The 109,837-nt window shown below is 41.0% G+C and overlaps 1 protein-coding gene across 1 annotated transcript; it reads left to right on the top strand.

The window, feature by feature from the left end:
• Positions 1-20,812: 20,812 nt before the first annotated feature.
• ARFGEF3 (ARFGEF family member 3) lies at positions 20,813-109,405 on the top strand (the record flags this gene model as incomplete). Its single annotated transcript, XM_082481902.1, has 36 exons — positions 20,813-20,897; positions 22,035-22,086; positions 39,059-39,140; positions 40,110-40,241; positions 53,238-53,306; positions 56,556-56,687; positions 58,991-59,113; positions 60,633-60,675; positions 61,707-61,785; positions 65,094-65,198; positions 67,924-68,248; positions 69,536-69,648; positions 70,407-71,317; positions 75,010-75,093; positions 76,300-76,466; positions 77,728-77,893; positions 79,345-79,452; positions 79,707-79,922; positions 80,183-80,293; positions 81,731-81,881; positions 82,486-82,800; positions 84,350-84,483; positions 86,049-86,194; positions 87,729-87,908; positions 88,283-88,427; positions 90,860-90,982; positions 93,217-93,320; positions 94,862-95,006; positions 98,824-98,952; positions 99,498-99,674; positions 100,242-100,356; positions 100,992-101,094; positions 101,738-101,869; positions 103,439-103,569; positions 107,231-108,461; positions 109,214-109,405. 36 exons carry the CDS (start codon positions 20,813-20,815, stop codon positions 109,403-109,405), a joined length of 6,756 nt encoding a protein of 2,251 aa, XP_082338028.1.
• Between the last annotated feature and the right edge of the window lie 432 nt (positions 109,406-109,837).

Genomic DNA, 109,837 nt, shown 5'->3' with positions numbered 1-109,837 from the left:
GCACAAAAAGTGAGAGATTTTGGAAGAGAACGGAGGTTAAATTTCATCCATTTTGCCAGAAACAGAATAGGAATGGGCCACTCAGGAAAGTGTTCGCTTCATTACAAGGTCAAAAATTAGAGATTTCCCGCAGTTCAGACAGGAGTGTAAAGCTGGCTGCCGTTTTCAGTAGTTGCATCAATTGGTTTCCCAAAGCTGCGCCTGCACCTGGAGTGCCTCAGCGCCCGGACGCTGTGGGGCCAGGGGGGTACGACGAGAAGCACCGAGGGCTGCCTCCAAGCCCACCCCTGGCACTAGCTCTCGTGGCCTGCCCTGCTGCTCCCAGTGACCCCGTGAAGAGAGAAATGCCACCTTCTCCTTTCTTTTTGAACATCTGGCTTTCGAACAACTGGGAAACCTGGCTGAAATTAAAAAATGATGTACCAAAGATTTAATTCTGTGTGGTCGAGGGCGTACAACACAGTCCATTAAGTTACCTGCCTTCAGTCCCAATTTTGCTTGGATTTAGTAGCAAGGAAATCCAGCAAACTAATAAACCAGTGCTTCCCGCAGCAAAATAGGCAGCTCCAGCAGCATATGTAGTTTTTCTCACCTCCAGGCTGTGTAGCAACTTCACAGACACCAAAGGGTAGGAATCAGCTCTGGGGGGGCTGCAACAATACACACATGAAAAACACGTAGTGCTATGATCATGAGGAAAAGATGCCCTCATATGGAACAAAATAAACTGGAGGTTTGCTCCACTAAACGATCAAAAATGCCTGAATCTGTCTGCGCATTCTGGACCAAGCTGCTCCATCAAAAGTACATTATCTTCGACTATGAACACAACTACGAGTTCTGTAGTAATTATGAAAATCTAGATCCTTTTCTGAAATGTTTCTTTTACCATGGAAAAAAGGAACCATAAGCTTCTTTCACCACCACTGTCCTTACCTTTAATTATTTATTATGCGAATAATCAGATAATTTCATAATCTTTGGGGCTCTATAGCAATATTTTTTCTCTGCAGCGTAACGAGGGATATGCCCCTCAAGTAAACGCTGCTTTACGTGGAGTAAATCATTCACCACTGCTGGCAATCATTCACCCAGCTATCAGAGAAAACCAAGCGGCGCTGAGTGAAGGTCAGAGATCGGCTCCAGCCGTGCCTGTCTGGGCTCTCACGGCGATGGATTTGAAATGGGTCAGTGGGAATCTGCAGGCTGGTTCCCAAGAGTGCATTTGTGGGGGGGACATGATGGGTAGCACAGTGCCAAGGTCACCCATCTTCCCTGCAGCGGGGCAGCTGTGGGGCAGGGCGGGGGGTCCCCTCAGGCCTGGGGTTCCTTTCCTTTTTCCGTTTCACCTGAATATGTTTTTCTAGCCTGTTTACCTCTCAGCTAAAACCATTAGGAAAAAAGCAATGTCCGCAGACTGAATACCTGTTGTAAATCCAATTATTTTATAATTCATGGGTGTTGTCCTTCAGCGGCGTCTTATGCTCACTTTCCTCCATGTCCAAGTGCCCTAATTCTACTTAATCTCTCTTCAGGCTTCACAGTCATAATACCCAATGAGCATCACCAAAACAAGGTAGTCATTCAACCCATAAAACAGGATAGGGATGGGAGGTACCCGCAACAACTGCTCCAGCAGTGCTTCCAGATCAAACTTCAATTTCCTCACGTGTGCCGAAAAGCTGCCATTATCTGAATTTAAAAGAAAGCAATTTTTCTCATCAGCTCTGGCCAGTAGCCCTTGGTTGAACTCAGCTTGCATTAGAGACTCATCTGGGGCTGGCACAGCTGCAATAAGCTGGCTCTGTGCAATTGATGCGCGGCTGAGCCTGCTTCAAAAGCTTTGTGAAAATACTAGGACATCAGTGTGGCCCGCAGAGGTGTGACTAACCCTTTCTAATTCCAGCAAGCGACACCTTATGTGACTCCATGAACCTGAGATGACCTAAAATCTTAGAAATAAAACGATGGTAAAAGAGCCCTCCTCCCTCTGTGCACATTGTACCTACGATTGCCATACAGATAGCTGTAAAGGTGCATGTGAGCCCACTGACTCCAGTTTTCTACACTTGGGTTGTGTGGAGGCCTCTGTGTTGCCCTGGAGTCGCGCTGGATGAAATCCTGTCTGTATTAAAGGAAATGGCAGGTTCCCTGGTAGCTGTGATTTTACCCCAGAGCCCTCTAGAGGCCTCAAGCTCACTTAGATCATGCCCACACAATATCCACAGTCTTCAGACAATTAAGGTCTACTGACTTATTGCTGCAACTTTTCCTCCTTTACCCCATCCTCTTATTTGCATTTTCAAAATGTAAACAAGGAAAGCATCAAATAAAGAACTGTGTCATCCTCGACCTCCATATTAATTTTGGTTTTCTTCATAAGTACTTCTCCAAGGCTGCAAACTAACCATCTTCGTGCATGGTGTTCAAGCGTGGTAACAAAGTGCTAGCAATTGCCTACCTAACACTGAAACTATCCCTGCAGGAATGGGAGCTTGGTGCGGCATGTGAACATTATCTCCTAGAGTTGCTAATATTTCTTTTTGAATCACCCCTCGAAGAAAACGCAAGGTATAGTGTATACTTACACACGAGGGTCTGGAGGTTTTCACTGGGTTTTGGCTTTGTTTTCCTTTAACATAAACTTCTATTTACTCAGAAGTACATGGAAGACTTACTAATTCTTGCAGAGCAGCATGCTCATATTTATTCTGAGTGTTGTATTCACTTCAAATAAGTTGAGAGAAGATGCGTTTTGGAAAAAATATCATGTTCGTGCAATATCAGATACAAAGCTGGAAACGCAATTATTGCTGTTAGTTTTTTTCAGGCCACCCTGAGTACGGGGGTCAGATTTGAAACTCAGCTTGGGCGAGAACTGAGAGATTTCTCCCACGATTACACTGCTTTCAAAAGAGCATGTGATGCGCGAATACTCACTTCCATGTCCGCCGCTTTACACGGTGGCAGATAGCCCGGGGGCTTGGTGGTCCACGGGCAGGTCCGGGGCGGCGGCGGGTCCCTACCGCCAGGGGGCAGGACACACCGCCAAAAAGCAGGGGCGTGGCCAGGGGGGGCAGCAGGGATCTCCCGCCAAAATCCCGCCCCCCCCATCCCACCCCATCACTTTCGCAAAGGGGCCGATGGCGTCCCGGGCACCCTCCACCCGGCACCGCGGAGCATCCTGGCCAGGCTCGGCGGGGCCCTGGCGTGGGCACAAAGTCATCCCTCCTTATTCCTGCTCCTGTAGCAACGAGATGTTGAGGGGCTCATCTCCCCCTGAAGCTGCAGGGAGGGCACCCAACCTGGAATTCCTCTCGCTCGGCTATTTGAGACTGGGGCTGAAGTGAAGAGAAATGTCGGGTTGTCTCCCCGCTGCTGATGGAGGGTCATCCAGTCTACGGGGTGAGCTCCCCTCCGCACACCCGCACCACAGACGTGTGTAAGGTAGAGCCTAATGCTGTTATTACTTCCAGTGGGACTTTGGCACCGCCTTCCATTTGTGGGTTTGAGTTCGCTTAGGGAGCCACAAGCTTCTGTCCTGCTGTGCGTTCTTAGCACTGCGATTTTTTTTATATATGTATTTTACTCAATATTTTTGAGGATATGTATTTTACTCAATATTTTTGAGGCGAGCCAAATCTAGAAAGAGTTTTTCATTCAGATATCTTGAGGAAAAGATATTTAGCTTGACAGATTTACAGCAGCTTTCTTTGCCACTGATATTTGCATTTGTTTGCATTAATTCCTGATTGCTGTCTCAGTTCCTCCTTTCCCTCTGTAAAGCCATGCATATCTCAAACCTGCCCACACAGCCCTGTAGAAGACCGTCACCTTCTTTATTCTTTCTAGCCTCAGCACAGGCAGTTCTTGTAAAATGATGTCTTGCTTCCCAGCAGTGGAATCAGGAGCTTTTTGGATAAATTTAATGCCCACCTGCACATCCAGAAGCAGAATGTTCCATTGCACAGCTCCGCATTAAAGACCCTGTTTAGCTTTTATAAATGACTCACCCAATAAATAGCTCAGTCCACCGAGGCCTGATTTCTAAGAGACAGTCTGGTCTTTAAGCACATGCTCGAATGAGGGATCACAACACCAAATTAGCAGCACATGCGGATGCGACGCTGGATTCATGCCGCATGCATGAACGTCAGTACTTTGAGTCATTATTTTCAGGGGCAAATCGGGGGTACTGCTTCTCACGCAACCTCTCCCCAGTCTTGTTACAGCAGGAGCTGCCTCTGTGTTCCTCCCTGGCAATGACCCACTTTGCTCTATTATTATGAAAAGCAATAGTTATAAATAGTTATAAGTAGTTATACTGCTGAGTCTTCTCTCCCACAGTGCTGGACAGATAGGAGAAATTTCCATCTATTTGTCCTGCTGCAAAAGACTCGCCTTCTTCAAATGAGCTTGATTACACTTACTGGGTTAGCTTCCCCTTGCAGAAACAGTACTGTACCTCTAATCTTAAAAGCTTGTCTTTCCTGAGTGCCTTGCTGTGATAGGCAGAGCTGAGTGCAGGAAGATGAAAGAGGAATTTGCAGAAGATAGTGTCTGTAAATGCCTAAAAAAAAAAAGGGAGGAAAATGTCATTTTAAAACTACATACACAGGCAGAGTTAACACAAACATGCATGACCAAGAGTAAGTGTTGAGAGCAGTAGGAAATAGCTGGGAGATGGCAGGGGGAGATTGCATCCAGCTCTGGAGTCCCCAACATAAGAAGGACATGGACCTGTTGGAGTGGGTCCAGAGGAGGGCCACAAAGACGATCAGAGGGCTGGAGCACCTCTCCTATGAGGAAAGGCTGAGAGAGTTGGGGTTTTTCAGCCTGGAGAAGAGAAGGCTCCGGGGAGACCTTACTGCAGACTTCCTGTATCTATGGGGAACCTACAAGAAGGCTGGAGAGGGACTTTTTACAGGGGCATGTAGTAATAGGACAAGGGGTGATGGCTTCAAACTGGAAGAGGGGAGATTTAGATTAGATATTAGGAGGAAACTTTTCACTTTGAGGGTGGTGAAACACTGGAACAGGTTGCCCAGGGAAGTTGTACATGCCCCATCCCTAGAAGTGTTCAAGGCCAGGCTGGATGGGGTTTTGAGCAGCCTGGTCAAATGGAAGGTGTCCCTGCCCATGGCAGGGGGATTGGAACTAGATGATCTTTAAGTCCCCTTCCAACCTAAACCATTCTATGATTCCATGAACAGGGAAACACTGTGCTTGGGGGAAGAATTTTCTATTTTGGCAAGGGTGCTGCAGGGAAGTGATGCTTCAGCTCATGAAGTGTCAAAGTATCTACCCATTTCCCTCAAGTGTTGGCGACCTTTTTCTGTATATACTTTTGTGCTTTAAAGTAGTAAACACTGAGGTGGAAGCATCGGGTTTGTGTAGAAAAGAGTGGAGATGAGGAATTTAGTTTAAACTCTGTCACCGATAACAACTAAGTGCTGAAAATATGTGCTTACACAGAAAGAGAGGAATGGTAGGCAGGGGAAAAATACCCTTATCTTTTTGCTCCTTTCTTTCTAGTTTACACATCATACAGTAGGTAGCAATTAAATTGAAATATAACCTGTGGTATAGTGTGATCAGTTGGAAAAGTGAGACCACGAGAGACTTCAATTGATCACACAATAACAGATGGGGCAATAAAACCTGGGACAATAAGGAATATTTGCGGAACAAATGAAAGATCAACTTCCCTTCTGTTGCAGAAGCAAGAAAATAGGCAAGTGTTAAAGAACAATCTAAAAGGCAAATTGATGAGGGAAAGAACATATGGCAAAGATGGAAACTGTTAAATACACACAGAGGAAAATGTATGTTTTTAAACTGTCTTTACAGCACGCCTGTTTCTAGCCTTTGCATGCTTTTTTTTTTGCTACCATTTGTGAAGGAATAATTCCTTGGATCTCTGTAGTACAAAGCATGAAGGAAATAGGTACAAAATCTAGGTTCAGCAAAATTTTAAAGAAAATCACAATAGAGGGAGGAAAGGGAAAAGGAAGCTTTATCACAGGTGATCTGAACAAAAATGCTACCGAGATTTTTTTCCCCACACATGTTATTGTAAAGGAGATTATGCCGTGTTTAGAAAGTGAATGCAATTAGAAATGGGGTAGGAATCAGCTCTGTCTAGGCACTGGCACTGTACTTTTCAGTGCAGCATCTAAACAGCAACATCCAGCGTATTCCATACTCTAGTCCTCTGGGAAAAGAAGAAATACAATAAACATGGGAAGCGTCTATAAACCAGTCAAATACTGGAATCTCTCGCAACTGCTCAGTCTGTTGGCACAGTCTGTTGCAGGGCAGGAGGAGCCTGGCAGGCGAGATTTGGTGCCTGTGCAATGATCCAGCCTACAGGGGCAGCTCCAGGCACAGCCAGAGCTTGCTTGCCCTCTGTGGGACATGCAGGACCTCATATGTCCAGCACCTCCGCAGCCCCAAACAGTCTTCGGCTTCTGTGTGAGGCAGATGTGAGGAGGAGAGGTACCCAGATCAGTGCTCGCTGCCATCCCCAGCATTCAGAGCAGCGTGGATGCAGCCAGTGGTCCTCATCCAGCAGTGCCCGCTCCAGGGCCCATCTGTGAGAAGTTCATTGCAGACCCAGCACCCAGCAGCCTGGCTCCTAACGTGGGCAGGGAGGCTGCCTTTAAACACGTATTTGAACCGCAGATTTCAGTGAGAACATCAAACCCTGTTCCCTCAGTCTGTGCCCAGCTCCTAGCTAGGAAGGTCCCACAGAGTTCACTGGGAGTGTCCGGTATTTAAAAGAAAGACCTGCCAGCTATCTGCCAGTTGCAGGGGTGACAGGGGGTGACAGGGCTGAGGCTCACGCGTAGGCACTGCCCACTTGTGTAGTGGGATAAGCAGCAGAGATCTATAAACCCTCCCTGGGCCCCATAGCTGGGTCCAGCCTTCTGCAAGACCTTTGCAAGAGCAAAAGTACAGTTGAACAGAATTGAGGTCAAAACCCTGGATTTAGAAGTAACACCTTTATTCTATATTTCTATGTTTGTTCTAAACAAGTAGTTGGGGTGTTTTTTATGCTGCATTTCCTGTTTCTTATGGTAGTATGAAAAAGACAAATATAAGAAAATGAGATGGAGAGGTCTCTACCTATCCCTACCTACAGCCCTATTCGAATTCATCATAGTGAATCTTGGCATTCCTGGTAATATGAGACTGACAACATGGAGACAACAGCAACACTGATGCTTATCACCTGGGCTACGCTGCAGAGCAGTGTGAGCTGTGTTCTCAGCAGAGCTTTTTCTGGGTTATGACTCATGCAGAGCCCTGTTTGTCAGCTCCTCTCCCACCTACTCTGGCAAACAAGAGAGTTACAGGTAAATAAATAAATAACCAGCTATTATTATCAATCAGCATTCAATAAAGAAATTTAATATACTGCTGCTTCTCCTGCATGCAAGTACATCTGGATCCTGAATCTAACATCACACTTGTGCAATGACCTGTGCCTTGCCCCCTCCCACTCTGACTCCTCTGTTGAAGCTCTCCTGTTTTGGATCTTCTTCTCATTTGCCATCATTTACCTATAGCAAAGAAGGGAGTTTTCTAAGGACTCTACAGCCAGGGAAGAGTGGGTGGAGAGGGTGGGAGGCAGAGATGAAAAGGCCAGAGGATGCGAGCAGTAGGGTAATGCAGAAGCAAGTCTGGGCAGTGGGTGAGAGCTTGCTGACAACAGCTCTGTCACCCTGTTTAACACCTTTCCAACGATGTAGGTAGGCTTCGGGGTTTGGGGTTGTAAGGGTTTCACTCTTCTCTTTTTTGAGGATGGGTATGCACATGTGTCTCAGCCCAGTTTAGGGTAACCAGATGGAAGTTACAAGTGAGCCAGTGTCTCCCTGAGGTATATGGAGAGTCCTCTTCACCCTACCCACAGTAGCAAAGCGAGCCTGCAGAGATTTCAGAAGCTGAGCTTGTGAGCCCAGCAAGCTTGAACCATCCGGTTAACTTTGACAAAGTGAATTAACATAGGAGGCATCCGCACATCTGGATGGGAGAGGATATGTGCTCTGTGAGCCTGCTTTGCCTACGGTGCGTTTCATCTTTTTGCCGGCTTAACGAAGGGGCAAAATCTTGACGTAATTGCAAACTCTTGACTACCTGAAAGTAGGGACTGCCTTCATAAAGCTCACCAAAAAAAGTACCTCAGTGTCTGTTTCAAATAGCTAGGCTCAACCAGAATTTAAACAGGAATAATAACACGAGTGTTCATGTATGACACATTAGGATACAATCAGGATGCACAGCCTGATTAAATCTTCAGACGGACTTAATCTCCTATGAAGATACTTTTATTGGGAGCCCATTAAAAAGCTGCTATGAATTCATTCTTTTGGCTGAACTGGCATAAGCACCTCAAAACATAGCAAGAGCTTTCCAGTTTCTTGAGTGTTAGGCTTTTGGACTCATCTCTCTGAAACACATAGTGGTTTCCTCTCCTCCAGTCATTTTATGGTTTTGGTTCTTTTTGAGGGGGGTGGGTGAGATATTTTTTGGTGCGCTAATACTGCAACAGTGAAGCTCTTCCCTCAGGCTAGTTTTATTTTGCGGACGTCTGAAACATTTGGGATCAGATTACATACTGGCAAGTAGGACAATGGCATTGCCATAATGAGCTGGAGGCTAATTTATAGGCTTTGCGGATGTGAATGCATTAGCATGCAAATCATGAGCAGCCCCTGCCTATAAATAAAAGAACTTACCTTGCCAAGAGATGGCTGTCCCAAAAATGTAATGAGTATTATAAATTATAGGCAGGTGTCAGATTTCAGCTTCCTTTGTATTCTTGTTTGTGCTTCTCTAAGGAAGCATTTAAAGATAAAATGTATAATACAATGCATGGCACAGGCCGTTATAATCTTCGCTGCCCAGTGCTGTTATTACCTTTTGCCAACTGCCACTCCTTCATTTGTTAAAAAAAAAGAGCTATTCAGATTTGTCAGCAACCTTGAATAATATGTTACTACATGGTAGTACTCCAAAAAGGAAGGATGAACTGTGCTTAATGCACTGAACTGTGGCTCAGGAGAAATTTTCTGTTCACAGCTCTTCCTCAGACTTTGTGTGTGGCCTCGGGCAAATGGTTTAAGCAGTCCATGCCATCATTTCTTTAGCTAAGAAATCAGCAAAATTAAAGTTTGTTTGACCTGTGCTTTCTGTTTAGAAAGTGTTTTGTGGTGAAGTCTGTCTTTATTGTCTCTCTGTAGAGGATAGTACATGTTGGCATATAGTGGGCACTCTTGGCAGCGGAAATAACAGCAAAAATAGCTTCTGAAGTTACAACTTCAGAAGATATTTAGGAATTAGCTCAAATCCTACGGGAGCAAAAATCTAAGGGGTGAGTATTTGTCTTTTGGAACTTGATGAAAAGAACTTAATGAGACTGCACTTACCGATGTGATCGGCTCTATCAAGCCATGAACACGTACAGTGCTGATGTCTATGACTTTGCCAGCTTCCTGCCACTGCCTACTTCCCCAAAACACCTTTTAATGACAGAAGACCAGAAGGAGCAACACATTCGTCAAAACACATTGCCTTGTGCAGGAGAGAATCCCAGAGTATCGCCTTCCCCCCCCAAAGGAGGAGCTCTACAGTGAGCTCACAGAGAACCACAAAATGGTTAACTTTTGCTGCTCATAGAGCTGCTCTTTTCTTCCTAAAGTCATATTTTTTTGAGGTCCCTTCCCGTGGAAGAAAAATCCTCCTGAAAGTGAAACAGGCCTGCTGGAGAGAAGGCCTACTGACAGCTTTGCTTATTTTATTGACATGTTACAGCAAGCTAAGCCTTTGCCATCTGCTCTGCCCCCGATTGTAAATGGAAAAAAAAAAAAAAAACAGCCAAACAAAAAGAACAAATCACAAGAGCATCAAGGAGATAAAAGTGATTTACCTGCCTGTATATGCTCTGCCAACAATGCAGCTTGCACTGAAGATGTTCTTTCTCATGATTCAGACACAAATCACAAGGAAAACAGTTCACACAGAACACAGTAAATTTCCTGCTGACCTGGAGTTTTCTTGAAGCAAACCTGACTCCACAAGAGGGTTCAATTGTACTTATATGAAATGATGTGAACTTTATGTAAAGACTGTCCTTAAATATTTTTTATATTGCTTGCAGCTCAGGCAATAAGGCACAATGGGGTGTGAATTATTTAAGGGATAATGGCCATGGTGGAGGAATGCGTGAGGCAATAAATGGCTTTTGTAGGTAACTGAACACCATAGCAAGGCTGTGAGATATCTGAGAAGCACAGAAGGCATTCATTGGAAATATGTTCCAGTGCCATGTTCAACAAGGAAAAAGTTAAACAAATACAAATTGTGTTTTTCGGGCCATGTGAGAATTTGGGTAACCTATGCAGCTGATTTGCTAGAGAACAACCATTAGAAAGCATTGATGTGAATAGATTAATAGGGCAAATAATTAGGAGGGGAAAAAAAGTTATGAGATTCAGCACACGCAGGTGTCAATAAAGATCATCCGTGGGAAGCTTACATTTTGCACTCTGTAATAAATCCTCATATTGACATGCAGCTTTGTTATATGGTATTCTTGCTGCACTGTTAAGCATAGATACAAAAGACATGAACCATCCATACAACATAACATAAATCACTGTAATGCCCATTTAAGGGTTTTCCCTTAAGAAATGAAATTATAATCTAATGTGTTGTATTCATCTGTGGAATGCCAATTCCTGTAGAACAGGATTCATTGTGAGCGTAATGGGGAAAGATCATTAATGAAAAGATTAACAAGCAGTATATCTATTCCTTGAATTTCTCTTTAAGTTAATTAAGTTAATAAAATGTAATTAGCATCCAGACATTTTATTTTCTCTTTGGATTATGAAACTAGAGACTCTAAATTGTGGTATATATATGCTTCAGCATAAAACAAAAAAAATAACCCTGCTTCTTCTGCTGGTGTAACTGTACTGGACCATCTTCTGTGACTTTGAAAGACCTGTGTCAGCTCACAGTTTTGCCAATACCTACGGTGGGTAACCTCTATTTACAGCAACAGCCTTTGAGAATGAAAGCAAAGAATACAGGAATTGCTGCTGCCCTCCTCAGAGGGTAGAGTGCACACACATACACTGAAGCATCTGGCAACTGCATGAAATATGTGAGGTGTGTTAACTTCTGTTATTGGGAAGAATTGTGGTAGCTACAGGACTTGCTTCCACTTCTGAAGGGAAATCCTATCACAGTGATTGACCCTTGCTGCAGGAAGGTGTGTCTTCATTCAGTGGCCAATAACAGTAAATTAATTTACAACATTTTGCACAAGGCTGAACGGAAACAAATGGAACTTCAGAGCTTAATTAAAATAATAAAAAAGAGACAATGATTTTTATTTGATATACTTTGTATTTATATATCCTCAGGCAACATGACTAAATCCTCTTATTCTGATATCTACATTGCCATTCATTAATGAATCGATACTCTGTCCTTCTGCACTATGAAGATCAGCTTACCCTCGACACGTGCAACTATTGGGCTAATTTGTTCCCAAATGAAGAAACTATTCCTGTTAGACTCTAGGTATTTAAGAAGATTGCCTAGAGCACATTACTCCGGACTGCATCCAGGCGGGTGAAATAAGTATTGTATCTGTAATATATATGTAATTTATAAAGTTGGCTGGCATTATAGGTGGGACTACCTTAAGGTTACCTGGCAACTGCCACAGTACAATCTCATTTTTGCTCACTTTGCCAAATACTAACTGGCGCTGAAATCTTCCATCTGGATGGGAGCAGGGGTGACTGCTTTGTATTTTGATCAGATTAGTTTCACTATTTCTAGACAAAAGAGAAAACATAATGTTTTGCCAATGTTAATACAATCTGATAACCTTTCTTTGAGAAGATGTACTGTCCCTGTTTGTTGTCATGAAGGATTAAAATCAAATGTATGAGTGGCTTATATATCAGGGTTATTCTTTTTGCTGCATTGTTGAAAGCTTGTCCAAATCTGTCCATATTTCAGAAAATCAGCCTACACGTGTTCAGTAAGGTCACTAGTTTTTATCAGCTAAAATCTCTGAAGAGTGTTTTTATCGTTATATGCTAATACTCTATCGTAATGTGCTAATACTCTAGTCTGTAAAGGACTAAACACAAGCTTTCCTGTATTTGTAAACCTGCACACCTGTAGGCAGTCATTAGCATGTGACGCAGGAGCTGAGAGCAAGCAGACTTGCTTATCTTGTACTGTAATGGTGTCTGTGTGACTTAGCAGTGCCCAACCTAGACATAAATTGGTTACTCACGTCCGAAATGGAGACTACTGCAGTAACACAGAGCTCAATCCAAGTTACTCTAACTTAATTCAGACTAGAATTGTCCCACATACAAGAACATGTCATCCAAGTCTAAAGATCTACAAAGGAATGGATTTCTTTTTTTATTTTTTTTTTAAGAGAAAAAAGCCATAGACGGAAGTGCTGACTGAGGTTAGACATTGGCAAGGGGCAAGGCTGGCTGACGCTCATACAAGCCAAACTGGCCTGGCAAGAAGTATGGGGCAGGAAGGCAGTGAGAATAGCTGAAAGCACCTGCAGATAGAGAGGTGACGTGATGAAGCACAGAGAAGCTAGGGCAGAACTGGGCAGAGTGAACAAGGAGCCTGGGACTGTGAGGAGGTATGAAGCTGGCTGAGCATCTAGATTTGATTGCAATGCACAGGCTGCACCTCCACATTCCTTTAATAGCTGTAATTTTGTGGTACATTCTAATGAAATACAAGAATATATGAGACAATAGCAAAGACAGATGAAAAAGAAAAGAGGACAGAGTCATCACGTCTTGTAAATTAGCTGTCAGGAAATCATAGCAATATTAATTTGGAGCATCTTTAATTCAAGCTAAACATCAAATGTTATTGTACATGCCTGAACATTCACTGGTGTTTAAATTTTACACAGAAGAACTTTTGTTTTAAGATCTAATGCATTTTTGTAAAATACTCCACATATACACAAAATCATTCTGAGAAATTAAGTACCTGAAAAGGCAAAAAGATACCCTGTCCTCCAATAAAAGAACAATCCTCTTCAGTCCAGTGGTCTGGCTTCTTATTATTCCTATCTCCCTATTCCTTCCAGGCCCAGGGAAAAAAAAAAAAAAAAAAAAAAGAAAAAGTAATGGGCAAACCAGTGCAGCTACTGTGAAGCAACCTAAGCTCTTACAGATCAAAGGAGAGAAAGCACATTGCAAAAGTAAAGGGCTATGGTAGAAAACACCCCCTCTTTCTGTGGCAGTGAGACCTGAAATCAGACAGTTTTGATGGTTGCAACTGTGGCAATAAAACATGAGGGAAAGGAGTTGCACAGGTCCAACCACGTACTGCTGAAATCAGTGAGGCTTACAGTAGTACTGAAAGCAAGGCTGCTGCTAGGTATGTTTAAGATCAAGCCAACGAAATACATTCACGCTGTATCCCTATAAATAGTCATTGTTCTTTAAAGGACCATCATTCTAATAATCTCCCAAACATTTTCATCTTTTTTTTTTCTTTCTGCTTACCCTATGGTATACTATACTAGTAGATAGCAAGGAATCCGGTATGACTACAAGAAACCAGATGAATCTGTAGCCTTAGTTATTAGATCCCTTTTTCATCGAGATTTTTCATTTATAGACTGAGTATATTTGATCTGGGAGTTACTAAAATCTGAACAGAGAACTCTGCAATGACATTCTTTGAAATCCCTTTTCAAAATACATGTTGGGAAACACTGTGTGTTTCTGCTAGATTTTCCATTTAATGTAAGAACAATTTCCAAAAGCCTTAAAAAAGATACATTTGGATAACAGTGCTCTCCCTCAAGCCTACAAAGCTGTGTGCTTGTATGACTATTGCTGTAATAAGAGCTTTTGTGTGGTTCAATATCCACTTAGCACTGGATTTTCAGATCCTGACTTTGAGGCAATTACTGTCTACTCTGAGCAAGTTGGAAGCTGAATTCTATACTATTCTGATTAGATTTCCAGAAAGTATATGCCAATAACAATCCGAGCATTGATTTCACATTGATTAATACTAATAGTGAAATATGAAAGGACATCACTGAATGTGCAAGTTCATTGGTCAGTTTATAGCAAACTGCTCTCTTGAAGAACATTCCAAGAAAGCCTCCAAGTATGTGACTATACCACAGGTCTTCTTACAGGTCGACTTTACTGTTAATTTGCAATTTAAGTGTCAAATTCAGGAACTCAGTCCTGTGCCCAGTCAAATGGCAGAGAGAGATGTATAAGTAATTGATAGTCTCCTAATTCACGTTGGAAGGATTTAACATGCTCTGCCTTTGAGATGATGAGAAGTAGTGTCTGCGGGGCCAAGAGCATATGGGGGCCTTACATCCTTTGGAGGAGCTTTTGGAGTCCAGGGCTTACCTTCCTTGAAATAAGTTCCTACATATTATTGTGAAGGAAAAAAGCACACTAAATAGGAACCAAAGTATGTTCTGGAGCTAACTTGCTTTCTTAATTCAGAACATTTTCTCTTTTAAATCTTCTAAGTTAGTCTTTAAAGTTGGCAAAATAGGCACCATTGACTAACAGAGTCAAACGACATCTCAGAGAATTCAGGGGCAGCATGGAGAAGAAAAGGGAGAATTTTTTTTTATGTTTAGTCTTTATATGTAAATATTATATAAAAGCATAAAAGGAAGGCTCTGGCTTGAATTTTGCCACTATCACATTGTAAAACTGACAACATTCCCCTGAAACCAGGGAGTTAATTTCAGATTGATCTATCTGTGGCAGAACAGAATTTGCAAATCAACACTATTAAATAAACGACTATCTAACCTGTCCCTTTGTGCTTCTCTTTACTTTGCACTGCACTTAACAAATTTAGGCATCTGTCACAGAGGAGCCATACATTAAAATATGAAATAGTGGCATGAAATTCTATCTATTTTAAAAATAGCACATTAGGTTGAAAACTTACACAATTTTATATTTTCTAGGAAAACTTTAGTAATTCAACTCATTTATTTACATGCTTAACACCAGGCAGGGTATGCAAATCACAGTCCATTTCCTGGCTGGCAGAGATATTGTTAGGTCTTGCTGACCTTTCTCAACTTCGCACCACAAGCACCAGACAGCTGTAGATACCACGATGTCCTTGTTTCCTCATAGCGAGAGAAAGTCAAAGGTCACAACAGATTTCAAAGCAGTTTATGGCCCCAAATACATATAATGCATTTGTAACTTTGAGTGACCTACATTTCATACATCTACACAACAAGTTATCAGTTCAGTCTCTTTCTAGACACAGATTCAGAGAGTTTGGTTTTGTCCATTTTGAATATTCCAAATATATGATGGCCAGATGGTACGATCCTGACTTTTGCATTCAGCCCTCCAATGTACTGCTGTTACACTTTTAAGATCTCTTTCCATAGACTAAGAGTATGGGAATTCCCTGGATTACAGGGAGAAAAATTGGACAGAAAGAGTCCTCTGAGATTTAGCTATCTGGCCAACTTGGAACTCTTGGGATATTAAGCTTAACTCCACAATTATTTGTAATTTCCTTTCCCCTTGAAGCCTTCTCAGTAGAGTCTGATGGAAGAAAGAGAGTTTTTATAGTTCAAATCTTCATGCCGCCTTTTTCCGTGTACTGACTCTTCTTTCCAAACTCTTGTATTTCAGGGTAAAGCAGAACTGGAAATGGTGCAGAGAAGCGCAATCAGTATGACCAAAGATCATATATGAAGATTAAATAGAATAGTCCACTGTAGACTGGAATAAAACCAGCTGAGGGTGGACATGCTTAATGCATACGGAATCACAAATGGCGAAGAGAAGGTGCATAGGAAATGCTTATGCAGTGTCTCTCATAGTACAAAAGCTAAGTAGCATCAAAAAACCAAGCAAAAAGAGGCTAAAATTGTATGAAAAGGTACTTTCTGTTGTTTGTGTGCAACTCAGCTGTGAAACTTGCTGCCACAGGATGGCTTTCAAAGTCAAAAGGTTCAAAAGGAATTCATAGAATTATAGAATCATAGACTGGTTAGAGTTGGAAGGGACCTTAAAGAGCATCTAGGGACAGGAATTAGAGAAGAAAAATCTGTCAGGTATTACTGAATACATAAAGATAAAACCGCTGTCTCAGGAAGTGCCTAGTCTGCAAATTAATAGAAACTGGGAGAGTTTACCAGAGGAAGGGGCACTATACTCTTTCTACCCTTTCTTTAAGAATCCCCAACTAACTTCTGTCAGAAATAAACTACTGTGTAAAAAGGACCTTGATCTGACCCAGAATAGCTCTTCCGCATTCCTGATACCCCCTTTGACTGCCTTTGCAATTCCGCAGGGAGATGAGAAGATGATGGTAGATTGATGGCAGTTAAGGGGATTTTTGCTTTTCCTCTGTCTTTGCAGAAAGCGTATCTCAGCAGGACCACAGACTATTGCCTCTTATTTCTATCGTGATATGGCTCTCAATACTTTACTTTTGCTTCAACTGTTCTTTACAGAATAAACAACATAAGGTTATGTTGAAAAGACATTCCTGAATATATGCTAGCTTTATTCACAGCTCCCACTCCAGAGGGTTTCTCTCCCTAACTGTAATCCTTCCTCTCAGCAGCACCCGCTGTAGCTGTGCTTTGCAGTGCTTTGTCTTTGTTCGGCAAGGTCATGCTGTGGAGGGTGCAGAAAGCAGCACCTGCTCAGGAACGGCTTCACCGACCACTCAGCTAGCTTCTGGTAACTCCCTGTGTAATCAGGCAAACAATGACAGATGCCACCCTGTCATCAATGGCGTGGTTACAGTCTAGACAACCAAAATTAAAACCAAACCCTGACAAGGGTCTTACTTGTCTGAGTCTTGCTGCCCTCTGGGAGAGAGAAGGGAGGGCAACCGCCTCTGGTATCAAGTGTCACGAAGGTGCTGGTGAGCCCACGTTCCAGCTACAGGTCTCTTCACTTAAAGTTTTTTGAGCGATTTGTCCTACAAAAGGGGAGTCACATGTACAGAACTTCCTGAGGAAAACCAAGCCCAAGCTGCTTTTGCAAGTCTGGCCAGTCCAGTCATGAGGATGCTTCTGGGAAAAGAGTAGTTTTGAAAAATCTGGCTAAGCGCCATTTTTGAACCATGGAACCTGTCATTACAACGTATTTCTTAGTATTTTGTAATTAAACTGGAAATTCTCAGGGACACAGCCCATCTTTTTGGTCCTCACTGTCGAGTGCCTACGGTGTACAATGAGACCTTGACCAAGCACATTGATAAAATGGCCGATACACGAGTGATAATGACTAACAGCAAATATATGGGATCATCTAACAGTCTCACATGCCTTTGTCTCATACTTTCCCACTGTACATTTGGTTCTTTTTTAGGATCTCAAAGACTAGAGTGGCAGGGCAGGTGTGTGCGTGGGCAATATTGCTATTTGCTATGGGAAGAGATTTAAACCAGTACCACATTGTCTTCCTTGGCTCTGGAAGGAACAGAGCGATAGCAGAATGGAGATCTCTGAAGGGAAGCATATGCTGCTCCTTAACTCTGCTTACTAGCCTAGACGGGGAGTTGTACTAATACAACTCTATCATTCTGGGTATCTTGAGTAGCTTGTCTTTGCTTATGCACTTCTTGGCTGTGTTCAGAGCTGTGGATGTATTCTGGGATATAATCTCCATTCACATAATGCAAAAGACCAGTAGCACTGCCTGGTGAGAGGCACAAAAGCACGCTGTATATCTGCCCCTGCATCTTAGTTATATATAACTACTGCATCCTGCAGATACTAGATCTTCATAGGATCCTTCTGACTTCCAGTGGGACAAGGCTTGAGCTGTGCAGGGTATCAGCATAGCTGAGTCCTAGGCAGCTTTCAACAGCCAGGACATGGCAAGGACTTATGAGCTGTAAGAGTGATCACAGAAAGCTCAGTTGTCTCTTCGTGGCAGAAGACAGGAGGTTTCTTTGCCATTATCCCTACTCTGTGCCTGGATTTCCAGCTCTTGTGTCATTCTAGACCACTTGCCTTGAAGAGGAGCCCAAAGCACATGATTAAATGTGACCTCCTCCCTGTGTGAAGCGCATTCAGTGACTGACTTCCAGCAGGACATATTTTATTTATGTATTTATGTGCTTACTATAGACAACAGAGACAAGGATTGATGGACTCCTGTTCATTTGAAGATGGAAGGCCTCACATGAAAAGTGTCAACAAGCTGACTCATGGTACTCTGACATAAATGCGCTCGGGAAGATTCATCATGGCTTACTTGTTTTTCCATCTGCATAACCTTATAGGCAGACCTAAGGATGCTCTAGGGACCTTGAATATGACCTTTGTTTCTCAATCGGCTGACATAACTACTGGGAAGAAGTGTTCAGCAGTACAGAATACATTTTTCTTGAAGACATTGGACAGTGAGTGAAACACAAATAAATGCAAATCCTGATTCAGTGACATCAGCATCTATGAAAACACTGTAGCTCTGGTGAAAGTTTCAGCTGCAAACGGCTTCCTGTAGAGATCACAGAGAAATTAACTAGTGAGCTGATGATGCATATAGCTAGAAAATAATCTAAAATTCAAAATTAATTCAGTTTCATCGGTGGCTTCCTGAAAATAAGCAATTAGTTATTTACTATGAATAGACACATATTTACCTTCTAGTTTTCTACGGGTCCAAATGATCTCTGATATCGTTTCTATATTAAAAATACCTCAAATGCCATCACAGTCGTCTTTGGTTTTCCCCCCAGGAAAAAAAAAATCAGACTTGAAAAGATAGAAACCAACCCCCCTGCTCATTTCCACTAAGCACATCACAGAATAGAGAGGAAGCACATAGGTGGGAAACAATTCATCATGACTTCAATTTGAGCCTTGACTTATAGCATCATGCTTCACTTACAACCGTGGCCACTAGCTATTACCAGTTGTTCATACCAAGGAAAGTGGCAGAGCATGGTCAGAGATAAAAAACTTTGGGGAAACTACTTCCAGTTTCTTAGAGGCTGGTTTAAGTCCTGGAATTCAAAGCTTAATGGTCTTTCTTTTAGATTTTTTTTTCTTTTAATCCTTAGTATTGTAGCTCTAGGCATTCCCTATCCATCTCCAAACCTTTCTGGCATCATTCTAAATCCTTTTCTTCAGACACGAGTTTTACACTCTGGCCTTAAAATGCAACTATGGATTATGCATTCATTATACTTCCGAACACAAGCAGGATCAGCCCTTGTAAGTATTTGGATAAAGGACAGCCTTTGAAAGCCCAATATCCTATGGGAAATGCTATGGCTGATTCACCAGGTGCCAATATTCTGTCTGGTAATTCACAATTGGTACTCTTCCAATTAGCAGTAGGAGACATAACCGCTAATACCGCCAGCTGCTACCTGGACTGCTTGTCTTATCTGCTGTCTTTTTCTTTTCGTATCCTGTTTGTCCTTTTGTATCTTTTGAGAGTTATTCTACAACAGGACAACAGGATTAAAACACTCAATTAACATTAACTGATGCAGTCACGAAAAGGGCAAGCAGCCTAACCAAGAGATAAGGCAGGGAAACAACAAACTGAAGAAGGCAGCAGTTTTGCTGGGTAGAAAGCATTTGGGGCCTGAGGAGGAAGGTCTGAGCGAGCAGAGCGGCTGCTCTGTCTCCCAGGGGCTGCCTCGTTGGGGGAACACAGGGGTGCTAGTGATTCTCAAGGCACAGGCGAGTAGGTCGAGTCATGACCTTCTGCACCTGCCAGCTGGGGAGAAAGGCATAGATCCTGCAGGGCTCATAGCCATTTGTTTGATCCCGCTGTTTTCAGAGGACGGTATGCAGCCCTGACTCCCTGCATCCCTCCCCGTGTGGCTCCTAAGGACGCTGCGGGAAAGAAGGGCTGCCCTGCGGCAGGGCTGCAGGCAGAGAAGCGCCGGGCTGCCGGGGCTGGGGAACGAGAATGCAGCCCTGCAGGCCCAGGCCGCCATCAGCAGCGGGGCGGCCGGGCGGGCCCAGGAGCAGGCCCCTGCCTCAGGCCTGCAAAGCCCAGAAAGGGGCTCCCAGCCCCGGACGCGGGCACGCCGCCCGACCCCGCGAGTCCGCCGGCTGCAACCGCGGAGCCTAAACCGCGGGCAGACACCAAGCCCACCCTCCTGCCTCCTGGGGGCAGCCGGGCAGGGGCTGCCGGCGCCCCCCGCCCGCCGGTCGGGCCGCCCGTCGCCATGGCAACCGGCCAGGCCGCAGCCCGCCTGCCCGCGCCGTGTTCCTCCCTCCGGGGCGGCTGCCGAGTCCGGCGGCGACGTCCCCTGCTCCGCTCCGCGGGTTCTTTACGGCCGGGCGGCAACCGCTGCCGCCGCTGCCTCTTTCCCCCGGCGCCGGGAAGGGACTCCCCGCGCTCCAGGGGTGGGGAGAGACCGCAGCCGCCGGGCTGTACCCGCGGCGGGCGGGGCCAGGCCCGGCCCCTGCCCGGCTGCGCCACCGGGGCCTGCCCAGGGTGGGAGAGGAGGAGGAGGAGGAGGGACTCTGCAGCGGCAACAACTGACGTGTCCCCGCCATGGAGCTCGGCGTGATTCATCAGCGGCGGCGGGGCGGGAGCGGGGTGCCGCGCACCTTCCCCGCGTAGGCACGGTTGCAGCGGGGGCAGCCCCGGCACGGTTCTGCCGCCTGCGCCGCCCTCCTCCTCCTCCTCCTCCTTCTCCTCCTTCTCCTCCTCCTCCTCCTCCTCTTCTTCCTCGCCGCCTGCTTCTCTGTCCCTGCGGCTACGCGGGGATCCCGGGGGGGGGGGGCAAGATGGAAGAAATCTTGCGAAAGCTGCAGAAGGAGGCGTCGGGGAGCAAGCACAGGGCCATCAAGGAGAGCTGCACCTGGGCCATCGGTAAGGGGCGGGGGGCGCGGGCAGCGGCGCCGGGCGGACCTCGGGGGAGCGGAGCGGGACATGGCCCGGCCGTTCCCGTAGCGGTGCGGGGCAGAACCTCCGACGGGGAGGTTTGGTGGCGGGCGGGGGCAGCGACACCTCAACAAACTTGTTCCGCGCTGAGCCGCCGGCGGGCGGGGAGGGACCGGAGCGCCTCGGGCCGTTCAAAATGCCCGGGAGCTCCGGGCTGCTGGAAGGGGCCGTGGCACAGACTGGCGGTCCCGGAGAGCATCCCTGTCCCCCGCCAACCCCGCCTCCTGTCTCTGCTTCGTGGGTCTTGCGAGGCAGAGCGGGGTATCGGTAGGTATCAGTTTCTGTGTATGTTGGGGGGGATGTCTTTTCTTTAAGAGACCTCCCCCTCTTGCTAAATCATCGTAAAAAAAACCTCCAGTACAGTTTTCACTGCTGGCTTACGTTTGGGCATTTATTTTAAAAGATGGATTTTTTTTTTTTTTGACTGGATTCCATGAGCTCTTTTATCCTTGCTGTGTAATGGAAATAATGATCAATAAAATGAGTTCTTCTTCTAAGGGAATATGAGCTTAGCTACATTTCAGCATCCACCCATTTTCAGAGGTTGGCTGTGACTTGAAGTGCTTTTGGCACTGACTACCTGGAGCACTAGTCACCAAGACCCTTAACTTAGGTCATCATAGCTGTGATACTTTAAATTGCTTTAAATTTTTATTTTTCATCCACACATTGTTACAGCAATCTGTGGTAGTTCATACCTGTTGCTGTCTTATTGCTGGCCTTTCAGCTTGATGTTCCATTAATTCTGTGTTACCCTCGCACAGCAGCCATGCTAATATCCTCTATACTGTTGCAGTTTTAGTATATGTGCTGCCAAAGTGCTAATATGTGAAAGGGAGTTCACTGAGGAAAAGATAGTACTAGGTGCCTTCTCATTGGGTACCCAGTATCCTGATAGATGCATACAAATCTTTGGAGACTTGGAGCAGCAGTGGTGGTTGTTCTGTCAGCTGGAGTAGGTATAAACTTTAGAATCATTGGTTCAGAGATTGTAGTCAGATGTATTTCTATGGTTGAACTCAAAAGTTTCTTTTAAAACCCCTATTGTTTCCTTTGGTTATACAGAAACGTTGGATTCTCCTGATGCTGCTATTAAGATACCTCCATATCAGCTAAGGTAAGAACTTTTAATGTTCCACCCTATGGAGCTGTATGTGTTAAATTGCAGTAAAAATCTGAATTAAAAGTGAGGTAGAGAGGAAAGGGCTGAATCTATGTGATTTCGTTAGTTTGCAATTATACATATCTAGGCTGGTGGCAATGGATAATTTGCTGATGAGCCCTGGACCTCCAGCCATGAATGAAATGTAAGGAAAACTGTTAAAATGGGCATGACTATGTATAATGGTGGCAGTTGGCTAGAAAGGAGGGCTGTCTTATGGTTTAAAGAGTTTTCCTTCTAAATTACAGCCTTCAGTATAAGTGATGATGCTTCTCAGTCTTCTCCGTGTGTTTGTTTTCTTTTAAATCTAGATCTTTTTTTTTTGTTTGCTGAAAAGAAATATTCTAGAAACTAAAAGGTTATATCATTGTGTAGCTAGGACACTGGGTAGGAACTAAAATAATACAGTTTCTATGCCTACTTCTTCCTTTAGCCTGCTAGATTATTTTGAGAAAGCCTTCTCCCTTCTTCCTTTCTCCATTTGTACACCTATAAGATGGGAGAGGTGGTACGGCCCTCATTTGTAGAGCTGTTTAATATCTCATTTTGGAAATTCTGATTGCTATGGAGAAAGTAAATAGGCAAAATTATTCACTGTCCCTTCTGACAGAACCATTAGAAAGCATCAAAAGAAACTAACAAATGCGCTGTTCAAAACAGGAGGACGCTGTTTCACACAGCTTATTGTTAAGGTGTGAAATGCCTTATTCGGGAATGTAGTGGAGGCTGAAAGTTTGTGTGGGTTCAAAAAGCACCTCAACAAATCAATGGAAGAAATTCATTTAAGTCTATCAGATGTAAAGGTACCCCTTATTCAGAAGTACTTTAGTCAGAGGTGATTGAGTTTGTAAGAGAGTATGAAGGAGTGTTGCTATAAATTTGGCCTGTCCTGTAGTCCTCCTAGATATCCACTATTAGCTGCTGGCAGAGGTGACACGTTTTTACCACAATATTACTCTCCTGGGAGTATTTTTATTACCTCATTACTCCCCATCGCTTCTTTCAGATATGCTTGGTGCAGTTTTGTGCAAGGAAAATCAGGGATTGAAGAGCTAGTTATTCCAGAGCAGTCACCAAATAGGCAAGTAATAAGAGCAGTTCTGCTGCTGCTCTAAGATCCTCTCAGCTGCAGTCCACAAGGGGCTTCAAGTCAATGGGGAATGGATGTAGCACAGGTCTGACATGACCAGTGCCAGACATATGCATTTCTGACACAGGTTGAACAGCTGGATGAGTAATTCCCAGTAGCTCCATTAGAATTATATTATGTTTGCTTGGCACTGTGGTTGGAGAAGACTTTGCTCTTTATCTTCCCATTTATCACCTTTCATCTTTAATGCAGCGTATCGTCTCTGTTTTTAAGTTCTATTTTCATTCCCTATGAATTTGTTACTTAGCTGTTACCACATTTCTTGCTTTTTCACTTGCCTACTGCCTCCTTACAGATATGCCTGCCCTTTTCTCTTCTTCCTCCAGTGTTCTTAATGTTGTATTTTAGTTGTGTGGTTGGTTTTTTTTCCACTGTAAGTCCTAATCTTTTCAAATAAAGCTAATACCTTCACAGGTGTAGCTATGATGAAGTAAGGTCTTACTGTTAGATGTGTCAGCAGCGATGCACTCAGTATTACTGGTTGTTTTACAAAATGGAGGGTGCACTAGAGAATTTGAATAAAAGCTTTGGTTGTGAGATCCTTGGTATGCTTCTGCCACACAACCTCAGACGGTGTGGGAGATGTTGCTGTCACAAGTGCTCTGACCTTACTCTTCATTCTCTGCTAACAAGCTACTGCCAGACCTCAGATGTGCACACTGAGCCACATCTTGGGCTGGAGTTTGCCTGCATGATGTGCAAATTAGATAAAAGTTCATTGTTGCTTGGTATTTTTTAAAGAACAGCACTGTGACAGCTTGGTTCCTAACACTGTAAAAGAATAGCCTTGAAAACAGATCAATGGCAATGACCAGAAATACAGCCAAGATGGGTGCAGGATGGAGAATCCTGACCGTGTCCCTTTCCTGCTTTCATCTTGATCAGGTGCAGATTGCATCATCTGCTGTAACACAGATCAGCCCCTGGCTGCTCATTCACTTTGAATCTGCCATTCACCCATTCTGCTGTAATATTGTTGGGTGTAGTAGTGGAACCTGGGGATATGGTCCAGCATATTCTGTGATACTAGAGTTAGAGTGCAGGTATGTATCATCTTTCTACCAAGTGACCCTAGTCCACAACTCAGATCTGAGATCCATAGTGGTAACATACTGAAAATATTAAAGGCAGTGTGCCAAATAGTTCTGGAGAAAAATAAGTATTTGTGAGGTCTCTTCCAAGAGCAGCAGCTGAATGAGTGTTTAGAGTACTGCATGGCATGGAAAATGTTCTAGCTTGTTTAGTAGGAAAGTTTGGTGTGCCCTTAGAATACGCTGAATACAAGGAGAGTATATCAGCACTTACCTACAGTATGTTTGGGGAAGTTAATGATCTAGGGCACATCTATACTGCATAAGAATGGGGGACAGATTCATGATCTGCCATGTCCAGTTGAGATAGATGCTGGCTTGGTTTCAGAAATGGTGAATCTAGTAAGTACCCCAATCGGTATTGTTTCTATTTCTCCACAAAGCAGCTTCCACTAGCAAGTTGTGCTGGTGTTACTGCTGTTTAACAGGGTGGCCATCCCCTTACTTTAGTCCCTTTCCTTCTGGAACCGAAGAATGAGGTCTGCTTACAAGAAAGAGAAGGTGTAAACTGCATACTCACTTTTTTTCCCTTTAAAAAGTTAAAAGCCACTTGCTGGTTTTGAAACTACAGTTAAAGGTGGGTAGATGTTCTTCATAATGGTTTCTTTTAACACGTTGATCCTAGAGTGAGAATGGGGAGGACAAGTTATCTCTTTGCATTTCCTCAGACTATGACTAGTTGAATTCAGAGGTTTTTACATGTGTTGTATCAGCTACGTGCTTATCTCCACCATACCGTTGGAGTAAATTACTTCTATGTTCTGACTTGCTGCTGACCTATCCATGTCTTCCTCTCTTGTGTTGGGCTTCTGTTACTGAACACCAGGCAGGCCACGTGATAGTTTCCTGAAGTCTGTGCAATTAATTAGGGGGTTCAGCTGTAGCATTTGTACGGAGGCTGTTTCCAGCACTTGTCCAGTCGCCATTTAGATAGCATGTGCTTGCTATGTTTGGGATCACCTGGGGTACTTTTGCCCAAGGGAGTACAGTGACTGGACATTCAACCTGGAATGTCATTCTTTAATTAGTTTAATAGAGATCTGTTGAGTATATCTTCAGGGAGCTAAATGAGACTATTTTGCTGTTCAGCTTGCTTTGATGTTAATTGGACTTATGAATCCAAATCCCAGTTAATGACCTTGCATATTAATTCTAGTGAAGGGCATTATTTAAATGTCTCACTTCCTAAAGAAATACAAATCTCCAACAAATTCATACTTCCCCACAGAGTCCGGTTGGCTCTGCCTTGAGATAGGAATATATGTGTGCTTTTTCAGTACTTTACATTGCAATCAGACTATTGAGCAAGAGTATGGAGTTGTAAAGAAGATTAAAGTAGACCAGGATGGAAATGACCTTAAGTCAGTTCAAGGCTTTGCCATAGATGTCCTGTGAATTCTTGAGAAGGGAGAGTCACGAAACCCATTGGTAACCAGTCCATTGTTGCCTGCCTAGTATGATGTTTGTCTCTGAAGAACAGCCGTTGTGAAAATTAGACACACACATATATATATACTAAATATATACTAATATAATACTCATATATACTAAATGCTTGAGGAGGCTGGATGGATGACTTATAAATAATGAATTAGATAAAAGGAATTGATGTGGTGTTTTAATTGGTGAATTGATCACATGAAAAATAGCTTAATGTTGTCTGCCAGCAAACAATTGTTTGCTGCTAAGTTGGGCCACATTCACTTCAGTATTTTCAAGGTGACAAATTCTGCCCTAAGGCCAATCACCTACACTGACCCAGTCTTTCTTCTTGGCTAAGTCCTGGCCAATTTCTCCATTGTGATTTTAGAGGCAATCTATAAAAGGTAACTGAACAGACACAAGAAATAAGCCTTGAAAGAAAATGTTGGAACACAGCAGTTTAATACTCATGAGGATTTTATACATACCAGAGAATAAGAGACTACACAGCACTTGCAAATCACATAGTGCATTGAAAAAACTTGATTATACTAGAATTTCTTGGAATGCTTTATGCAATTAAGTCATGCCTTATAGGCTATATAAAACTTACATGGACTTGGTGTTGTAGAGAGGAGGTTGGTTGGGCCTTCTGAGGGAGGCTGTGGCTTGGCGAGTAGTTTAGCTGTTGTGTTTTGGTGTTTCTGTCCTTGCTGGAACCTGGAATATAATACACAGAATATCTTACTATGTCCCTGCCATTCTTCATTAGGATTTTTTTTTTTGCTATCCTAAAGTTCTCATACTTCTAAGACATTTCCTGTAATTTCCAGGTCTTTCTACTATCCTGTCACTGCTTTTCTTTTCTTCTGACCAGAAGAAGGCAAAATATATTTTTGCCCTTTTGTCAGTGTAGTGGAAGCATCACTGCAGACTTGAGTTTGAGCTGTTCTGTGGCACTTGTCTCTTTACTCTCGGAGAAATGTGACTGAGTGCAGAAGATGCATAGGCAAGATTTGCGATAGCATAAATTGCTGTTCATGCCAGCTTAAAGTTTCCCCTGTGGGCTTTAAAGTAATTGCCATGAGACTTGTTGATAAGTGAAAAATTCTGGCACAGTAACTGATGTAATTTACATTCCTTCTTCAAAGATGAACCAGAAGGGCTTTCCAAATGCTTACTTATCTCTTCAGCATATCTGTACATGGCACATCTCTGTACCAAAAAGTTGCAGAAAGTAATTGAAATCAAATGGAGGTACAGGCTTAAGCCTTCAAGGCACAAATTCTGGGTGCCTAATCAGAGAGATATGGGTCTTGGCTTTCAGAGTTGCTAAGCGTTTCCAAGTCGTCTTTGTGTTGGTAGCAGTTCTTATGTTCATTACTGGAAAGGCTTGCGTCCCTCTGGTATTTACTGCCTGCTCGTGGCTTGGATGGGTGTCCTCTTCACTGGGTAAAAAAAACTGGCTGGAAAGCTGGGCCCAAAGAGTGGTGGTGAATGGAGTGAAATCCAGTTGGCAGCTGGTCACGAGTGGTGTTCCACAGGGCTCAGTATTGGAGCTGGTTCTCTTCGATATCTTTATCAATGACCTGGATGAGGGAATTGAATGCACCCTCAGTAAGTTTGCAGATGACACCAAGCTAGGCAGAAGTGTTGATCTGCTTGAGAGTAGGAAGGCTCTACAGAGGGATCTGGACAGGCTGGATCAATGGGCCGAGGCTATTGGTATGAGGTTCAACAAGGCCAAGTGCTGGGTCCTGCACTTGGGTCACAACAACTCCATGCAGTGCTACAGGCTTGGGGAGGAGTGTCTGGAAAGCTGCCTGGTGGAAAAGGACCTGGGAGTGTTGGTAGACAGCCAGCTGAATATGAGCCAGCAGTGTGCACAGGTGGCCAAGAAGGCCAACAGCATCCTGGCCTGTATCAAGAATAGTGTGGCCAGCAGGATTGGGGAAGTGATCGTTCCCCTGTGCTTGGCACTGGTAAGGCCCCAAAGTACTGTGTTCAGTTTTGGGCCCCTTGCTACAAGAAAGCCATTGAGGTGCTGCAGTGTGTCCAGAGAAGGGCAACGAAACTGGTGAGGGGTCTAGAGAACAAGTCTTATGAGGAACGGCTGAGAGAACTGAGGTTGTTTAGCCTGGAGAAAAGGAGGCTGAGGAGAGACCTTACTGCTCTCTACAACTACCTGAAAGGAGGCTGTAGAGAGGTTGAGGTCGGTCTCTTCTCCCTAGTAACAAGCAATAGGACAAGAGGAAACAGCCTCGAGTTGTGCTATGGGAGGTTTAGGATGGATATCAGGAAACATTTCTTCACCAAAAGTGTTATCAAACGTTGGAACAGGCTGCCTAGGGAAGTGGTGGAATCACCATCCCTGGAGGTATTTAAAAGATGCGTAGAGGTGGTGCTGAGGGACATGGTTTAGTGGTGGTTTTGGCAGTGTTAGGTTGATGGTTGGACTTGATGATCTTAAAGGTCTAGATGATTCTATGATTTCATATTGGCCTTTCAAAAATAGCCAGTGTTTCTGGAGATTTGACCTGGAAAGTCAGAAGCCAGTGTTGAGCAGGGTCCTCTGTAAGAACTAGCTTAGGTCCAGTTCTGTCTCTCCTGTTTGTGCCATGCTGCTGTTCATCTTGCAGCTAGTTTTTGAGAGCAATTTGTGAACTTCAGGAAGACATGCAATGAAGAACAGTCAGGAACAGAAGTAAGCCTTAAACTGAGCTGACCTCTGAAATATCTATCCTCCTCGCATTTGTTTTTTCCTGTAGTCATGGGAATTTGGGGATGAAATTGGTAGTTCTACCCTGCCATTTATTTTTATGTCTCTAGCTTTGCGTTTGGCATACTTCTTGAGAAGTAGCTTCAGCTTATAAACTCTTAAAAAAACCAACATGCTCACTCATTTTAGCTTACATGTGCTCAACAAATGATAAAAGCAGGAAGTGTGGTGTGATCATCACCAAACATCCAATGCCATAGAGACTTTCAATCCACTTAGCTTTGCAGATAATTCATCCACTTAAAGAATCTTGAGGCTCGGGATGCATTTTGGCTTCTCCATTGTGAAGAAATATTTGTGATTTCATCATTTCATTCTTCTCCCATCTATTTTGTTCATCATTTCTGTTAGTTTCTTTCTACTGGGAGAGAGTAGATAGGGAAGCTGATACATATGTATATAGCAAATCCCCAACCAGAAAAAAGGAGTGGGGAGGGAGAAATTACTATCTCTGATGTTTTGTTGCTTGTTTTTTTTTTTTTTATTTTTGGGGGGGGTTGGGGTGGGGTGTGTGTTTTTAGTATACTTACCTCTATTTTACTCTTTCTCATTTTTAAAACACTTTGCTTCCTGCTTTTGCTGCCACAACCACCTGGCATTAAGTGCTCCTGTCCTTTCCTTCTGAATCTGACTGCTGGATATGTGACTCATGCTGCTCAACCATTACACAGTTGCTATCTGGCATTCAGCAAGTGGATGATGAGGTCCCTGGCAGGCATCTGGCCAAGAAGAGATTCTAGTTGCAGTGTGGACTGCTGAGCTGCATCTCCTGTGTTGGCAGTTTACAGGCTGGATCCAGACTTTTGGTGGCATTTACATAGCTCATTTGGTGTTTTGAATGGCATGTATGCTCTGGTCTTGATTTAAAATGTTACGTTCCTTGTTCTAATATTGGGGGGTGGGTAGGAGGAGGGGATTCATGTTTAGAAAGGCAGTTTGTCACTGTCTGAGATAGTATTTGGATCAATCCGCATGTTTAATCTGGGAGTTGCAACTGGCCCTATTTCTCGTCCTATGGGCAGGTATTTTTATCTCAGCAGAACTTTGCATCTGTTCTGGAACCCCAAAAGACAGCAGTGCTGGACAGGAAAGGGGTGTGTAGGGTCAGTTTCCATCATGCGTCTCTGAGCTCTTGCTGTCAAGACAAGATTCCAAAAGTGTTGGAAGGCTTCTAGATCTAGGAGTCTCTAAAAACCTGTCAGCCTGGGGTTATGGCTCTTGAAGGTACCAAAGAAGGTTTGGTATTGTCATGTGAAAAGGCGAGTCATTTCTGAAAGATTATTTCTGTTACTCTTATTTGTGGATTTGGGGGTGTGTGTGTGTGTGTGTTGGTTTTTTTGTTGTGTTTGGTTTTGTTTTGGTTTGGTTTTTTTAAAGAGCGGTGCTTGCCATTTCTGAAACTAACTTTCTGCCCTTCCTGACATTCTTTGTAGTAGTGAACCTCAATATTCACTACTGCTTTGGGTCTTTGTTCCTTTTATGGGTTCTTCTGAAAGTCCATTTTAGATTTGTGACAAAAGCCCACACTGTGCTTACTGGTTTGGCTGGGCTAGAGTTGATTTTGTTTGTAGGAGCTGGTAGGATGGGAGTGTGGAGCAGCAAGGTGGGGTTAACCCCCAACATACAATTACTGTGGGATGTATGCAATTCATTCAGTACAGGAATAGCACCAATAAAAGATGAGAGCAGCCATAGTTTTGAATGTTTGTCTAATTTATAACAACAAATGCAAGTGAAATATTGACCTAAGGGTCTAAGGATGATAATGGGATAACAGTGTGTATGTTTGTTTTAAACATCTGATCACTTCTAGTGCTTGCAAAAGAGAAGAAAGGGAGAAAGTTGGAAGGCTGTTGATAATTGCCTTAGAGAATGAAATATGGTTGGGTGGGGAAACTAAGGGTTGGGAGAAGTGGCACTGGAACGAGAGGACTGTTTTCCTCCTAAATGAGGCTTGACTCTGCTGTGCTCTTTGTGTGATGCTGTGCGAGTCATGACTTTTCTTTGTTTTGAAAATGAAGGAGTGAGTGGGAATAATGAAAGTATTTTCGCACAGTTTTTTTTGTTTACATTCCATGAAAAGTAACAAAGCTGCAGGAAATACACTACCTTTGGTTTCCTTGAGTGTTTGTTTGCTTAAGAAATTGAATATGCTAAGGTGCAGTGAGTATAAAATTATATAATGCATTACAAATGTAGCAATATTTTTAACAACAATCCTTTAGGTCTGTCAAGATTTAGCATGGCACTGCTGTGAAAGTTGAATGGAATTGCAGATTGCAGCATTAACCTTCAAAATGTAACTAGTAATGACCAGAAACATACCTCATCCTCCCATCATCCTCTTCATCAAACTGCTTTGTAATTAACTCTAGGCCATCCAGCTGTAATGGCGAAAATAAGGTCATTTGGAAGATATCTGTGCTATAGTACCTCTGTGTCTTTTCTGTCCCCTCAATCATACCCCATCCCAGCATTGTAAAAGTTCTCCTGATGGAAGTTTAATTCTCATAAGATGCTTTATTTGATGTTTTCAGTGTACTAAAATTTTGAAACTAAAACATTTTCAGTGGGAAAATCCTCAGCTTCCTTTCCAGGCTTACCAAATATAGGGAAGAAAGGTTTCATGGAACAGCTTGATAAGCTTTCAATATTGTAAGCTGAGCAAATCCAGCACCTCAGGCCAGGAGGTGTACACTAAGGATGGATACTCTGCTCGTCACCTCATCTTCATGCTGTGATTCAAATGATAATCAATAAAATCACCTAAAGGATACAGATTGCTTTATAATGAAGACCTTATGAGGTTTACATGTGTCATCAGATTCTCTAAGAGCAGAGTTAGTAAGTGGCTGTCATACCTTGTGCACAAAGGGCAAAAATCTACTGGGGTAGATGTTCCAGGGAGAATGATGATAACATATCACAGAGAGATTATACTACAGCTTTGGAGACTGGAAGCATCCTGATTATTATTTTGGCCTTGTCTACTTTAATATTTTGTAGAATCTTTTGTTGTCTCTCTTCCTTTCCTCTCAAGCAAAGGTACGTTGTGTGCTTATGTTTTTTGTTTTGTTCTGTTCAGTTTCATCTTGACAACAGTATCAGGCTCCTATCTAGGAACTTTGTGTGTGTGTTGAAATCAAGATGTTAGTAGTGAGTATAGCAAAGAAGCAAATGACCTTAGAGGTGCTCTCCAGCTGAGTGACTGTGCTGAGCTATTTAATTATGACTGTATGAATTCCGTAGTCTCGGCTGCATTAGGCTGGATGGAGGATTAAATTGTTCACATTTGGCTTTCCTGTGAGTAGAGCTATACTTCTGCTGTTACAGCAAATCAATTTCTCTTGGAAAGTATGTAAATAACAAAAATTATAAATGCTACTGTGTCACTCTTTTACTATCAAGCAGTATTAAATTGCAATCTCATTCAACATTCCAGGTTGAAAAATTATTGAAGTTCTACCTAACAAACTGTATGAAGTTACATTTAGGTATTATTCCTCACTTCCTTTTCCCTATGTCATTAAGTATTGTCTGATAAGCAACTTATAAGCAACTTATGAGTCAAGGGAAGATGGGAATACATTAAGCAAAGAGGCTGGAAAAAGGAAATGCTGAGTTGGAAAGGAGACCCAGAGGGAACTCCAAGAGAGAGCTGATGTCAGCAGCTGAGTTGAGAGAGAATCAGATACGGAAAGAAAAGGCGAGTTAAACCTCAAGTCATATGAAAAGAAGCCTTTCCATTGTAACTGAATAAAAGTGAAGAGTTTTGTACTGTGTAGGGGGAAAAAGAGTAAGATCTTTTTAAAAAGAAGCTGCAAGTGGTGGGGAAGAAAAATCAAAATCATAGGATAGTTTGGTTTAGAAGGGACCTTTAAAGGTCATCTGGTCTAGCACCCCTGCAATAATCAGGGGCATCTTCAACTAGATCAGGTTGCTCAGAGCCCCATCCAACCTGACCTGGCTTTCAGCCAGAAATTACAAATTTATTAGTAAAGATGGAACCTCATCTGGTTGTGCGAGAGGCAAATCTGTTGACATGGGAAGCATGCACACAGGCGTTTCTATGCTTGTGAGTAACTGGAGTAAAATCCTGGCACTGCTGAAGCATGTCAGAATTTATATCAACAAAGTGCAACAGCAGTCTTTCAATTGGTTGTTGAGGTTTTTTTCAGGACCTGTAAACTGCAACACCAACTGCTTGTTCGTTCTTACGTAGCGCTGTAACACCAAAGTTTTCTAACAGTGCATGATCATCTTGTAGTGGCACAGCATCATAAAGATAATTTCTTGTTGTCTTTTTTTCTTGAAAAGGAGGGTTCTGGCTGGAAGGCTTCAGATTTTGTCTTTTTTCTTGCTCTAAGAGGTCTCTTAAGTACTATCAACAAACTTGTATTTGCATAGAGATACACATTTTAGTGCTGGAGGGATCTGTTGTAGTCATCTGGTCCGATTTCCTGCATTGTGGAGGCATGAGAACTTGTCCTGTATTTATATGCTGCAAGCTCCAAACTTCTCTCTGAGCTCAACTGTAATACTCTTTATAAGTGGGACGGTCATATTTCTGCTGTAGATAAAATTAATAATTTCTCTAGAATGCGAACAAGGACTTTAAATCTCCTTTCTTCTTGAAGAGCTGTTGCTTGAAAAAGGGTGTATTTATTTCTTGTTCCTCCTCCAGTTTTTAAGTACTTCCATTACGAACCATAAAGTTGTTTGAGTCTTTTTATCAACGTTCTCTAAGCTAGCAGGAAAAGAAGAGTTATAGACATTTCTACTTTTATATGTACATGTGTTCATATATACACTGCTGGAATTTGTTTTACACAAATTAAGTCATCCCCTTTTGTGTAGGGACAGTATTTTCTTCTTTTTGGTTTATGTAAAGGTAACAGCTGGGAGTACCTCCAGAATTTTGTGAATTCATCTTTACCATTTATTTCTCATGGTGGGCCAATTTTTCTGCTTTGAATAAGTGAGGCAAATGGAGTTAAGTGCTGTGATACTTTGTTCATTTTAAGCAGCTAAGACTGAGGATCTTTTATTGTCAGTGTTACTCTGACTGAAAAATGTCAGACCTGCTATGACTATTATCCTGCCTAACAAACAACATATCAGAAGATGGCAACAGTTGTGAATCAAATTCTTATCTGTTCTTTGACTGGGCTCTGAATTATGCTATGGAATGCAAATTACATGCGGATAAGGCCCTGAGGTTCTGAATTTGCTTCCCCTGTGTAATTTTCAGGGGGAAGGTAATGCAGAGAACTATCTTATTTTTAATGTCTCTTTATTTTTAATCCTATTTCTGAAAATTAATATGTTTATCACCATTTGCATGAAGGGAAGTAACTCTTACAGTGGTGACAAATACTTCATTTATTGTGTCCCCTTCCCTAAGTCAGTATGATGGAGGTGAGGGTGGGCTATGAGATTGTGTTGCAGACACTAACAAGAAGGAGTTAAGATTGAGCAATTTCCTATGTTCATTACCATTTTCACCATTAGAGTGACTTAATGAGCCATTATTCTCCTCTCATTAAAGGCTTTTTCTGCTACAATGAGGACAGCAATATTTTTATGATCTCTTACTTACCATAGTAATTGGTCTTGCTCTGACCTTTTTGGCAGTCTGTTTTGACTGGCCTGTCATAGCATCCTTTGTGACAGACCTGCAGGGAAAGAGGTAGGTAGATGAGCCACAGAAAACTGAGACGACTAGAAAGGTCATTGTAACCCAGCATGCTGAATATAAAGGCTATTTACAGTCTCATGACTCATTCTGCAGTTTATGAAGCTGACAATCGTGGAGTTGGGTAGCTCAGGAAGGACAACCAGTGGAGATACTGATCCTGGATTACATGCTTGGTTCTGTCTCTAGCCTTTTTGATTGACTCTGGGCAGGTCACCTGAGATTCAGTCCAGCTGCCATGGAGGTCTAGTGACAAAACTCCAGGTAGCCTCAGTAGGAACGGGACTGAGTCTTTGTCCTTGGTGCTCTCTGCTTTTTGTGTTTTGCACATAACAAGGTCCACGCTTACCAAATGCTATTTTCTCTAATGGAGTACCCATTAGCGCAAATGGCTACTGGTTTCTAGTGACCTTAGAATATATATAAAATATATATATATATTTTTTTTTTTAAGTTAATCCTTTGGGTCAGGACCGGCAGGTGGTTGGCGCTCTTCACTTTGAAGAGATGGGTCTGCCATCATGTTATATTCATTTGTTCAGTATTTATGTGTTGTACCAGGTTTGCATAGAAACATCATGATTAGAAAAGCTATTTCATGTCTCTGCAATTACTTTCTGTGCTTTAAAATCATTCTTGCAGACCCTTGTTCTGCAGTGAGTCTCGCTTTGCACAGGTGACCTTAGACAACACCAGTAGGTAAAGAGTGATCCATGTCTTCTGCTATCAGGGAAAGAACACTACAGTCAGGAATGTGTTACTGCTGTCTCTTTTTTTTTTTTTTTTTTTTTCTTTTCTTTCCTTTTCCTTTCCCCCCGTCTTTTTTGGAGGGGCGATGGTGGTGTTTGTTTTGTTTTTTGAACTAAGCTGTCTTTTGAGAGCACTGGTCTGTGGACATATGCAAACAATGCAATTAGTGTGGATTTCAGCATAGTACACCACTTATATTTGAGCACATGCTTTTTCTTCACTATCATTCCTTCTTTATACCATCTCAACTTCTTTCTTCCCTCTAGCTTCTGTTTTCATTGCTTTGTTTCATCTGTTAATGCCGAGAATACCTTATCCTGAAGCTTTTGGTAGCTTCCCCTCCTCTGAGTCAAAGGTGCTTCTGTCTTTTCATGTCCCCTCTGAGTTGTACTTGACTTGTCTCATTCAGGGTTAAGTTGGTATTTGTGCCTATAAGCGTATATATGTCCACACCTGCATCCATCAGTATGGAAACTTAGGAGTTCCAGTTTGAAACTCGTTTCTGTACAGTAACGTAAATGGAAGACATTCTTAAATGTGTTTTGAAGTATGTGCACTAGCTTATTCTGAGAACTCCATATATGTAAAATATCTTACATGTGTAGACTTATTGAACCCAGTTCTTAAGTGCTTAAGTCTCTACCTTAGTAGGGACCTACTGTGTTAATTTACATCATCCTTTCCCATTCATCCTGAGGATTATCTGCTGTCCTCTGTTTTCGTACTATCAGATGATGCATTTAAACGGCAGGTTGAACTGAAGTGTGGAAGATGCTCAAGCTAAGCAAACATTTTGAGGGATCTCTGCAGGTGTTTTATAACTGTAGCATGGAAATGCTAAAGATTTAATTGACTGAGTGTGTAACAAGAACAGGAAATGACACAATGGCAATTCATTTTCTCTGAGAATACAGTGGGAACACAGGCTGCAGCAACCTTAATTAGGTTTTCAGTTAAACATTTTTAGCAAGGATGGGAAGTTCAGCTAATTGAATCTGTTCTAATTTCCATCCTCCTGTTTGTCACTTTTGCTCTTCATTTTGGGACATATCTCAAGAAACAGCTCTCATTGTTCTCTGCTCGTTGCAGTATGTGATGACAGATGGTAGACAACATGCTGATGTGCAGGGTAGCTACACATAAGCCGTAGGAGCTCCCACCTGTCTTCATTATAATGAAACTGAACTGGATCCACTCCAGTGACTTATGACTGCTTTCCTTTTCCCCTCTTCTCCCAGTCTCCATCCACTTTAATGTGAGAATAAGTTTGTTGTGTATTAATAATGCCCCAAATGTTTGCACTGTTGCAGCGAGCTGTAGAAAGTCTAAAAGAAATGTGGTGTTCTGCCCTGAAGAGGTGTAGGTCTAAATAATCATCAGTTTTTAGCATCCCTGCCATTAGTACTATACGCTATTGTGACTTTTTTTATTGTGTGTGTGCTGATTGAGTACCAGTTAGTGCACAGGTACCTTGTTTTGGCACCTGTTGATCTACTAATTTCAAAAGTGAGTTCTCCCCCAGAGGGCGATAGTGACAATTTCTTTTTACTCAAGAAAGAGTATGTCAAAGTCACAATGTAAAAGTTAGCACTTAGAGGTTCCTTGTGGGTTAGAGATGCATTGCTGCAGCACCTCTCTAAACTAGAAAGCCCTTTCACAATTTACCTGCATGCTACATGGCAGTAGATACATAGGCAGTAGCCAGCTCTGTACTGGCTAGAGGATTACTGCCTGAACCCTGGAGTAGATGTGGCAGCTTCTGTAGATCTGGATGGTATGACACTCTATGAGGAAATGTTTCCCAGATATTCTGTAGTTCAAGCTGTTTTGGTTGCTAAACTCTCAGATTTTAAGAGTCCTTCTAGTTAAATTGATTCCAGAAACATTCAGGAAAGGAGCTTCTGAGAAAATTGGGCTTTGTGCCTGCCTGTTTCTCAGAATATCCTAAATGAAGCAAATGGTTAGCTTTTAGTTAGAAACCTATTTTAAGGTACACATGTAGTCTGCTTCAGGTTCTTTAGAAATCTGTGTAATTCATGTTTCTTTTAAAAAGCTTCTTGTGGTGTTATGCCAAATGGCCTTTTACAAATTCCCATAACGTGGGAAGAAGGTACAAATATGAAAAGACCTGCAGGTTCTCAAGAGGTCTTTGCCAAGTACAGAAGCTTGCTAGATTGCTTAACTGAGCCGTGCTTGTGACTCTCAAGTGTTTAATTTATCATTAAAAGAAGGGGTTGCATTTCAAAGAGCAAATAGCAGATTTGTGCCCTTTGGGGTAGCTTGTGATTTGTGCTTTTTTGGGAAAGGTGGGGAGGAAGGAATAACAACTGAACACACCCAAAATGGAGTTGACTTTTCAGAGTGGGTGTTCAGTCCCCCTTGCAAGTAGGATCCACTGAAGGAGTTACAAGCTAAGTTCCCCAAAGCTGAGACGACCAGTATTTGGTATTCTTCATTAAGTTTTTTAAAAAGCAAGTTCAGGTAGTAGACTGCCAGTTTTGGAGGGACATTGGTAGGTTATGGGCAGACTGTGGCAAAGCATGACTTTAGGTAGCTTCGACAATATGTCTAAAACTCCAGTAATCACTACTGGTCTAACCTAGGGCTTGTCCTTAGCTAGTTAGGAAGGGAGGATTTGTGAGAGGAGCAGAATATCCATACTAGTCTACTCCACGTGTTTCATTCGTGGCAGAACTTGAACCTTTAGATTTGTAGGACGGTCAATAGTTTTATTTTTATGTACTTTGGGGCAAATGATCTAGTTATCATTGGGTCAACTGGAACTAAGTGAATTCAGGTCAAAAGCAGTTCACAGGAGCAAAAGAGGAAAACCATTTTGGTATTTTTAGAAATTAAACATCTTTGACTCTGCTTTGAAAAGACAGGGTAGTTGGGTGCTTGTTTGAATGCTTTGAGACTTTACAAAGAAGAATACTTGAAATGGAACAAGTCAGGGTTTTTTGGTTTCCAATTGAGTAAGAAAAGATTCAACTACTTGTTTTCTGTTCCTTCTTACCTTGCACACACTTGTGTCCATGGGGCGGAAATTAATGCAATTCCAAAAGGGCTCCTTGCGGTGCAATGCAGACAATTGGAGAACTAAGACCCTTAAGGGCTGGCACAGAATGGTTTTCCACAAGCAAGTATGTCTATACAAATGTAAGAATAGACTCTGTGTACAGATAAGTGCCTCTTATGATATGTGACCTAATGAAGTGTTGCAAACCTTCAGGGAGACTGCAGTTTCCTGCCAACTAGCTGTACTTGCTTAAAGGTCTTGTGATTACTAGATGTTCCTCACATTCTGCAGCCCTTCTCTGATAAGGAGCAAAGAGTAAAGAGAGAAGTCACATCTCCAGGCACTGTTTGGTTTGGTCACCAAATAAAAAAAAATAAAATCTAGTATCTGAGCACTGAGTCAAAAGCATCTAAATACTAATTAGTTATTTATTTTAATGTTTTAAAAAGTGGTGGTGTTCTGTAGTCAAAGTACAGCTTAATCATAGTTCTAGCACACGCTAATTCAGCTGTAAACCAGACTCGTACATTTGCTTTTGTCTACGCCATTTATAGTTAGAGGAAACTAACATGACAGGGCACAACATACTGTAGAGGAGGCCATAGACCAAAACTTGACTAATAGAAAGTGGATTATGAAAACACTTTTCTAGCAACCTGAATATTAAACAGAAGGTAAGTGCTGAAGTGTAACGTTTGTCACGCTGAATTGAAGGACTGCTAGTGATTTGTGAATCGCTTCTTTATGCTTTGCTCATTCATTCATGCACACAGAGAGCTAACAGTTGGGAAGTATTTTGTGAATTTTCAATTAAAAGGCCATTCTTAACAGAATGTGAAGAAATATGCCAGCTTTCTTTAGAGGGTAAAAGTGCTTCACAGAGTTGTGAAATTCTCCTTGATCACTGTATGCAAGTGTTATCTTACTGAAAGTGATACAGCCCTTCTGGAACGTTACTTCTTTGAATACCAATTTTAGTTCCATTGTTCCCTCTCACTCTTATTTTTTCAATTTTCCTCAGGGAGAAGTGTCTCCTTCCTCTCCAACTGGCTCTGGAATCGAAGAGCATGAAGCTGGCCCAGCAGGCTCTAGCAGGGATGCAGGTATGGCTTTAGAGTGAGGGTGTGGTAGTAGGCAGTGGGTGTTAAGGAAATCTAGGCTTTTCTTTTGAAAAAAAAAAAAAAAAACCACAGAAAAAGTGTCTATCCTCAGGTGGACCTAACAATAATGTTCATGTTTCTGTAACAGCGTTCAGAAGTTAGGATGCAACTAAAGGCTGGTGATTCTGTAGAAGCTGAAAATGTTCGGCCGATAGGTGGGCGTTCCTGGCTTTCAGTGTTGAAATAGAGATGTACTCTTCCTTTACTTCATTAAAGTAGTTTATTTTCTTCTAAACTCAAAAGTCTCTTTTTCCCTCCTCTGCCTCTCCCTTTGAAGAGGGGTAGAGAGGATCATCTGTTGGTCCCATCTGGGGTGCCCCATGTCCCCAGTAGCCGATTCGACCTAAACCATGACAATGACATAAAACACACCTTGTCAGTGATCAGAAGGGTCACCTCCACAGTCCTTTTCCTCTGTGCCCTGTTGGAGTGAGTGGGATGATAGCTGACTCTTTGTCTCCCGATAGCACTAGTCTGAGGCCAGAATAATAGCTTGAGTGGGGTTTTTTTTTTCTGTTGTTTTTTGGGTTTGGGGGGAGTGTGAGGGTTCCACCCTCTCCCTACTTCTAAAATGTTGAGCAGTTTTGCTGAGGGCATTACTTGGAGTGGTTTGTGATCTCTCATGTCAATTACTGATGTCTGCTTTCTTCTGGATATTGGAGAAGTGGGATTGGGAAAGATGATACTGGAACGGCAGGTGATTCAGATGCTAACTGTCCCCTCATCATGGTACAGATGTCCCAGTTTTGCTGTACTTTTGTATTTTATATTATTGGATCAATTTGAAATTTATACATAGAAAACTAGCCTCTGTAGTACCAAACACTAATAGGTTTAGGTGTAGTAGTTTACAGCAGAATTTGGCAGAAGCAGTTCTGTCTCAACCTGTACGTTGCCATTTTCTCTCTGCAGAAGCTGCTGTCTGATGAGAGGTTTGTATCCGTGGAAACAGACTCAGATGAGAAACACTTGCTTAATCAGATGCTGAATGCCGTCAAAGTGACTCCTTCGCTCAACGAAGACCTGCAGGTTGAAGTGATGAAGGTTAGTGTTTTACACACGTCAGTGCTTGCAACAGAAGCTGCATGACTGAATGCTGGGGTTAGCAAACAAATTATCTGTTGCCTTGGAAATCTTCACCCTAGGACAGTATTTGATTCCTTCCTTCCTGCAAGCAGATACCAGTTGTTTTCATTTCTGCTTGGTTTGTGTTTCCCTGGGCTAAATAGGAGATAGTTATATCAAGAGTGAGTGCACCAGTGGTCCCAGTTTTAGCAAACTGAAAGAGGACAATTGGTTCACTCCATGGGAGTTCACAGATAAATGACTTGTAGATTTGGAAGTTGTGCATAGATTAGGTATTTTATTTCTTTCTTACATGTCACATCCTTGTTCTAATATGTTATCCACTCTGAAACTGTTCTGTACTAGCTGTACTCTTTGCCATTGAAGTTGTCTACCTGGGTGCAATATGTACGCAGTGTCAGAACATGCAGAAGGGTGAGCAAAAAAAATAGAGCAGTATTTGCGTGGACTGTTACCTGTTTCTGCGTGGACTGTTACCTGTTTCATAGGAGCAAGCTTCTGCCCATGTGCAGGCCTAACTGGTGACACCCAGGTTGGCAGCCCTAGCCCAGCATGCCTCTTTCCTGCCTCTCTTGTCTCTACAGCGGGAAAGGGGAAGAATTAAGAAGTAGCACTAATGAACCAGCAGGTCTCTCTTGGAATGCAGTCATTTTTTGCAAGTGGCTTTTTAACCTTCTTGAGTGTTTCAAATTCAGAACCTGTATGCGCACTGTTTCTTTGAAAGCCATGACACGCATCTGTGATACGTTGTCCCCACACTGAGAAGAATGTGAGCACTGTATTTTACTAGTTATGAGTATCTTCTCAAGTTGTACACTTTTTTTTTTTAAAAAAAAAAAAAAACAAAACCACCACCAACAACAAGCACAACGAAATGCATGTAGGGTAAAAATCAGGCTTCATCTTTAAGTCCTGAAAACAAAGCAAAATTTCTATTTTGATTTAATATTTGAAGAGGCCAGAGGGCCCAAACATATTGTAATCAGGGAAGTTAAAACTTAGAGGCATTAGATTTTAGCCTTTCTTAAAAGTAAAATCAAGTAGAGGTCTTTATTTTGTAACCTGGAGGTTACAGATGCCATTGCAACACTTGAAAATGTAACTAATCCAGGTCTGACTGAATGGCTGAAGCCTTCATGTTTTTTTCAAGCAGCTGGTCTCAGCAATGTGTTTATATCCCTGGATCTGCTAAAACATGTCCTCAAGGCAGCATATAATTGCACGTTAGACTTTGTTATTCCATCCGGAGGAGATTAAATACATCTTTATCCAGTGCCAGATATTAGACATTCCTGAGTGTGAGCAGATTTGCATGAAACTGGGTCAGCAGTGATATTGGCCTGGTTCTTTGTGACGTGCTGCACAGTTGCACCAGTCTTGCAGGGATTAAGAATGCGAACATAAAAGATGCTGCAAAAGCTTTTAGTCATGCAAAATTGATGTGAAAATAGTGGTGCAGGAGTACAGACTTCACTGTAAGCTGCTGGCATGTAAGCAAAATCAGTTAAATATTTGTGGTTTGTTTTTTCTTTTAAATCTTATCTGGAATATCTCCTGTTGCTTCCAATAAGTGTACACCAGAAATTCACACTTTATATGTAATCCAACACAAATGTTTTGAATGTTTATTTTAATTGTTTATTGTCATCCACCTGTGATGCAGATGTGAGCATGAAGGGATTTGATTAGCTGAAGAAAGCATTCTGTAAAACTTCTTACATTTAAGTGACTGCAAGTTGAAATTGGCAGTGAAAGGAAGAACACAGGAGAGAGGCATAAGTGCAGTTAGTTGCCTTGACTGATAGGCTTTTGGATCCTGTCAAAAATTATTGTAAAGTGGCAGCATTAGACAGGAAAGGAATAGAGTAACTGTAATGGGTGCTGTAAATAAATGGAGAGGAGTGTTAGCTGGACCTTTTCTGGCACTGAAAAAAACAAGTAGTGGGGGCCACTGTTGTAAAAGTGGAACAGTACTCACTAATTTGTGGCTAGGTACCAAATCCTCCTTATTTTTAAGGGTGGGTGTCATGGCATGCTCTACAGATTCCCATATTGAAGGATCACAAAAACAGCATGCTGACAGTGTTCAGGCTTAAGGGACATGGCTGGGGACTGTGCTGGAGTGCACCCTGGGCAGCCAGGGAAGATTTATACTGCCCAAATGCAGCTGTCAAGATGAACTCAAAGCCTTCATCTCTCACAATACCTCTGTGCTATGTGAGGTATATCTTATCCTATTTATAAACTTTGATTTAAAGTGGACTTTTACTTTTTGTAATAAGCGAATATTAAACTAAACTCCCAGTTAGGGACTGCTGCCAATACCTCTAGTTCTTCTTAGAATAACAGCTGTGGATTGCACCTTTCTCTTAGAAGTTTCATGTAGAGTGATTATGTAGGGAAATTCCCTCCTTCAATTTCCAGAGTAGAAGTTATGCTCTGACATCCTTGTTTATCGTTTTGCAGGACATCCTTATTATTACTAAGCACTGGGTAATTCTTAAGTCAAGAGCAGTTTTGTGCCCAAAAGAAGGCAGTGGTCTTTTCAGTGAGGAAAGGGAAAAGGCTATGATTTCTCTGTAACGTGAATGGGCAGATGAACTAACTGCATTTGATTTCCCACATAGTAAAGCAAGTTTTCTGGGGTGTATAAATTTTGCATTAAGGCTTGCATGTTATTTAACTGCTGAGCCTAGTATTTCTTTAGAATATCTCAGTGTGTCGTCTGTGCGTTCTCTCTACCTCTGATACAGTTTATGACAGAGATTTATTAGCATTTTCACACTGGGGACTAAACTGAGGGTATTTAGGTGCTTTAAATCATACTAAAAGATACTGAGAAACCAGGCAATCCGGAAAGTGTGGCCAGAGGGAGCAGTGTATCTGACACAAGGCCACTTTAGCATTCACCTTTGCTGTTGCCGTGATACTTTGCTGTCATACTGAAAAGCGCCCTAATATATGCAATATCAGTTTGTCTTTTTACTGTGCTCAGCTGACTCTGTCAAGGGAATGGAAAATCACACAATCGTACAGTGCCTTTTTGTCAATCTTCTTGTAAGACATCAATAGTCTAATTGCAGTTTCAAATGGAATAATCTAAATATTTTCACTTGTATATTTTCTTTACAGTATTTAGGTGAGTTGGGAAGGAAGAGATATATTGGTCACTAATCAAATTTGGTATTTTATCAGTGAGGCACCAAAGTGAAAGTGTATTTATAGAGTTGTATAGAAAAAATGGAGGAGGAGGGAGGGGAGCAGTAATTCAACACTTACGAACACTTATGAACATGTTCATGCAGCACAGCTGGCCCAGAAGTGGGAAGAATTTTGTTGCGTGACATGGGGCCGTTAAGTGAAATGCAAGGGTGTATCTCATGTTGTGGAGTAGGGGTATTTTGTTGACCTTAAGCACTAGACTAACAAGCAAATAGATAGTCTGCAGCAGAAAGCTGGCACGTTCTGGATTGAAGACTAATATCACGGATTAGGGTTTGGTTGTGGAGTGGGAGGATCCTGATTTCTTTCCTGGTTTGACACTATTGAATTCTGGTTTCAGATCTTTTTAAAATAGCTGAAGTACTTCTGCTTTGTGCAATTATACCTTTGCAGGAACACATATAGTATTGACAAAAGCACTATCGGATATTGTCAGATCAGCAGTGGAAAAGGAAACTAACCTATAGCTGAGCTTCTGGATTGAGGTCCCTTCCAACCTCAATGACTCCGTGTACTTTCTCTTTGATTTTTTGGGTAATTTTTCATCTGTAACGCTGACCCTAAAATCTTGTTCCTCCAGGAAAGGCTCCTTGAACAACTGGAATTGTGGCGTCAAAGCATGTGAAAACAAATATGAAAGAAGTAGGTAGGGTAGAGAGAATCCAAAACAGCAAGGACTTTTTTTTTTTTTTCTTTCCCTTCTCACTAATGTTATGGTGACTTTCATTTGTAAGTTGACAACCTTCTTAATAATACAGTACCTCTCTCTCTCTATCTAACTGTGATAACATTATTCTCAAATAACAACACAAAAAATCGTTTAAGGAATAATTGGAAATTAGTAGATGAGTTCTCACCCAGAAATAAGCTCTCCAGATAAACCGGGCACACTGTAATGTAATGGGTACTGACATTAAACTAGTAGTTTTTAAAAAGAAAGGATGATTGATCATCTAAAATTTTCCTTTCTCCTGCTTCCTTTTGTTTTCTTTTGTCACAAACAAAGCTGTGTCATGTAATCCAGTGCATTTCAGTTCGGTCTGTACCCAGATTTCCCAAGAAATTTACAACTAGCAAGACAGAAATTTTCAAGCGAGGATGATGCTAATTACATTAGCAAAAACCTCAGTTTTCTCATTTGGTGTCTTTTAAAATATTTGGTATTTATTTCAGTATTCTAATTCATGCTAGATGTGTTATGAATATATATTACATTTCTGTCCGTGGAGCTTCCACCTTTGTTTCTTGCTACCTCTGAGAAGGCTTCACACAGTATTTGTGGCTATTCTACTTGTGGTGTTTTATGAAATAGACTTGAAGATTTTCTGGAACCAAACAATATTTTTCCAAAGGGCCTTGAGAGAGAGAAGACTTCTAATTCCCATTATTTATCTCTTGTCCATGGGGAACAGCTATTTCATTTGGGAAAGATTAGTTTTATAACCAGTGACTCCAACTTGCATTTGTTAGTGGGTTAGGTGTACTGCTTGCTAACGAGCAAAATTTTTATGGTTTTCTTCTGTAGGCTTCAGTGAGGAGTCAGTCTTTTTAATATGTGAATAAGGTTTAATGAACTCTTGCTAAATCTGCTGTGGCAGATGTGTCTGCCTCTGAAATGCTGTCTTTAGGTTGGGTATTTGTAATTGTTCTTTCCAAGATCGCTACCGTAATGCTTTAAAGTTGCAAAGTGATTCTGCAAGTACTAAGAGCTATCTCCTAGTCTTTGTTTTTTTTTTTTTTTTTGTCATAAATAATTTAATTGATAGGGCCCCAGTTATGGTGTCAAATTAGTCAGCACTTGAGAAGGTCACTACTGAAGATCCACAAGGAGTAGCAGAAAGTTTTGGGACAATTTTTTGTTTGTTCTTAGTTTTTTAACAATCATGGTTGACCTGGTTTAGGTTCTGCACAACCAAGTGCCTTTTTCCAAGATGTGGAGGGTTTGGTGGGGGGCTAATTCACTTTTTTCTTTGGCCCTCCATGACAGAGAACAAATTATATTATGTGTTTGAAAAGTAGTTCTGAACTGTTTGATTAAAAAATGTGGACAGAACAAAACTGTAAAATCCCAGCCTCTGTGAATGATGATATTCTGCACCTTTTTCTTGGATACTGGTAAATGAGCTGATTACTGTAATAAACTCTCACAAATAAATGTATCTTTTCATTGTTTTTTTTCATGTTTGTGAAATGTATCTTTCTACATACCACTTGGTAATACTTAATAGAATATCATTTGCAACTGTTCTGCTTTGTCTTGAACTGTAAAATTAAATGGAGGAAGAAGCTGGACTGAAACAACTTGGATTTAAACGTTTCTGTAAACTATATTATTCCTTGTGCTGCCTCTTTGAGGCAAGGCACGTATAATAGTTTTATAAGGGAGTAAAAAGAGTGATTTCACTACCCATTAAAAATAAGAATTCATTGGTGCAACAGTAAAAACGTAACTGACAAACTGAGATGGAGAAGAGAGACTGTCATTATTGGGATGAGAATCAGGAACCCCACTGCTGTTAACCTATGTATTCTGATCAATATATAATCTTGGAATAACAGATCACTTTTTCCCCTCAATATATTTCATGCACTGCATTATTGCAAACATTTTTCAACATGACTTGCAATATAAATTGCAGTCCAGTCTCCTTCTGAGCAGAGAAGGACTATGTTTCAAATAAAGTGAAAAATAAAAACCATTATGCAACTTTATTTGCATGCTTTAATCCAGAATTGGTTTAAAATTCATATTAATAATAAAATATAAAATGCTGAAAACTTGTAGGAGAAAGTTTCACCTGAATGTGTTCATTAGTTCTCGTAACAGTAGTGCCTGATACGAGCTGTGGTAAGCAATAACTGATTTTTGTCCAGTCCATAATCCAGGGATGTGTTGGCAGTCTGCACAGTCAAAGAGGGGAGTCTGTAAAAATTTGCATGGTGTCATGTAAATAAGATTCTTTTCTAGGATCAGTCCTGCCCAGGAATGCTAGCTAGAGTTCTTAGTGCTTCTTCCGCTTAGCCTTTTCATAAGCTAAATTGTAATGTAGGCCAACTAAAAATCCAGACTGTCTTGGGTTTACTTTTCTCATTGTTTTTTTTTTTCCTTTTGCTTCTTATTTTTTATGGGTGTGCTTAGTTATAAGTAACCAGGTTAATTCTGATGGATTGAATGACCTACCTTGCGTGTTTCAAGATAAGCTCATCCTTTCCCAAATTAATTAGAACTATGGTAAATGCCTAGTACTTATAATTAAGATTGTGATTAAAGAACTCCCCTGCTTCTTAAATGCCTTGTTGTCATGGCAGAAACTGCAGTCTTGAATTAAATACCTTAATGGGTACAAAAGAATGAGAATGTTAATGGCCTGGATATGGCCAAATGGATACTGGATGGGACCTGTCTAAACCAGAAAGTGACGAATTGCAGTATCTCAAAAATCTCACCTCTTTCCAGGGTCTGTGATTCTTCCTCAGTACCTTTCTTGTGCTCCAGTTCATAGCTCTGAACAACCTCTGTGGGGCTGGGCAGCCATGTGGTTTTAAAAATTGAAGCGGAGGGTTGGTCCCGTCTCTTAAAACGTTTGCAGGATAGAAAAGTAGTCTTAGCTTCTTGCCTGGAGAAATTCTAATGCAAAACTTTTAGCTTTCTCAGTGCTCCTTCAGCTGTTTATGAAGGTTTTTTTCGGACAGAGAATGTGCTTATTCCGTCGGAGCTGTCCCACTCAGTGTGGTGTAATCAAAGTGGTTGAGGTCGAGCACAAAAAGCAGCAATTGAGGAATGCTCTACCCTGAGGCTGAGACAATCGGGGGAAGGGTAAGAGGGCAGGATTCCTGTCTGCTCTGGTCATTCCTCCTGCAATCATGGATGGATCTGGGTTTCCTGATGCGTGACTGGTTTATCAGGAGAAGAAAAAAAAAAAAGCCTGTGGTACGCTGTGATCAAATACTGTATTACAGTATATGTGCTCAAAAGTAGAGTTAATAGTGCACAGATTTTGCTGTTCATGTAGGGATTTTTGTTATTTTGGAGTGCTTGTGACTGGCATTCTTTTTTGCAACAGTGCAGATTTTGCAGAAACAAAGAAACTTAAGCAGTGTTGGAGTTTTATCACTGAACTGATCTGTGCTGTGCAGCGTATGCAAGCAGTGAGTCATTGGGTCATACGTGCAGGTTTTCCAGTACCAAAGTGGAAAGTAGCAAGTCCCTGCTCTGGAAAGCATAATTTAACACCTGTTAGGCATGGAAATACAAGTTCTTACAGACATTCTTCAGTCTTAGACACATACCAAGAACCTGGAGATTGCTTAACCATTGAAAAAGTGACTTGGAAAGACCTTGTATGATCACAAAACCAAATATAGAAGCCCTTTAACTTTCATATATTGTCATTTAGTCTTTTCCCTGCTGCCAGACATTATTGCTTACTGGAGGTGACAGTGCCAAGTTCTGCTAGCCAAGTTGGCCATGGCGTGGAAGGGTCACTTGCCATAGCTTTTACATGCAATTACATAACACAGATGTGCCACAGGCCACATGCACCCAGCTTAGATCTTCTCTACTTATGAGCTTCCCATGGTGAGGGCTGCAGCCACCATAGCTGTTAACAGCATTTGGTCCTGGGGGCAGCTGAGGAGAGAATTTGTCCCTGTAATCTGTCTGACACTGCCAGACAGCTCCTGGAGGTCCTCTTCCGTAGACCTCCTCATGAGTGTCTCTTGTGAGAGAGAAAAATATGGTGACTTAAGGTGGCATGGTGGTTGATGTTGCAATCACAAAAATGGCTTATCTGGTTTTTTAGTATCTCTTTGCTGGATTTAGGTCAGGAGACAGGATGCAGTCCTCTGGTAGGCCAGACAGCTTGTGGGTTGCTGCTACTTAGGTTGGCTTTGGGCTATCTTCTTGCCAATTAATCTAGTGATTTTAAATAGTGATCTTAAATCAGCTGTTGTAAAGGAATTGCCACACAAAAAGTTTCCCCGGTGTAGTTTTGGTGGAACCTTGCTTGTATCTGAGGATAAGGGAATTGTCTTTCCTCTCCCCTGTCAAAAAAATTCCCTTGGTGTCAAGAATAAATATCAACATTTTCTCTCCAGGGGATAACTGGTTCTTGTTTCCTTGGCAGCTCTGGGTTTACTTACACCATGTGTTGACGTCCTTTATGATCATTTTGGTAGTGGATGCATGTAACTTCATTTTTATCTGAGAATTGGGTTCAAAGGGAAGGTGGTGCAGCTGAGAGGCAGGGGCTTTAATCTATTTCTTTTCTTTGCTCAGGTAACACTCGGGACAATTAGTGTAATTTGCCGAGTGACTGAACAAACTATTCTGGTGCAGAAAGACAAGGTTCAGCACGTGTCAAGAGAAGTAGTAGAATACCCATCACGCGAGCATGCAGTTTGCATTAGTAACTATGAATGAGTGAGCATTAATTTCCTTCCTTTCCTGGCCTTTCCCCTCTTTTATAACTTCTTCTCTATTATACTGTCTTTCTTTTCTCCTTTTTAAACCAACATCGTCTGTAGCATGGGAAAAAAAATTACTTATGTTCATCAGTATGTAAAACGATTGCCTTAAAAACACTTATTATTGTTTTTGCATAGTCATTAAGTAGATCAATGGGGGTTTTTTTAGTTTGTGTTTATTTTAAAAATGCTTCAGTCAAAATTTCCTTTGTATAATTTTCTTTCTTTTGGGGTTTTACTACTCTTCTATTTAAATTTTTTATGGTGATGGTCTTTCTCTTCTCTGCATTTTTGTTTCTTTGCCTTATATATAATTCTACCCACTCTTATTTAAGGGGAGGCTCCAAGCACTCTGAGCAGACCAAATAGCAATTTATTTCATGACTGTTCTATTTGAATCTCTCATTTAAAAATGTCCTTTTTCTTTAATGAGAAAAGGAGTATTAGAGGTTTAATCATTGGGTTTTTTACACTCTTTAAACTTTTTGTTGGTATTTTTCGGTTTTGTGTTTCTCTGTTTTCAGTTTTGTTTACTCGGATACGTATCTTCTAACTTGTAAAGCAATGCAGTATACCTAAACAGCCTGTAACCTGTGAAGTGGGGAATACCATCCTAGCAGTGGTAGTCAGCCCTTTTATTAATCTTCCCTGCCTTTAAGTGTTATAATTCTAAAGATAAAAGCCCTTGTCACAGCTGTTAAGAGAACCTGTTAAATATCTATTGAGCAATTGCTTTAAATCATTTCTTTCCCTTCTACAACTGCACTACATAAGCAGAAGTTTCACTTGGTTTCATGCCACCGTAAATAGTGTTCAGCAGTAGTTCTGTTTTAGTCTAGTGAACTAATGGGCATGGTCTTCTGGGAGCATTCAGCATGTCACCGCTGATAATGTGTGAGGCTCTTCTACACCAGATACAGTCCTTTTGTTTGAAGCCCTGGTGTATTTGTAATGCTGAGCCCAAATTGCTGGTGATAGCAAGGCATTTTTATGGGTTTACTGATTCATGGAAGACACTGTTTCCTTTCCCTCCATAATTAAAATCTGCTGGTTTGTACAGTGATACATGGTGACACAATGTACATGAATTCATTAATGCTCTTCCTTTCTGTTGCCCTTGTTTTCCTTCAAGGCCAAGGAGTGCTACATGAGCAGGTTACTAGTTACTCTGCTAAATAGGAGGACACGTCCTGTCCAAACTATTTTGCAGAGATAGTGGATGACTGCCTTAAATGTCAAACTAGTGAATGAGATAAAGGGTCATTCTGCCTTGTCTTCTGGCTGGGATTTTTCTCCTGCAGGGGGAGGATTTAAGAATCATCCAAGCATACATTACATCCAAGTTTACGATCTGCAAGTGAAGTCAATCAGGAAAGGCTTCCTTTATGAATACCACAAAGGGATTGGAGGTGGCTGCAACACTCAGCACTCTAAGGACTAAAGTTGCTATGTGCATCCCAACTAGGAGGAACAAGAACGGTCAGAGGGTTTTGCCAATGGGACTTTGAGTGCTGGAATAGAAAAAGGATAGCAGTAGCATATGGATGTTGGACTTGGCACTTAAATGCAGTGAATTGCTGAAGCATCCTCAGGTGATGATAGACTACAGTTGCTTTTAAGTTTTGTACCTTTTCCCTCTTTCTCTGTCTTGGGGGATATTGCTTCCTTTTTTACACACCTTGTTGACTTGATGTGACTCCACCATGAGCTCTTCAATGTGAGAATCGCTTTTTACTACAAATGTGTGCTAAATGCTTGGGGAACTTGGCTAGCAACACTTAGCAGTCTTACAATCTAAAAATGTTCCCTTTTTTCTTTTTTTAAGAAACCTCTCTTAAAGTTTGGGATAGACATTGTAATGTCAGTTTAATTACATTGCAGTTCAAATCCTGTGCATTTTATGTCAATTGACCCTCATATAATCAGAAGCACTTTTCCTGTTTTGATTTGGGTTTTCTTTGTTTCTACTTATTGTGAAAACTGTCCATGCAAACATTCTTATACTACAGTTGGTACGTGGGTGTCCTGGGAGTAGGAATTGTATTTCTTGTTCCATGACACTCAGAGCTTCAGCAGTAATTAAAATGAATACTTTCATTATGGATAAGCCATTTATGGAAATGTGATTCCATCCGGATATTTGCAAGATAATGGAAGCCAATTAAAACATCCTGGAGGTTGTGTGACTTTGGAACTATCTCTACAGTCATGGAAGTTCCTTCTTTTTTTTAAAAAAAAATACATTTGTTAAATGTGTTTTACAGTCCATATCAATTAAGATTGGTAACACACAGTAAAAGCTGATTTTCAATTTTGTTTTGTACTGAAGGTGTTATTAGGAATTGCTTTGTATTTTTGTTTCTACTTCCACTATCAGTGGTTGCGAAAACAAAATGTCATTGCACAAGAAAACCTATCTTTCTTTTCCTCTTTATTTTCTTCTAAATACAGGCTCCTTGAGTTAGTGTCATGGGTAGTTAAGCAGCCTGTGGGATATACTGTCTGGAGACTCAGTGTTTTTAGTGGATCTGAATCATTACGGTTTTGTTTGGTTTTAATCCCATTTTTCATCCAGTAATCTCAAAGAGAAGCCTGCTGTTTTCCTGTTTGTTCCATGTAAATGGGAAGACATGCAATTTGAGTGTCTGGAGCATTGCCAAGACTGTAAATGAGCCCTGCAGTGGCGCTGATGGAAATCATAGCTGAGAACAATCTTGTGCGTTGGTCAGAGACCATCTTTCAGATTTCATAAATGATTTGTGAGGAAAGACTGTAGTGAGAGCAGTAAGCCAAGAATATGCTGGCTGATAACTTCTTGTGCTTCTGTGATTTGATCACATCTGCTCATATACCCTTTCTCTAGCTAGTAGATTGCTAGATCTCATTTTATACAAAGAGTAGCAGTCAAAACTTAACAGTCTTTTTGCTGAAATTCCCTACTGCTTCATAGCAGGGTTTTGATCATCCCTTCCTTACTGCACTTGATGTCTGACTTTTCTATCATTCACCTGTTACAAGCAAGTTATTGGCACTTGTGACACAAAAAATTAGGCATGTAATTGCTAACTTTTCATGGTTCAGTTCTGTAAAGGTAGGAAATTAAAAAAAAAAAAGCGCAAGGACTTATAATAATGCTTAAACTGGTGTGTACTTCCATGTATCGTGGTATATGGCTTCCAGTTTTTGATCTGTGGAAAGCGTTAAGTATTAACAACCAGTACAAGGCAAGATGGTATAAGAGAGCAGAAAGTCACATGAAGCAAACAAGGTTTTACAAGTAGGGGAAATCAGGACACGCAAACCACTGAATAAGATTAGTCTTAGCATGATAAGAAGAGATTTGTCCTTGGGAGGTGACAGTTGTCTGTCTCTGGGTTTCTGAACTGTGTGCTACACCTGTGTTTTACACAGCAGTGTATGGAGGTTACAAATCACAGTTTTTTTCCTTAAATATGGAATATATTGTTTTAGCGAGCTGCTGAGCTCTCACAACTATTAGAAATGTCAATAAAATTCCAGGGTAGTTAACAGCTGAGAAGGTGAGGCCCAACAGCTGGCTGCGAGACTGGCTAGTAGTTTAGACACTACCCACAGTAGATCACATCACATTCCCACTCCCCTTCTCTTCAAAGTAAGATATTGGACAGGGCTTTTACTTCTTACTCCTCCTGCTGAGTTCAAGACTGGACAAGCCTTCCCTCATGAATTGGGGTGTATGAATTCTTATTTAGCTGCTGGTTATCAAATGACTATAGTAAGTACACTTACTGGAAATATCGTAGGCTGGGAAATCCTCATGTCAAGCAGTAATTAGCGGCTTGTTTCACATAATACATAAGTATCTGTGTCACCTAAGTAATAACTTGTATGCATTTTTTCCTTCCTCCTTTGTTATGCTAATAGAAGTGAATGGAAGGACTGATTGTAAATCATGCAAAGCTTGTGGTTAAATTATGAATGGATTCTTTCTATCGTGTCCAAGACCAGAGTTGATCACTGGATTGTCTTTCGCTCCACGGCCAGACGTAGGAGACAATGATAAATAATCCATTGGGCTGTACCTCTGGGGCCAACAGTTGCAGCTTCTCAGGAGGAAGAACTTGATTGTGCCATCTCCTTTATCCCATTAACACGTTGTGCTAAGAAGCTTCTGGTGTCTGCTCTAAAAATGGAAGGATCCATGGCTAAAAGCACATGGGTGGGGAAGGGAGGCAATAATGGATGAAATTTAATTTTTTTTCCTTCTTCCCTCTCTTTTGATTCAAGGTCTTGCTCTGTATAACTTATACCTCCACATTTGAGCTGAATGGGAGTTCAGTGTTGAAGATTGCTGAGGTAAGTGCCTCTGTCGTACCATTGCTTGTGTCACTTAACCTTCCCCTGCTACCTAGAGTGTGTCTTCCCTGTGTACCCTGAAACTGAATTAATCCAAATCACAATTACTGTCTTAAGGACTGGTATTCCCTTATGTCTACTGTGAAGAAACAGTTGCAAGCTGGGCAGGGTTGGTGGGCTTGCATGGGAAAGCACTTTTGGAAAATGACTGACAATTATACATTACAACATTGCACATTTACTGCTCTTCATATCTACTTTACTTTGCCTTTTGCAATAGAAAAATTTCCTTGAGTTCCTTATAAAACAGCACTGTGCTGATTCCTTACCTGGTGCAAGTCTAAAACTAACAAAGTTTCCTCAAAAGAGGTGTGTAGGCCATAATGTGCCATGTTAGCACAAGCGCCACAGTGTCCCTTGTTAGCCTTGCAAAGATTTATTACAGCCCTAGGTGTACGGTGTTGTCCTGGTGCTATTTGTTACTCTTCTCCCTTTATTCCATTAGATTTTCATCTGAATTAAATTGTAAAGGAGCTTTGGCTGTAGAAAAACATACCCACAGGTCTATTAAATGAGCCTTTGTAGGTGGGTGCTATTTTTAGTACAGTGTGTAGCAAGCCACGGGGCTGTTTGTTCAGGTTAGAGAAGATGCTCCTGCGCATCACATGCTGTTGTATGCAGAACATATTATAAAATTATATTGTTAATGTGATATGGGGAGAGCTAATGTCCATGGAGCAATGTGAAGGTTGTATACATGTCCTACACTCCAAGTGTATGTAGACATTTAGAAACGTATTCCTTCTCAGGTTTTGGTATTTTGGGTGGTTTGTTTAAAAAAAAACAAAAACAAAAAAAAAACAAACAAACAAAAAAAAAACCCAACAGAAAACCAAAACAGAAAGATCCCATGTGAAAATAGCTCTCTTTACCTGGAAGTTACAGTATTTTCTAAATTTAGTAATAAAATTGATCTTACATTGTCGTGTTGCAACCTGAGAAGGGGATTGTAGGGATTAGAGGGAACCAAAGAAAACAGCTACCAGTTTGTAACAAATAAGCTTTAAAAGGCAGCGATACAACATAAACAGTTTGTGTATATAACATATAGAGGATAAAAAAAGTAGTAATCATTCCAGATGTCCTGCACAGCTTAGACTTTGATTTGTCGTGTTCTGTGTGAGATGATAAGGTATGGCTATTTTTGGAGGTCTTTGTAAGCCCAACCTGTAGATGCTGCAGCAAAGATGAACTGAATTGGTATTTAGACCAAGCCACAACTTTTTAAGTTTTACTAAACCCTGTTTAGGTCAGTATCCCAAAATGAAGAAAAGACAAATAGTTTCCCCTGCTGCAGTTTTTCTCATCAGACTTTTTAACATGCAAGGCAAGAGCTGATGAATTCAACTTAGTACATCTCTTTCCTGTAGGTAAAGAGCTCTAGCTTAGACAAAATACTTGCTGGGAAAAGTATTTAATGGCTCTAAACACTTCAGACTTCAATCTTTAAAAGCACTGCCTAAGACTGGGGGAAAATGGTCAATCAATCATGGTCTGTGTGTTATAAGCTGTATCAGAAATCATGTTTTCTGTTCTCTCTGTAAATTTGGATAACAACAGTGCTGTTACTAATTTAAAGCATCCTGAAAATGGCAGTTTTATTTCATAGATTGGAGTTAAACTCCTCTGTTCTTGTAGTTGCACTTCACTTTCATTCCAAAAAGGCTAGACTGGCTCTTAAAAAAACTTTGCTAGTATAGTGGTACAAATTCATAGAACCATAAGATCACAGAATGGTTTAGATTGGAAGGGACCTTAAAGATCATCTAGTTCCAACCTCTCTGCCATGGGCAGGGACACACTTCCAACATGACCAGGTTACTCAAAGCCCCATTCAGTCTGGTCTTGAACACTTCCAGGGATGGGGCATCTGCAACTTCTTTGGGCAGCATGTTCCAATGCCTCGCCACCCTTATAGTGAAAAATTTCTTCCCGATATCTAATCTAAATCTACCCTTTTCTAGTTTAAAACCATTACCCTTTGTCCTATCGCTACATGCCCTTGTAAAAAATCCCTCTCCGGCTTTCTTGTAGGCCCCCTTTAGATACTGAAAGTCTGCAGTAAGGTCTCCCCGGAGCCTTCTCTTCTCCAGGCTGAAAAACCCCAACTCTCTCAGCCTTTCCTCATAGGAGAGGTGCTCCAGCCCTCTGATCATCTTTGTGGCCCTCCTCTGGACCTGCTCCAACAGGTCTATGTCCTTCTTGTGCTGAGGACTCCAGAGCTGGAGCAATTAGCACAATGGTAGTTTGTCCTTTTTCTGTTAAAGTGAACGGGAGCTCTGATGCAGGCTGATGAAATGCACCGGCAAAGCAAACAAAGACTTTCATGTCCTTCAGGGAATTGGAACAAGCTGTATTACAGAGCATGTGTGTTTCTATGTGGAATGTTTGGAGGTACAGCTATTTTCCCCGCATTCCTTGAGAAAATATGGCCTCAGTGAATGTCCCAGTCTTTCTAATCAGCAAGTCCCACCAGGCACATATATGCTTCCTCAGGTTCCTCCAGGCCAGGTTTTAGGTTATGCAAAGACTTTAACAGCTGGACCAGTATGCCTTTGTATCTGAATTCTTCAGTTAGGAAGTTAGGAATTCTGCAGTAGGAAACAGAAAATTATTTCTGAGTTCAGCATTTACTTAGCCTCAGCATTTATTGTTCTGACTTGCTCAAAGGGAAAGGTGGCTGAGAGCAGCTTTCTGCTACAGTGCCCCTGCTATTTGCCATTTCTCTCCAAGTCAGTCCCTTAGTTTTCCTAGCCTGCCCTCTGTAGCAAAGCGGAGCCACTGCAGAATTGGAAAGGTGCTGCCTGCATGACTGGTAGAACTCTCTGAGGACTCTCTCTGGACAAACAAGGCTACAGTCTGGTCATTTTGCACTGCCTATTCGTTCTGAATTCATGTGTACAGAATAATGGCACCCCAAATCTTTGTGAATATTGTCAGCTCAAATTCAGGAAGCATCCAATGTGAAGAGTGCTGTATTTTGTGGCTTCAGTATTAATAGCGTTGAAAACAGACTAAATCTTGCTGTGTGCACCTTCCCATGCTTGCCTAGACCCCTGCAAGAAAGTTTAGTTCATGATGTTGCCTGTTTTTATGTGTGTATTTGTTACTTCCATCTACCTTTTGGAGGTTTGTTTTGTTTGACTCTGTTGTGTTTCACTGGCTAACCCTTCTGTGTTTTGCTCTTAGTTGTGTTTTGCATGCCATAGAGCTGGAAGTCCCCGAATGCATGAAATGATCAAAATGTCCATTGCACACCTCCTCGGGGCCCTGAGCTCTCACATTTTTATTGGTGGTTCGTCATCAGTGGCTTTTCAAAAGGTACCTTGCCCAGCCGTTTTAAAACACAGGCCTTCCGTAAGATTGGAGCTCAAATGGACAGTACTGTTGCTCATTAGCTGGCATGGGGAGGGGAGAGAAAAAGGAGGTATCAACTACACTCTTTCCAGAAAGTCAGCCTACCTCTAAGAACGGTATTTTGTCAATTAATTCAGATACTGCAGAAAAAGACTTACAACTCAAGAGAATGATCTCAGCAGCACTGGAATGGTTTGGCCTCTGCAAAAGGCTGTACGTGATTAACAGGCGCTAGGATTTTTCATCCACTGGAGTTCAGGTGATAGCTGAATGATGGGCAGAGTTGGTCCAGGCTTTCTTTTGACTTAGAAGACCATTTTCATCATTGACCTCAAGCTGAATAAAATTCCTTGGGTTTGGGGGGTATCATTTGGAGAGATCTTGGAATCTTGAAAAAGAGCATCAAGAATGAGGTATGTTGTTAATTTGAATTTGGTCCCTTACGTCCTGCCATTGCATATAACTGTAACCTGTTCTAGTGTATTGTCAAAGGAGATAGGCTCAGTTTGTCATTTGCATAGTGTTTCTAGCATGAGATAACAAGAGATATACATACATACCTGAAAAGCTCTGGAATGCTATCTTTCAGTGTAGTTGGGAAATAAGGGAAAATAAGGCAAGAGCCATAATTAAGTAGCTTCTATGTATGACGTCTTAGATCACTCACTTAAGATACAGTTTGTATCCAGGAAACTCAGTCATGTTTTCTTGTGTTTGTGGCTTTATTGAAATGCTGAGATGTGAGGTTGCCCAAAGTGAGGAGGTCAAAAGAATCTTAGGAACATATCTATATTGTTTTCCACTCCACTGTAACAAATGCAGAAGTGTGCCAGCAACATGTTCATCTTAAACTCGGCCTCAAGCCCACGGCCTTTCTTTGTTAGTCAATGGAATAGCTTGGTTTCATTTCAGTAGGAGTTGCAATCAGTCAAGAGTCTTGTCCATGTGCCCGTCGCAATACCGATTAGCTTGTCTAATCAGAGCACTTTATTTTTTCCCTCTTAAAAACTCATGCTCGTTAGGAACTATAAACATGGCTTTACATCATGTATTATCCTTCTCATTCAAAAAAGTACACCAGATGCATTTGTGTATACGCCTTCTGCATATCATTTATACTATGTATTTATATTTATTTTTTTCACAGATATTTGGGTCTATATTAAAGGTTCTTCTCACTAGCTATATATCTGAACCATGGCAGAATAAAACCACAAAGACTGAAAATATGTGAATAGTAATTTAATATTTTTTTTACAGTTATTGTTAATGATGAAGCTCAGTGTAGGCCAAAGGACCAAAACTTCGGATCACAGTCTGAGAAGATTGTATTGTATGGTTCTGTTGGAAACCCACTCGGCTCCATCAAGACTGTTACCCACTTAGTAGTAACTGTGCAGTAGTTGCAGTGGTTACTACAGTTACAGCAGCTCTTATAGAGACCAACACCTCCCACCAAAAATCTGATCAAGGATAGAAACTGCATTCTGCAGTGTGCCGTCCCCAGGATCCGAGCTGCATTATGCTTTGGCAACTCTTTGTGTAACGTCATCTGGGGGCAAAAGTCAAGCACAATTCTGGTCACACCACAGTGTGAAAAAAAACACAAGCAGCTGGGCATGGGGCTGGGAACTGGATGATCCATCAGTGTTCATTCATTGTTACCTTGGCTCCCATAGGACCTCTGAGCTGAGGAGCCCTCGGGTTGATTGGCAGTTATTCACAGGCAGTCATTTGTGTTACTTATGGTAAAACTCTAGTGTATTTTTTTGTGTTAGGAAAGGCCTTCAAAGGCTTTCGGATGTGCTGCAGTATATGATAATTAATTGTAGAAAAAATGGCAAATACCTATACAATAGAAGCAACAACCTTAAAGAATAGCAGGGTATTTACATTGCAATTACAGACTTGCAGAGTGACAGTTACGAAGAGGTATCTAAAAATGAAACAACCAAAGCAGCATTTAGGGAGTTACCTACAGAGCAAGGCAAGTGCCAAAATCACTTGGGTTTGACAGAAGGGAAAGACTTTACCAATTTTGCCTTACCATTCCTGCAGCTGTGAGACTAACTGATGAATTGCATGCTTTTTAGATGCTATTTACGCAGTTTCTGTGTTGCTGAAAACTTTTCATGTGCTAATAAAGCAATATAGAGTCGTAAGGAAGGCTGACTATCTGTATGTGAGAGACCTTGGTATCCTCCTAAAATGTGTTACTGGTAAGTTACAGTTCATATCTATGTGCTGCTATCTTGTTTCCTCATCAGGTTTGCATTGAGACATATGTATCTAGCTGTCACCAGCGGAGCATTAACACCGCTGTGCGGGCAACCCTCAGCCAAATGTTGAGTGACTTGACTTTACAGTTACGACAAAAGCAAGAAAATATGGTGAGCCTTCTGGCATCAACAAATAGTTCCATGTCCATGGCTGCATACCTTTTTGTTTCTCTGAATGCAGTGTATTGTACTGGCTTGTTGTGCCTTATGGCTTTTACTTGACACTTCCACAATTAATCCTGTTTAAAAGCTTTTTGGGGCTCTCACTCTGTGCCTGCCTCAGAGCAGTCTATCGGAAACACAGCTCTCACGTTGTCAGCTCTACTTGGCTGAATATTTTTCTCCTTCCAGTAAACAAAGGAGGCTCTGTTCTGATGTCAGGCTGCCTTGGCCTTTTCCTTTTCTATTCTTTATTTTGTTTGCTTGTTTTCCTAAGGTTCATTGAAATCCTTTTGCCAAAAGTTTTTTTCATGACAAATATTTACATAAACAAAACAAATTCTCAACTAAGGAATGTATAATTGAGGGGTTTTCTTCTACTTTTTTGTAGAAGGTAGTTTAAGCTCACAAAATTCTTTGCTTAGTTGTTAGCAAAAAAAAATAATTGTATTTATTGTATTATTACAATCCATGAGAGCTGTTTGGATGAAATCCCAGCACATTGTCAGCAAAGCTGTAAATGTTCTGGGTGCGTGTGAAATTACATTGGCTTCTTATATTCATTCGTGCTGCTTTGTATATTATATTATCAAAATTACTATTTGTAAAAGTCAGTTTCTGTTTATTAGGAAATTTTAAGGACTGTAGTTGTACAGATTATTTTCCTTGCATCTGTTTTGGGTTAAGATGATCACTTCTATTTGGGATTATTAGACTGGATTATTTTTATCCTAATGAGCAGCTGTGGAACAGAATTAATTGGTTTACTTAAGCTTATCTTCTGTCTGTGCTAATAGGTTCATTTTATTAGCCAAAATATTTACCAAAAAAACTCACCCAAACCAAACCCAGTAGTTTTGAAATTTCAGTTTGGGTCTGAAAGTTTAATTTTGTTAGTTTTGCTCTTAGCTGAGGAGTAGGTGAAAAGTATATGAGAGCTGGATTTAGTTGCTGGCATTTTGTTGTTGATGCTTGAGAGGAGAATTTGGCTTGACCCCTTTGTGAACTGATTGGAAGAATCCTATATGGCAGCTGAACCAAATGATGTGAGAGGTGGTTTCCATTTCCTGACTGCCATTAATTGTATCGGCACTGTAACATTAATAATGACAATGTGATAAACTCTCTAATGCTCAATTGATTTTGGTTGCTAAGTACTTTGTGAAATCTAAACTGTGCTTTCCTCTCAGTTACTTTCAATGCAACTTACATGCCTAGTTATTACTGAGGTTTTTTAGGACTTACACATCCGAGTTCAGCTCAATGAGATCTGAGTCCCTTAGATCTAAATGATCTTAAGGAATTTTTTAAAGTGTTTTGCAAAAGCTTCACTTAAAAACCTAAGAAACACAAAACCCAAAACAGATAGAGGACATGGATTTGTTAAGAACGTTCTGCTGTTAAAGAATTACTTCTACAGTGTTTTTCTACCCCTTGCACCAATTACACCACCTTTGTCTTTCCTCAACAGACAATTGAAAACCATGACACCTTGCAGAAATTCAAGAGTCAAGGTATTCGTAACACTTTTTTTAGTGACTCCTTCTAATACATCTTTTTTTATTCTTCACTCTTCTTTCATTAGCACAGTGCTGTTTGATGTCACAGCAATTGCATTTTCAGGATTTCTTACCGTCTCCATAGCTTGATGCTCTCTGTGTTACCTGTGGTAGGAACTGAGACATCCGTGTTAGTTCCTGATATTTTCAGTCGTGTCTTCATTTGGACCATGGTAACAGCATTGCATTCAACATAGGAATGAATGATTGTTTCAAGGTGCTAACTTCTGTTATTAAGAAGTTTCAGTGCTCCGGAGAAAGTTTTAGTAAATGGCTTTACTTCCTAAATTGAAGCAGATTCATGGAGCAGGACATGGAATCTGGAAATTACTGTGTTATTGTACTTCAGGCCAGAGACGCGGTTTATGTAGTGGCAGCTTTTGAAAGCGCATCACTAGTGAAGGTCTGTTCGTGCTTGCCAAATGATTGTTTTGCAAGAGAATCTTTTTCTACTCCCATTCTGGCTTAAATTCCAACGTCTTCCCTGATAGGTAAAAATAGTCCCTGCTTTTGACCTTCTTACTGGATTTCTGCAGGAGAACTTGTGTGAATGGAGGCTAAAATCTTTGAAGTATACATGCATCCTCTTTTAAGATCAGAACCTGATCAGACATCAGAAGCTGTGTAGCAGAGACAAACTGCAGGAAGAGATATGGAAATTTTAGCTGCCATGTAGAAGTACTGGAGACGGTCCTTTTTTGTTATTTATTTGTATACTTACTTTATTATCTTAATTGGATTTCAGATAACCTTCTGTAAATGCATGTAAGCAATCAATGCTGTTTCTGGATTTAATACTACTGCTTTTTCATTGTGTGGAGATCACTTTCCAATCTAGGACTTTTCCTACTGCTTCTTCTCTATGAATTTTGGCAGCGCTGCTGATTGTTTAGAAGCTCTGACCAGCTCTGAAAGTCTATGCAGTGAATTGAGGTTGTAATCCAGCTGTGCATATGTAATGCCTCTGATCTTTGTCCTTTTTGGAGGTACTTCAGCTGAGTCTCTTTGTGATGATGTTGTATCTGTCCTCACTGTGCTCTGTGAGAAGCTCCAGGCTGTCATAAAGTGAGTTATTTCAGTTTATAATTTGAATTTATTACCGGGAGATTGAGAGTGTTGCTGATAGGTGTGATTGTACTGTTGTAGTTCTGGGACTATGGAGCAAAACTGTGCTTAAATTAAGAGTTTATTGGAGGAAGTATTGTTCGTGATGCATTAATTTAATCATCAATTGAGATGAGAAGCTAATTTGCCTTCCTGCACACTGTTCAGCTTTAAAGAGCTTCCAGTAAATCTCATCTATAAGTAACTCCCATACAGCAGCAAAATACTTGTTAAAGGAGAATTTTTCTTTTCTGGCTTGAAAGCAACCATTGTAGAGAGAACAACAGTTACAGGAGATGTGGAAAAACCTAACAAACATTTAAGATGCAGAATGAATTAATATGTCCATCTTGGAATGGCAGCATTTATCCAATTAAAATAATTTGCATTACAAAAGCATTCCTTAAATTTAGGAATATCATACACTCTACCTACTTGGAAATGCTTGAGCTTGACTTTTAAAATGCAGTTATTATGGCCAGTAATAGGGTGTTACACTGCATTAAAATACTAGAGTCTCTTGTTGCCCAGTACTGTAACAGTAAATACTTACTCATGAGTTAAAAACTGCTTACTGTGGTGTTCTAGCATGGCTTGACTAATGGTCTTTTAAGAAATGAGCCAAAGAAGCTTTAAGTGTTAGAGAGGTGACAAACCAACTAAAAGCAATGCAAACGTTATACAGTAGTTATTTAAAAAATAGCAATATAGCAAGCTGGAAATACTTTGAAAGTTGTAAAGGAAAAGTAAGTTCTTATTTGAGGATGTTGTTTCTGTATCAGTAAAGTAAGATTTAACTTGCTACTACTGCCAGTTGCAAATCACCTGAGCCGTAGTGAACAAGCCAATCTGAAACTATTTTAAATGTAGCGTAACATTGTCTCTTTGGTTGGATTGTATGTCTCTGAAAGTAGCCTGTGATGAACTCGTGGCAATGGGAGAAATACAAAACAAGCATGCATGAGTACCTCCTTTTATATACTCTACCATTTTCAGGAAGATTATAGCTTAGGAACTACCAGAGCCGAAGACAGCACAGATGTCTTTGTGCACAGTTCTTCTGTAGACTTTCCTCCCATAAGTGTCCCTAATTACAGCAAGATTTGAATGGGAAGAGTGCCTGACTTAGCATTGTTTAATCAGTGTCAGCATTTGGGAAGACAAAAGCGTGTTTCTGAATCTTCTAAAGGAATATTTATTATGGTTTTTTAGTTGTGTGCATAGTTACAGGACAACATGAAGAGATCTTCAAAAGTGTGTATCAAAAAAGAGCAAGTAGCAAAACTAGCTGAACGATCAATTCTTTGTGTCAGATTTTGCCCACATGTGAAGCTATCACCTGATAAATATTGTCCACCAAATGATAATCACTTTGAATTACTGGTTACGAAATATCAAAACTAAACTACCTGATAGGATCTCTCAAAATCACTGGAAGTCTTTAAAAAAATTATCTGCAATCCCAGCTCCCCATTAAACTGTATTGAATTATAACAGATTGGTGCATCCTGTAGTACAATAAGGAATTCAGAGAACTTAAAAATATTCACTGAGCCATGATTTACTTCATGCTTATAATTATGTACCTAGACTATTATTATCTCTAATTATGAGCAAAGCACAGTAAAGAATTCAGATTGAATCTGAGGAAAATTAACAAGCCATCCTAATGAAATTTAAGACCTAACTCCATGAATGAAAAGCCTTTATTTCTTTCAAGGCTAATTGTGGTATCTCCTTCAAAACACTTTGTTGGTAGCAACTTAACTTTCTAACGTCAAGGTCAGTGAAGTGAGGTTTTAGTATTCTATACTGCCTGTTCTAATTTCTTAGTCTGAAGATTAATCCCTCTTTCTGAATTTCAAGCTTATTAGAATTTGGTTTTGAGGGAAGCACAGCTATGAGTGATGAGGAAGAGTTCAGGGAGGTGAATTTTTTTCTCGGGACCACTGGGACTTTGGTGACTCTGGAATTCGTGGCAGCAGTGATATGAACACAACAGCTACGCTGAGGTGTGCAGGAGTGCAATATTCTTTTCTTACCTGCATGAAAATAATTTGGTAGTGAGCGGGATCAGAGTAATCAAGCCTGCAGGGACGTCCTGTGCATTGTAAGAAAAGCTGTCGGGAAAGAAGGCAGTTGTATCTGGAATGTGTGCATCTTTCCAGACACAGGTGTGGACTGTTGTGAGGATAAGGCTGTCACCTCTAAAATATATAACCAGATAGCAGTTTTAAACCATCTATAGCACAGAGTTAGAAATCTAGCTTCGAGCCTTGGGATTTGCTATTTTCTGCATGGGATGTGAAACAGGTACTGCTCTACTTGGAAGAAAATTCATCTACACGAACAAAAGGGATTCAGGCAGTGATGGAAGAGCAGAAATTTCTTGTTCCTTAATTTCAGTTAAGATAAATCCATTCTTTACAGCTTCCTTTACCTACAATCATACATCAGAAAATACATTCCTCCAGCTCTCATCTTGGACCAAAAAAGAACGATTGAATCCTAGTCTTTTTAGGAATGAAAAGCAGAATGTGAGTGCAGTTGGCATGGGGAGCTCCTTTTGTAAGGCAGACTTCAGCCTGCTTGTCTCCTGAATCCACAGCTAATTCTGAGAGTAGGTACAAGCACATTGTACATAACAAGTGCATCAGTTTCAGGTGTCCACAGGATCTTTCATGTTCCTTCTCCTGAAGCTCATGTTGTGTTTATGGTTTGGACAGAGTAACTGGCAAGACCCTGAGAGTTAGCTATGTCATCACACAACTTTCTGCCTGTAGACATTGACTTTTGACCATTGTGGCTGTCACCAAGAAAATAGAAAAAATAATGAGAAGAGAGCAGTCTAAATTCCCTTCAGATTGCTTGAAGAAACTATCCAATAGTCAAGTCTTCTGTTTGTCTCCTTTTCCTCTGTCTAAGGGTTCCTTCCTCCTCAAGTTTTTAGATTGAATTTGAATAATTACTTCTGTTCTCTTCCTCTTTTTTACCACACAGGTTTTTTTTTTTAATTCCTCACTGTGAAATTTGATTAATTAAATCTATTTTCTTTCTATTACAAAAGGTAGTAGATCACTGCATGTGTTCGATACAAAATAAGTGGGATGACAAAGGTGATCACACGATTCTAAATCCATACAAAGAAGCAAAATAAATCACTACTGTAAATTGAGATATAATATTCAAGTGAAAGAACGTAGTTCTTTTAGCAAATTAAATAATCTTTGTTTTAATGTGATGTGAATGGCATCTTTTCTCTTTGCCAGTGACAATCGGCAACTTCAGCTTCTTTACTTGGAGTGCATCCTCTCCATGTTAAACAGCTCCTCCCCCAGCATGCACCAGCACAAAGGATTCACTGATCTCATATGGTGAGTACATCTGAAGACTAATGCAAATATTCAGTTTGTAAGTATAAAAGGACCTTCTCCCCTCACCCATGCAAAGAAATCTGTAATAAATCTCCAGATGTGAGCAAAGCTTGCTGTTAACCTACTATCAGTTCATTCTGTGCCTCGTACAAGATTTGTTAGGACCTCGTGCTCAGCTAGCACATTAAATCCCTGTAGTGAATTGTCACTGTAATGAAGTCTAATACGTTTAGCCAGAACTGAAAATCTCTTGTGCTTTCTGCTATAGTTCAGAATTGTGTGTGGCGTTAAACACACAAACATTCTGCGTAGTGCTGGAGGGTGCTGTAGTGATTCTTACTGGTCTGATGCAGTAATACAAGAAGATAAGCAAAATTAATGTCAGATGGTGTATTCGTGACCAGAAATGCTTATGACCTGCATCATATAAGGACTGAGGCTAAATGGTCTTCATGGTCCTTCCACTATATGAAGAAATACTCTTTTTAATGCACTTCACCAGAAAGGGTTGACGTCTTTAGTGTTCGTATCTACCTCTAAATTGTTTGATAACCATCACCTCAGAAGACCTGAAATAATCCTTTTCCCTTTTCTTGTTTGCAATAGTGCTTTTTTAATAGTATATGGATAACTGAGTTATAGTAATAAAGCAAGAATGTAACTAATATGCAGTTCCTTGCAATCCATGCCCATCCTGTGACCTTGGCATGTGATTGCGTTAAGAAAAGATACATGTGACTGTTAATAGCAAATGTGTTTCTTGTGCCTGGTATTTTTTGAAATTGAAGTCTTTGACTTGGGCCCAATTCTAAGGATGCAACATGTAGAGGTACCCATAACTTCCCTTGCTGTCCCAGGAGAATCAGTGGCTGCTGGACAGGGAGGTCTTCAGGTTGGTAACACTTGGCAGTGTTGCACAGGGACCCTGTGCTGAGGCCTCTGGGAGCTCTAACGTAAGGGCAGAATTCTCTTTTTCATGGCAAACCCATTTCATAAGTTTCTGCCCTTGAATTTCACCCAGCCCTTTGTTTGTGCTTGTGTGACTGACTGTGGGGCCATCCTATAAGCAAGATCACTGCAATGATCTTGGTTAAAAGAAAACACTTCCTATTTTATTTTTAATTTACATCATTTTGGTGACCCAGTTTACACTGCAAATCTACAGGTGTTTGTATTTGTAACTGTGTATCGTGAGGGCAAGCCATCAGGGGCAGGACTTCTTGGAATTGCTGCCAAGGAATAGGCATCCTCCAGCTACATGCTTAAGATGAAGCGTGTGTGGGGAAAACACTAGGAAGACATGAAACAGTTTAAACTGCAAACGTCATTTTGAATACATAGCAGTATAAGTACACAGTAATCCATTAGCTGTCTAGTGAAGTTGTGAACCAAACTGATAATTGTCTTTGTTCTTTACGGAGCTGTTGCCTATATGCACTGGCTGGCATTGTGTCGTCAGTTCTCAACAGAAGATAAAGAAGGGAGCAGACAGAGAAGTTTTAGCTCTGTGTTATTCTGACTGTGTTCTCTATAGTTTGATACAGAAGCACTTTGATGGGACTAGGATGTGTGAGGAATATGTTGCTCTTACAGCCTGTGATTATGCCTGCTTTGAGGCAGGCACGTTTCTTAGGCAGTAAATTGGTATGTTTTGAAGAGTACCTGATTGGAGAAAGAAATGGAATAAGCAAAGTCATTATCTGATGTTTGATTAAAGGCTGTTTTTCATTCTGGGACTTCAGGAAGCCAACCTGTTTTAGCAAGCGTGTTAAGAGAAGCAATGAAAGTTGGGCTGCATAAGAATCTTGAGAAAATAAGATGTACTTACTTATGAGGATGTGTTATTTTTTATGCTGAATCATTACTTGTCCTGGGGTGCTTGTTCTAGGCGCCAGCTGAACCTCTGAGGCATGTGGGTGAAAACCAAGTTTGGGACTGCATTCTCATGCAGTATTTGTCTTTTTAAATTAGGGTCTCACAGACTGAAGTAAAATGTCAAGTGTGTGAGTGCAAAGCTGAAATAATAGCTAATAGAGCAAGGTGCTGAGTTGGTTTTGGCTCCGGTTCCACAGAAGAATGATGTACTGGTGTGGAATCACTTAACTTGAGTGTTCATGCAGAAAGATAGTGGAAGGAAGGATGGTGTTTTTAGTGTATAGTGGCATATGAGGAGTTAAAATGCACAATTTGAGTTACTGTAAAGGGCTTCAATTGTGTTCTCAAAAGCCAGCAAAACAGAGGTTCACAACTAAGGGTGCTTACTAAAATGCATGTAGTGTAAAATATGTGCAGTTCAGTGATGGAACATCAGGCCTTCTAGTTAACATAGATTAGGTTTTGTTTGGTCAGGTTTTTTTAAAGCTCCCAAGTTGGACTGAAGAAGAAACACTTGGCACTAGAAACCTAGAATTTCTACCTCGCGATATGTTGCAGCCAATGAAAGAAGCAGGCATGATATCCTGTCAAAGGCAGCACTGTGCAGCAACAACTTGCAAAATCAGTACCTTGTTTATAAAGCCCCCAAAAGTATTTCCATATGTGCTAGCATGCTGATGCTTGGGAGATGAAAAAAGCCTGATGTAATTTGTTATTCTATCTAACCACTGCTGTTGACTGATCATTAAAACAAGAGTGTGCATCTCATTTAACCGTGGGCTATTTTCAGTCTGTTCCTGTGAGATTATCTTTTTCCAGTTACCATCTGCTGATTTTCTCTTTTTCTCAGGAAGCAACTGTGTCCAGCCCTAGTAGTAATCCTGGGAAATCCAATCCATGACAAAACTATCACCTCTGCCCACAGCAGCATCTGCCTTGAGGCTGATTCACCTTCTTCGGGGATCTCTGATCATGGCCGGGGTTCAGGTTGTTCCTCCACAGCACCTGCCCTCAGTGGGCCCGTTGCACGGACCATATATTATATTGCAGCAGAACTGGTTCGACTGGTGGGGTCAGTGGAATCCATGAAGCCGGTGCTGCAGTCTCTCTATCACCGGATGTTGCTTTACCCACCACCTCAGCACCGAGTAGAAGCCATCAAAATTATGAAGGAGGTAGGATATTGCCCTTTCAGAGCACAGCTGTTACATCAAAGCCTCTCTGACAAATATTTTTAGTTTTACAAAGTCATAATAGCTATATTTGTCTTCATAACGCAAGCTGCTATGGCAACTCCGTCAGTGTTCATGCTGTGGTACTGCACAGAGCAGATCTTATCACTGAGTCATGACTGCTCTTTTGGGTGAGATACAGAAGAGTGATCCAGTTCTCAACTTCTTTGGCATCTTTCCCTACTCTGCTCTTGCTAGAAGGAGACATTCATGCTCACAGTGTAGTATTGCAGGCATTAAAGTGAATATATGCTTTGATTACGTGCCAGGATTTTGAAATACAGTTTTCTTGAGTTTTGTTAGAATAGCCACAAAGAAGCTGCCAATGTCTTAAGTGGCCATGTCAAAACCAGTCCATTCTGGCTTCTTGTCCAGTGCCTCTGACAGCACTAGAACTGGAGTACTGTGAGACTTCTTTGACCAGCAGCTGAAATTGTGGGCTCTTCCATTTCACATGTGTGGCTTTCTTCTCATGTTGTGGAACACGAGGCAACTTACATAATTTGTAGGAACAGTGATCTCTCTTAGAGGATTTTTGTTCTAGCTTTGCATACCTAGGCTGTTCTGTGTCTGAAGATCTCTCCTAACACTACACAGTCACTCACTGGGTTGTTGTCTGAACTGGCAGTCACGCTGGCACTTGTCTTCCTCTAGTTTTAAACAATAGCAAGGTGGCAATTGAATTTTTAGGAAAACTTCAGTCTAGTGTTGCCTTTTTCTGTTTATTAAGATGGGTTTGTTTGTAGAACCTTCTCCTTGTATTCCCTGGTGGGCATTAACAGGATGCCGCCCAGCAGGTTGAGTCAGAAGGAATCACTTTGCTTATCTTTGCATGACTCTGTCATTTTATAACTGGCTGACTGAAAAGAAAGGCCCCCTTTGGTATATAATATAATGCAAGATACTGCTCTATATTTAGGCATAAAGATAGTCTTGTGTGCAGTATCAGTTGAAACATATTCAGTCAAAAATGTAAAGCACTGGAGAACATTCAGTATGTGATTCTTGTTGAATATTCTGCTCTTCTCTATCTGCTTTTCTGCCTTTAAAAGAGGAAAGGTAGCTTTACGAAGTAGAACATTAGTGTGCTGTTTTCCTTTGCTGTGAGAAATTACAGTACTGCCAGGTTACAGAACGCTGGGTTCCAGGGCTTGATATAACTGACTTATTTGTTGTATTTAAATAATGCTTAGATAATCCTCTATTAAATTCTGTTTCCTTTCCTTTCAGATACTTGGCAGTCCTCGGCGGCTTTGTGATTTGGCAGGGCCCTGCTCTTCTGAGTCAGAATCCAGGAAGAGGTCTATTTCTAAAAGGAAATCCCATCTGGATCTTCTCAAGCTGTATGCTTTGTTTCCTCCTTTAGCCTCTTCTCTCTCCTCCTTTAGCCTCTCCTGTGCACACAGGAGACTTAAACAGTTCTATCTTCAGAAGCATACCCAAATATGAGCCAGGTTAAATCTCCCTGGTTAAATAAGCTGTGAAAATGGAAGAGGGGTAAAAGCTCTTACTGGTTTGCTGTCAGTCTGAGCCTGTTTGTAAAAGCATGGGTAACTACCTTGCGGAATTTGCCAGAATACCCAAATATGTTGGTTTACAGCTGGAACAGCTTGTGTTTGGGTCTCTAACCTTGCAGTGGAATAACTGTGTGCTTATTTAGAGGTACATTTCTAAGATGAAGTCGAATGAGGTAATTGAAAATTTAAACATTGTCAGATTAAGCAAGAAGGATTCTCAGTTCTTATAAAGATCATATCTTGCAGATAAGATAATTTTCAGGACACAGATGGCTTTAAATTTAGCTTCAGTTGGGTGTTGAATTTTTTTTTCACTGTAAGTGCTTGTAAGGGAAAATATTCGGTGCATGCTGGTACAAATGCATGGTAACTGTTTCCCTGGTTGGCAGTCCCTTTACAGAACAGCGGTGTCCACATGGGAGACTTAATACTTTGTTCTAATACTAATTGTCTTTCTCAGGAGTAGTCTTACAGGATAATTTCCCTTCTTTATTTCCTGGTTATGGAGGGATGGTGTGGCATGATAGTAACACGTTCTCGCTATATGTGCTGCATCGCTTAAATAAACTCTGTTTTAATTGTAGTATCATGGATGGGATGACAGAAGCATGCATCAAAGGTGGTATTGAAGCATGTTATGCTTCAGTGTCCTGTGTCTTTGCCCTGCTTGGAGCATTAGATGAGCTGAGTCAAGGGAGGGGTCTTAGTGAAGAGCAGATCCAGCTGCTGCTCCGGCGCTTAGAAGAGTTGAAGGATGGGACTGAGACGAGCAGGGACTCCATGGAGATCAATGATGCTGACTTTAGGTGGCAGAGGCGCATCCTGTCCTCAGAAAATCCTGCCTGGGAATCAGGAAATGAGAAGAGTCCCGATATTAGCATTAGCGTTACCACAGATACTGGTCAGACCACTTTGGAAGGGGATATGGGACAGACAACTCCAGAGGAAAATCCAGAAAGTCAAAAAAACTCACTGCCATCTCCAGCTGGACACGAAAGCAAAGAGATTCATTATAGAGAACCAGAGTCAGAAACCATCGACCAGCCAGATGTTGTTCAGAGAAGCCACACCATAGTCTATCCAGATATAACTAACTTCTTGTCAGTTGATTGCAAGACCCGGTCATATGGATCCAGATACAGTGAAAGTAACTTCAGTGTAGATGACCAGGACCTTTCTAGGACTGAGTTTGATTCATGCGATCAGTATTCCATGGCAGCAGAGAAAGACTCGGGCAGGTCAGATGTCTCAGACATAGGCTCTGACAATTGCTCCCTGGCTGACGAGGAGCAGACACCACGGGATTGTCCAGGTCACAGGTCCTTACGTACTGCTGCTCTCTCTCTGAAATTGCTGAAAAACCAAGAAGCAGACCAGCACAGTGCACGGCTGTTTGTCCAGTCACTTGAAGCTCTTCTACCTCGGCTTATAGCTCTTCCCAGCATAGAGGAGGTGGATGGAGCACTGCAGAGCTTCTCTTCAACGTTCTGCTCAGGTTTGCAAGCATATATTTACTGTCTAACCAGCATGCACACTGTGACAACACTGTACCTAGATTCTGTTGTAGGATTTGATCTTCAGTGAGCATATCCAGAATAAGGAGGTTTGTGCTTTACAAAGCACGTTCCTCCACAGCAGCACACCTCATTTAGGGTAAAGCAAATTGAATACGCAGGCACTGATTCAAAGGGAGGTCAGTCCACTGAGTCTTAACAGGCTCTGGGTTATGTCCTTGGTCCATACAGAAATGAAATTTTCTGTAGTAAGATACCTCTTCACAGGTTTGTGAAGATCTGTTGAGACAATCTGTACATGCTGTCATTAAAGAGAGGTTGGGACTGCCCTTTAGCATGAAAGGGGTGTGAGAAGGACCATCACCTATTTTGAAAGAGATTTAAGTAGCTTAATACATCACTGTATTGCTATTAGTAATGCCAGCCTTGCAAAGAAAGTGATAAAAATTCCACGGCAGCAAGCTCTTGAAAGGATAAGAAAAGAGAACCAACTCTCTTCTTCTTCACTCTTTTGTTTTTCTTAATACTGCTGTCTATTATGACAGGAAATGCAAAGCTCACAGCCCAAACTGAGTGAAAAATAGTTAAAGATCTTACATTTTAAGAGATTAAATACCTGCAGTGCTTTCAGGGTTAGAACCTTTGGGTTCTTGACTTAGTCAATCAGAAAAAAACACACCATGCACAGGCTAGTTTGTCCTGTTGATAGTATATTTAAAATGTGTATAAATATATATATTTTTAGAAGGGTTTCTTTTCCCTGACAGTGGCCAAAGTGGAAATATTTGTTAAAATATATTTCTCTGTTTCTTTACTTAATTCACCACAATTGCCTCCTATTGCTCCTCTCATAATCATTGCTTCATTCATTTGTGCTCTCTCACACACATTAAACTCATACAGAGTCAGAAGGAATGCCTCCCATCATCTGTATACAGCATAATTTAAATATGAAGCTGGGTGAATAAGCTGATATTCCTGATAGTCTGTCTAAATGCTGCCCAAATAAGCCCTAACTCAGGGAGATGGTAGATTACATTCTTAAGAACTATTGGCCATATTGTATCACAGAAAGGAGATATCTTAAAGTGGACATTAATATTAATTACATTCTTGAGGTGCTCAAAAGCATCCTTTCTGTCACAATGGATTTCTTTTTCCTGAAAAAAGTGATCTTGAGGTTATGCCAAAAGACCAGGACTAGGACTCTTGCTCAAACTTTTGGACACCTGCTCCCTCATGCATGAATGAGTGTAACACTTTCCTCTTTTGTCTGTCAAATCATAGAAACATAGAATTGTTTAGGTTGGAAGGGACCTTAAAGATCATCTAGTTCCAACCCCCCTTGCCATGGAATCACTTTTTTTAAGTGTTGAAGAGGTAGATCTAGCAGACTTCTAGATTTTAAGGCTAAATGTGGCTTTTGTTGTCATTCAGTGTGACTGATACAGTGAGAAAGATGAAAGAATATCACTTGATTTCTTCATTAAGTCCATAATTTCTGGTTTGTACATCTCTTAAAAAGATACCTGGTCTTGGATTTAAACTATTCAGTTGAGAAAGACCTTTCACCTTCCTAAGCAAGCCACCCCCATGGCTAAATCTGTACTTAAAAATGTACACCACGTTTCCAGTTTGATTTGGTGAAGTATTCTTAGAAGATGACACTCAGTAAAGAATTATGGAAAAATATAGTAGCAAGTTACTGTGTTAAAATAGCTGTGAAGAGGTATCCTGGTGTTTTCATAGAGCTGTGGCCATTAGGGTTGTAATTTTATGCTCTCACAAGATCTATGCAGTTCATGTTTCAGTTGGACACCTGGAATGAGACTCAATCCAGCTGAAACAGTCCCTTAACTTGTACCTCAGATCTTAAGCAAAAGTCCATCACTACTCCTGAGGTGAGAACTGCTGTTCCTTTGTAGGCGAGGGAGGAGTGAGTTTGAAGACCTGTAGAGAGAGAGAGACTAAAGTTGAACCACATGTCTGGGGATAGGAATTTCCCCTTGAGAGCTTCCAAGACACCAGTCTGATCTGCCTCCATAGGCAAAGTTTGGGTCCTTACTTCAGGACTCCTTTGTTAGCACCAACAATTGAAGGCACAAATCAGGTGTTGAAGTTACAGGAATTGGTCCTACTCTTTGTATGTACAACCTCTATTCATGTATCCTATACATTAGGAAATTTGAGTACTGGTTAAGATTCGAATTGAGAAAAGAGACAGGTGCAGTTCTGAGACCAGCCAGTACAGAAGCAGTATTTTTGTGTTCAAGAGACGTTATTTAACTGCTTTGTTTGATTTTTCAATTTTACTTACACTTTAGGGGAAAAATACTTTAACTGCAATTTAGTAGTCTTTCCTAAAAGCTAGGTTCTTAAATAGTATTGTAATATTATTGTGGTTTTGTAGGATTAAAAAGCAATGAAAGGAGGTTGGAATTTGAGGCACTGGCATGGGAGTATAAGCACAGAAAAAGTGAAGTCAGCTAAGCAGAGTTATAGTGAAACTAAGATTTGGAAGTCAGTTGGTTAAAAGCCTTCCTAATCTACAGTTGTCATCTTTCCTTAGAAAGTTCCTCCTTGTGCTAGACAAAAGCAATGCTAAAAAATTCCTTAGTGACACTGGAGTGTGGTGTCTATCTTAAAAAATACTGAAAATACTAAAAATTCTCAACATTATCTTGACTTGCACAAAACATTAAGTTTGCGTTTTTTTTAGGACCTCCTTTTACCTGGCCAATTTAAAGTAACTGTTGCCTCTGTTAAAACAGTGTGCCATCCTCATTGTTTATTATAGCTGTCAGATTTTATAATTAAAGTTGATGATCAGCAGTCTCTTAATTTGGTCATGACACTGCAGTTCATGAGAATAGTTAAGGCATGAATTCAAAAAATTGTGTGCCATTGTGTAAGTAAACACATAGCAAACATTTTCAGCACTTCTTTTGAGTTCTGATTCCATAGCTTTTAGTGGCAGGGTTTTTATGTTGTTAAGCATTATTGCAAGTTTACGTCTCAGCCAATCTTCTGCTTTTGAGATCTCAGCATCTCTCAAATGCAGTTGTTTATTTTCCCATATTTTAGAAGAAGTTAGGGACCACGTATTTCCCAAATGCTTTTGGGTGCTCAAATACATACCCACTATGTAGTAGCCACTTTTTTGTGCGCTTATATACCTTCCTTTTTAATCGTAGTCTTGTATAGGAGGTTGCACTTTTTCAGAATATTTTAATGCAAAATAAAGTGGACTTTTTTTTCCCTTTTACATACCACTCTGACTTGAGCGTTTTATTACTCTAGCAGATTCTAGTCCCCAAGGTACATCTTTAAGAGAGGTAAGGCATCAAATCAATATATTTTAGCTACATCAATATCATAATCCTCCATCCAACAAAGTGTTAAGATGCATCTTTGCCTTCAGTTGATGATGGAGTCACTGGAGCTACTCACAGGCTACTTTCAAGCACGTGATTGCAGTTTTGGTACTAGGTAAAGATCCTCTGTTAACGTTGACCATGAGAAATCTACCCCAAGCACACAGCAACCCATGTGGGTATGGTGTGTGGCCAGCCCTATCACCCTTTGTCCACAAAGGTTGCTCCCTTGAACAGCTATTCATTTTTTAGACCCACCCTGGAACAGTTACTCTCTTTCTAAATCCGCCCTCAAACAGTTACTCACCTTATCCACGCCCCCAAAGTGACGACAGTGGAAAGTCCGAGAAGGCAGCAGCACAGAGCTTTCAAACCCTCACGAGGCAAGAAAAACATTTGCTTCTTTTCTGTGTGTGGATTTTTTTTTTAATGTTAATGATTTGTTGTATTTTGTCTAAGAAGAGGCATGAGCTTTATGGTGGGAGGAATATATTCACAGTTAACCACTGCAGCAGTTAACAAATGACACAGCTTTGCTTCATCATGTAACTAACCTTAGAAGATATTTTTTTTTTGTTTCATTTCAAACGTTCCTCTAGGATAAAGCTTACACCTTAATCTTCCCTAATTGATGTTATATGAATGGATTTCACAGTTGATGTGAAAACCATGAAATATTGTGGGTCATTTGGGGGGGGTCTAATATTCCTGTTTTTTTCATGGCTCAAACTACAGATTATGGGTCTTCAATTAGCTATTGCTCATACTTGGTTTATGCTTTCCTACCAGTAGGTCAGCTAACTCAGAGGAAAATGAGTGTGCCGTCCATCCTACCTGGGAAGAAGTGATTGTGCCACTAGGCATGGTTGCAGGCTGTCTTTATGCAAATAGTGTTTTCAGGAGTACTCAGCGCTTAGAGGTGGCTTATGGGTCTGACAGGGCTGCAAGTGCTCAGCTATCTAGAAAGCAGGTCTTGTATGAATGGAACAGGGCTTGGAGTTGTAACGAGTTCCAGCCAGCTTGGCCCCAAATATTTGTCCCCATACCTCTAGTCCGTGGAGAGAATGATAATTACAGCCTGATCCTGCAAGGTGCCGAGCACTCCAGTCCCCATCCAACAACTTAGCCAGGACAGATTTACTGGGGGGGGTGGGGGGGGTTTAAAAGGGCTGTCAGCCTCATTAGCACCATTTGGTGCACTGGATGCTCAGTTAAGTATTCAGGCTTTGCCTCTGCACCCTCCCACCTCACCTTTCCAGTTAGCATTGCAGATGTATCCTGCCCTTTGCTTTGTACCTGACAGTCATTCCAATGAATGCTAGTGCTCCTTGTGTATTTCTAATTTACCATGTTGCTTTGCTGGATTGTGACTGGAGTGTTCGGTTTGCCTTACAGCACTGCATTCTAGATGGAGTACTTATTTTTTCTATTCCCTATTCTAGTGCATTTAGTAGAGTAATTTCTACTGATGATTCATTAGCTATTCTAGCAATCTGTTGCTGCTGAAATGCTAGGGTTAGTTTCTGATTTTTTTTTTTTCCAGGCAAAATCTGTGTAAAAAGTGAAAGCTCACATGGTGTTTTTGTTAGGTATGATGCACTCACCAGGATTTGAGGGAAACCTAAATTTCAGCTTCCAGACTCTGATGAACGCAGACAGCCTGTACATGGTCTCACATTACACTCTGCTGCTCAACCTAAAATTGGCGAACTCGGATTACTACAGAAAGAAGCCTGCCCAACCCCCTGTGTTGCTGGTGAGTTGTGTAACATGGGAAAACTGTTAGAAAAAGAAGATTTGGTTTACTTCCTTTCACATTAGAACAGCCCACACATAAAGTCTTCAGGCTGCTTGCTAAGTGGAGAAATAATAATTGCAAATGAAGCATTCTCCAAGCTCCTTATGAATTTTGCATGATAAATGTCATGCATCTGAATTACACAGTTTCTCTGTAATTCAGAGAGGAGTTAATGCTGCTTACTGATCATCATCAGTAGCAGTCATTTTGATGGATACTCTGTCTTCAGAACAGATCTTCATTAGCATCGTGTGATGCAGCAAGTATTGTTTGTGCACATTATCAAGGGAAATACCTTCATCTTGCAACTACTTTTGAGTATAATGACAAATGTCTTGCTTAATACTTGATTTGTATTTACTCATATCAAGACATGAGAAGTTAGAGTGAAAAATAATTAGGTTTTAGTAATATGAACTGATGATTTTTGTGGCACCTGGGATTCCTCGTCTTCTTGGGCTTTTTAAAAACTGGTTTGGAGGCTGCAGGAGTTCTAAAACATGAATCTATGTTTTTCAGTTAAGTTGCCCAAAAGAAGTCATTTCAGATTTTTCCTAAAAATAAAATAGGGAACAAAATATATAGAACAAAAAATTGACAGAATTTTTTTGTTTTTCAAAATGTCCCATTATTGCCATCTTTTCACATGTAAGACAATTTATATTCTAGAAGACCTCAAAACCAAGTGGGTTTTGACATCATCATCATCATCAGTTCTGGTATGTCCTTCAGCAACTGTGAGAGTAAATCTGTGAGTCAGAACCTTCTCTAGGGGTGGTACTGTGCGTGGCAGGCCTGAGTATGACCTAAGTATTGTTGAAAATAGTTCAGATGCCTAATTGGAGCCCAGTTCATCTGTGGTGACTGTTCAATGCAGAAGGGCCTGGTTGCTGGACAGGCAGCATTAGGTGCCACAACTTCTTTTTATTGGAATTGAGATCCTACTCCTACCTTGTGGAAACAGCAAGAGATGAGCATGTCCCATTGTCACTGTGCAGGAACTGTCATTATGATTTGCATCTTGCATGAACTGCAATGAGAGAATGGAAAGTTGCTTGTTCATGTCATTCTTCACCATCGAGACACATAGCGTTCCTTGGTTAATTCTTATTTTTGCATAACTTCATTTCTACTTCTGCATTCCTTTACACTCAGGAGTAGATCTAGGAGCTGAGGCTCATGCTGTTGTCTTATGTCTGGCTTTTATGGTTCTCTGCAGAAGGAGTTCATGAAGCAAGTCCAGTCCAGTGGAGTGTTGATGGTATTTTCCCAGGCCTGGGTTGAAGAACTGTACCACCAGGTACTAGAAAGGAACATGCTGGGGGAAGCTGGATACTGGGGAAGCCCTGAAGAGCACAGCCTTCCACTTATTACCATGCTGACTGGTCAGTACTGTGTTATGGTGGCAAGGCTAACTTCCAAATGCATGTCTAAAACAAGCTACAATAGCATGCTGCTTCATTGCATTAAATACAGAACAGCATTTCATCGTGAAACGTGGTATTTCATGAAATTGCCAGTAGAGAAGGAATCAGACTTAACTGTGGCAGGTACTTAAGTGTTTGATTTGGATCAGACAGAAAGCTTTTGAGGCATGGGTTTAAAAACAACTGTCCCTGGGAGACAGGGGAAGTAGGTTTGTTCACTGAACCAAAACATCTCAATTTTGTCAGCTTCAGTTCTGGTAGACTTGGTACCTGTTAATGATAAATAGTAACGCTGCTGTTTTCTTGATGTCATAGCAAAGCCATTTCAGTGCACCTGTGGTGCAGTACAAATATAGATAGCAGCGTCTGGTCCTGGAAGCTTTCCACAAATTAGGCTCCCCTTGGTTCAGATTTGTCCTGTGCCAGGGGTATGCCAGCTGGCACTAGAGAGAAGCTGAAAACCTGGAGCACCTCAAACAAATGCTTAGAAACAACCCTTAGCTTCCTTTGAGGGGAAAAAAATCAAATGCTATCAGCTCAAAAGGTGGAAGAATGTCTACGATATTGTGTTGATATAAAATCCACTGTCAGCTTGAATGTGTATACTGTATGATTACAAAGAGGTAATTAAAACAGTGTATACAGGGAGAACACTGGCTTCTGCTGAGCCATTAACTGGTCATCAAAGGACAGTGCTCTGAAAGTCTTTTGCTGATTGTATTGAGCTCAGTGTTGCTTTTAGCCATTGAGCTGGGAAGCTGAAAAAAAAACACTTTGGAAAAACAATAGCCATGAAGTAAGTGGAGAAGTGACAGACAGACAGGGGACAGGGGCTGCTAAAAAGGAAATCAACCTGACGTCCCTAACATTAAACTTTCTGTGAGAAGCTGGTCTTTTGTTGTGTTGGAGAAAGGCTTGTATTTATTTTGTTGAGATTGAACCAACATAGGTCTACTAAAAATCACATTTAAGACATAGGATCCCAGTGCATCTTGATGACTCAGACTGAGGTCTGGGAACATCTAGATACAGGATTTAGCAAGATTTGAAAGGTTATATTAAGAAAGGTGGAGATTTAAGGGTGTAGGAAGGTCTGAACTGGAAGAAATACCATGAAATCTTTGCTGAGAGTTCTGTTGACTGTGTAATGTTGAGGGGAGGGGGCACTTTTGAGAGTGGGATATTTCCCCTCTTCAAGAAAACGTTGATTACACCGGGCAAAGCATAAGATGCCACAACTCATGGTTATGTCAAGGCTTCAGAAGGCTGCCAGAAAAGAGCAACTAAAAAGCATACCTGAGAAGTCAGGAGGGCTAATACTTATTTGAACAAAGAGCCAGTAGGAGATGCTTTCCTTATACCATCTGTATGTCAAATTGTAATCTGTTGTTTTTTTAATGTTCTGGCAGACATTGATGGCTTGGGAAGCAGTGCAATTGGTGGCCAATTGATGGCATCTGGATCAGCTCAATCTCCTCTTTCCCAAAACCGGAAGACAGATGATTCTGTTGTTGCAGGTATTAAGACTGTATTATAAGCACCAGTGTATCTACTAGCAGTGGATTGTTATGTACCATAAGCATATTCAGATAAATTGTGGTTTAGAACAACAATTTAAGGGTTGAGGGAAGTATTCAGTACATCCTACATGTGAATTGGTAGTCCAGCATGCAGAGGACAAATATGACTTGTTTTTTTACCACTGAGGATAAAGCTGCTGTTGTGTCATTTTCCAGTACTACTAGTAGTAGCAATGCATTTCTCACTCCAGGAGTTACTTTTGCCCGATACCTTTTAATCGGCTGTTGGAAGAACTTGATTGACACTTTGTCCACACCACTGACTGGCCGCATGGCAGGCAGCTCCAAGGGGCTGGCCTTCATCCTGGGAGCAGAAGGAGCCAAGGAGCAGAACCAAAAGGAGAAGGACTCCATCTGCGTGAGCCTGGATGGACTGAGGAGGGCAGCCCGGCTGAGCTGTGCTCTAGGTACTGCAGCATGTGTGATGTTATGGCGGACTCATAAAACAGCATGGGTAGCTTTCCTTGACGGAGTTTGGGAGAGAGAAAAGGAGCATCCTGTTCCAGTCTTGGATAGGAACCTAGACTGTAGGACTTCCTATAGAGCCCACCTGCCCTACAGCATAGATATGTTCAGCCAACTTTTACTTTTCACAGCCTGTTGTTGAGGTTGCATGGGATTGGGGAGGAAATGCTGGTTAACCAGTAATTGTGGTGTTGCTTTACAGGAGTTGCTGCTAACTGTGCATCTGCTCTTGCCCAAATGGCTGCTGCCTCCTGTGTCCAAGAAGAGAAAGAGGAAAAAGAAATCCAAGAGCCCAGTGATACTATAGCTCAAGGTAACTGTGTGATTAAATTATCTACTTTATCTCATATTGCCCACAAAGATCCAACTGAAGATTACTTTGCTACACATAAAAGGAGGACAGAGGGGAATGCCACTACTGTGCACTGCTCACTTGTAAGCGTATGGGATGGATATCTAGAGGTGTGTAAAATACATGTCCTGCTGTCCTAGGTTCTTAACATTATGTCACACTAATTATATTTTTATCTGGAACTGAAATCAGTGGAACAATAGATAAGGCAAGAGCATCTTTGAAATATGCACTTCTTAAGCCTTGTGATACTAGTACAACCAGAGGGCATCAGAGAAACAATACTTTTTTCAAAGTGTTGGGTAGTAGTATAACCTGAGTTTGCATCCTTTTACCTGTCTTGTGTATACATCCTTTGTTGTCTTTTGTCATCATCAGATATTTAAAACTGTTTCTGAATCATATTAAATGAAGCTGGAATAAAAAAAAATTATATATGTATAATATGTAAAAAGTTCTGCATCTCTATACCACTACTTCAAACCCAATGGAAGTCAATAAAGTCAATTGTTGTCTCCAGTGGCTGTTTGGAGAAGCACATAAAATGTGTCTGATGACATCTGAATTCTGATGTCCATAACATCAGAAGCCCATAACAAAACACAGTGTTGCACAAATGACCCTGCTTGGCACTTAAATTTGGTGTCTGAACAGAGAAAACAAATCTGAACAGGCCTGAGCACAAACTAGCTTTTGATCACTCTGCTAGATACAACTGAGGCAAGTTGGCCAGGCAATGCTGAAGCAGAGGAGGCAGTAGCAGTGGCCAGAGGCCAACGGATCTGCTCTGTGAGAGCTTGCAAAGCTTCAAAATTTGTTTCCATTCCAATGCAACGTGAAAACTAAGCTTTTTAGAGATTCTCAGGAAAAAAAATGAGGTCCAAATGCTTGTAGTTCAGACCACGATTAGTTTTGCTTTGACAAGAGTATCCATTAGCAAAAGCTCTTTGGTGAAACTTTTGCATGGAAATAGATGCAAAATATGCAAACTCTTTTTTTTTTTTTTTTTTTTTTTCCCCATAGAAAAGAACATTTTGGTAAAAACAATAAATATCCAGCCAGCCAGCTCCAAAGAGAAACATGTAATATCACTAGCAAATCTGCATCTGTTCTGTGGGCAGCAAGATGTGAATTTGGGGGTGGAGGGTGTCAATCTGGCATTATTTTTTTTTTTGTGTATGTGCATATAAGATCAATCAAAAGTGATTTTGATTTTAAAACTGCCTTATGTTTATTAGGAAGAAATGGGTTTCTCTGATTTGTTTTTTGTCCAAAATCCACATTCTTTTATAGCTTTCAGACTGTATACCTTTGCCGTCACACTATGTACAAACCAGTGTTTGTTAAAAAGATGAAGAAGTTAATGTGGTTTTTTTGTTGTTGTTTTTCATGCTGCAGTGAAACAGAAAGTGGAGCAGAAACTGGAGCAGATGGGGAAAGTGCAGGGAGTCTGCCTGCACACTGCTCATGTTTTGTGTATGGATGCAGTCCTTAATGTGGGCCTGGAGATGGGAAGCCACAATCAGGACTGTTGGCCTCATGTGTTCAGGTATTCACCATCTTTCCCCAAAGAAACAGGATTTATACCATGTTTCCTGAAAGTAACAGACTGAGAAAAAGGACTTTATGTGCCCTGGGAGTGTTCTGTATAAACAGTGTCGGAGTGAATTAACTGCCAGTATCTGTAAGAGAAAAAGACAGTGCTGTTTTCCACTACTATTCAGAGATAAAAGCAATGCTTAGAAATGTCAAAGTTACTAGAAGACTGTGGCAGACCCAGGAACCTAAATGGACTTTTCAGGCACTTCCACTAAACTATTTGCTATCTAGGCATATGGGATGTAAGAAGATAGGTTATCTATATGTAGTGTGAGAGCTAGAGATTGTCTGTTTATGGTTTGAGGAGAATGTCCTGTGCATCGTGTCTGGTTTAGATGTAGAAACTGGTGCCTGCGAATTGGCAGTGGGTTCCCATGTGAGCTGGCTTCTCACAGTGATGGGACTGTGGGGCAACTGAGAGCTATACTTGCACTATCCGTCTGACTCACCTGGAGTACAGACCCAAGCATTTCCTCAGTGAGCCTGGTGATTAGTGAGGGGAGGAGTTGTTTTGGAGTTTTTATTCATCTTTTGCTTCTCCTGTTTGTTCTCAGGGTGTGTGAGTACATCAGCACGCTGGAGCACACCCACTTCAGCGACGGTGCTTCCCAGCCCTCCCTTACTATCACCCAGTCACAGCAGGCATCTGGAGGGCTGCACCCAGACTCTGACCCTGGGGAGTCTCCCCAGGCACTGACCCCTGAGCAGGAGACCACCCTCAGCAGCAATCCCGTCATTCAACCAGTTTCTATCCAGGAACTCATCAAGGAGAGCAGTAAGGGCAGAGCTTTTGACTTCCGTGGAGGCAGCCTGCTGTGTGGGACTAGTGCTGCCAAGGCTGTTCTCACGCTTTCCACGCAAGCTGACAGGTAAAAGCAGTGCTGTCAGGACCCAGAATCCCTGTTCCCAAAACAGGACCAAAACGGACCTTTCTGTGGTGCAGTGGGGCCTGATCTTTGTTTCAGCCACTTGCTTCAGTTGAGCTTCACAACAGCTGCGTGTGCATCACAACCAGCAGTTCCTAAAAGACCTAGGTTTTTGCATCTCTGCAGTACCAGCCCTGCAGGTACTGGGCTGAGTATGTCTGCACAACAATGAATATCAAATGCATCCTGAGACTGGTGGATTTATTGCTTGCGTGTAAATTAATCTGTTATGTTCATTAAAGCAGACAAAATAAGTGGGTGTCTCGTCCTGACAGGAAGGGACTGAGTGACAAGACCAGTATCAGTTAGAAAGCAGCTGTCAGGACTGTGTGGACAGCTTCTCAGCCTGCCCCAATGTGTCCGGAGGAGGAAATGCCACCAAGCATGGTCACAGAATGGCTAGGTTAAGTGTCCCTACAACACGGTCTGCAGAATGATATGTCACAGACTTTTTTGCTATTTCTGCTGTTCTTTCAGCAGTCCAGGTTAGAGTTGAAAATTTCCTGGGTTTGCATGCTTCTAATACCCATTTTTTTCTCCAGCTGACACTTTGCATTCTTGATCTCTGTCCATAGGAGGACATTATTTGTAAATTCAGAGGAAAAAGTAATGTATACTGGCACTGTTTGTAGGAGTTTTATTCTGTGCATGGACTGTACCTGTTATTCAGGAAGCTCACAATACAACTTGGTTCTGAGGATTAAAGAATAGCAGTACTCTAATTTTAATGATGCAGGTTTGATTTCTGCACTGTTACTTCAGTGTGGACATTATTAGGACTCAGTTTCCACTTTCCCAGGACTATAGAAAATTTTTCATGAAAAGCAGCGTCAGAAAATCATATTTGTTTCAACTTGTGGCTGCACCATGTGGAATTTCACTGTGATCTCTGTGGAACCTACCTCCTATGTAAGCATAGGTTTACTGCTTTAAGGGTACGGATTTTAACTCTTAAATCTTAAGAGCTCATTGCAGCTGAAAATAACAACTCTTGTTTATATTTGTAAACAGGAATTCAGGTACAGCAACTTTAGGTCTAAAATTTGAATTTATTTGTTTTTCATGTAAGGGGCTGTAACTTCAGGTGGAGCAAGCTGGTGTAACTCTAAAGTCAGTGAAGCTATGATGATCTATGTTGTGAGGACTGGGAATAGTCTCACTGTTTTTTTGATTACTGGCTTATGAACTGCTTATAACATTAAGATACAGTAATGGGGAAGCATTGATTCCTTGAAAAAGTGACTTTTTGTTTTAGTACCACAGTTGAATCTTGGAAGGGTTCTGGTTGGTCCTACAGCACCCATCAATTAATAAAGCTCCTGGATCAAAGTCTTCCTGTAGCACAGTACAAACAAAAAAGCCCTCAATAACCCAATGTATCACCAGAGGCAATACACAGCAGCCATGTAGAGATAAGAGTTTTCCTCTTACTTACACATTTAAGTCTGCATCTCAGGAAGTATTCAATTAGATTCTGTTCTTTTACTCACAGGCTCTTTGAAGACGCTGCTGACAAGTTAAACTTGATGGCACTAGCAGGCTTCCTTTACCAGCTCAAGAAGGCTTCTCAGGCCCAGCTTTTCCATTCAGTCACAGATACAGTTGATTACTCCCTAGCAATGCCAGGTAAATCATCTGAAGATCCCTTACAGAATTCTGTTTCTTATACAAATATATTGCTTACAGGACTTGCTTTGTATTCTTACAGTTTTAATTTTTCCAATTCCCAGGTATAAATAAAACAGAGTATTTAGTCTAATAAGATCTTTCTGTAGGAGAAATTCAAATTCTTTAGAAAAAATTGAGCACCCTTTTTGGATAGGGACCACATCCACGCCTGCTATGAAACACTTCCTAGGACATTAATTTAGTTTGTGGATTTTGGGGATGTTAATTATCCACAGATACTTAATCACAGCTCCTTTTTGGAGCCCAATCCAGTAAGGAAACTTGGGTGAATGTAGACCTAAGACAGTGGATTTAGGTTAGACGTTTGACAGTGGGATAACCTCAGAAGCAGTCAGAAAATAGGTGATAGCAAACAAAGCACACAACTGAAGAATGTTAGATAAAGCAGTAGGATTTGTCCTGCTTGCTCTTCCCCAGCAGAGTGGAATATATATCTTATAGTACAAAGCCTGTGAATTGTTGTTTCCATCACTGTCTCAAATAGAGCAGAAGGATTGGAACCAATGGAAGATATTTCACTTAAATTTGTACTGTGCCTTTAGAAGTTCATTAGCTGTATGGGCCTTGTTCTGTCAGTTGGCAGACATGGATTTTATCTGGTATATGTCTCAAGTTTAATCGTTTTCCCCTCTCCCTAAAGTGCTACTTGTCATTTTCTCAATGTGACACTACAAGTTTTGGTTTTTTTTTGTTCTTGCTTGTCTTCAGGCCTCAACATTCATCACTTTATTTTTAATAAATGGTGACTCTCTTATCATGTATTTAGTAGTCTATCAACAGTAGTTAGTAATAATGAAATTAAAATTAGGATAAAGCAATTAATTGCATATTTTTTTAATATTAAAAGTGGTATGCCCCCTGATTATATATTTCATTAGAGATAAAAGCACCAGCGTATTTTAAATGAGAGAATTAAGTGTCTTTCCAAATGTTGTAAGAGCAACAGAAGATGAATCCCTTTCAATAGGAAATAATGAGTATTACTGGCTGGGGAACAGAAAAGCATTTTCTCACATTCTTTGCTTCACATCCTTTGATTGATAAGAAATACAAAAGGACAAACCAAACCTAAATAATTTTCAGTTTATGTTCTCTCCTGTAGATGTCACCAAAAGTTTTTGCAATTCCTATTTTGGATCCTAAGCAAGGAGTTAAACAATTGATATTAACTTTTCTGCACTACTTCTCCAAGCCTTTGTCTTTAAAATGTTCTCAAAAAAATTGATCACTTAAATCAAAATGAAGTGTGTTTAACAAGCTGTTCTTAATACTTGGGTCCTTCTCCTATTCTCTTACCTACACATAGGTAACACTTAGGCAACACATAGGCTGTGTTTTACACTGATTTTTTTTTTCCCCTCCTCCCTTCCTCCCTCCCTCCCCCCCCCCCCCCCACTTAATACTAATAATGTTTAACCTGATTTAAATTCCAATTTAGATATCTAGGGATGGAGGAGCTGCTGTTGCTTATCTTCCATTTATTTTCTTGTACTTTCTTGTAGGTGAAGTAAAATCTACTCAGGACAGGAGAAGTGCACTTCACTTGTTCCGACTTGGTGATGCCATGCTCAGAATTGTAAGGAGTAAATCTCGCCCGTTGCTTCACCTAATGCGCTGCTGGAGCCTGGTGGCACCTCACCTTGTAGAGGTAGGGGTGAGGAAGAAAATGGGAATGTGTGCCAGAGACGGCAAAGCTGAAAAAGCTGAAGAAGGCTTGATAGCTCTTAAGATATATATCAAGCCTCAACATTGTCAAATCTGGTTGCACTCCCGTTGGAGTACTGTGTACACTATGTCACATATTGTGATACTGCCACTGAGAGTGCACTTTTAAATAACTGAACTGGGCAGGTCAAGGGACAGCGTGCTGGATTTTTGCAACGTGATACTTCCTGTATGTCTGTGGTAAAAAAAAACTGAAACCACCCTAAGAGATTACAAGTAACTCCTCCATCTACCTATTTTCCCAGTCAAGGTCTGCATCCTTGCAAGTCTTCCCATAATAGGATGCAGGCTTTCTTTTCCCACATGCAGCCAGCTCAACTGAGAAGATGGTGACATTTTTCCCTTTCCTTCTCCTTCCTTGTGAATGCTTGTCAGTGGCATACCAGTAGCAGCCACATATGGATTTCAGTCATAACAAATGACTTTTCCTCAACCAAACTTTCAGTCTTATCTAGTGAAATGCTGGTGTCTTGACTTCTCAGAGCTTTTTGATTTGTATCATTGGCTCCTTTCTTTCTGTTGGTGGGGTATGTGGTGTCATGTGCCCAGGTATTTTGGGAGCATGCTTCTCCAGAGTTTTAAGATTAACTGTTCAGTAAATTGCCATAGCACTTCATTTCATTGACTCAAGAAAATGTGTGGACTAACTTACAGCAGAGTTCAGACATTGGGGAGTCTCAGTGGAAGCCCTCTAAGTGCAGTAGAAATAGCAGAGAATAGTTTTGTTTTATGCTTTAACAGCCCTTTATCTTGAAAATTAGTGTCTTGCTTGCCATTGGCTGCCAGCCTGAGACCACTTTAAAGACTTCTCATGTTTTGAACACTTTTAAGCCTTCTAAAATCCCAAGCCAGTTTAAACTCAAGTACCTTCCATGTTTTTAGAATGCAGGGCTGGTCAGTCTTTTTGGTTGACTTCAGTGCAGATGAGGGCATTACTGGGAAGGAACAACATCAAGGAAAGGACAGAATTTGACATAACCTGCATAGTTGCTCGAAACAGTATCTTTATATCCAGATCCACTGGTGTCTGATTTTTTTAATAGCTCTCCCAAAGTGAGAAAGTTCTCATCACTTTAAGTTCCAAAAATAGCCAAGTGTAAAGTGACATTTGGTCATGCATAGATAGGTATGGTGAATATATGCAGAAACTACTTTTTTGAAGGGAAAAATGGTCACATGGTAGAAACAAAGGGTATTTGAAATGAGTTCTGTTCTGTGGGTTTTATTATTTATTTAGTTATAGCTCTGTGCTTTTTGAATTGTCAGTAAACCTTCAGGCATCTGTGGGACTTCAAGCAGCACTCTCAAATTGTCATTGCAGTGGGGTCCCAAGTCACATTAGTGGTGAAGTCGTTTTTAGGGTTCAACAACATGAATTGCTTACCTTCCTTAAAACTGTCTCACTAAAAGCAATTTTTTTGCTTGGACAAACTCTAATGTTCTTCCTTTTCCTGCAGGCTGCCTGTCATAAGGAGAGACACGTGTCTCGGAAGGCTGTCTCCTTCATCCATGATATCCTCACTGAAGTGCTGATGGACTGGAATGAGCCTTCTCATTTTCACTTTAATGAGGCACTTTTCCGCCCCTTTGAGCGTATCATGCAGCTAGAGCTCTGTGATGAGGATGTCCAAGACCAGGCAAGTCAGCCCTGATCCAGGTGTCTGTATCTGGCCTATGCCCATAAGAAGGATGATCTCCAGAGTGCACTTGGTCCAGTTGAGAGGGTTTCCCAAATTCCCTTCAAATGGTGCCCTTTAATCATCTTCAAGGAATCAGGAGGGCTCTGTCTACCTAAGCCAGCATTGTGGTAGAGCACAGAGACAGTACACCTGGCTTGAAAGCAATTAAATAAAGCTTTTCTATTATCTAAAAATAAAATAAATTAGTCTAGACTGACATAGCGAAATCTAGGAATGTGTTTAAAGCCATCCTCATTCCTTCTGAAGGTCCATTTATGTATCAGTTCTGGTTTTTGGTTTTATTCTTTTAACATCTCCTATGCTGTCTGCAGGTGATCACCTCTATAGGAGAGTTAGTGGAAATGTGTTCTACCCAGATCCAGTCAGGATGGAGACCCCTGTTTAGTGCCCTGGAAACAGTTCACAGCAGCAGCAAGTCAGAGGTTAAAGAGTACCTTGTAGGAGAATACTCTATGGGTAAGGACTTACTGCACTGACTGTTTCATATGTGCTTTTATTTCCCTCTTATTCCTTGGGGACACAGTAGTTAATATATGTAAATGCCCTACCTGAACAATGGCACTGCAATACTCTATAAGTGTACTGAAGTATCTGGTTTATTAGTTAGGGTGGGATGGAAAGCAGAGTTATTGTTCTGACTCTTTATCCTCTAGATTCGGGCAGATGAGTAGAGCAAGAAAGAAATGCTTCAAACCCACTTGAATATTTTTGAGCAAAACAGTAGTGCAGGAGTACTGAGCTTGGCTGGGCCCTTGTCACTGTCCTGCTAGAGAAAGGAAAGCAAGCTGTAAACAACCCCCACGTCTCCTGTGAACTGTCTTTCTTACTATGTGAAGCCTATTGGTCTTATACATCATCATAGAATTGTTTAGGTTAGAAAGGACCTTTAAGATCATAGAGTCCAACCATCAACCTATCACTGCCAAAACCACCACTAAACCATGTCCCTAAGCACCACCTCTACATGTCTGTTGAAAACCTACAGGGACAGTGACTCAACCACTTCCCTGGGCAGCCTGTTCCAATGCTTGATAACACTTTCTGTGAAGAAGTTTTTTCCTAATATCCAGTCTAAACTTCCCCTGGTGCAACTTGAGGCCCTTTCCTCTTGTCCTATCACCTCTTACTTGGGAGAAGAGACCGACCCCGACCTCGCTACAACCTCCTTCCCTCTACTCTGCACTGGTGAGGCCACAACTGGAATACTGTGTCCAGTTTTGGGCTCCCCAGTTCAAGAGGGACAGGGAACTGCTGGAGCGAGTCCAGCGAAGGGCAACTAAGATGATTAAGGGATTGGAGCATCTCCCTTATGAGGAAAGGCTGAGAGAGCTGGGACTCTCTAGCCTGGAGAAGAGAAGGCTGAGGGGAGACCTTATTAATGCTTACAAGTATCTAAAGGGTGGGTTGAAGGAGGATGGAGCCAGGCTCTTTTCAATGGTTCCAAGTAACAGGACGAGGGGCAGTGGACACAAGTTAGAACACAGGAAGTTCCGTTCAAATACACAGAAATACTTCTTTACGGTGAGGGTGACAGAGCACTGGCACAGGCTGCCCAGGGAGGTTGTGGAGTCCCCTTCTCTGGAGATTTTCAAGACCCGCCTGGATGCAGTCCTGAGTAATGTGCTCTGGGCAATCCTGCTTTAGCAGGGGAGTTGGACTAGATGATCTCTAGAGGTCCCTTCCAACTCTGAAAATTCTGTGATATTAAAGAGAACCAGCCCCAGTACTGAGCCCTGTGGAACACCTCTTGTGACCAGCTGCCAACTGGATTTCACTCCATTCACCACCACTCTTTGGACCCGGCCATCCAGCCAGTTTTTTTTTTTACCCAGCAAAGCGTACACCTGACCAAGTCATAAGCATCCAGTTTCTCCAGGAGAATGCCATGGGAAATGGTGTCAAAGGCTTTGCTAAAGTCCAGGTAGACAACATCCACAGCCTTTCCCTCATCCACTAAGCAGATCACTTTGTCATAGAAGGAGATCAGCTTAGTCAAGCAGGACCTGCCTTTCAAAAACCCATGCTGACTGGGCCTGATCACCTGGTTGTCATGTACGTGCCACATGATGGCACTCAAGATGATCTGCTCTGTAACTTTCCCCAGCACAGAGGTCAGATTGACATGCCTGTAGTTCCCTGGATCCTCCTTCCAGCCCTTCTTGTAGATGGGCGTCACCGGGTAAGTTAGTATGACAATCTAGGCAAGTGTTTGTCCAGGCTCTTATCATGGGGCTTCAAATTACTAGCACTACTAACAAACCATGTTTGCTGTAGGAATGATTCTGCATCCCTGCCGGAGATGTTTGCTTGTATGGAAACTGAGTAATATGGGAAAATCACTTTAATCTGTCCTTTTGCCCCATTAGAATGGTTTTTTAAATGTTACAAGTCATGTGTCAAGGATATGGTTTTCCTTCTAAATTTTGTCTTTCAGATCTGTTATGATCAATAGCAAAATGTAAGTGTATACGGCTTTTTAAGACCGATAATCTACTTAGGAAAAGCAAGGCAATTTTGTTACTGTGTGGTCTTGAATAGTTTTCCGCATAACTGCTGTCATCTTTATAGTTATCAAGAACTAAAGCAGAAACCCCCACCAAACAGAAGTGTTAGCTACTGAGCTGAGTTCAAGAGCTCAGACCTGCTCTTAACATTTCAGCAGGCATAAGCTGGTATTTTTCATAGGTAAGGCAAAGGAGGGAGTCTGTATTACTTCCTATGAAGGGCTACAAGAGTTGCATCAGGAGCAAGAGAAGGTTTTAATTCTAAAATTCTGTCTCTGCCCACAATAGTAGAGATTCTACAGATGCAGTTAAATTGTTGAAAAACTGTTGGAAAATCAGCTTTACAGGGGATAGGGAAGAGTTCTCATCTTGTTACTTCCACAGGGAAACGCCAGGCTCCGGTGTTTGACGTCTTTGAAGCATTTCTAAACACAGACAGCATCCAGGTCTTTGCCAATGCTGCCACCAGTTATATTATGTGCCTTATGAAGTTTGTCAAAGGACTGGGTAAATATTTTTATTTTCCTTTTAATGCTATTAAGTCATGATATATCAAACTTGATCCCGCAGAAGAGGAGAATTCAGTTATGTAATACATGGTGTGGTAGGGAAGAGAGAAGCAGTGAAGAAATTGAGTCCGGACTGCTTTAAAAAAAAAATAAAATCAGGACCAAGGGATTATTTCAGAAACATTTTTGATACTATCAGTTCTTCAAGTTGTTATAGCAGCAAAGATGCATCTCACTATTAAATGTCTGCTTCACTTAACCTTAATTTGTGTCAGGACTTGCTTATATTCATTTAAATTAAAAAAAAAACCACAACAGAATATTGCAGAAATGGCCTGGCATTGTGCAGTGGGAGCGTGGATTGTCTGCAACAGAACAGGGTATGTTTTACATTCAGCAGTCAAAGCCACATGGCTCCTTTCTACCTTTGCCCACCTCAGCAGCAGTAGTTTGGCATATGTAAGGCTGAAACCTGCTGAACCTTCAGTGAGATCATGAGCATTGCAACTAATACCACTGCGTCCCCACGATTAGTTTTTAAGTTGTGTTACTGAGAGCAGTGGAGACCAGGCATGGCAAGTCAAGGTGACCCTGCAGAGTAATTGTGGTACTTCATCAAAATTCAGAACAAAGGCAAATGGTTTTGGGTCATTCTGCCCCCATGTTCATGTTCCCTGGCTTGCCATGATCATTAGAATTAGACACTTTTCATTGAACTGTGGCAGTGATTATTTTTTTTTTCTTATGTAAATTGCAAAACTTCTGAGTGGCAAAATGGGGTGCTTTTTTGAATTTAGGTATATTCATTCACAGAGGTATCGAAGTCTGTAAGCGACTCCCTTTGATGTAAATGAAGCACCTAACTGCGGCAGATCTAGTCTTTAATGTTACTCTCATCTCACTAAGCTGTTTCACCATCGATTTCAATGGGGGCAGGATTCAGCTTGTGATGCATGTGCAGTACCGGTAGAGGGAACTCATGTTCTTTCTGGAGAACTTAGTAGTCTATCTTACATTTCTTTAGGTTTCTTGCCTTCATGAGATAAGTTTGTCCCCTTTATGGTTATGTGTTCAAAAAGTAAGATTTTTTTTTTTTAATTAGAGGTAGCAGGACTATGGGGTACTTCAGTACTGAGCAATAGCAAATATACTACCGTTTATGTGCATTTTAACATAAAACTAAAGGATTCAAACTTCACTGGCTGACTTGGCTGACCTCAATAGTAGACAAGACTTTCAAATACATTATGGAGGGAATAGTTAAGGGTATAGAAAAAGCAAATGTAGTGAAAGGAAAATAAAGTAGGATTTAATAAAAGGATTTAACATTTATCTTGTGGTTTTTATGCAAGGAGTAGTTTTTAAGGCAATAAAACGTTAATGTATATAGGCATTTAGTGAAGCTTCAAGCTTGGCACTGAATGGGAAGTGTTTGGCTAAACTGGAAAAATGGTTATGAGCCAAGTATTCTAGGGTGGGCAGAACATTGGCTGAGAGGGGAGGAAAACAGACTGTGCAGACAGGAGAGATGCTGGAGTGAATGGAGTTATCCAGGGAGGAGCTCTGCAGCGGGATGTCTTGGAGCTGGTCTGCTTGTTTAATACACTTAGTGAAGCTGACCTGAAAGTAGGAGTCTGGTGATGCCAGAGTTAGCAATGCCTGTGATATTGAAACACTAGAACCTGAGGATATCATACAGTTGAAATGTGAGACCCTGACACCTGAATTAGACAGCAGAAGGAAATATTGTAGCACAAAATATAAAAATGTGTATTTAAGGAGTAAATAAGCTAGAAGGAAGAACTTGTGGTAGAAGAATTTTCCAGGGCAGTGGGGTGTAAATGAATAGAAAAAAGTTAGCAGATTAACTTAGCAAAGGGTGAATACGAGCAAGTAATTATACACCCGTGGAAAAAAGTGGAGTGGGGTCATTATGACAGATGACTATAAGGTATGATTATAAGAACTCCCAAAGGCTCTACTAAAGAGTTATTAAATAGGCATGTATTTATTAAAGCATTTATTCATATAAAGGTCCATGTATACACTGTGACCAATATTACTGTATTGTTTGTATAACAATCATGTGGTGGTCACCTAATAAGATCAAACAAAGGATGTTTTCTGGATTCTATGCAGATGTTAGGGCACAAATGAATGAAAAAGGAAAATGAATACTGTGTTTGTTTTTTCTTGTTCTGTCCTTCCCAATGCTGCCTTTCCTATCCCCAGGGGAGGTAGATTGTAAGGAGATGGGTGACTGTGTGCCAGGATCAGGATCTGCATCTACAGACTTGTGCCTTCCTGCGCTTGATTACCTCAGGAGATGTTCTCAGGTATGATGAATAATCTTATACAGGTACTAACCTGGCCTGGGAAACAGTTCTAACCTGCTGGCTTTGCATCAAGGGTTAGGTGGTTTGCATGAACACAACAGAATCTGTGGTAAGCCTGATGGTAATAACCTGCGCTGCCAGATGGAGAGTGGCGATCTGAAGGAATATCATAATTACTAGGCCAGCTAACGGTGTGAAAGCTGAGGAGATGAAAACACTCAGACCCATGGAGCATGTGGGAAAATGTGAATGTTCAAAACCTAGTAGTAACATATTCAAAGCTACGTTCATTCTTATTTGAACAGTTACTGTTAACAGTGTTGGGAATGAAGGGGAAAAAAAAAAAACTAAATGCTGAGAGTTCTCAGCTCTTAAGAACAGCAACAGGTTAAACCCTCTAAAACGCAGCAGCAGCTTATCTGTACCATGAAAACATATCTGAAGCTCAGGGCAAATCTCTTAACAATTTGAATGCTGGCATGTTTCCTGTAATCTGCTTGCACACGGCACAGATTATTATCCAGGGTTATTAGAATGTTTTTTGGCTGATTTTATAAGGTTGTTTGTATTTCTATAGTACCTGCAGGGTTTTTTCGTTGGACCCAAGCCATGTTTTTTCTCAGTACAATACAAATGCATAACAAAGGATATTACCGTAGCTGAAAGGACTTAATGTCTAAATTCAGAGATAATGGGTGGATTCAGTACACAGACTGAGGGGAGAAGGAGAGAATAAGGCAGCTCAGAATAATAAATGGCAGACATATCAAACTATACTTGCTACCTCATTCACCTCAAAAAATTTAGTGAATATCTATATGTATCTCTAATGTGTGTTCTTTCTGTATGCTATATGTATCACATCAGTCTTGCATCCTTACAAACCCCAGTCCACAGTGAGGCAGAAATATTTTCTTCTCTTTAAAAGAAGCAGATTTTTTTATCTTGTTACACTTTTTAACTTGCCAGTGGAAGAAGAACAGGAATCACTAAAAAGAAGTCCTGTCAGTATATTGCAAATATGTGTTTACTTTAGAAAGGTCTGGTAAAATACTGGTAGCATCCCAGCTATAGCACAATTCTGCAAAGTTTGTATTTGTTGTGTGACGGACAACCCAGGCAACGAAGCTCTGAAGTAAACCTGTACAGGTCCTTTTATCAGTATTTACTTAGTCCTTCAGAGCTCCAAAATATTCTGTGTACAGCTAATGGACCTTATTAGGTCATAGGCTCAATCGGTAAGTAGTAACATTTGTCTTTCACAAACGAGGAGGGAGCATACTCTCTTCCCAAAAATGTGTTATTTAAATTTTTCTCCCTCTCTTTCTCCCCTCGACCCCTTACTTGTCAATGAACAGAAGACTTCTGGCCTCTGGTTGTGTTTTTTCGTTCACGGCATTGCTATATGAACAGAACATTATGCTGCTTTCATAGTTCTTATTTTATTTTACATACATGTGTTGTATGTGATAGCTTTTACAAACTTTCCCGTATATATTTATCTTTTCTTCTCTTTTTTCTTTCTTTCCCCGCTCCACCAGTTGTTAGCCAAAATCTATAAAATGCCCTTGAAACCCATCTTCCTCAGTGGCCGGCTGGTTAACTTGCCCCGAAGAGTGCAAGAACAGTCAGCCAGCAGTGAGGATGGTATTGAGTGCATCCTTTCTGACTTTGATGACGACACTGGTAAGTGCACTGAAAGCAGTAAATGCAGAATTAATCAATTGCTTCTACCACATGTCACTGTAAATTTTGCCAACTGCTGAAAGCAAAAAAGGAGGGGAAGAGCTTCATAGTTTGTCTCCCTGTTGTCTACATGCACACACAGAGCTTGGAAGTTCAGGTCATGTCACCTTCTTTATTTTAAAAGATACTGTTCGTATATGAGAAAAATACAACCCCTCTCTCAGGTCAAGATAATAATAATATGTTAATTAATAATATTGTAGTTATCCTCATTCATAATACAAGCAGTATATATTTCTGAGAGCTAGCACAAAAATACTTTCTAGACCACAGCTGAAGTAAAGGAGTGAAAACCTTTTAAGGTTGATATTGGCAGGCCTGCCTTTTACAAAAAAATATCAATGTTGAGTTACAGTTTAAAAAGATAAAGAATACTTGTTTAAATATGTGTCCAAACCAGTCTCCTATGGTCTGTTGAACTAAATGGTGTATTTCTAAAGTCCATAAAAAACGCTATGACCTCCAGAAAAACAAGCATCATTTGTCTCCTGGTTATTTGTATGGCTTTATGGGGATTAATCAGGTGTTTGATGAACTAGACCTGTGTGGAGTCAAGCAGTAGAGAAATGCAGCCTTACTGCTTCTGGACTCATGATGGCCCTTTGAAGCAGTACAGTCACTTCTGAATATCAGGACTACTGAGCTGTTTCGACCTGGCTGCCTCTGTGAAGAGTCAGCTCCAACCAGGCAGAAAGCAGGCTGACTCCAACGCATTTCATTCACATGCCTCACCAGAAGGACTATTCATACCTACTTTTATCTAGGCTCTTCCTCTACATGGATTGTCCCGTTCCACAGCTGCCATGGATAAAGGAGAGAAAAGCTGCTCTCTGAAATAATCAAACCACAAATCCTATTTTTTTTACTTTCCTCTTTCTAAGTTTGGGGGTTTTTTCCTCTGTGGAAATTTTAGGATGTTCACCTGGGATGTAGGAGACCCAAGTCACTGAAATCTCTGCTTTGAGTCAGGCTTGGGACTTGACCAAGGGTCTCCCCACCTCTGGTGAGCATCACTTGCCTACTGTTCTGAAGTGACTCTGCCTGTCAAGGTCTTGCTTGCTTTGAACAGAAATGCCACCCTGCAGCAAAGAAACCTTCTCATCTGGTTCTTGTCAGAGCTAAGCACTGAAACTTCCACCCAATTTTTATTGAGCTGGTAACAGTCTTAGAACTTTGCTAGGCAAACTGGCTTTACAAAAGACAGAAGACAGGGCTTCACCTGGCACTCTAATGCTGGAAGTCAGTACCAAGATGGGGCAAAACGTTTTAGCCTGCTTTGCCATATGGTGGTGCAGTGTATTTTCATAGTCTATTTGATTCCATGCCAAATTCTTCAAGAGAGTGTTTCTAAAAGATACTCAGTTACTCCAGATTTGAAGATACCCAGATGTCATGCTGAGTGATTTGTGCTGTTTCCTTATCTAGGAACATCATTAAAGTCTATATGACTCTAAACAATGTCACCATACATACTGCCCTGTGGAAGTGGTGCGAATAAATAAATGATCAACCCAGTTACTAAGTAATGATTTCACTGTGTTTTCCTTGATTCTCAGGAAGACTCTTGCAATTAGCAAAGTCAGTGCATCTTAAACAAAGCTCCCTTGCAGACTTTTTTATTGCTTTTGGAACATAATTAGCCAGCAAGCATCATGCAGACACAGACTACATCAGCATGTCTACCAGTGTCAGAGAAGAAGGGCTTATTAGTGAACCAAAGTAAAAACCATTTTAGCCTAATAAACCCATAGCCTTTTAGGGAGACTTAACTCAAGATTAACACTATATATTGCAGGAGCATTGTGAGTGTAATATGCAAGATCCTTCTAGTTGTTCATAATATCATGGGGAACTAGTAAGTACTTAAGTGAAAAATTAAGGGGCAGCAATTCCTAACCATCTTCAAAATTGTATTGAAAACTAGTTGTATCCCATAATCTTTTAGGGATACGTGTTTACTTATGTAGATAAGAACTCACAGTACTACCTGTATCCTTACTGCTCTTCTGGTAGTTGTCCGGCTCTGCTATATCCACATTTAATACTCTTAAATATTGCATTTATTACTCTTCTATCTAGGGGAGAGCCATAGGTGTCATCTACCTTGACTTCAGCAAGGCTTTTGACAGTGTGTCTCATAACATCCTCATTAGGAAGCTGAGGAAGTGTGGGCTAGATGAGGTGACAGCAAGGTGGATTGAGAGCTGAGGGTTGTGATCAGCGACACAGAGTCTAGTTGGAGGCCTGTAACCAGCGGTGTCCCCCAGGGGTCAATACTCAGTCCAATTTCATTCAATATATTCATTAATGACCTGGATGAGGGGACAGAGTGTATCCTCAGCAAGTTTGCTGATGATACCAAACTGGGAGGGGTGGCTGACACTCCAGAGGGCCGCGCTGCCATCCAGCGTGACCTGGACAGGCTGGAGAGCTGGGCAGAGAAGAACCTAATGAGGTTCAACAAGAGCAAGTGTAAGGTCCTGCACCTGGGGAGGAAGACTGCTAAGCACCAGTATAGGTTATGGGCAGACCTGCTGGGAAGTAGTTCTGAGGATAAGGATCTGGGGGTCCTGGTAGATAGTAAATTGTCCGTGAGCCAGCAATGTGCCCTTGTCGCCAAAAAGGCTAATGGAATCCTGGGCTGCGTGGGAAAGAATGTGGCCAATAGGTCGAGGGAGGTCATTCTCCCCCTCTACTCTGCACTGGTGAGGCCACAACTGGAATACTGTGTCCAGTTTTGGGCTCCCCAGTTCAAGAGGGACAGGGAACTGCTGGAGCGAGTCCAGCGTAGGGCAACTAAGATGATTGAGTTATTGGAGCATCTCCTTTATGAGGAAAGGCTGCGAGAGCTGGGACTCTTTAGCCTGGAGAAGAGAAGGCTGAGGGGAGACCTCATAATTGCTTACAAGTATCTAAAGGATGGGTTGAAGGAGGATGGAGCCAGACTCTTTCCGTGGTTCCCAGTGACAGGACGAGGGGCAATGGGCACAAGTTGGAACATAGGAAGTTCCATTCAAATACACGTAGAAACTTCTTTACAGTGAGGGTGCCAGAGCACTGGCACAGGCTGCCCAGGGAGGTTGTGGAGTCCCCTTCTCTGGAGATTTTCAAGACCCGCCTGGATGCAGTCCTGAGTAATGTGCTCTGGGCAATCCTGCTTTAGCAGGGGAGTTGGACTAGATAATCTCTAGAGGTCCCTTCCAAATCTGAAAATTCCATGATTCTATCTATGAACTCTTAACATCTAAAGATGACATCAGGCAGCCTGATGATATTTCATGAGGTACTACTATTGTTCAGTTCTGGGTAGCAAATAGAGACAGTTAAATTATAGCTAGTCATCTTAGGATCCTTACCTAAAAGCATAACCTAAATGGGTACAAAGCATGCTGCACGGCATTTGCAAGGATAGTTTGATGTATAAAATGTCCTATTCAAAAATAAGAAGAAACACCAAGGTTAAAGAGACTGGACTAGTGGGAGTAGTACACTAAGAAAGAAGCCCAGAACAAGATGTAGTTGGATGAGGAAGGATGGTACAAAACACAACCTTAATAAAAAGGGAAGGAAAAGGAGGCCATCATTTCAAAAATCGATACTGCCCACAACCATTACACAGCATAGGCGAACATGCAAGAACCCATGACCTTTAAGTTAGTTAATTTCTTAGCCTCCATCACTTTCTGAAGGTGAGTTCCACCTGTGGTCAATCTGATATCTCACGCATGGCTTTTAATCTTTGTTTCCTTACTTGTAGGCCTTATCAACGTCTGGATTATTCTGCTGGAAGAATTAACAACTGCCATATCTAACTGTCCCCGCCAGCACCAGCCTCCTACTTTGGATCTGCTCTTTGAATTGCTGAGGGACGTTGCCAAGACACCTGGTAATGAAAGGGCTTGATAAAATGTGGTCTAGTAGAGCCCTGATCCAAACTTAGAATCCTAAACCACTTGTGTGAAGTGTGTTACTCATGCTAGTGCTCTCCAGAGGCATTCTCAATTAGAAAGGGGCTTTCTCAGTGTGATCTGTTGTTCCAGTTAGTGCATTGTTCTATGCTGACAAAAGACATCTTGTAAGAGTATGCTCAACATACTCTTACATTTATTGCACAACTAAAGAGGTGCAGTACTCTATCAATGTCTTAGCCACAGAAAACGTTTGCCTAATGTCCAGGAAATGGAAAAAGAAAATTATATATTCCTGCAGACCTGCTGGGAAAGACAGCAGGTAAACAGTTGGCTAAGTGTTCATATTCTACCTCACAACTAGACCCAAAACTGCTTACCCCTCTCTTCTCACAAAAAAAGTTTCAGAGCCTGCTTGCTTTGGCACTGCCCCTGGCCTCAAGCTTGGAACAACTTAGGAAATTTACTGTGCATGTAGGCTTTGTAAGCAAAAATATGCAATCATCATTGTGTTTATTTTAAGGCCCAGGATTTGGCATTTATGCAGTTGTACATCTTCTTCTTCCCACGATGTCTCTTTGGCTCCATCGCAGCCATGGTGACCATTCTTACTGGGATGTGGCATCTGCTAATTTCAAGCATGCCATTGGCCTTTCCTGTGAACTCGTAGTTGAGCACATTCAAAATTTCATACACTCAGGTATGTTGTTGCACTGTCACACCTACTGACAGTCATCAGTGGCATGTTATTGAATGGGGAGATGGTTTAGTTGCTTTTTGGTTACTCAAGCATAAAATAAGAGGAGGAGGGTTGAAAATTTCTGTTTATTTGGGCTTTTTTTCTTTCTTTTTAGGATTTAGAATTATGGAAAAAAATTAACTTGTAAAGGACCTAGGGAAGCTTAGTCCAGTCTCTGCTCAGAGCAGGGCTATCTTCAAAATTAAATCATCACAGTCTATATTATACTTTCCAAAAGAAGATACTAAGACTTTGATCATAAAGAACTAGAATATTCAGAAACAGGATCTAGTAGAATTTCTCCAGTACCACTTAACCCCAGACATTTTACATTGTTAACATCAAAAGGACTGTTCTTATTTCAGTTTGATGTGATGCATGTTTCAGAAGTGAACTCTAGTGGTAGCTGCATAAAAAGATTTGGTTTTGCAAAGTCTCTGAATAGCAGTAAGTGTAGCAAGACTCTTTATCTCTAATTATCATGAAAAGGCAATGATGTTAAAACCAGTCTGTGTCTTTTTCATATAGATATTGGTTATGAAAACATGATCAATACTATGCTGAAAGATCTTTTCAAGTTGCTGGTAGCCTGTGTAGCAGAACCAACAGAAATTATTTCCAGAGTTGGCTGCTCTTGTATCAGGTAACACTGTCCATTCACTCTGTTAGCATATTTTTAAAAAAAAAAAAAAGTGTTTCTATCTTTGAAGAACTTGTGGACTGATTAAGTTGGCTAACATCTCAAAAGAAGCTACAATATATGTATTGTTATTTGAACAATGAATTTTAGACTTAACAACCTTTTCTTGCTGTTTTCTGTCTGCTTCAGAACCTGTGATTTCAGGCATTGCTATATGTATCATTCCTATAAAAAGCACTTGTACATTACTTGTATGGAGTTAGACAATAATTAATCCTTAGAAAAAATAATCAAGAGTCTCTCTGGAATTCACAGGTATTTAGAGGTAATTAATATCTTTCACAGTCTTCAGGTTATTACAGTCATAATCAAAATAAGCACTGCATTATACAGTTACACAACATGTGTTTTTTGTCCTGGCAAGATGACTACTTAAAGAGGAAAAGCAAAAGGAAAGAAAAAAAAGTCAAAACTATAGTGTAATTACAAAAATAGGTCAAGGTAACAACTGAGGAGATTAGATATCATTAGCTAGCTACTGAGTAGGGCTTTTGTTCTGTTTTCAACCTTCTCCCATTACAAGTAAGAATTGTCTAGTTCTTTCTTGAATATGGTAACATTTTCCTGTATCCTTGCAGGTATGTGTTAGTGACAGCAGGGCCTGTTTTTACTGAAGAGATGTGGAGGCTTGCGTGTTGTGCCTTGCAGGATGCGTTCTCTGCCACTCTGGAGCCAGTAAAGGTAAACTGCCTTTTTGCTAACCATTAAAATATAATTAAACTAGTTATAGACTCACCAACTTTGGACAGGTTGCTTTTTCTTTTTAACTAAAGTTTTTGGGTATAGACCCAAGACAAGAAGCATAAGGATTATGTGGTCGCTTTTGTTACTGTGTCAGTTCACTCACAATGAAAGGTCTTGGATCAACAATGGAGATTGAAATCAGTTTTTCTAAACATGTACAGACAACATTAGTAACTAATAGTCCAGAGTTATTTTAAATTGCCCTGACAGTATGAAATCAGAAGAGTTTAGTAGGTGAAAACTTCCCTTTTGATCTGTTTCTTCCTCCGGATTGGCTAAAACTAGACAGAAGATAAAGCTGCTTACTTGATCCTGTAGCTGCACACTCCATATAGATTATTTCTCAACTCGCTATCTTTCTTGTAACAAAAAAATCCTGTTAAGTCACCACAGGCTGGACTACATAAGAAGTTGTAATGCCTTTGCATCAAACACATCAAATGCTAAATAGCAGGTGACCAGCTGATGGTAACGGGACAGATCACTGAATCTTGTATTACACATGAACAGGCTGGACAACACTACAGTTACTGACTTCATTTAACGCACAGTGAAAGTCTGATGTTGTGTCTCTCTATAGAACCTGTTGGGCTATTTCCACAGTGGTTCTGAAAGCTTTAGTGGAGATGCCTGTGAAGTGAAGGTGGCAGCCCCCTCCCTTTCGCCAAGTGCTGAAGCTGAATACTGGAGAATCAGAGCCATGGCACAACAGGTACTGACTGATGTTTCAGGAGAAGCCAGAGAACCTTTTAAACTTGGGGCTTTTCTTTATGAAAGCACATCTTTACCACCGTCTTCCTCATAAGCCCTGTAGGCAAAGACTTCCTCATCACCAGACTGACGTTTATTTGTCTAACTATTATTGAGAAAAAGAAATAAAAGCTAGAACAAAGAATCCTTAAAACTGCCCCTCTATAAGTAGGGATTAGGAATGCCTAAGGTGGGGGAAGATGCATAGGTACCTGAGGAGGACTGGTAATGAGCCTATTGTGTAATGTATCTTTAAAAAAGGCAACCCTAGCATACATCAGTGGAAATGTTTCTGATAGAGAAGAGGAAATGATAGTGGCACTATGAATTGTCATCTAGAATGTCATATACATTTTTAATTACTTTGTTAAAGAATGGTCATTTCAAGGGCAAAAAATGTACTAGAACAGAGACTGTGATATGAAACTAGAAAAACAAGATTTGTTCAACCCATCAAAGCAGAGTTTAAAGAGGAATGCAGGTTTTTCTCTGTAAATACTTGGGTATAGATTGTAGAGAAGAAAAAGAGTTATTGAGAACTAGAGGATAATGCTGACATTTAACAAATGATTTAAAACTCACCACTAACTCCTAATCAGCAGAGCAGGCTTGGAGACAACCTTCTCAGAGTCCTTTTGACTACAATGGATGTTGTTCATTTTATGAAAGTGGTTACATGAAAAAAAGTTCTTTGAAATACAGCAGACTCAACTTAATGACCTGCAGCGTACTGTAAATACTGTATGACAGTTCCAGCATGGGAAAGCAGCTGGATTAAAAGAGCTAACAGATGTTTGGTGTCAGTTTCTGACTTGATTAATCATACCCTGATGCTGCTTGAAAATCTGAGACACACAGACCAGGATTTGTGATCACAAATAATGGGGCACTGGCAGACTTTGTTTGAATAGAAAAATTGTTTTAAAGATGCAAAACTCAAGAAAGCAGGGAATGTGTCATTTAGACTTTTCTTGTAGACTCTCAGAGGCACTCGCTTGAGTCTTCAGTGGGGATTTGACACAACTACTAAGATACAAAACAAAGCTACAGCAACTGAGACTTGTTTCCCCATTTCCCACTCAAAGAATTTCAAGTTAGGTGTCTGTTGTATCTTCATGGCTGAAAATAATCCTTCCAACAACCAACCTTTTTAGTTACAACAGGCTAACTATGCAAACAGGTCCTTGTCTCCACTATACATGATATTTTCTGATAGTAGTATACAGACAGCAGAAAACTTTTTTTGGTGTTTGGTACTATGCCTTATACAAGTTCAAAGAAAAAGATGTCTGTCCTTTGCCCTGTGCCTTGCTGGGTGTCTGGAGGTAGTCCGTGGCTCTGAGGCTGTTTTACCAAAGCAGCATGCTCTAGGGAAGGTCTGCCTGGGGGGATAACTGTGCATTCTCTCCATCACTGTAAAGTAAATCATCATATTAGATCTTTCACAATGCAGGAAATCCTATTCTTAGGTGCCCCAAGGACACAGTGCAAGTGCTAAACTGATTGTTTTATGTAACTTGTTGTTTTCTAGGTCTTTATGCTGGAGACTCAGTGCTCCCCAAAGACCCCTAGCAACAAGGAAGGGTTTGAACATGCCCAGTCGTGTGTGCTCATCATTGACCTGCCACCAGATAAGAAACCAAATGGGCATACCCAGAGAAGGTAAAATATCTTCTCAGGAAAATACTGTCATTAAAAGCAAGACAAAAATGTTGTCAGGCTGGTAGAGATGTGAACAGAGCCTGGCAAACCATGCGTCTCCATAGGTCTCATCAAAAAAATGAAATACACCAATCAAATAAAAATTAGGTTTTGTGACACAGGAGACAATAGTTTACTACTGTCTGCACTCCAAATGTTCCTATGATCATACATTGGTGAGCAGGCACATGCAAGAGCTTTTACAGTTATAGACAAGCCTATGTCAGGGTCTATAACGTGGGCCTTAGAAAGCTAAATAAGGAAAACACTTCTAATAGATAGTAAAAGTTGTTAGGTTACAAATACCTGAAGGATACGTAAGTCATACAAAACCTTAGAGTAGAAGAAATGCAGATGAATCAAGAAAATAATTTTCACAGGAAATACTAGGAAAAATTTTCCAATATTGAGATTCTTTTCTTTAAGAAGTACAGTTAAAAATACCAGTTTGAAGAAAGTTTTGGAAGTACTGTTAAGTTTGTAGTGATACCTAGCAAATGAAATAATGTCTGCTTCACTGATGATCTTTTAAATTCAGTATTACTGGATTAAGAAGGTAGAAAAAGTTAATGGATAAACTGGAGCAGTGTAAATTGAAGAGACCACATCCAAAGCTGCGAAACTGTCAACATATTGATCTAGAGAACGTTGTTTTTGCTTGGCACTTTATTTTTTGTGGAAGTATGTTACTACTTCAGGAACTCATGCATTTGCATGACAATCTGATCCTGTCAAAAGTATTTCTTTTTGCTTGCACTTGGTTGTTTAAACAACTGCTGCAACATCAATAGGGCCAAGAATTAGAGTTCTGCATTCAGGGTTTGTGTTTGTATTGCAAGGTATGTAATACACATGGCATGAAATTGTCTTTTACTAGATACCAAACCTGCTTCTGTACCACTTCAGGCATTCTTATTCAAAACTAAACTATTGCTTGCAACAAGGAGCCAGAACGTGATGGTCCTTCTTTGGATGGACAGGAAGAAAGACCATGCAAGATGTCTGTATTCTTACACAGCTGTACAGAAGTTTCCCCCAAGAGCAGGTGCCTCGCCTTCAGAGAACAGGGCCCTGCACAAAGACGAAGAAAGGTTGAGATCACAGTCTAAATCCTTCCTTCTTGGTGGGAAAATATCTGCTTTATCCAAAGATTTGGAGATCATTCTTCTTGTTGTAATGAATGCAAAGCAAAAGACTGGAGTACTCCCCCCCTCACGGCAATCTAACAGGCTGCGTTTGTAAAGGTAGCATGGGTTTTGCTTGTCTGTAAAGAAAGTTTGCAATTAATACAAACTCTGAATGCTCTCACACTACGCTTTGTCTAAACAACTGCAAAAAGTGTACATGCCAATAGGCATACATTACCCCAGCAGTGCTCATTTTTCACTAAAACAGGGCTCAAAAGTTGACTGTGCCACTGTTTTTCATATTATTTGCTACAGCAGTGCAGTAATATGCCAGTCTTGCATGCTAGTATCTGGCCTTTCAAAAGTTTTACTTTAACCTTAGTGGGGTTTCTCTTCTCCCTTTTTGCTTTTGTTTCCTTAATGCTGCATCGTTTCACAGGAAGCTGGGGTAAGGGAGCTTTTCTTCTTCCTAAAAAGTAATAATATATTTCAGTTCAAAACTTTGGACAGAATAAGAAAATACTATCCTTAACCAGCTTTGGCATTGTGTGTTTTCACCTATAGGTCTGTACTATTTACTTTCAGAATTGAGCAGTACTTTAAACTGTCCTTGGAAATTGACTTTTTGGCTATTAGAAGGAAAAGCAGATCTCCATTCTGATCCTGCTTTTGGAACAGGATTAGTCTCTTGAAATCAATGCAAGCACTCACTTAACTTTATACATGCTCTTAAAAGCTTTCGTGAATCAGAGCGTCTAATGATTTTTACAGCAGAAAACTGCTTCCCCATAAAGAGCTCCAATGTATGTATTAGTCATCAAGATTTTCGCACTGTCAGATAATAAGACTATTAAATTTTACTGTTGTATCAGCACTGACAGCTGTGTCACGGTAAGCAAACTGACAGGTAAATTAACCCTAGAAGCACAGTTTTGTCTGACCTATAGCTTCTACACGGCCAAGCATATCCCTCAAAAGTCCCAGGGAGGGTATTTTTGAGGGGGTGTTGTTTTGTTTTGTTTTTAACTCGGGACCAATTGTGTGCCTTTATAAGTCAATTAACATAAGGCAAAATTTTAAGAGTTAAAATATGTGTTTTTCTAGATATTTTAAGCGTTGCATTCTCAAAATTGAGTTTTGATATGATTTCTCAAAAAAAAAAAAGACTTGGTTTTGGTATTTTGAAAACACTTTTGAAAGTTGTTTAATGAAAGTAGAATAGTTTTTGCAACAAAAAATTAAAGGGCTACAACTGAACATCTCATGTTACATGAATATTTACTTTGAATTAGACCTAAAACTTCAGTATTGCATGCAAGCTGATAAATCCCTTCCTCACTAGATAGCAGTGCTAATTAAAATGTGACCCATTATAGTTTCCTAAATCAGAACAAGTGTTACTATGTGTACCAGAGCATCAGCTTCATTTATAACATTGCCACTGTAACCTTATGCAAAGACCTTTTTTTAAAATGCCTTAAAATATGTTTTATAGTTTATAATTTAAAATCCATGAGATACCAACCAACAATCCTGTCCACCCTTTCTTCCTCACCTCCCTTGCCTGTAAGCCTCTCCATGTTATTTACTAGCGACTGGCCTGAAAACTTTGGCTAGGGAAATTTGCCATTCCTGGGTTCCCTGTGCAAATCCAAAATCAGTGAGATCTAGAACAACTCACATCATATCTTTAACAGTAACACAGCTAAGAATCACCTGGTGTCACATGTGGGAAACAGAGCTAGGAACAGATATTTCCATGCAGGCTGTCACTGTTCAAAGTTAAGTCTTAACAGCAAATAGTGAAGTGTGCCGTCAGCGAGACTTAAGCTTCTTTGCATGCTCCATTCCACTGCTGATGTTTCTGTAGATTTTTTTTTTTGTTGGTTGGTTGGCTCTTTGTTTTGTTTTTAAGAAGTACTCCTGGTATTAGTGGAAATGGAAACAGCATGGTAAACTAGTTTTTGACTCAATTTGTCATGGTAAAGTAAAGGTTTGCTGAAATGCTGGTGGAAGAATTTTAAGGGTATTTCAACTTAGTCAAAGTTCAGCAACAAAAATAGAAAATATAGTCAGGTACCAATGACAGAAGTGCTACATAACTTGTGTGTTAACAAATTCCTCAGATATAGTAGGCTGAAATATTGAGAGTACTTGCAGCTGCCATGAAATCAAAACAGAAAATCCCCCAGTATTATACATCTCTGGAAAAAAGGACAAAAGTTTTCTAATAGAGCTTTAATCCTGCTTGGGGCAGTTATTTTTCTTAACCAATGTAAGTGTCTCCCCTTCTAGGAAAGTATTTGAAAGAGTAGCTGAAAGACCATTCTAGACAACTTTTATCTTCCCACACTTTTTTGTAACAATTTGGCCTTTCATTTGCATCTTTCATGTTAGATTCTAAAATATGAAGTATTCCTGTACTTCTAGTAAAAGCACAATGCACCATTTTAATTTTATTTTATTTTTCTTCTTCCCATGCTTGGTTTACCAAGTATTCCTTTCAGGACGATAGTGGTGAGCTTGCTGTCCCACCAAGTACTGCTCCAGAATTTATATGACATCTTACTGGAAGAATTTGTGAAAGGCCCTTCTAACTTGGAGGAGAAAATGACAATACAAGTACCAGAAAACAAGTTGGCTGGTTTTCTCAGGTACATCTCCATGCAAAACCTAGCTGTCATCTTTGACTTACTGCTGGACTCCTATAGAACAGCCAGAGAGTTTGACACCAGACCTGGGTTGAAGTGTTTACTGAAAAAAGTGTCTGGCATTAGTGGAGCTGCCAACTTGTACCGCCAGTCAGCAATGAGCTTCAACATCTACTTCCATGCTTTGGTTTGTGCAATCCTGACAAACCAGGAGAACATCACTGCAGAGCAAGTGAAGAAGATCCTCTTTGAAGATGATGAGAGAAGCACAGACTCATCACAGCAGTGTTCTTCAGAAGATGAAGACATTTTTGAAGAAACTGCCCAGGTCAGTCCCCCACGAGGGAAGGAGAAGAGACAGTGGAGGGCTAGAATACCATCTCTGAGTGTACAGCCTGTCAGCAATGCAGACTGGGGATGGCTAATCAAGCGGCTTCATAAGCTCTGCATGGAACTGTGCAACAACTATATCCAGATGCATCTGGACCTGGAGAATAATGTAGAGGAGCCTCCAGTGTTCAAAGGCGACTCTTTCTTCATTTTACCATCCTTTCACTCAGAAACCTCCACCCCATCGACTGGAGGGCAATCTGGGAAGGACACACCGTCGGAAGATGACCGGAGCCAAATCAGGGACCAACTGGGAGACAGCCTGACACCCCGAGGAGGGAGTGGAGAAATGTTGCTGCTACCCCCACCCCTAAGTCCTAAATCAGAGAAAAAAGAACAAACCAGGAAAAAAGAATGGTGGGAGAGTGCTGGCAACAAGATCTACACCATAGCCACCGACAAAACTATCTCCAAGCTCATGACAGAATACAAGAAAAGAAAGCAGCAACAGTCCATGACATCCTTCACCAAAGAGGTCAAAGTGGAAAAGAAAGGGGAGCTCCTGGGTTCAAGAGGGCCAGACTCACCCATACTCCAGCGGCCACAACATCTTATAGATCAAGGTCAAATGAGGCATTCGTTCAGTGCTGGTCCAGAGATCTTGAGACAAGAGAAGAGACCACGCTCAGGATCCACAGTCAGCTCCCTGAATATATCTGTTAGGGATGCCGAGGCCCAGATACAGGTAGGACATACTTGTAGAATGCTAATAATAATAGCAATAATTAAAAAGATACCTACAAATATTTTTTCTATTGCTGTTAGAATGATTATGATCTCTTCATTATGTGTCCTTGTTACATAAAGAAGTCATCATGATGAGGACTGAATATTTCAGCAGCTGGCACTGATAAAAACTTGATTCTGTCCTATCAAAAGAAAATCGGTCTTCGGGGAAGTGTCATCAGGCATATACAGCTTTCAAGAGTGCTTCTGTGACTGGGGCTGAAGCTGCACTTAGTCCTAAGAACTAACAACCTACAATGAACTCATTGCTTAATGAACTCATTGCTTACAGCTAAGGGCTTTTGAAAATGTGATGCTGCTTGTCACAATGCTTTTGTACCTGAAAAGGTTTTTTTGTTAATTCCACAGCAGAAATAGTGGGCTCTGTTGCTAAACAGAAAATTGCTGCATGCAAGTCCAAGTGAACAAATCAGTGAAAGCATCAAACTTTAAAGTCTTTGTTCACTGTGGGATGAAATAAAAGGCGATGAAAGGTGAATGTGATACCTGCAATACAAAGTCAAACAATGACTTACAGTACTGAATGTGAATTAGGAAGACAGTGAACGTTAAATGAATGTACTGGCATTACTCAGTCCTCTTCATGAGGCTGCAACCACCAGATACCTTATTTTCTGCCTCAAGCAATGGGCTTGTCTGTTTAGAAAGGTCTTCTAAAGGAGTCTTTTTTTGTATCCAATTTGTTTGTAGGCATGGACCAACATGGTGCTGACCGTTCTCAACCAGATTCAGGCGCTGCCAGACCAAACTTTCACAGCCCTGCAGCCAGCGGTGTTCCCCTGTATCAGCCAGCTGACTTGCCACGTGACAGATATCCGTGTCCGCCAGGCAGTACGGGAGTGGCTGGGAAGAGTGGGCCGAGTTTACGATATCATCATTTAAATCTAGCTGTGCTCTGTTCAAAGGGGAGAAGACATCCAAGGTATACAGCAAAGATATATTTGAGGTTCATTAATTGCCTATTTGTTGGTGAAAAATTAAGAAACAATGAGCTTGGTGTTGTATTTCCTCTATCCACTTGAGACTGTGTGTCCCTCCCTCACTAGCAAAGGAGGCAAAGCATGAGTGTGTCCAGGGGGTCTGGCCCCAGAATCCAGAAAACTGCCAGTAAATCAGGGTGGTACCTAAAGGGGTGATACATTTCAGTAGCCTTCAGTTTTAATTCAAATTTGCAACAGTGGGAGTCACAGTAAACTCCAGCAGAACTTCCCCGGTTGCAATTAGCTGTGAACACAACTGTCATCTGGATGTCAAACCAGGCCAGTAAGCCTATGTAACTTGGGGGGAAAAAAAAAAAAAAAAGTCAGGAAGAAG

This window comes from Vanellus vanellus (genome assembly GCF_965231255.1).
Source record: "Vanellus vanellus genome assembly, chromosome: 3".
In the NCBI taxonomy this organism is placed as follows: Eukaryota; Metazoa; Chordata; class Aves; order Charadriiformes; family Charadriidae; genus Vanellus; species Vanellus vanellus.
The sequence above is the reverse complement of the archived record's forward strand: the minus strand, read 5'-3'. Positions and strand labels throughout refer to the sequence as shown.